Source organism: Phoenix dactylifera, chromosome 1, assembly GCF_009389715.1.
Source record: "Phoenix dactylifera cultivar Barhee BC4 chromosome 1, palm_55x_up_171113_PBpolish2nd_filt_p, whole genome shotgun sequence".
NCBI lineage: Eukaryota > Viridiplantae > Streptophyta > Magnoliopsida > Arecales > Arecaceae > Phoenix > Phoenix dactylifera.
The window spans coordinates 12,351,363-12,478,691 of record NC_052392.1 but is presented as its reverse complement, the minus strand read 5'-3'; the positions used below and the strand labels follow the sequence as shown (position 1 = coordinate 12,478,691).

At 40.1% G+C, this 127,329-nt stretch overlaps 4 protein-coding genes across 5 annotated transcripts; 3 read left to right on the top strand and 1 right to left on the bottom strand.

Annotated features, from left to right (window-relative positions):
* Window positions 1-37,498: 37,498 nt before the first annotated feature.
* LOC103712731 (tryptophan synthase beta chain 2) lies at window positions 37,499-42,923 on the top strand. Its single transcript, XM_008799339.4, has 6 exons — window positions 37,499-37,705; window positions 39,399-39,732; window positions 39,811-40,027; window positions 40,101-40,638; window positions 40,726-40,824; window positions 42,475-42,923. The coding sequence occupies exons 1-6, from the start codon at window positions 37,645-37,647 to the stop codon at window positions 42,729-42,731; spliced, it is 1,506 nt and encodes a 501-aa protein (XP_008797561.2). The 5' UTR covers window positions 37,499-37,644; the 3' UTR covers window positions 42,732-42,923.
* A 3,166-nt stretch (window positions 42,924-46,089) lies between these two features.
* Window positions 46,090-52,121, bottom strand: LOC120110861 (protein FLX-like 2). The gene is made up of 5 exons (XM_039126750.1): window positions 51,966-52,121; window positions 47,960-48,536; window positions 47,694-47,851; window positions 47,479-47,579; window positions 46,090-46,844 (listed from the first exon to the last, which is right to left on the bottom strand). The coding sequence occupies exons 2-5, from the start codon at window positions 48,514-48,516 to the stop codon at window positions 46,431-46,433; spliced, it is 1,230 nt and encodes a 409-aa protein (XP_038982678.1). The 5' UTR covers window positions 48,517-48,536; window positions 51,966-52,121; the 3' UTR covers window positions 46,090-46,430.
* Window positions 52,122-53,742: 1,621 nt separating this feature from the next.
* LOC103712729 (dol-P-Man:Man(5)GlcNAc(2)-PP-Dol alpha-1,3-mannosyltransferase) lies at window positions 53,743-76,296 on the top strand. 2 transcript variants are annotated; one of them, XM_008799337.4, is made up of 13 exons: window positions 53,743-53,995; window positions 54,124-54,158; window positions 54,414-54,551; window positions 57,450-57,518; window positions 65,940-66,097; window positions 66,242-66,308; window positions 66,401-66,454; window positions 69,103-69,191; window positions 71,610-71,726; window positions 72,514-72,632; window positions 72,746-72,824; window positions 75,531-75,587; window positions 75,695-76,296. In XM_008799337.4, the coding sequence occupies exons 1-13, from the start codon at window positions 53,860-53,862 to the stop codon at window positions 75,861-75,863; spliced, it is 1,287 nt and encodes a 428-aa protein (XP_008797559.1). In that variant the 5' UTR covers window positions 53,743-53,859; the 3' UTR covers window positions 75,864-76,296. The 2 variants fall into 2 exon arrangements, with proteins under 2 accessions (XP_008797559.1, XP_026662597.1); XM_026806796.2 differs by having other exon boundaries at window positions 53,755-53,995; window positions 54,410-54,551.
* Window positions 76,297-109,709: 33,413 nt separating this feature from the next.
* LOC120105565 (F-box/kelch-repeat protein At3g06240-like) lies at window positions 109,710-111,050 on the top strand. Its single transcript, XM_039118311.1, has one exon. The coding sequence runs from the start codon at window positions 109,710-109,712 to the stop codon at window positions 111,048-111,050; it is 1,341 nt and encodes a 446-aa protein (XP_038974239.1).
* Window positions 111,051-127,329: the final 16,279 nt, after the last annotated feature.

Sequence of the window (127,329 nt, the reverse complement as noted above, 5' to 3'; positions counted from 1 at the left end):
GGTTATGCGATAAATTAGTTGAACTTAAGACACTGAAAAATATGGACAAGCCAATCACAAGCTACGCCTGACCTGCCTTGTGTTCATCTCTCTCTCTCTCTCTCTTCTATGTGTGTGAGTTTGTCTCTATCTGCGCCTTCCTGAACACATTTTCTTGAGAATGAAGCTAAAATGTTTGTAAGAATATTTAATCTTAAACATCTTACACTAAAAATAATCGGTGCCCTCTGAAAGTAAAAGTCTGCAATGTTGCTGACAAATCAAATGGATATATAATGATTAGTGAATCATAGATACTGAGCAAAACTATATTGTAAATCATAAACTTTGAAAACAAAAAAAAAAAAATCAAAGATTTAACTTCTGAGTCATGGGTGGTGCAGTCTCAAGAATTAAAACTTGGGTAACTAAATTATAAATAGGATTCCCTCTCTTCTCCCGAAATAAATATAATAAATAATAAAGTATTGGCAATCCAAACTATTAATGTGGATTTGTAACATCTTGAAATACATACTTGACTGATGATAAAATTGAGAATTGAGGTAAAAGATCTTCAAACAAGTAATTCGTAATTTATAGGTATTTTAGACTGTAGAATATAATTAAAAAAAATATGATTTTAATTTAGAGGGCTATCAATTTGATTTATGATAAACATTTCAGGACCAAACACCTTTCTTCTCAGAAAGGGAAAAAACGCACTTTGGGATCAAATCTCTTCTCTCTCTCTCTCTCTCTCTCTCTCTCTCTCTCTCGCTCGCTCGCTCGCTCGCTGTGTGTTATTTAGTTCTCTATTACCATTAAATTGAGATCTAAAGTCTCATACTAGGCTCAAATCTCTGAAGCACCCACAATTCCATAAATCCTCCTGGCTGAAGGCTGCGAGGACTGTGAAGGCAGCCACCTCCCAAACTCATCTCAACAGGTAAAAAAGAAGTCTTCACTCGTGGACGCTGAACCCAAGTTTCTCCATTGCTACACGCCCATTGAGCTTTGTTCCCTCCACCATCTTCTTTTAGAATAGGGAAGGCTTGGAGATTTACTTTCTCTGAAGAAGTAGCTAAGGAGGTGGTGAACACATCGATTAAACTGGAGAAAGAGAAGGTTGCATTGCCGCTACTTAAAAGGAGTTGCTGCAAGCTATTGGACTGAAAGGTAACGATGATACTCAAAATCCATTGATTCCTCTTCCTTTTGTTCTTTGTTCTTCCTTTCTGTTGTTGTGGCAATTTGATGTTGGACTGCTGCTTTGTAGTTGTAGTTACTCAGGCTATCTCTTTCTTAGATATTGTAGCTCTGCCCAATGCTATCCCCGCTGATTGCTGGCCTTCTCTTTGGGAGCTTCATGAATCTACTGATCGCTCAAATGACTGCGATTGTCTCTTGCTTCTGAATGATCACACTTGGTTGTTGCTTCGAGTGGATTGCTTTTTACTTGCTGCTAAAATCAGTGGTCTCTATTTCATCTCTCTTATATTGTTCCGTAAATTGTGATGGGGGTAGGAACTCTCACTTCCCTTAGTGAGTTGAGGATTGGCTTATTCACAATGATTGTCGTATCTTGGAATATCAGAGGAGTTGCGGCTGCTGAAAAACATAGTGCGATCAGGGACCTCCATTGTGTTCTCAAATTGTGATATCTTTATGCTTTAGGAGACGAAAATGTCTTTGCTGTCACAAGCATTCCTCAGAGCATTAGGTGGCAACAAGATTGATGAGTGGGCCCATCTTGCTTTTGTTGGTTATTCAGATGACATCTTGATAGGATGGAAAAGCAACAAACAGACGGTTGTTGCTCGCTCTAGCACTGAGGCTAAGTATCGAGCCCTTACTGATACTAACTTCAAACTTCTTTGGCTTTGTTGGCTTCTACAAGATATGGGTGCTCCTCAGCAATCGAGCACTCCTATTTATTGCGACAGTCATAGTGCTATTCAGATTACTCATAATAATGTCTTCATTAGCGCACCAAATATATTGATATCGATTGCCATTTTGTGTGTCAACATTTACAGGAGGGCACTCTTCATCTTTGTCCGATGACTTTGGCTGATCAACTTCGCGAACGTCTTCACCAAAGCGCATGCTCCTGGTATCTTTCGATCTTTGTTTCCAAACTCAAGTTCGGTGTCCATTTTACCACCTTGAGTTTGAGGGAGGATGTCAGAATCATTCTAGATCATTTCATGTATATCCTTGATTAGGATCTAATTGATTTGTGATTGATTGTGTTAAACTTAGTCAGCCTCCTAAAGGCTAATTGTGCCAAACTTAGCCGGCCTCCATAAAGGCTGATTGTTATTACCAAACTTAGTCAGTCTCCTAAAGGTTGATTGTGCCAAACATAGTTGTCGACCTCCTAGTGCTATATAAAGGCTGATTGTATTACCAAATTTAGTCGGACTCCTAAAGGCTGATTGTGCCAAATTTAGTCGGCCTCTATAAAGGCTGATTGTATTACCAAACTTAGTCAGCCTTCTAGTACTATATAAAGATTGTTCCTGTACATTGTAATACATACACATAAATACAATTCTCTTTTCTCATTCTTCTATTTTTAATAGTTCGCATCAAATAAATAAACCATCCAATACCGGCCTAATCTGACATAGCCTGGGCTTCAATGTTCTTAATTGGAACAATATTGAAGTTTGGTTGGCAATAGGTCACATAGGTTAATCTGTGTAGGGTTTTTTCTTGAGAAGTATTTGCTCATAAGTCTTGTAGATCTAATTATGATTCATTACGGCCTTAGATTGTGCTGGTTTGGGAGATATGCTGGCAAAATTCAAGTTAGGTTTGATTGGATTGGGGTGTGGATTAGAACGTAACGTTCTTCCAAAACCAACTCAGCTTAGGAATATAAAGGCTGAAGCTGAACCGGACAACTAGTTTGGTCAAGTTTGGATTCCGTTAAACCAATCCAGGTCGCAATGTTGGATGATGCATCATATCTTCATAAAAATATAAGCTCCAACGAATTTGAAATAAATGTAAATGTGTCTGTTATTAAAAATATTTTATCATTCAACAATGTTGCATCTGGTGTTGCGGTAAAGAGTCGAAAAAATACAACCCGGCCGGCTCTTTAAGAACATCTGAGATACGCTAGCCTCTGGTTTTCAAAATTCCATGGATTAGAAGTGGGGATTTCATCCCCACCACTCCAAGTTTTCAACCAGTTATTCCAGAAATTCTTTTAGTATCATCCAGTACTTCAAATAAATAAAAAAAGTTGCCGTGACATGCGTTCTCGTAATCAGCACAAGCAGTTAAATTTTAAGATCAAAGCCATACTGCAAACGTAAAGTTCAATCTTTTATTTGATTCTTTCGGAGTAGCTTTAAGTCATTGGTTTCTTTCTCAGCCATTAAAGGTTGTCGAGCAATGATGAAAAGCGACAGAAGATGACAGAAGTTGGTAGAAGAATAAAATGCCCAAACCGGTTGAATAGAAGAATTTAAAATGATAATCAGGAAAGCATCTGAAGCTTAGAGACAAATAATCCATTTCTTTTGATATGAAGATCACCCTCACAGCTATACAGCCTGTAATATATCCTATCACAATTAATTTTATGTAAACTTGATTAGAGTCCCGCAATTGGCTGAGCCAGCATAAACACTAGACGAGCTTCACTTGAGCCTTGATAACTTAAGACTAAAGATATTTTTGGAATAAATAAGCATGAAGAAAACCCATAATGAAACTATCATTTGTTTTACGCCAGAAAAGATTCACCAAATCTTTCATCTCGGACATCGAGTTGATGGAACCTTGGGACTCGGTCGCGAACTAAGAGATCTTCTGCTTTGTTTTCATGTTGAGAACACAAATCCAGCGAAGACCGAGTTATCAGAATTTTGTTTGAAGTTGACATGTTGGATTTTTCAACTAAGAATGCAGTCATTTCTATATCCTTGATTAAAACCACTATCATCTTCTTGAACTCAACGATTAACTTTAGTTTTGTCAATACCCGTATTGAAGGAAATTCGAAATGGAAAATATGGCCTCTCCATGTCCTTGTTATGATACCATCATTTTATTGTTTATTTAACAACCGCACCTGATTTATTTAGTGGAAACAACCGTGCATGATAGTAAGCTGAGTTGCCTTTTCTTCCTTCGCCAAAATGGTTCAAACTCAATGGAAAAAAAAACTGCATCTTTTATGATAGCAACATAATGAAAAAAATTATATCAAGCTATCAACAACCAAAAAACTCCAACAGGCGATCACCATCTGGATGCTACTCGACAAAGAGAGCACTGAAAATGGCATCGCTCTGGTAAACTGTAACCATGGCGCTTCGCATCGCAATACAATTCCTATCAATTAACAACTTGTATCTTGAACGGATTAACAGTCTTGAGTAAAGAGCTAACTTTGATTCCAAACGTTCCTTATTGCAGAATCTAAAAGCAAACGCACAATATACCAACAGAACGATATCTCACGATTAAATCTCATGATATCCTTATTATTTCCCTCGATGGTGATACGAGAATACAAGAAGCACATCAACCTACTACAGATCGAAGGAGGAAACATATAAACATAAGTGGTAATAAACTGCGGCTCTCATAAGTGGTAATAAACATATAAACTAGGGATATGAAATCAGAAGCTAAGCCACTACTAGCTTATCAGGGTCCATGAAGCGGCTCTCATGGAATTTAGCTATGAAGGCAGAGGCTCTGTTGTCGACGTCCGGCTCGCCAACATATCCCTCTCGGTCCTCATCACTGGGCCTGACTTTACTTGAGGTGCACCTCGGCTCAGAGTCAGCTTCTTCATACTGAGCTGAAAAGCAGTTGCAAAACGGGGATTTGGAAGAGGACCCTCCCATTGCTCCCTACCGCCTCTCTCCTAAGCTCACTCTTTGGTTTGAGTCAGGGAAGCCTCGCTGCTTCTAAGAAGAGCTTAGCCTCCCCAATTTATAGAAATTAGCTTTTCCTTGAGCTAATGGCGTGGAGGAACCTAACAAGATTCTGTACACCCTGGTGGTCCCGATGACGGGTGGGGGTGAAGAGCAAGCCATTCGAATCGCAGATAACGGGTGGTCCAGATACACCCGAGTGAAATCATTCAAAATGCTTTTCAGTCCACTGCTTTTGAACTTGACCGGGAAGTTGGAATAATTTCTCCGCACGGTACATTTATCTTTTCGACAAGCTTTGCAATCATAAACTCTTTTCTAGAGGACTGGTGAGAGTTAAAACGCTACGATGGCCCACACCTCTCCTTTCAAAGAACACAAGGACCGATACCCTTAGAACTAATTAGCTGCGCACATTATGGATTAGACCAATCATTTCGGTTCAGGATTCCTGTGGTGCAAACTCTTGCGCCATATTGCGTGCTCGGATCACCGCCGTACCACCCATCTCGGCATGCCAATTCATGCTCTTTATTTTTAGATGAGTGAGAGCCCTTCGTTTCCGAGATGAGCAATGTAGCAGCAATTTGAGCATGCACAGCTCTCTCCGGTGTAAAGGATACAAGTTCGATAATTTCAGCTAAATTGCAGGGATGGCATATACAAATGCATCCGATGCTTTGATCGATTATGTTCGACAGCAATGTGAGGAATGTAATAGTGCTATAATATCCTATGTCGGTGCAGAAAAGCAAGAGTGAACCGAAAACTTCAGCTAGGAACTGTGTCTAACAAAGCTTATTATGTTTTCATTGAGCACTGAAAACCTCTGGAAGTCTAGCCTTACAACACCTTTTCATTCAGCACTGATATTCATCATGCAGGCTAGAACAAATACCTTACGCAACATTTGCTGGCCACCAAGTTAATGGATTAGAAGAGTTACAAGATTGCTTCGCTAGCAATCAATTACATTGACTGAGAAGCCTCCATAAAGCTAGGGAATCCTATTAATGTAATGCTGCTCGTAGCATACCTCGTGTTCAGTCAAGATGGTGGGAATTAATAAAATGTTGGACTTCCACCGTAAAATTTATTATCTCGGTGTTAGAACTTTAGCGAATAAGTAGGATTGGTCAAAAGAAGATAATTCTTGTCTACTTTGGATTTGTGCTTTTGATCACTGGTTAGTAGCAAAATGGTTAGCGTTAGAGTAGCTGCAAGGTCCACTTTCCCTTGAATACAATATACGCTATCCCCTTTCACTTATCTTTTTGCCATGGTTTGGCACACCCACTTAGGAACCCATTTGAAATTTTCTATATGATTGGGCTAAAAATTTTATATGATTTGTGAATTAGGCTTGTACAACCAGTAAAATCACATACTAAAACTGTGCTATATATAATATTAAAGAATAGCTTTGGACTGGGCCGGCCTCAATGGGAGAAAAAAACTATCTCAGCAGATTTTTTTGTTCTCCTTTTGAGATTTGAATCGAGCCACTCCAAAGTTATTTTTAAATATTTTATGAACACATACCTAGCCTAGCAAATAGTTTGTGATCTTTTTAGTTAGGCTAGCCCAATCTACGAATATTATAAGAATTTTAACCTAATTTTAACCTAATTCTATAAAATCTCCCACTTTAGCCTTTAGTAACAATTCTAATTGTTGATTGCTGTAATCACGTTGCTTACTAAATTTATACAGGTAGAATATTGATCATCATGGTTAGGTGAGGTTTATCTTTATGGGCTGTGAGATGCCCTGCAGCACAAGTACGGAATCTGGACAAGTTGTCACCTTGCGACTAGTAGAACAGGAAGTGCCAATGATCGAGTCCTATATTACGTGGATGAGTCAATATCCTCTCAAAAGAGAGATTTTCAGTAAAGGTATTTGCATGTGATTTGATTGGTACAAAAGGGGTGTTTAATTACCTTAAACTTGTACTCGCTCAACACCAAATGTTTCTTTATTTTGTTCCAAAAGGACGTGACAGCAATGGCTTAGCACATGGTCTTTTATAACAACCCAATAAGGGTTATAATAAAAGGGTTTAGTTAAAAAAATTAGTTATACTTTTACTATGTGTGATAACCCAGAATTACTTGGGCTGGCCTGAAAAGGCCTGAGCCCTTGGGGGTCAGCGAGCGTGCTTCGCACGTGAGGGACGCGGGGAGGAAGACTCCGACCGCGAGTCTTCTTCCTCCCTGATCGTGCCGGAAACGGGGGGGTTTTAGGGTGTTCCAAAGGCCGCCAAGAGATAGGATTTCCATCAATGAATAAGCATGCATCCCCTCCTATGAACTCCACCATCGGAAATCACGAGAATCACCGCCAATTTTACAGCCTTTTCGCCAGATTTGTCCTTCGATTTCAGTGGGAAAAGGTCGTCGAAACTTCGCCGGAGTGAGGTAAGGGAGTCGGACTTCTTCCACCTTTTGGTCTCTCGGTTCAATGGCTGCTGCTGCCAAGGCTGCTGGTCGGCGAGCAACTAGAAAAGAGTGAAACAGGGCTGTTCCGGTTTCCTCTTCTTTTTCCTTGGTTTGCCGACCACCACCGGTGATGGCTCATGGTCGGGGTTATCGCCGTCGTAGCCACCAGGAGGGGCTACCGTGGCCGCTGTCCGTTGGCTCCTCCATGGTCGAGAGGGAGAGGGGGGGAGGGAGAGGGAGAGAGATGTCTCGCTCTTTTGGACAAGAGGATATATTTTTTTTTTTATTTGCGGTAAAGCCAGGATTTCATATAGCTCTTACATGGGTACAGCCAGCCAAGTTAAAAGAAAAAAAAAGATATAAGAAAAAAAAATATCAGCAGCCCCAGTCCAAAAAAATTCTCCCGAGTGCCGAGCAATGAAAGACACAATCTAATCTGCAGTTCTGTTTGTCTTCTGAAACACATATGCTGCCTGAAAGAACTCTATCCGCCTGACCCCTAACTTTAAAGAGATTGAAGAGGACTTAGATCTGATCTAAAGACTCTTATCAGGGACCCCTAACACTAATGGCGCGATGGACTTAGAGAAGGAAGAAGTCAGCTAGATTGAATGCAGAATTTTTCCATGCATGAACTAGGGTTCCTCTCTTTTCTTTTCCCTTTTTTCTTCTTCTTTTTTCTCTCTTTTTCCTTCAATTCGACCACCAGCTAATGGAGGTCCCTTTAATGTTGCTCTCCTACCTAACTTCATGCCAACCATCCCATATTTGTGGAGGATTTTGTGGGATTTTGAATTTTGAATTCAAAATTCAAGTTCATGTGCCATTACATGATGAAGCTTGATCTAATCTAAACCATTCATCATGTTGCCACTTCCCTCTTTCAATTTCGAAATTCCCATGCCCCCAATCAGATTAGAGGGTCACGTGGTGATTTTGTGGTGATTAAATTCGAAATTCAACCTTAATTAGAAGTGAGATAAAGATAAGGATGACATATGCCATGAAGAGAGAGAATTTGATCTTATCCAATTCTTTTCATGAATTTATCTCTCCATTTCGACCCATCTAATGATGAAAGAGGTTCCTGATGTTGCCAAGTGTCCCATGGCACCATTAAATAAATTAAATTAATTTTTAATCATATTAAAAATCAATTTATGGCGCCATGCATGGATATGTGACAAGTGGATTTCAAGATCCGAACAGTTTCAGATCAAACCCATTTAATTTAATTAAATCCTAACAATTAGAATGATTAAATTACCATGGGTTGAACCTAATACAATTAGGTCAATCCCTAATTAAACACAAATTTAATCTAATTTAATTTGGTCAACCTAAGTCCTCTTGATTCAGACCTAATCCAATCAGGTCAAAAACTCTGATTGAGCCCAGAGTTGAATCTAATTCAATTTGGCTCATCCTTAGTCTAATTACTCAATCCAATTGAGTTCATTAGCAATCTAATTACTAATTAATCCTCCGATAATTACTTTAATTATTTTAAAAGATAATTTGCCAATCGAATTGACCAAATTATCCCTGAATGATTCTTAATCATTCATCAGCCTTCTTGATCAATCAGGAATCTTCTATACGTGTGACCTCGTAGGTTCGAACCTAAGCCGGTAGTATAGGAACGACTTCCTACACTAATCGATGTGACCATCTAGCAATGGTACCCGACGTCCGGATAGGCCGAATATATGCGAAGCAAATATTCTGGAACCCTGAACTATGGTTATTGTATAATTCAATCCCTTTGACTCCTAATGCCAGGATGACTTAGAGCTCACTGTCAACCCTATAATTAGTACATCCATTATGTGATTAACTTTAGATATCCCGTGACTCCTCATTGGGATTACCCTGGCCAAGGTTTTGCTAAATTAATCACAAGACATTATCTCATGTTTCCAGAAGGGGTCAATTCCATCTCGACTCACAACTGACTACGCAAGTACTTGACTGCACCCAGTGACCTTCCGTCACTGAATTAGAAATCCAGATAGTTCGGTACCAAAGTACAATGAGTTGCTTGCTAGTCACAGATTGCGGTCTCAGGTCAGAGGGCCAAACTTATACCCATATCCACTCGGAACATCTCTTGACAGTAGAGCATTCTTGAATTGGTCACGTTCAGTGAAATGTACTCCTACACTTCACGTGTGTGGCATACCAGTGTCTCCACACTCCTTGGTTAAGAGGACAACCAACGTATATGTCACACAACGACCTAATCTCGATAATACTGTCGTCCTTGTAACAACATATCATTTGGTCGCGAACTAGTTTAAGGACTCGAAGATAAATCCTCCTTTATCATTAATAAGTCCTAAGGACTTCATTATATAAGAGTTCATTTGAAGATGTAAAATGATGAATAATGCCAAAAAATACTTTATTGACTTGTCAATTCATGTACAAAATTCAATCATCAATATGCTGACGATTGACATTTAGGATACAATTTCCAACAACTCCCACTTAGCCTAAAGCCAATCGGCACAGTATCTAATACCCATCTTCGGCTTGTGTTCGTTGAACTCTTTGATGCCGAGGACTTTGATAAATGGATCAGCCAGATTTTCTTTTGTGTCAATCTTCTGAAGATCAATATCATCTCGTTCTATAATCTCTCGAACTAGGTGATAGCGTCGCAGAATATGCTTGGTCCGCTGATGTGCTTTAGGTTCCTTTGCCTGAGCTATGGCTCCAGTGTTATCACAAAATATAGGAACTGGACCATCAATGGAAGGTGCCACTCCCAGCTCGGTGATGAACTTGCGCAACCATACGGCTTCCTTGGCTGCATCAAATGCTGCGATGTATTCTGCTTCATATGTAGAATCTGCCACTGTATGCTGCTTGGAACTCTTCCAGCAGATGGCCCCACCCTTAAGAGTAAAGATATATCCCGACACACTCTTGCTATCATCTTGATCTGACTGAAAATTTGAATCGGTATATCCTTCAAGTTTTTAAGTCAGAATCATCGTAGACCAGCCACTGATCTTTAGTATTTCTCAAATACTTAAGGATGGTTTTTACAACCTTCCAGTGGTTGCTACCTGAATCAGACTGGTATCTGCTCACTACTCCTAGTGAGTATGCCACGTCTGGTCTAGTACATGTCATGGCATACATTATAGATCCCACTGCCGAAGCATATGAAATTCTATCCATACTCTCTCTTTCTTGAGGGGTTGTCGAACAATCCCTCTTAGAGAGGTTAATTCCATGGCCCATCGGAAGATAGCCTTTCTTGGAATTAATCATACTGAACCTCTTCAGTATAGTATCAATGTATATGGATTGGGATAATCCAAGCAATCTTCTAGATCTATCTCTATAGATCTTCATCCCTAGGATGTAAGATGCTTCTCCCAAATTCTTCATGGCAAATTGAGATGATAGCCAAACCTTTATTCCTTGTAATGCAGGAATGTCATTCCCGATTAAAAGAATGTCATCCACATACAAAACAAGAAATATGATAACTGAACCATTTGCCTATTTATAAATGCAAGGTTCCTCTTCATTCTTAATGAAGCCATATGATTTGATCACCTTATCAAATCGTATGTTCCAACTCCGTGAAGCTTGCTTCAATCCATAAATGGATTTTTGAAGCTTGCACACCTTAAACTCATCTGCAGATATAAAAACTTCAGATTGCATCATATACACCTTCTCTTCTAAATCTCCATTTAGAAAAGTGATTTTAACATCCATCTGCCAGATCTCATAATCTAAGTGTGCTGTTATTGCAAGCATAATCCGAATGGATTTGAGCATTGCCACAGGAGAAAACGTCTCGTCATAGTCAATACCATAACGTTGACGATATCCCTTGGCAACCAGACGGGCTTTATAGGTCTCTACTTTTCCGTCTGCGCCCCGTTTCCTTTTGAAAATCTACTTACACCCTATGGATTTAATCCCTTCGGGTGGGTCAACTAATGTCCATACATCATTGACCTTCATGGATTCCATTTCGGATTGCATGGCTCCAAGTCATGCATCAGAGTCATGCCTCTGCATAGCATCCATATAGGTGATCGGATCCTCATCATTTTCATCAAGTTCGACAGGATCCCCATTCCGGACCAAGAAACCGTAGTATCTGTCCGGCTGATGTGGTACTCTACCTGATCGCCTTAATGGTGCATCTAAGATGGGTTCTGGATCTGATCTAATCAAATCCGACTCAATTGGTTCAGTGGATGGTGTCGGATCTTCCACATGTTGAACTTCCGTAAGCTCAACATTAGATCTTTTAGTTCCTTCACTAAGGAATTCTTTCTCTAAGAAAACAGCTCTATTGCTTACGAACAACTTTTGTTCTTCAGCAAAGTAGAAGTAATATCCTTTAGTTTCTTTAGAATAACCAACAAAGAAACATCTGTCAGACTTGGGTTCAAGTTTGTCTGTTTTCAAACGTTTGACATATGCCGGACACCCCCAAACCCTAAGGTGAGAGAGCATTAGCTTACGTCCAGTCCACATCTCATGTGGTGTTTTATTTACAGACTTACTTGGAACCTTATTTAGAATGTAGCAGGCTGACTCAAGTGCATATCCCCAAAAGGATATGGGCAGACTCGCAAACCCCATCATGGATCGAACCATGTCTAACAGAGTTCGATTTCTTCTTTCTGATACACCGTTATACTATGGTATACGAGGAGGAGTCCATTGGGAAAGAATCCCATTCTCTCCTAGATATGTCAAAAACTTACTGGAGAGGTATTCATCTCCTCAATCTGATCGAAGAGTTTTAATACTCTTTCCAGTTTGTTTTTCTACTTCATTAGATATAATTTGAACATTTCAAATGATTCAGACTTATGTCTCATTAAATAGACATAACAATACCTAGAAAGGTCGTCTGTAAACGTAACGAAATATGAATACCCACCTCTAGCATCTGTGCTCATTGGCCCACATACATCAGAATGTACAAGGATCAATAAATCATTGGCTCGTTCACCTTTTCCGATAAAAGATGATTTGGTCATTTTACCAAGAAGACATGATTCACAGGTTGTCAATGATTCACAATCATTAACATTGAGGATTCCCTCTTTACTTAACCTGTTCATCCTGTTCTTGTTAATATGACCTAGCCTATGATGCCAAAGGTAGACATCCGTGACATTATCTATTCTAGGACGCTTACTTGACGTGTACATTACATTAACATGTTGTGATAACAAGTAGATGCCATTGCTCAATCGTCCATTCATTACAGTAACACCATTCATAATGATATCACAAGAACATTTCTTTATTGAAATTTCATAACCGTTCATGGCCAAAAGGCCTACGGAAATTACATTCAATAAGAACGTAGGACAATAGTGACAATCACTCAAGACAACTACATGAGAATTGAAAACAAGTTTGAGATTTCCTAAAGCTAGAACTAGAACAGATCTTCCATCTCCAACATTCAGGAATCTCTCGTTGTTTTTAAATCTCTCGTTGACCTGAAGTCCTTGCAACGAATTGCATATATTAAACGGACTTTCAGTATCTAATACCCAGGTCGAATTATCAAATATAGAGAAATTACAAGGTGTTATCATATAAATACCTTGATCAGCAACTGATTGCCCTTTTCTCTTGCTTAGCCTGTTCGGGTCAAGTGAGGTAAGGTACTGAGGACAATTCCTCTTCCAATGCCCCTGTTTCTTACAATAGAAGCATTCTACCTGACTTTGGTCATCCTTAATCCTTTTGGTCTGACTATGCTGAGTTTTCAGCTTTCTATACCAATTATTGAAGTTGGGACCAGTCAACTTGTCATTATCCCATAATGAGCGAAGTGACAAACTTGTGGCCATTTCTACATAAAAGAAAATTTGGCTATTAGTATATGAATTGACTAAACACAGTAGACTTGGACTTTAGTCTAAAGATACTCCCACTATTTTATACAAATTGGTAGCCTCTACCTCCAATTCGAAAAATTACTCCTAATTCTTTAGTAGGCACTATAACCCAATAGACCGCATATAGGCCCGAGTGTGGCTCGGCTAACCCATATGCACCTATTGGTAGGTTCTAAACCAGTTGCTTCACCAAGCAACTTTTTGTGATAATTTTGCCCTAGGTTCTTCGGCAGGCGTGTGGCGCCTCCACCGAATACCCTAGTCAGGTCCAACCATTACATGATAGGGTTAAGTCTAATTAACTAATAGACGACCAAGCCCGAGTGTGGCTCGGCTCACCTGACCGCCTATTGAAGGTACACTTAACTTATCATATATTGAATGACAATTCCAATGCTTGATAAGTATCAGGCGTGTCGCGCCTCCAATAATTATCAAAACATTGGACCCATTATCATCCAACTTAATGGGAGGCTATGACCCAGTTATCCCCATAACCATTTCATTTTAAGGACCTAATAATTTTAGAGAATTTCTTAATTAAGATAGATAAGAAGATCCGGTTAGTCTAATTTCTTCCACTCATTTCATCAAATCAGATTAGACTCAAACCGGTTAAGAAAGCACCTAAATCAGTCAAACCTATTTTTCTTATAGGCATGGGCTAACTCGAATCATTAAGTGATCCAATCAAAATGTGATTGACCATGTCGGCCAGGTAAGTGAGATCGGTGGAAGGAATATGCCATTAACTCGACAAAGACGAATTAGTGCGAGTAGCTCCCAATTAAAAACCACCGGTCAAAACTGCCAAACTTACCTTAGACACCAACTGGTTAATCAATTTCGATTTGATTACTCAAATGACTCGGGGCCTCGGGCTACACCTCTGAGCCTAAATCAAGTTCCATCTTGGTCTAATCAAAGACATGGACTTGATCCATCTACAACTATTGTAAATTAACCTAGAATTTCCTTGACTTAATCTAATTACTACTTAATTAGATTTGATCAATTAATTCTATTTGTCCATGTATGATTCTAACCTTAGGTCTAACCCAATCCTAGAAACTTGATTCAAGCTAACCCATATACCCAAATAATTATGCAATGTCAATTATTTGAGTTACAATTCTATTTCATAACACTTAATTCTCAATTAAGTTTAGACTTATGAAAGTTTTGATCATTGCATATTTCTTTTTAATTACATATTAATTACAATCTTTCAGTTCTTAAAACATATTTTCAGATCTGAGTTTTTGTAATTAATCACATGTAATCAGATTTAATTCATGTTTAAGTCATTATATTTAATGTTCATGCATCACATATACATAACAACATGAATTAATACAAACAACATACATCTTATGTATTTGTTTTTTCACTTTTATTTTCAGATCTGATTTGTTCATTAAAATCAGAGATCATATGAATCATAAATTTTATTTAGATCTAATCTAAACAATATTATGATTTCAGATTTATTTATGTTACAAATCTTAACACAAACATGCATCATATGCATTCAAAATTTCAGATCTAGTTAATCATGTATAATCAGCAATTAAATCAATCATAAAAAATTACTTTAGATCTAATCTAAGCATGCTCATGATTTCAGATTTAATTGCAAAAATTAAAACATAAAAGTTTAAACATAAACCTGGCTCTGATACCACTGATAGGAGGGGGAGTCTCCACTCCTACATGGGTTCGGTCCTATTAAAAATAGGGTGACACCCATGTATACCTATCAGAGCACGCATCTCTATACGCCCTCGGACGGAGAGCCACGCTTCGTCACACGATCACACGTAAGAGTTCCCGGAGATCGGTCACAACTCTTGGACCTTTGCTCTGATACCACTAAAAGTGAATCCTAGGTTCTTCGGTGTTAAGCATGTTGATTTTTTTTTTTTTTGAAATCATGGCTGAACCTGATCGGGTTGCCTACGTACCCCTTCATAAGGGGGATCAAGCCATACGTAGTTCTTTTTAAGTTTCAAAAATGCAGCGGAAAAATGAATCAAACAATTTAATTCATGCATGCTTACAAGATCAAATCTAGAAATCAGCACATTAAGAACACATAGGATTATGCCGGAATCGTTTAAACAATTATGCTAAAACTTTTATGCATGATTAACTATCAGATCTGAAACTTAAGAACTCTATTTCAATTAATCTCCGAATATCCATCGAATGGATTCTGGAGATATCTCCGTGAGGAGTCCCAAAAGAGGGTAAAACCTCGGAAAATCGGATCTAGATCTTGACACCAAATAAAAGATTAATGTAGGATTAATACCTTTTATGATGGATGAAACTTGTGGATCTGATCCTCGACTTCAGTGCCACGCACACGAATGGCCTCTACGAGAAGTCCACGCAAAGTTCCTGAAGAGATCCAATCCTGCGGAAGTGCTAGCTTGCGCAGAATTTCTTGAGGCTGAAATTTGATCTTCCCAACGCTATCAACTTTTGATCCGCCTTCTTGGAAGAACTTGGAGGAAAGGTTTAAAGGGATTGAAGAGGACTTAGATCTGATCTAAAGACTCTTATCAGGGACCCCTAACACTAATGGCGCGATGGACTTAGAGGAGGAAGAAGTCAGCTAGATTGAATGCAGAATTTTTCCATGCATGAACTAGGGTTCCTCTCTTTTCTTTTCCCTTTTTTCTTCTTCTTTTTCTCTCCTTTTTCCTTGAATTCGACCACCATCTGATGGAGGTCCTTTTAATGTTGCTCTCCTACCTAACTTCATGCCAACCATCCCATATTTGTGGAGAATTTTGTGGGGTTTTGAATTTTGAATTCAAAATTCAAGTTCATGTGCCATTACATGATGAAGCTTGATCTAATCTAAACCATTCATCATATTGCCACTTTCCTCTTTCAATTTCGAAATTCCCATGCCCCCAATCAGATTAGAGGGTCACGTGGTGATTTTGTGGTGATTAAATTCGAAATTCAACCTTAATTAGAAGTGAGATAAAGAAAAGAATGACATATGCCATAAAGAGAGAGAATTTGATCTTATCCAATTCTTTTCATGAATTTATCTCTCCATTTCGACCCATCTAATGATGAAAGAGGTCCCTGATGTTGCCAAGTGTCCCAGGGCACCATTAAATAAATTAAATTAATTTTTAATCATATTAAAAATTAATTTATGGCGCCATGCATGGATATGTGACAAGTGGATTTCAAGATCCAAATAGTTTCAGATCAAACCCATTTAATTTAATTAAATTCTAACAATTAGGATGATCCAATTACCATGGGTTGAACTTAATCCAATTAGGTCAATTTCTAATTAAATACAAATTTAATCTAATTTAATTTGGTCAACCTAAGTCCTCTTGATTCAGACCTAATCCAATCAGGTCAAAAATCCTGATTGAGCCCAGAATTGAATCTAATTCAATTTGGCTCATCCTTAGTCTAATTACTCAATCCAATTGAGTTCATTAGCAATCTAATTACTAATTAATCCTCCGATAATTACTTTAATTATTTTATAAGATAATTTGCCAATCGAATTGACCAAATTATCCCTGAATGATTCTTAATCATTCATCAGCCTTCTTGATCAATCAGAAATCTTCTATGCGTGTGACCTCATAGGTTCGAACCTAAGCCGGTAGTATAGGAACGACTTCCTACACTAATCGATGTGACCATCTAGCAATGGTACCCAACGTCCGGATAGGCCGAATATATGCGAAGCAAATATTCTGAAATTCTGAACTATGGTTACTGTATAATTCAATCCCTTTGACTCCTAATGCCAGGATGACTTAGAGCTCACTGTCAACCCTATAATTAATACATCCATTATGTGATTAACTTTAGATATCCCGTGACTCCTCACTGGGTTATCCTGGCCAAGGTTTTGCTAAATTAATCACAAGACATTATCTCCTGTTTTCAGAAGGGGTCAATTCCATCTCGACTCACAACTGACTACGCAAGTACTTGACTGCACCCAGTGACCTTCCGTCACTGAATTAGAAATTCAGGTAGTCCGATACCAAAATACAATGAGTTGCTTGCTAGTCACAGGTTGCGGTCTCAGGTCAGAGGGCCAAACTTATACACTCGGAACATCTCTTGACAGTAGAGCGTTCCTGAATTGGTCACGTTCAGTGAAATGTACTCCTACACTTCACGTGTGTGGCATACCGGTATCTCCACACTTCTTGGTTAAGAGGACAACCAACGTATATGTCACACAACGATCTAATCTCGATAATGCTGTCGTCCTTGTAACAACATATCATTTGGTCGCGAACTAGTTTAAGGACTCGAAGATAAATCCTCCTTTATCATTAATAAGTCCTAAGGACTTCATCATATAAGAGTTCATTTGAAGATGTAAAATGATGAATAATGCCAAAAAATACTTTATTGATTTGTCAATTCATTTACAAAATTCAATCATCAATATGCTGACAATTGACATTTAGGATACAATTCCCAACAATTTGGCCTACCATGTTCTGGAGCATGGCTGTGACTAATCCAATGCTGAAATCAAATCAAGATGTTAAATTATGTTTAACTGAATTTTGTATAATTTTGAGATCGAGAAAAAAGAAGCAATTAGACTAGCCAACACATGTGAAATATGGTGTTTGTGATATCAGTTGTGGCTGAGATGTGATGTCGTGGGTGCTGGACATGGGCGACAACATGGTGTGTGTTTTGGCCTGCCATGGGCTGGAGCATGTGCGAGACGAGTCCAATGCCAGAATGATAATGTTGTCGGGTTCTAATCTATGTTAATCGGTTAATGATAAATAACCTCACTGACTTACTGTTGAATAGAATTATTGATTTAGGTGATAGGTGACGTGTTTACACAGAACTATGATGATCTCTGATATCTACCTTGAGACTCTCATTCATGGTGATATGAATGTAATTGAATTTCTATTTGGTTAAACTTGGCATGTATGGTGGCATGGCTTTTATAGGTGTTCATAAATATATGTACTAGATCTTTTGAGCAATATACAATTATTAGGTTGTTGATCTAACTATTGTGTGTGCGTGCATGGAGAATTTTTACTAGGCTGTAAAACTCACAACCTTCTTTTTTTTTCTTTTTGGAGTTGCAAGTTATGTAGTACTTGGCTATAGTTAAGATTGCAAATGAAAGGGATGAATAGCCCATTGTTACCAATTGGATGAATGAATTTTGTAATTTTACAAGTTTTGTTATTTGTTATAAATTGAGATCATTATTGTTTAATGATATTGTGGTTGTAATAAATTTTTAGGCCATGCTCTAGGGTGCATGTAGCTGTGTCACGTGGCTAACCTGAGTGATAGGTTCGGAGCATGAAAGAAGTGATATCAGAGCTTAAGGTTTAAGATTATTAGGGACTGTGGCATAAGAGACATCAAAATTTAGATTTATGATTGCTAAGGGTTGTACCAAAAGTGACCTATAGGGTTTGACTTAAAATGGAGAATTTGTGCGTGAGGTTATAATTTGTGGGGTTTGACAAATTTTTAGGATCTTATTGATTTAGAAATGATTTAGCAAACTCGGATAATTTTAGTGGGTTTTTATGAGAGTTGCACAATGAAAGTGTGGTGGGTTAAGTTATTTTAAATCTGTTCAAAAATATTAACTCTAAGTTTGAGAGTGCTTTAGAGGAATTTGGTTTGGATTTGCTTATAGTTATGGAGACTACTTGAAAAACTTGAGGATGAGATAAGGATTGAGTATTCTCAACTTTTCGAAGCCTTAAGGATGTTAATTTCAAAGATCCAGTCCATTGACCAACCCACACGTGTTTGGGCCACAAGCCCGGTGTGAGCAAGAGCTCACGCGACTTGTATGTGGAAGAGGAAGGAGAGAACTCCTACCAGAGTTTGTCTTCCTCCTCTGATCCCATCGGACCGAGGAGACTAGGACTTCCAATTTTTCCACGATAAGCTTTGATTCTTGTCTATAAAAGAGACTCTTCCCCTCTCCTCAAGATTTTCAATTAGAGCTTTGATTTTCAATTAGAGCCATAGATCTCTAGATTTTCCATGGGGAATGCTTGGAGTTTTCACCATCAATCTGGCCATGGGAGCTTGCAGGAGGTAAATTTGGTTGCTAACTCCTCTCTTCTCCTTCTTTCAACTTTTGGGCCATTATTTCTTCGTTGAATCGCCAGATTGAACATGGACAGGGTCTCCCCTCTTTTACTTTTCTTTCTTCTTTTGTTTGGCCGACCACTGCCATGTTTGGCTCATCGTCGTTGGCCTGCCGCTAGATGCGACAAAGGGACATTGCCCACCGATGATTGCCGTTGCCTCTAGTGGCCTATCCTTCTTCGATTTGGCAAGGAGAGAGAGAGAGAGAGATCCTCACGGTTTTCTCTTCTTCTTCTCGCATTTTCTCTCTCCCCTCTCTTTTCTCTCTCCTATTCCTCTTTTTTCTCTCTTCTTTCTTCCTCTTTTCTCTCCCTATCTTGTGTTCTCTCTCTAATTGATTCAGGAAAATTTTGGGTAGGGACTCGGTGGGTAGTCCTACATTATTACGTGATCGTGGGCCCTTCAGTGGACTAGTGGGGGGTTCTATACCTCAGATAATTTTTATGTTAATTTGATTCCATAGTAGAAAAATCTTATGGTCAAGAGGACGTTGAGCATGGTTCTGCATATGCCGATTTATAGATCACGATGTAGACAGGTGATTAGCTGTCTAAGTTGTCGGCAAAGATGTAGGAATTTCTCAACACAATCATCTAATGATTATGGCAAATTTGTAAATAGATGCATTATATAGTCATTATTAAAATATATAATTTATGTTATTGTCTGTGTGATTGCAAGTATTCAAAATATGTTGGTGTGCATTATGTGCTGATGCTTTGATGATATGATGTTACATGGATTATGATGTTACTTAGTCTAGCTTCATATGAAACTTATTAATTGGCTACTTATTATAGAAATCATGTAGACTATAAATAAATCAAGAGTTTGATATAATTATAAGATGGGGCATGGGTGGCATCTGGATTAGTTGGCCATGCAATAAACGTGGTGTATATATTGGGCCAGTCTTGGGCTAGGGTGCACAATTGTGTTTGGCCTACCACAGGCTGGAGTACGAATGTAACAAGTCCAATATTGGAATAATCAATTCCAGATACCGAAATACAGTTAAATCATGATTGTGATATAATTAAAGTAAATTTTTGTAAGAGTGGGCAAAAGGGAGTACCGGGCTAGTCGGACATGTGTGAAATGTGGCGTGTCAGTTGTGGGCTTATTTGTGATATTGTGGTTACCGACGATGGGCGGACGCATGGTATGTGTTTGGCCTACCACGGGCTAGAGCATGGTTGTGACTAGTTCAATGCCGAAATTGAATCAAGATGTTAAATTGTGTTTAATTGAATTTTACATAATTATGAGATTGAGACAAAGAGAGGCAATCAGACTAGCCAACACGTGTGAAAAGTGGTGTGTGTTTTGGCCTACCATAGGTGGAGCGTGGGCGGGACAAATCCAGTGCCAGAATGATAATGTTGTTGGGGTCTGATCTATGTTAATCTAACCTCACTAACTTATCTTTGAATAGAATTGTTGATTTGGGTTATAGATGACATGTTTACACAGAACTATGGTGATATATGATATTTATTTTGAGACTATCATTCATGGTTTTATGAACGTAATTGAATTGCTATTTGATTAAACTTGGTGTGTATGCTGGCATGGGTGATATGGGTGTTTATAAATATGTGCACTAGATCTGTTGAGCAATATATAATTATTAGGTTATCAAGGTGAATATTTTCTATCAGCTGTATATTTGCTAAAAGATGCTCTCCATAACCATGCTAGTGTGCGTGCATGGAGAATTTTTACTGGGTTATAAAGCTCACAACCCTCTTTTCCTTTTATTTCAGAGTTGCAGGTTGAATAGTACTTAGCAATGGTTGAGATCACAGATGAAAGAGATGAATAGATCACAATTACCAGTTGGATGAATAAATTTTATAATTTTACAAGTTTTGTTATTGATTATGAAGTGAGATCATTATTATTTAATGATATTGAGGTTGTAATAAATTTTCAAGCCTTGCATATTTTCTGGGGCCTTACCCTAGGTTGTATATGGTTGTGTCACACCTGATCAAGCTAGAGGTTACCAAGGAACCATGCATAGCACTGAATAGGGAGCCGCCGAATACACCAGCTACACCCAACATGTGAAATGGATGCATAAGGATGTTGTGTTCCGCCTGGAATACAATCATGAAGTTGAAAGTACCAGATATTCCTAAAGGCATACCATCAGAGAAACTTCCTTGACCAATAAGGTAGCTTCGAAGTCAGTAAGTCAGTCAATTGGCCGACCCGGGTGATAGATTCGGGGCATGACACAAAGGGTGCGTTAAATCATATAAAAACTTATACTTGATCCAGTATGGTGGTACCTAGTTATTTACCATCCTGCAAAGCTCATTCATCTCTTTATATATTTTTTTTCAGATAAATAATGTTGCTAGGAGCGGAAAAAGAATAAACCAAGTGGATGACAGGATAATAAGCTCCAAGCATAGTAGCAAGCTATTAATAAATTTAGTTTATGACTATAAATTTAGGGGTTATGTAGTTTTAAATATTAAAATGTTGGATTTAAATGCTCTATACCTGCATCTCTTTGTTTAATAAATGGAAAAACTTTGGACCACTGTTATTATTGTATAAATTTGTATATAGATTTTCTTTGGTAAGCTTTGGTAACACGGGCATATCATGCTTGAGATTTAGGGCGTGATAAATTGCATTCGAGGTAATTCTTCTTTTAGTAAGATATAATAAACAAATACAAAATCCCATATCGGCAATTCACTAACTTGTCTCGGTGGTGAAAGGAAGCCAGTTTGCTGGAACTAGGTTCCTTATCTTAAAGTGTGCCGAGATGCAACTATATCTGACTTTTAACAATAATTGAAGATGCTTGCCTTTTCAGTCTTCTTGAATCATATCATAGTTACCATATGTCTTCTTGAGTCATCATCATCTCTTAATTTTCTAGTAAGCATTCTGAATCTAAATGGGCCTTTTCATAATAAATAAAACTGATCGACATTCTCACAAAAGTATGCATAGTTTACAAATTATGGTGTGGTTTTGATGAGAACATGCATGCCTGATGCATCTTTCTAATCATCCACGCGTGCTTGCTTGTATGTGTGCATGCAGGTGGTTTATTGACATACATGTCAAAGTTCTCCATCTGGCGCATAAGATGTAGTTCTTCTGAAGTTTCATTGATGATCAATTTCTGCAACCAGAAAAATATTTCTGAAAAACTTAAACTAAGTCTGGTGGCAATATGATCCATGTGCTTGTGTATTTCTGCCTCATCTCTGGCTTACGTGATTCCCGCGTTCATGCGAAACCAAATGAACTCTATTTTTTTTTTTTCAGGATAAAGATTTATCGATCTCTCATCAACATCCCTAACTTATTGAATTCTTTATAGAATTATATATGAATACAACCTAACTTATGCTTTCGTCTTTTTTGTAGATCCGATTGCAGCACTTGAGCTGAAAATTGCATTATTGCTGAAAAGAGGGGGAGCCGGCGTAATATATCAGTCCTCTCACAGCAAGCCAAGCACCACAAGAAGCATAGCTGCAGTGACTAGACTGGTAGGCAAAGACTTTGGACCCCGAGAAGAAGAAGAAAACCGGCCCTCTCCGTTCGATGGGATGGCACCCCTCCGTCGTCCAGGATGGCATCCAGTCAAAGGAAAAGAGACAGTCCCTTGCTTATTTCTCCGAGTCGAACGGAACATCTCTAAAATGTCATAATCTTTTCACAACTAGCCCCCCTTCAGGATTGGAACAATTAACATCGTTGAATTGGACGCAGATGAGACACAGAAACCTGGAAACAAAAGTTCGCTCTCCTTTTCTAACAATGGGAATACCCAGAACCTGGCTCGTTGCATGTTTGTTTCAAACAGTTAGAAGCGGGCTTATTGTCCACCCTGAATGCATTCATCATGCTTCATCATATTCTCTAGGGCATACAAAGCCTAAAAAGATAAGAAACATTGAACCTTAGTATGTGAAGCATGCCATTAAAATAGACACTACTCTTTCTTCATGGACTTCACTCTTTATTCTGCGAGCGACTTCTGGAGCAATAAAAGAGCCGCTAAACTATCACCATCAGTATTAGTGTACGACCACCAAGAACAAATACCCGATTCCTTGAATCTACAACTTTCTAATGTACAAAACATTACTTGCTTGAATTGTAGAAATGTACGGTTGCAATATCAACTTAGATCACATGGACCCACACGGGCCACATCTAATGAATAGACCATCCAATATCGACCTAATCTGACCCAACCTGGCTTCAAAGTTCTCAACTCGAACAATATTGAAGTTCCGTTGGCATAGGTCGAATAGGTTAATCTCGGTAGGGTTTTTTCTTGAGAAGTATTTGAGCCATTGGTTCTTTCTTAGCCATAAAGGTTACAGGCATGATGGAAATCGACAGAAGAGGACGGACGTTGGTAGAAAGAATATAGTGCCAAAACAGGCTGAACTGAAGAATCTAAAATGACAAAGCAGGGAGCATCTGAAGCTTAGAGACAAATAACCCATTCCTTTTGATGTAAATATCTCCCACACAGCTAGACAACACATAAAATATCCTATCGCAATTAATTTTATGTAAACTTGATTCGAGTCTAACAATTGGCTGAGCGAGCTTAAGCCTTAGATGAGCTTCGCCTGAGTCTTGATAACTTAAGACTAGAGATATTTTTCGATATATAAGGAAAAAGAAAACACATAATGAAACTATCATTTGTTTCACACCAAAAAAGATTCACCAAATCTTTCAGCTCGGACATCGAGTTGATGGACCCTAGGAATAGCCGTGTAGAAGTAAATTCCGAAATGGAAATTATGGCCTAGGACAAGAATTAAGTACTTCGTGTCTTGGCTTCTCCATGCGCTTGTTATGATACCATCATTTTATTATCTATTTAACAACGGCACCTGATTTTTTTAGTGGAAACAACCATGCATGATGGTCAGCTGTGTTGGCTTTTCTTCCTTCGCCGAAATGGATCAAACTTAATGGAAGAAAACAGCATCCTTTTTGATAGCAACATAATTAAAAAAAATATGTCACAAGTTAACAACAACAAAAAAACTCCGACAGGTGACCACCATCTGGATGCTGATCAACAAAGAAAACACTGAAAATGGCATCGCTCTGCTAAACTGCAACCATGGCGCTTCACATCGCACCACAATTTCTATCAATTAACAACTTGTATCTTGAACGGATTAACAGTCTTGACCAAAGAGTCAACTTTATTTCCAAACTTTAATTCCTTTATTCCAAACCACGGCACTGGGCCAGACTTTACTTGAGGTGCAACTCGGCTCAGAGTCAGCTTCTTCGTACTGAGATGAAAAGCAGTTGCAAAACGAGGATTTGGAAGAGGACCCTCCCATCTCTACCACCTCTCTCCTAAGCTCCCACTCTTGGCAATCTTTGGTTGAGTCAGGGAAGCCTCTCAGCTTGTAAGAAGAGCTTAGACCTTGTAAGGTATAGAAAAATTAACTTTTCCTTGAGCTAATGGTGCTGCAGGGAACCTGGGAAAAAGTTCGCCCCACACTTGAAAGCCAATGGTGCTGGAGGGAACCTGGGAAGGTTCGCTACACCTTTGAAAACCTTTGGCATGGCAGATAACGGCTGGAATCACTCAAAACGCCAAATAAGTCCTCAGCTTTTGAGGTTGACCGGACACGGTACATTTATCTTTTCGACCAATAAGCTTGCAAAAGAGTTCAGTTTACAAAATTAGTTATACTCTTACTGCACAAGATACGTAAATAGTATTGGGAAAACAGATGTTAGGCCTCTCCCATTCTTGAGTGAATTAGATTCTAGCTTCTAAGCTTTCACAAAACGCTAAGTCCAACGATCTAGAAACATGCAGAGCCAACTTGTAGCCGAACAGAGAGAATCCCTCAACATAGGATCAAACTATATAGAGGCTTGCTCGTGTGATAAACTATCTGAGCTTAAGCTAAATTTCATACTAAAAATATAGACAAGCCAATCACAAGCTATGCCTGATCTGCCTTGTGTTCACCTCTCTCTCTCTCTCTCTCTCTCTCTCTCTGTGCTTTATTAAGTCCTCTAAACCATTAAATTGAGATCTTAAGGCTCATAGTTCTGCGCCTCACTGGGAGTTAAAGTGCCCAACGGTACCATGTTCTTTGAGATAACAGAACGCGAGAGGTAGTCCAATCATCAGCATGCTGATGCTGCAACAGACATGACCTATTGATATCATGTTTAAAACAGAGTATAATTAACTCTTCCAACCTAAATATAAAATTTCATAAATGTGAGTAGAAGGGTTACACGGCACAGGGCAAATAGCAACAAAGCTGAATGTCGACGGAGTTCTTAGAATGAAGACAGCAAAGGAATTGACATCGAAACTCGAGGTATTATTTCGGGAACCAAAAGGATAGGACCTACTAAAAAACTCAAAACCTTCCTTGGTAAATGCATTTAAGCTTATAAATTCTACAAAATCTTCTGGACTTTGCTGACCTGCAGAAAATACCGACCTCCTAAGAGCTTGGTTCTAGCACCCAAAAGTATATGACAGAGAATTGATTGTGATAAGGATAAAGTTCTCAAAGGAGCCCAATGAGGAGAAGCTAACCAAGCTGATAGGCATGAGAAGTGGAGGCTGAATATTAAGGATTTATAATCTATCCATTGAGAAGATCTGCCAGAGAAAAAGAATTATTCACAAAAGGATGTGACAATGCTTAGACGCTAATTGGTCATGGTAATTGAGAACTGAGGATACTAGGAAGCAAGACTTCAAAGAAAAAAAAAATACTACTACAAAGACTAGTCATTATTGTCACCAAATGTTGCAAATACGTAGCTCCATGGGAAGAATTTGGTGTCTCAGCATCTTGCGCGAACAGATTTGTGTTCCAATAACTAAAAACAAGATCAAATGGTCCCCTGATAAATAAAAATGAGAAGCACGTCTACAGATATTTAAAACCTCATACCAACTATTCGGTACGGTTGAATAAATCCATATAGATATGTCCATCTACATGCAAGAGAACATATCAGATATATCATCAATCTAAAGTAGTTTCATATGTCTTATTTTTCGTTATTTTTCAAATTCTCAATCAGTAATTATCTTTCCAATTTGGACTATCCAAGGTCATGTTTCATCCCGTGACTAACAAACCATACTTTCACAGCCCATGAAACCAAATTATAATCCCATGCCTCAGCCTGTGGTGGCAAACCATAATCCCATATTTCGGCCTATGCAGCAAACCATAGTATCACGATTCAGCCCATGATTGGCATTCCATAATACCGGTGCTTTGGTCCGGCAAATCAAAGTGTCATGGTCCGGCCCATGATTGGCAATCCATAATGCGGCAAGTCCAAATCGTCTTTACACAACCATCAAGTCATTCAATTTTATATATCCTTGCCAAATAATTATAATTTCGTACAATATTTCTTGCCAAGTCTAAAGGAACCAACACCATATTTGAAGCAACCAAAATCATAAATATTGGAAACATGCATATAATAAAGAACATATATTTACATATTCGAATCATAAATCAATCAGCAATCATATTTCAAATAATGCAAAATCAAGATCATCGATATACATCACAAAAATACATATATCCATGTAGGTGTTTGTGCGCAATAATTCTTACCTCTACTAACAACCAAATCAAAAACAATAAGTATCGGCCTACACCTTGATTTATACTCGGGTGTAGAGTACCTTGCTCAACGCCTTCTTGCGTAGATATTTTTGCTCCTACAGAATTAAATCTTAAATATTAGAAATTATAAAGAGATAATCGACAACCCAAAACCCTAGCTTGTTCATACAGTAGAAACCTGGTACCACAAAGTCCCTATGACTGATTAGAGAAAGAAAGAAAGAAAGAAAAAAGGATAGAGAGAAGAGAGAGAAAAGACGAGATCCGTGGAGGCTTCTCTCAAAATAAGAAAAAGGAAGAAGGAGCTTAGGCTGGGGGTGGTGGTGTGTGGAGAGCTATGATCCATAGCAAGTGACACTAGGCTGTAGCAACCCCGGCAATGGTCATCGACCAGCAAAGGAGAAAAGAGAAGAGAAATAAGGAAAGACTGTTAGTGGCAAGCAGATGGTGTCACGACAATGACAGCTAGAAAGCCGTCCTCCGGCATGGGCTGCGGCAGTCCTACTATTGACCATGACGAGCGGTGGAAGATACAACACAAGAAAAGAAAAGAAATAAAATAGGGAAAAGCCTTGTTCGGAGAGATCCAGCGACCGGCCAGCACATTTCAAGCTATCAATGGCAACCTTTGAGACTGAAAGAAACTAGGAGGAGAGGGTTAAGTGCATTACCTCAACTCCAATGAGGCACCTAATATGGTCTAAATTTGACATGCATCTAGATAAAAAAATCAAGAGGTAGTCTTTTACTTAGATTTGGACTCTGAAGAGTCTAACTCTAATATGATATAAAGATACAAATTATTCTGCACCATGATATCTTTTCTCTTTTGTTGTTCCTAATACCCTATTTGGCTTAAGCGGGCCAGGTCGGAGCCAATTCATTAAGCTTTTCTTTCTTTTTTTGGTGTGCAGAACAGCGAACACATCATAAGTCGTGAGAGTACTGACCATCCAGAACCCTTCGACCAATAGATCCTGTTTTGGGCGGCAATAGATTGGCATCGTCTGTTGGAACAAGAACATATCATAACTTTTTTCTTCGCCAGATTTGAGCATCTTCGGCAATGATCTTACCTTTGACGCATCCTCGAGCACCTTAATGGTCGACTCCTCTTTCGCCGCCTCCAATCACCATCTCTTCTCTGCACGTACGGGCATGCATTCTGGGAGACCGTGATGCGAGTCCCAGGAGGCCGCCTTTATGCGTCGCCAGATACACGAGCATGGTACGCACGGGATGCGTGACGGCCGGACCCGCCGCTACCATAGCCACCACGGTCTCTGTCGTAGCCACCACGGCCTCTATCACCGGCACACCATCGTGGGCCGTGCGCCGCCGCTGTAGAGCCATAGTCTGTCGCCCTGGATGTGGCATGGAGCAAGGCCATCTCCGGAATCGGCTTGGCTAAGTTCGTCGTGCCTCTTCAGTGAAATCCGCTCCTTCCGTGTCGGATCCATCGCGTTCCACAACGATCTCCGGTTGTCTACTCTGAACTCCTTGACGGCCTTCGACTCAGACAAAACCAAAGAAGATTGGAAAACTTTTAATGAACAGAGTTACTGTTCATTATCTGGCATAGTACCGTAAACAGTACCTTTAAGCCATTGATATTACATATATTCATTCATAGAACTGAGGGAATATTACAGTCTATATATAGACACATACAACCGACTTTGCTCTACCAGATTACAGCTGTGGCTAACAGAAATATATTCTAGAGTGGTCTAGAGGATGCTGGAAGGATCCTGAGGCTTCTGAATTCTGTTAGAGAGTAACAGAATTCATTTGAGATTTGAATCACTACTCGTACCTGAGCATACATGTCAATAGGCCCTCTCAAGCTGAAGGAGCAGAAAGAACCTTCAGTTTGGCACAAAAATCCTTATGACGTTGAGTAGATAGAGCCTTGGTGAAGAGATCAGCTGGCTGATCTAAGGTGGAAACATGGGCTAAGGCAGTTTCCTTGCTCTGCACTCTTTCCCTAATGAAATGGTAATCGACCTCGATGTGTTTCGTCCTTGCATGAAACACCGGTTCGAAGCCAACTGAAGTGCTGAAATGTTGTCACAATGCAATAGGGTAGGAGATGTAGAGGAGATTGAAAAATCGGAAAGAAGCCGTCGTAACCAAATGAGTTCAGCTGAAGTAATGGCAAGCGCCCGATATTCTGCTTCGGTTGAAGATTTGGCGACAGTCGGTTGCTTCTTGGAAAGCCATGAAATCAAATTATTACCCAGAAACACACAAAAACCAGTGGTAGACCTTCTATCATTGATATCTCCCGCCCAGTCCGAATCACTAAAGGCATGAAGTATGAGAGATCCAGGTGTAAAATGCAGTGAATGATGAATTGTTCCTCTGATATAGCGGAGCACCCGCTTTAATTGCTCAAAATGATGTAGCAGCGGAGAGTGCATGAATTGACTTAAGTAATTCACAGCAAAAGCGATATCCGGGCGAGTAATCGTTAGATACTGGAGTGAACCTGTAACTCGCCGAAAGAATTCAGGATCAGAAAAAGAAATGCTCTGCTTGGGAGCTTTTGAAATAGACAACGGTGAGGTAACAGATTTACTGTCCATCATCCCAGTTTTGTGCAAAATATTCAAGGCATATTGATGTTGACTAAGAATGAGGCCATCAGAGGAATAAGTAGCATGAATTCCTAGAAAATGAGATAGCCTGCCGAGGTCTTTAATCCTGAATTTGTCTTGAAGGCATAACATAAGTTTATTTAGTTCTGCATTGTTGTTGCCCAAGATGAGAATATCATCCACATAGATGAGTAAATAGAGACTAACTCCTTTGCAGTGATTGAGAAATAAGGAGGAATCGGCAAAACTGACAGTAAAACCAAATTGAAGTAAGGCTTCTGAAAAAGTGCAAAACCATTGACGAGGCGCTTGTTTGAGCCCATAGATCGCCTTCTTTAAATGACAAACATGCTCCGAAAAATTCGGATTCTGAAATCCTTTAGGCTGATCCATGTAAACGGATTCCTCCAAAACACCATGAAGGAACGCATTCGAGACATCTAGTTGTTTGATTTCCCAATGAAATGAGAGAGCAATTGAGATAAACACACGGATGGTTTGGAATTTTGCTACGGGACTAAATGTCTCATGATAATTGATACCATACTCTTGTTTAAACCCTTGGGCTACCAAGCGAGCTTTGAATCTAGCAATGGAACCATCAGATTTTCGTTTAATTCGATATGTCCACTTGCAGCCGAGTATATTAGTGGCAGTGCTTCTAGGTACCAGCTCCCATGTCCTTTGATCTAATAGGGCATTAAACTCTGCTGACATAGCAGCCCTCCATCTTGGATCATTGACAGCTTTTGTGAAACAACTCGGTTCTTCTTCCCGACTGGTTGAAATTTCTGTTGAAGAACTAAGTAGAGACAGGATATGTTTAGGCTTTAAGGATCCTGTCTTAGATCTGGTAATCATCGAGTGGGTGGGCAAATGTTGTGAAGACTGATGAGGTAATGAGGGATGTGGACTTGCTGTCACAGGAACTAAAAGTAGAGGCTGAGTGTTCTGTGGAGGTGAGGAAAAAGTGGAAGAAATAGGTGGTATAGGAATGCTGGCAGTGTGTAATGAAGATGACGATCCTGCAGAAGATGTAGGTGAAGGTGGAGTAGCCGGTGGAACATGACATGAAGTGGGAACAAATGCTGTAGGGGGAAACGAAGGAGTGGAAAGGATTGGTGGAGAAGATGAATGAAGTTTCTGTGCTGAGGAGAATGAAAAACAATTCTCATCAAATGTGACATGGCGAGAAATGTAAATCTTGTTATGGACTGGATCATAACAACGATAACCCTTGTGGTTTGAGGAATAGCCAAGGAAAATACATGAAATGGACCTGGGAGAAAATTTGTTAACTGAATAAGGCCTGAGCCACGGAAAGCATCTGCAGCCAAACACTTTAAGAAATTTGTAATCAGGAGCTTTGTTGTATAGACACTCAAAGGAAGAGAAGTGTTGTAGGACTGCCTTAGGAAGACAGTTAATAAGATGATTTGCAGTAAAAAGAGCTTCGACCCAGAAGTCAGAAGGCAAAGAGGAGTGAAACAAAATACTGCGTATGGTTTCAAGAAGGTGTCTATGTCGTCGTTCAGCCACCCCATTCTGCTCAGGGGTATATGGGGTGGATAATTGATGCTGAATGCCAGACAAGGAGAAAAAATGCTGAAACTTTTTATTGACGAACTCTCCTCCCCCATCTGACCGAAAGGCTTTGATGGAAGATGAAAACTGTTTTTCTACATAGGTTTTGAAACTAGAAAAGACAGAAAATACATCAGATTTTTGTTTAAGGGGAAACACCCAACTATATCTACTGAAATCATCAACAAACACCACATAATATCTGAAGCCTTGTTTGGATGAGATTGGAGATGGACCCCAAACGTCAGCATGGACAAGTTGAAGGGGAGAAACAGACTTCGCTTCAGATGGTAGAGGAAGACAGAGTGTTACTTAGATGTGAGAGCGTAGAGGAAGACGGATGTCCCAGCCGTAGATGCCAGAGCTGTGAAGGAGATAGAGACAGAGTGTTACTGAGATGTGAGAGCGTAGAGGAAGACAGATGTCCCAGCCGTAGATGCCAGAGCTGTGAAGGAGAGATTGTCGCAGAGAGAGCTGTAGGTATCGGAAGTGATGAAGACGGAGGAGTGAAAGTGAAGGGGATTGTATACAGCCCATTAGTACAATTGCCCTGAAGTAATGTTTGATTGGTTGCCTTGCTCTTAATTGTGCAGCCATTTGAATCAAACGAAAGAATGCAGTTATTTTCAGAGGCCAATTTGTAAACGGAAAGCAGATTATGTGACATTTTGGGAACGTGGAGAATATTAAAAAGATGTAAGGAATGTGTAGAAGAAGATATGTTACCAGATCCAGTGTGAGCAATTAGGATAGAAGAACTGTCGCCAAGATTCACTTGTTCCATGCCTTGATAAGGTGCTGAAGAATGAAGAACGGATGGATTATTGGTGATGTGGGATGTTGCTCCACTGTCAATAATCCAATTATTCCTAGAAGTTGATGCTGCCGAAGTTGGAGTAAAAAATGCTTGAGGTGATGCAGATTGTCGCTGAACTGTGTTAGGTGGAGCAGAATGACGGTACCAGCATGTAACTGCAGAATGTCCATGTTTATGACAGATTTGGCATTCTATCATATAGGTATAGTGACCAGATCTTCCAGGTGAAACTGAAGACGACCCTCTAAAACGGCCTCTGCCACGATACGGGGAAGAAAATCTGCCTCTTCCTCTACCGCGAGTTGAAAATAGAGCAAGTGTAGAATCTGGAACTGAAATTGGAGCAGAATTTCTGGTGGTCAGTATGAGATCTTCACTACATAATAACGCATACAATTCATCCAAAGGAAGTGAAGAGGATCGAGTTCGAATAGCTGTGGAGAATGAATCAAACTCAAATGGAAGACCATTCAAAATATATAGTATGATATCTTCATTTTCTACCTGAGAACCAGCAGCTTGTAATGCATCGACTTTCAATCTAACACTATTTAGATATTGTGTCATGGATTGTTCAGCCTTTTTAATAGTGTGCAGTTCATTTTTTAACTGCATAACTCTGGATCTGGTTGAGGAATTCAACCTATTCTCAAGAGTCATCCAGATCTGAGAGCAGTTTTCCAGATTTACAACATAAGAGAGAATACCAGCAGAAATAGTAGAGTTAAGCGTTGAAGCAAGGAACTGATCTACAACAAACCAATTTGTAGAATCTGGAGCACCATGAGAGTTTATGAAGGATGATGCATTGATGGACCCATCGAGAAAACCGTAGAACCCGCTGGCGCTGAATATGCAAACAATTTGAGACCTCCAAATGAGGTAATTTTCTGCAGTGAGATGATTCGGAACCAACGAATGTATTCGGCCAATAAGAAATTTGAGAGTTGAGGGTATCCCGGATTCATCTGGGACTTTGGTGACATTGTTGAATCTGAGATCGTTGTTTGACTCAGGGGTTGCCATTGCCGCCGGAGAAGATAGAGATGCAAGTTAAAAAAAAAAATGGATCACAGCTCTGATACCAAGACAAAACCAAAGAAGATTGGAAAACTTTTAATGAACAGAGTTACTGTTCATTATCTGGCATAGTACCGTAAACAGCACCTTTAAGCCATTGATATTATATATATTCATTCATAGAACTGAGGGAATATTACAGTCTATATATAGACACATACAACCGACTTTGCTCTACCAGATTACAGCTGTGGCTAACAGAAATATATTCTAGAGTGGTCTAGAGGATGCTGGAAGGATCCTGAGGCTTCTGAATTCTGTTAGAGAGTAACAGAATTCATTTGAGATTTGAATCACTACTCGCACCTGAGCATACATGTCAATAGACTCTACCACAGATAACCGCCACGTCGTAGATCGCGGCTTACTTCCCGATCGTCGTCGGGAGATCCCAAGCCATCGTCCGCCTCTCCCAGTGAGAGGCTCTGCATGGCCTTCCTCCTCTCTTCGGATTCTCCGAGTGATTCCACACCGTCGTTGCCACCGTCGCTACAATTAGGGATCGAATCTGAGCCCTCCCGTCGAGGAAGGAGGAGCCGGATTGGACTCGCATCAAGCAGGTCCAAAATATCTGACCCGGAATTGGATCCAATTAACTGAAATCAAGCCTAGTCCAGTCAGCTACCACATTAGCAAAAAAAATGCCATGTCATCCAACATGTCAGTTTCAACAATAGGCTCTGGCTGCCACATCATCCGTTACGCATCGGCATAGACATGTTAGCACTTCTGCTATGGAAGGAGACACATCACCAACCACACCAGCCACCATGTAGATGCCAGCTAGTAGGGCCTCAAGCCACATCAGCTTACCACATCAACTGTCGTATCAACAAGCATGCCATTGTAAATATCAGCTACCATGTCAACAAAATAGCAAAATTGGTCTACATCCAGCTCGCTACCACATCAGCTTCACTGCTACCTCGGCAGCTGGAGTTACTAGTTCAACTTAGCAACATTGACTAGATCGGTTCAAACCAGTCTAATAACTTTGAACACCTGGTTCACCCATTGTTGAACCGATTCTGGTTCAATTGAGACCAGTTCTCCATATTTCTAGGTGTGCTCTTTCGTTTTTGTTCTCTGTTTGACCTAATTCTGCCAATGTAGTTGGTTTTTTTGTATTTATTTCTCTGGTTCATCATTATATACTTATAATTATTGGATAAAATTGATGCCTTTTTGTTTACTTTTATTGCTTTGGATGGATCCAACCCATTAACATTATTGACCTAGCTCCATTGGCATACAAAATGGTCAAATTTGCCGAGCTTGGTGACTCAGGATTGAATCCCTACAATTGAAACCCAAGTAGGGACAACAAGATGATGACAACTAGATCAAGCTACAATATATCTCAGAGGTCTCAAATAGGTATATTTATACATGCCATGTGTAAATTGATTATGATCTAACCACTTCTAATGGATTTAATTGCACTCAAGTCTTCTCCAAGTAACGCATAAGTATCCCTGGGGATACAAAGTTTCCAAGTGTGAACTATCAAGCCAAAGAAAAACTAGCCATGACTAAGTCCCTCGGATCATAAGTGGTGCTCTAACGCCAGCCGAGAGAAAATTCTAGCTATGGCTAGATCCTCAGATCACAAGTTGTGCTCTAAAGCTAGCCCAAGTAAAAATTCTTATGGCTAGGCTCGGAATGTAAGTGGCCCTACCTAGCCTGGCCTCTTGGGTAGAAAACCAGTTGAAAAGGAGAAAAACCTAGCTATGACTACGTCCTCGAATCACAAATGATGCCTTAACACCAGTCGAGGAAAATCCTAGCTATGGCTAGGTTGGATGAAAGTGACAGCCCGGCCTCACAAGTCACGAGCTAAAGCTAATCGAAGGAAGAAGTCCTAGCTCAGCCTAAGCATGGATATCAACCAACGACTTCTCCAAACTCAGCATGAGAGCAAAGGTAATAGGAGACCGACCTCGCATAACTACAACTGCCTAACATCAAACTCAAGAGTACTATGACCTCAACAATACAAGCACTTGGACAGATTCTTTACTCCATTGTAAGTGCTAAAGAAAATTTAATTTCTATTAATTGACTTCTCATGTGTAAGTAAGACTTGAACGCATGAAAATGGCTATAGCTAATTAGAGGGGAAGGGCAAATATAAGCCAACCTCACTCAGCAAATGGCTCGAAGAGCTGACCCAATAAGCCCAAATCTGCCTATGGTTGGCTAATTTAACTACTTTTTTTGTCCGACCTAGAAAAATGGCTTGGACTTTGAAGTGGTATGCATGTAATATGACCTACATTTGACATGCCTCTTATAGGCCAAGGCATGGCTTAGTAGGAGGCCAGTTTCGGTGGGACTCTTATTCATAAATATATTGATCTAGATAAGGAAAATCAAGTGACAGTCTTCTACTCAAACTTGAACTTTGAAGAGTCCAACTTCAATGGTATAGGGATTTTTTAAAAATGGCTCAAGACCTCAAGCATACATAAGAGATTAGTTATTCTACATCATGCTCTCTTTTCTCTCACATTGTTCCAAATACTCTATGATTTAAGCATTGGAGGGTCCCACAAGAGCCAATCCAATGAGCCTTTCTTTCTTCTTTGGTGTGTAGAGTAACATATGCGTCGTGAGTCGCTGGAGTGCTGACCATCCAGGAGTCGCTGGAGTCGCTGGGCAACAAGAGTACCCATGCTTGATTGGTGATGAATCTCAACGGAAACCCAAGAATATCTGGTGGCAAATCAGCAACAATAGAAGGGGATTTTGTTGATGAAGGGATTACAAAGGAAAGGGAATCAATTTTATAGAGAGTCCTTAGGGCTTGGACGAAGTCCGACATGCCCTAGAACCAGGAGTGGCCTAATGCATTTGGGGGCCTAAGGCGAACTCACTAAAAGGGGCCTTTTTTCTTTCTGTTTTATCTTTGAGGCCTTCTCTGCAGTGGGCTGATCTAAGGCGAACTCACTAAGGGGAGCCTTTTTTTTTTCTGTTTTGTCTTTAAGGCCTTTTTTGCGGTGGGCCTTCTTTAGACTGGGGCTTTAGGTGACCGCCTCAATCACCTAAGGGTTGGGCCAGCCCTACCTAAAACTCTTCTCCTTCCAGCAGATTTGGGAGAGGAGACAAACTCCCATCAAGTCCTTCTCCCCCACCTCTTCTCCCCCGCCTCATGTGCAAGGCATACACTCGCTGGTCCATGCCTTTTGTTAATCAGCCCAAACCGGTTCAATAACCGGTTTATCATAACCAACTAAACTAACAGGCATCCTAAATTTATTCTAAATAATTTTTAACATATGAGTCGCGCTGATTATGAAATACCTCCTCTCTCAGATAAATCACATGCATTTTCATGCTAACCCTAGTTTTGTAGTTTGCACTGAAAAGTGAAAAGTTCGTATCTTATTCAGTCAATCAAGGCCATCCATTCATAGCACGATGGCAGCGATACTTATTTGCATGAATGATGGTCAGCCGTAACGGGCAAAGAGAGGCTCTCGAGTCCGACAGCGGACCGGAGAGAATCCCAAATCGAAAGTGAAACCTGGGGGCTTATCCCATGTGGTCTGTAGAACACCTGCACTCCAGGCTTTGGCCACTGCCTATGAATCTAAAACTGCCAAGTGCCAGAGTTGAGGGCATCCGACCGCATCGTCTATAAGGTTGCTATCTTTATCAGTTCCGACAGCTTATTAATTTTTAATTTTTTTGCCACAACAGTATTCAAACCATCCTAGCGCGAAAAAAAATCCAAAAAAAAATGTCCCACAAAGCTCTTGGTAGCTGAGCCTCACCAAGCCAGAATATCTCGCTTGTGTAGTCCGCCACAAAGAAGGCCATCCAATTAGCGGGATTCCAAACAAAATGCAGCCTCCTACTAGGCTGGATCCAGACCTCCCTCACATAATCTCCAGGTATTCAAAAGCAAGAGATGGATCCGAACCTTCTTCGCATACCCCTGTATCCAACTAACTACTATAGTCGAGTCGTCTTTCAACTAAAGGGTCAGCTTTCAAAATATAGCATGCATAGCTGAGGCTACATCATGCATCTCTTATCTCTACTTTTGGAATCAAGTTGTCGAAAATTGGACGCCTGTTGTTGCTACTACTTTAAATTCGAATATCTAATTATAAAACCCGTACAACTTTTTATACTATTATTAATATATACATTTATTAAAATTGATCCTGTAGAAGCTTAGAGGGGGGCTCCAGATGAACACTGGTGTCTTTCTGTCACTCCGAAGATACTCTGTAGATTGGAGAGAGGGAGTTGTTGAGGATACTTTGAAATTTACTATTTTTTAATTTTATTGGGTTTATCTATTTTCGAACTGTATGGTGCGTCCATTTCCAGCAAGAAAAAAAAAAAGAAGAAAGTGTCCCTCTCAGCGGCGTCAGTTTTCAAACACAGGTTGCGGAAAAGAAAGAAAAGAAAATCCCAGTCGACGGGCGAATGGGAAAAAAATTATAAGAGGACGGTCGAAGGAAGCCCTAAAATCTGGCACTGCCCCAGAAACAAAGAGAGCACATAGGGAGGTCTCATGGCGACGGCCCTCCGACCTGCTTCTCCTGCTGCCGGCTATCTTCTGAGACCGCTTTCTGGTACCCCATCCCCCCCCCTTCTCTCTCTATGCTTTCTGACGGGATTAGCAGCATTGTAAACAGTGTAAACTCGTCTTCCTTTCTGGCTGGCTATAAGACGCAAAATAAGTTCAAGCCATGGCCATGAACAAAAGAGTCATTGATTTAAGTTTACCGAATCGAGGTTCTGGTTCATTCTAGATATATTTCCTGCTTATTTCACTAGCTTCTAGGTTTCGTCGCAGTCAAAAGGTGGTGTAAGCCGTAACAAAGAACTCCTTGATCCGTAATGCCAACCCAATATAGGTGGGCTTGGAAAATAAAAATAAAAAACTAGAAGGTTGTGATGGTTAGCTTTGTGGTTGTATCATGTCATCATGGACTAGTTTTCTTGGTTCATTGGGCAAGTAAGAAGTCATATGCTGCAAATATAATGTGATCCTATTTGCAGATAGGTGACCAATCCATGGAGCAATCGCATTTGTGGAATGCAGCCCATTTAAATTCATCTTTTGGAACTTTCCACTACTTGACTGTTTAAAACTCACTAATCACGTCAAAAAGATGAAGTTCCACAGAAGTTGCTGTCTAAGAATTAAGGTGAGTATATGAATCCAAGAGAAACGGATGTAAAGAAATGATTAAGGTGGTCCTTGGTGTCTGTGGCGCTGTCTAATGCACATAGTTGAAAATTTCAGCTGAAACTGAAATGTTTCAGTCAAAACGTTCTAGATTTTGAAACGTCAAGCAAAATGGAAAGTTGAACCAGGTTTTCCTTCTCAGACCCGCTCTAGTAGTTTCCATTGACTCTAATAGAGTTACCTAAAACACTCCATTTCAGCTAAAATCGGGACCATATAAAATCTGTTATCTCTGGCCTTGCGACCTGATATTTAGTTTCAGGGTAAAAGGAACATATTCATTCTTGGCAAATGCTTCTGACTAACATCTAGCTGAAACTGGCTCGGCTACGAAAGCTTTAGACACTGATGATCAGATGAGCAATGTGTAGGTGTAAGCAGAATGAAGGGTCGCTATCCGGCTTTAGAGAGAAAACTGTTGACTAAGTAAATATGCAGAATCTCATGGCATGCTTTAGCAAGTTCAATGAGATGAAAGCCTTTGTATAAACAATGTAGCTAAATACTGAAGATAGTGAGATCCAACAACCTTTTTATTTTGCATATTAAGTAGGTAAACAATGGTAATGGTTGCCATTGAAGCATGATCGAATACCAGCTGCCTTATAGCAGTCCCCTTACAAACAAAGAGAAGAGAATGAATGCAGACTCAAACTACATAATTGCAAAACTTGGACTTGGACAGCCCCCGATAAGGTCATACTATCTCAAGAAGTTCATTCCTCTTGGGTTGGATGTTGAGCAAGCATTGTAAAATTACTAGTGTGAGTAACATGAGCCATTATTTACCAGAATCTCTACTGTGACGCAGAAATAAAAATGGGGAAAGCTTTTTCCTATAATTCAGATGAATCTTTTGATTCCTGATTGTTATGCCTCTGTTCCTTGGGAAGACATTGTATCTAGCTTGTTTAAGTATGCTGCTTCTACTATATTTGCTTACATAATTTTTCACTGAACTGTTCTAGTGTTTATCTTTGAGATATTTGGATATATATCTATATATATGTACAAGCTCATCCTACTTCACGGACAGAACATAAATATAGATCATTTTCTGTTTGTGCTCATAGATATTGAGGAGCCATCACATGGTTTCACACAAAAGTTAAAGCTTGCAGCGTATAAGAGGCACTCATCCAGTTGCAAAATAAGAGTCAGAGCAAGTTCCAAGGATCTAAACATAGTAGAAATCCCTAACCGATGGTATAATCTTGTTGCTGACCTCGCACTGAAACCTCCTCCAGCTCTGCATCCAAAGACGCACAAGCCACTAAAATTTGAAGACTTGTCGCCCCTTTTCCCAGATGAGTTGATTAAGCAAGAGGTGAGTAATGACAGGTTCATTGATATCCCAGATGAAGTTATTGACGTCTATAAGCTCTGGCGACCGACACCTCTGATTAGGTTTGTCTTGTGAAATGTCATATATTCTGTGACCATTTAAACAAGAAAATGGAACTTATATTTCTTATTGATCAATAGAGCTAGGAGACTGGAGAAGCTGATCGACACCCCAGCAAGAATCTACTACAAGTATGAGGGCACTAGCCCAGCTGGTTCACACAAACCCAATACTGCACTCCCACAAGTCTGGTATAATGCTCAACAGGGAGTGAAAAATGTTGTAACTGAAACTGGTGCTGGCCAATGGGGCAGTTCTTTGGCCTTTGCATGCAGTCTATTTGGACTCAACTGTGAGGCAAGTATATTAAGTTGTTGCTAAGGAAGTTTTTATTCATGCAACTAACTAGGTTAGTTGATTCATTATCCAGGTCTGGCAGGTCCGTGTATCCTATGATCAAAAACCTTATAGGAAACTGATGATGCAAACTTGGGGAGCCAAAGTGCACCCATCACCATCTGGTGTAACTGATGCAGGAAGGAAAATCCTTGAGACAGATCCTTCAAGCCCTGGTAGTTTGGGTATAGCAATCTCAGAAGCTGTAGAGGTTGCAGCTACACATGCCGACACCAAATATTGTTTGGGAAGTGTTTTGAATCATGTCCTGCTACACCAAACTATCATTGGTGAGGAGTGTCTAAAACAGATGGAAGCAGTAGGTGAGACACCAGACATGATCATTGGCTGCACTGGTGGTGGGTCTAATTTTGCGGGTTTGGCATTTCCATTCATTCGAGAAAAGTTAAAAGGAAAGATAAATCCAATTATAAGAGCTGTGGAGCCTGCAGCATGCCCTTCACTTACCAAAGGCATTTACACCTATGATTATGGTGACACGGCAGGGATGACACCATTGTTGAAGATGCACACCCTTGGGCATGACTTTGTTCCTGACCCAATTCATGCAGGCAAAATATCTCGAGTTTGGAATTTGATTTCACTCTCTCTTTTTTTTTTTGGATTTTGGCTTATTGATTTGGTCACTAATGTTGCAGGTGGCCTGCGTTACCATGGAATGGCTCCACTAATTTCACATGTTTATGAACTGGGTTTTATGGAAGCTGTTGCGATACCTCAGACTGAATGCTTTCAAGGTGACAGATTTCAGCTATTGACTTCTTTTAGTGATAAGGACATGCTTGAAAATTGCAAGAAAAACTATTTAAAAAAAGAAAGAAAGAAAGGAGATCTTGCGTAGTAATGGTAATTGAACTTACAACATTGACAACTGTCAAAAATCACATGAAATAATCACCATTGATTGTTAAATATACTTAGCTGCACTTCATGAAAAAGAAGTGTTATAAATGTTGGATGTAGTGATATAAAATATTATGCTGTATATACAACACAAATATGCATATTCAGTTGCCCTCCACATATTTTTTCTGATATATTCAGTACGTACATATATACATATGTACACCATGCACATGCATTTCAAGTGCTACCTCTAAGTTCATCGGAGTATGAGTTATAGTGGTGTATATATTGGATCATGCCCTCATGAGAAGATTTATATTGACTACAATTTTTCTCCAAAGGGCTCTAGGACTATTAATGGAGATTGAGAGACATCTTTAATAATCCAGCCACCAACAGCATTTGGTAAAACATTGTTGAAAAGCTTCGTTAGCATCTTTAATGCTGCTTTATGGTTTGGGTGCATGACTTTTTTTATTTTTTTGGTTCCATCTCAACTTTCTGGAGGTCTTACATGTTAATGACTTTGCAACATTATCCTTGAGCTTCATGTTTATACATTCCTGAAACATTATTTCAGTTTAGCTTGTGCTCATGGTGCCTTGGTGACTCTATATCCATTCATTCTTTGGTTCTTATGCCAGCTTGGTTTCCTCCTTTCCCTTCGATTCATCTATTAGTTACTGCATGGTTGCTTTTAGTAGATATACAAGTGTCTGATGCTTCAATATGCATTGTCTGCCACTTGAAATTTCATGGGATTGAAATACCATAATTTCAAAATAAGTGTTCTTTGACAGGGCACTTTGGAAAACCATACCATGTATCAACACTTTTGGCTGAAATAAATAGGATACTCTTTGAGAAGTCAAGAACTGTAGCATCTTTTCCAAATTCCCAGGAGTGTCAACAAGCTATAAATCATGAAACTGAAGTGTCCATAATATTGGTTGGGATCTGTGGCACTATATCTCTACGTTACATGACCGGGCTTCAAAACACATTAAATATAATATCTTGTGATTGATGAACTAGACATGCTTCAATAATATGCATGTCTTGGCAAGTAATGTATTATACCTACTCATGGTTAGTTTGTTCGCAAGCATCTGTGGCTTTGGAGCAAATGTGTGTGATTCTATACACATCATACTGGAATTTTACAGAAAAAAAATGAAGATGCCCCATATTGGTTAAATATTGACCTCAAGTAAGCTGTGGTTTCCAGTAAATTTTATCAGTTGTAGATATTATGCTCTTTTTATATAAGAAATTCCAAGAAAGAAAACCAGCAGGTTCTTGGACTTCACCATACTCTGCACTTCATGCTTCTTCCATTCACAAAGAAGGTCAGGGTAAATTAATGTGTCAATACTTGGTAACTGGTCGGTCTAGGCTTCAGTTTTGCGGCTTTGTCTAGCTTCTTTCTTGAAATATTATTCCTTTTTTAACAAATTAGAAGTACATGCATATACTTGTATCATGTGGTTATTATATTTTATAAACAGAGTGGTTCTGAAATATTTTTTTTTTGATTACAGCTGCTTTACAATTTGCCCGTACAGAGGGTCTGATTCCAGCTCCAGAACCAACTCATGCTATAGCAGCCACAATTAGGGAAGCATTACATTGCAAAGAGACGGGAGAAAGAAAAGTTATTCTGATGGCTATGTGTGGTCACGGTCACTTCGATCTAACCGCGTATGAGAAATATTTGCAAGGGGATATGGTTGATTTATCATACTCCAGTGAGAAGGTACAAGCATCTTTAGCTGCTGTGCCCCAAGTCATACCCTAGAATATTAGGATCCGACTGCAAGTTATTGCTAACAGAGTAAGATATTATGAGTGAATGCTGAAAATTATTTATTGCATGGCTGATTGAACAAGCTAAAGTGCTAATACCTGAACTCATTTCTCATGCGTTGGGCTTTCATTGGTTTTCTTCTGATATCAAATCACATTGTTTGCCCCAACTGATTTCGGCTTATATAAGCTCTAATTTCTTCTCACCACCACTTACTGGCTAGCTGTGGATTTGCCAAATGTATTTTAATAGCAATCATGCTCTACATAGTCCAGCAATTTGTAGTTTCCTTGTGTAAATATACAATTACTTGGCACATCTAGGCTAATGAAGATTACTGTACTATTTTTGCTTGGTGGCACACCAAGTTTTGCTCTCTGGGAGGATAAGCCTAATGGTAGATCTTATATGCTTTTCCTCTTATGGGTAAGGCTGCAAATGGGACGGGTCGACCGTGACCCGATCCGACCTGACCCGATCCGAATTTTAGGATCCACGGGCCTGGGTCGGGTTCTAAAATTGGATCTGAATCATTTTTTTGGGTTGGGTCTGGGTTTATCAAACGGATCCAATCCGACCCGAATGGACCACACACATAGAGAGAGAGAGAGAGAGAGAGAGAGAGAGAGAGAGAGAAGCCCTAAGACCTAAGGGGAATAGGGTTCAAGCGTGGAAGGATAACAACAAGCATAGGTTCACAGAATCCAAAGAACCTTAGCCCGTCAGGATTCTCTCTCGATCTATTGCACCGTTGATACCTCTGGCTGGCTTTTTTTTTTTTCCTTCTGTTTTTTGGTTTTTGTTTATTTTAACTTTTGAAGGGAGAAAGTGAGGGAACACTGAACTGAATTTGGGTCATGTGCCTGTTTTCTGCAATGGAATTGGATTTTGGAAGGTCTGGGGTTTTTTTGGTCCTCGTGAGAGGGGAGCTCGGGGACATTAAGTTCCGTCCAACCAGTCATATAGATAAAAAATAGTGCGATATGAAATTTGGCTTGTAGACCGACTTAGTAAGTCATGGGTCATCTGTTCTGACTGAAGGTCAATTGCAAGTCTTTCAAGTCATGGGTCATCCAGCACCTCATAATTATGATATGACCAAATTAGATTTGCCCAAATCATTTCCCTAAAGCACAAAAAAATTGGATCCGAACTCGATCCAACCCGATCTGATTTTCAACCAGGTTGGATCTGGGTCCAAAATTAGGACCTGAACAAAAAACCGGATCGGATCGGGGTAATTCAGAACCCGACCCGATCCGACCCATTAGCACTCCTACTTATGGGGGATAACCTGATGGTATGTCATATATGTGCAACAACGTTAAATTTGACAATATGAGCTAATCGGTTGGGTGTTATGCTAGACCATCGGAGCAAGATTCCAGAAATATAGTCCTGACCAATACCTTTATGCACTAAACATGCATATGTAGCAAATATATCAAACATATTTACAAGATGTAATAAACCAGAGGATGATTCTGTCATTAGTAGAATCACTCAAAGCTGGTTATATGGTTGCAGCTTATGGTTCCTGTAGCGGAGGACTATGTATTATTGAGGAACCAGAAAATAACCTGTGTTACGTGGTGGGATTAAATTGAATGACTAGAAAAAAAGAAAAAGCAGGGAACTACAGATAAGCAAAAATGATAATTTTGTTGATGTACAAAATGGAATTTAACTAGGACTCCTATATAGCTCAGACTTTTCAACATGAACAGGTCCAATCACAGCACCTGTTCAAGTATTCATTTGACTTAGCCATCCTTCAACTTAACTATAGCCTTATGTTATTTTGGTGAGGGAGTGAGAAAGAAGGATGGCATCTGGAACATATAAATGTCCAAGAGGGACATGGTAATTGTCCACCCAAGTGACCCAACCAAATGCCTTACAACTTGCGTTGTTTGCTGATGCGGCACTGGAGTTGCAGAATCACAAGTTAATTGAAGCCCTTGAAAATATGAGATCAGAGATCAATCTCAACCATTCAATTAAAAAGATCATCTAAAATTAACATCTAAAACTAAAAATAAAATTTAAAATTTAAAAATCAAAACTAAATTTCTGTAAGTGAATGCTCCAAAGTTACCACCACATCACCGATAATGCAGCCCATTGTAGATCTAGGGCTGATTTTTCGGATATGAGGGCTGAATTGACTGAGAGAAAGAGAAAGGGGAGGGGTGAGAGAGAGCGGCCGAGGGTTGCCGCATCCTTTCACTCTCCAAGCTATGCTTGGCTGGACAGGCGGCTATGCTGTAGAGTGTCCTTCATGTACAGGGGAATCGAGGGAGGTGAGGGGCATATGGTTGCATGGTGGAGGTGTTGACCTCCGCCCTTCTTTCTAAGATGGAGAGCAGATGGTTTGGAAGTGGCGTACTTCGGCCATATAACTTGGCAAGATGGGTGGCCATGCCGTCGCTGACCCTCCTCTCGGACAAGAACAAGGGAGGTTCTGCAAGGGTGCCGGAGAGGGCATGCATCCTTCATATTACTAACCAAACGGATTGGCTGCTCTAAACAGCCACATATGGCACGTTAAAACTGCAGCGTGCTGAATGTCCATGTCGTGGAATATGCTGAGGGGAGTTGAACTCTCCATTAATATAGTTGCATGGATGAGCAGTGATGACTTTGCAGTATTAGTGTCTACAAAAATAAGATAAAGAAGTAAGCTGATTGCATCCCTCTATACATCTGAAATTATAGTTTGTATTTTTCGCTACTGTATTTGATTAGAGAAGCTCCAAAGCTAAGATGCACAAGCAAGGCTGCTGCCTCTGGCTTTCGTAGTTTCCTAACCAAGATCATCATATATTCACTGACAATATAGCTATCGCCAGAATATGGCTCTGGCCTGCATAATAAATGAGAATAAAACATCGACAGCTGGTGTTATCCAGACATCAGATTTGGTGGGATCGGACTTGGACTCTTAATTCGGCTTCAGATTTGGAAACAGCAAACATTAGATAAAGACTCAGATAATTTAGCACCCTGTCAAAGAAGCTAACCATCAGATACCACATGATGAAACGACACAGCGACCATGACCTATGCTTAGCTTCCGGTCATCTGAAAAATAAGTGCACCTCAATCCATCAAAATCACGCTGTGACCACAAAAAACAGCTTAAAGCTTTTGCATAACGCCATTCATCAGCCCACCCAGTGCTGCTAAGAGGCACGTCCTCTGTTTTACAAAACAGAGGCATTGATCAGGCAGCTAACTAGTTGTACAGCAATGAAACCAACATCAACTCACATGACAAATGAACAATTTTGCAAACGTTCAAACTTGCCGGTACAGAGATCCAGGTGCAAGGTTATGCATGCCGAGCTACAATCAAATAAAGGTATCCATGCCAGCAAACCGTAATAACTTGGAGAAACATAAGAAGAAAAAAAAAGAAAGGAGGAACATTTGAAATTTAATAAGCAAATGGGAATATCATAAGAAACTCCCACATGATGATTGACCTGCTTGCACATTCCTGTCCACAAAATATTCCCCACCCAATGTAATTCAAATACCAGTTGTAATTCAGATACTAGGAACATTGCCGAGAGCTTCTATCAAGTTTATAGGGTAGAATACCATAAGCCAGAGACGTTTGATGGTGAGAGAACTATCACCAGAAAGTCTCCATAAAGACCAGAAAATTGTGTGATGAGTTGCAGCTTATCTACGTGCAATGTTCCCACCACGAGGTGCTTCATAACCACCTCCTGCTCGGGTTGGTGTCTGTGCTGACCCATAGGATGATGGTACCTGAGCTGACCCATAGGGTGATGGTGCCTGCGTTGATCCATAGGGTGCAGCGGTGCTGCCAGCAGAAACTGCTGCCTGAGGCACCACTGTTCCTCGAGGAGCATCATACCCAGATCCTCTCGGAGCCTCAGAGCCAGCGCCTCTGGATGCCTCATAGTTGCTGCCTCTAGAAAGACCATAGCCAGCCATCCTCGATGCATCATAACTTGCATTTCTTGGAGCATCATATGTAGGGCCCCTGGGTGCATCATATCCAGCCTGGGCAGAAGCAGGTCCAGCAGGACCTCCACCATATTGAGCTGCACCACTAGAGGGCCCACATCCCTGTATTTCAATAATAAGAGGGTCTCTTAGTGCATATACTAAAGACATATAAAAATAGTACGAATGAATAATTCTTGCTTTATATTTAGTCCATTGATAACAAATTAAGAGCTGAAATAACAAAGGTGATGCCGGGAAGCCCAAAGCAAAGACTGCAATTAGAAACAAAATATTACCACCAAAGTGAAATCCAGAGGCGAGATTTCTTTTCTTATCCTCTATAAGTAAAAGAAAAATTAGCAATGCCCGTTCATTCAATGTACACTGCCTACTGGAAAGATTCTCAATTTTGAGGTAGCCTTTTATTAATTAAAATTGCCTAAAGCAGTGTCTCAACGGAATCTTCTCAATGGCACAAACCTACTAAATTCCTATTGTTTAATGTCATCAGACTATCTGACTATTGGTTTCCTGAAGCAAGAAAGAGTACATGCGCATGAATGCACAAGCATATAGGTGATGTGTGACTTGTAAAGAGAGAGGACATCTCATAAGTCAGTACGGTTAGAATACTCATTACATTCTGAGGCAAGTGATCTTGACATGTGGGAAACGAGGATGAAAATTATCTCAGTCAAGTATTTAGACAGTAAGTGGATGAACTTTATTCAAACAACGTGAAGATGATGCTCACTTGTGGTACTCCATAGCCGTCATCATAAGCATTTTGTCCAACAGAATGATGCCCAGATGCATCGTTTTCCTTGTGTGCAGACCTGGTACCAAATGGCACCCCTACAACACATTACAAGAGCCATGTGAAGCCCTTGATATCCACTAATCACTATAAGTAAACAAAATGATTGCATTCAGAAAGGCAGTCAGGCGATAAATGTATGTCACACATACCTAAAGCACTGGCACCACTTCTATCAAGGTTACTAGCATTTGTCAATTCAGCACGTAGTTTTTCCACCTCCCTAAACATGGAAACATAGTTCTTTTCCATTACCTGGAGAGACTCATAGTGGTCAATGCGCAGTTTTCTTTCATAATCATATGTAGCTCTGCAATGGAAAAACATAAATATTGAGCTTAAACATCTGCATATTAAACCCCGTCCCCAACCCCCCAAAATATCTCTCAACAATAAACTTTACAGCAGAGATTATGACCTGCAATGTTGATATTCCTGTCTAAGAGCATCCAGCTCAGACATTAGTGCTGGGATTTGCTGAGCATCAGCATGGCTCCTCTGCAGATCCTGGGTAAGTTGTTGCACTTTTGAGATGAGTTCCTGTCTCGCTGCAATCAAGCTTTGAGCTTCCGCACGAGCCTGTTGCAACTCCACTTTAACAGGTTCAGAGGCTTTCAAGTCAGCTTCCATCTTTGCTATCTTGTCTTTGAGGACTCTCAATTGTTGCTCTTGCTCAGAATTGACAGCACCATTACGGGTCTGAAATCTCTGCAAATCCTGTTGAGCAGCAGCCAGTTGTTGCCTCAGAGAGGAATGTGTTGCTGCAAGCCTTTCATTCTCTGTTGCAAGCCTTTGCATCTCCATATGTTGATGAGCAAGCTTCTGCTCCATAATTTCTGGACGAGGCAACATATCAAATGGAAAGGCACCAGGTGGAGGGCGGATGCCTGGACCAAATGCCTCAGGGTGTAGCATGCCAGGACTAGGAAGAGGCCGACGTAAATGAGGAGGTGGTATACGGCCTTTGCTTCCCATCAGAATCAACAGAATCAGGTCTGCAAATGATGGAATAACAGAAAATTGACACCCTAGGAAAGATGAATAACTTAACAAATATGCATAAATAAAAGAAGAATGTCAAAATGTGCCCCAAGACACAGGAAAAAGATGATTATAAGCTTGACATAATGCAGCAGAGAACTGTGTGCTTAGAATATCTTCTGCTATCAGCTCACACGTACCATGGTCCAACATTCAGATGACAGGCAAAACACCAAGAATAAAGAACATAAAGGAGTTCAATTCCAAAGTGGCATTTATTGCACTATCAATTTCAAGCAGCTTATTTTAGACATAATAATAGCTGACCAATATCAAAGGGATAAGTGGATTAGCCTTGCTGCTTGATGGTACTAGACATGTTCTCCTTGAACTCATTATTGCTTACATCCAACGAACAATTAATTTCCTTGCAAAATTCATCAATCTGTATCCAACGAGTTATCAATTGGGGAACAAGTGTCATGAACCATTTTCCACATATTTTAGCATAAGAATAGATAATAAGCAAGGTTCCAATAATTTTTCCTAAGTACCACAAAGCAAGCCAAGTTAATCAAGCTTGCCTATTCTCTTGGCAAGGATGCATTATCCAATTCCCTTATCAAGAGTCTTCTGAAGAATATTATAAGTTTTGAGAGGGCTAATCATTCCAGGCCACTGCCGCAAAAAAGCAAAATATGCTGCCACTTACAAGGGATGACTCTAATTATTATTGCAGATGAACATATCTACATATGTAAAAGGAGTAAGAAATGTAGAATACATGGAAGTCAATGGAAATAGCAAAAAGAGAAACGACAGGCAAGTCTTACTTCATTAGCCATGAAAATTTTACTCCAAGATATGAAAACGAAAGTCAAACAATGACAGCAATCACTTGGAAAGGGAAGGAGGAAATAAAAATCAATTAAAATAATCGATTGGAGGCAGTCCTGTCAAACCCCCCATACTGTTTTTTTCATCTTTAATTTTCATATGCACTTTGGTCTTGTTGATCAAAAACCAGTACAAGTCGGACATTCATCAAACTATGAGCATCTCTTTGTACAAACTATGATAACTGCAGAAACAGCAAATGAGTTAAATGACTTAATCAATAAAAGATAAACATTGATCATCATAATCTTTGGAAACAGCCATACCACCTCGAACATAGCAAAGAATAAATCCCAATTTTGGAAGTAAAACATGCAATAAGGAACGGATGATGAACTACAACATAATTTGGAACATGATTACCCACCATAATTCACAGAAAATAAGTCTTAAGAGCCTAAAAAAGACACAAATCCCAATAAGCAAACGAGGAAGGCACGTTGTAAACCTGAAATTAGACTTATCCTATAAGTATATATCTAGATACCATACTCCCAAGTTTAGCATTCAAGAAAATTCAGAAAACTTGGAAACAAAGTTTGGAAAGCATCTAGATAGCAGAAGGTTCAAAAGAAATCGATAGAAATATGACATATACGCTTATTGAATTATTTCAATGGTTATTCACATAAAACAAGCATGGAAGAGGCAAGAACAGTAAATAAGGCAAAATTAACATCACCAGCATCCACGTAGCAATGTTTATGCACGATTCATATATGTTTCTTGAATTATTTATGATTCGGGAATAAATTCAAATTTTTTCAATAATCTGGAAAGTATTGTTGCAATACCACGGACAATTATTAACCCCCTCTACCTATTGTATCATCCATCTTTGGTTTTTTGAATTAAAAAAAGAGAAAAAACTCACCAAGGACTCTATCATCCACATCGTCTTTGCTTACACATTTGCCACATGTGCAAGAAGCATAGTATGCTGGACCAACACAAAATGCTCTACCTATCAAATTAATTTAGCAATCCCATCTTGTTTCCCATGAACAAAAAAAAAATTAAAGAAATGGGGCAGAAGTCTTGCATGAAAGAAAACTTGAAAACACATCACTCCAAAATACTGGATGCAACTTCCAGTTTCACTTTATATTTAGTGCTCTGTAACAAGCCAGACACCAGAACTCACACTCTGTGGTATCCAATGCCCACCAGAAATGTGATCTATCTGGATTAAAAAAAACCTTAGCCAGACTTAACAAATGGATTGTCTTCCCTCAGTTTATACTATTTGCATGCAAAAAGTCTCTTATGATTGACTCGATTTTTCTCGCTCATCAACTAGGATTCTAGAAACACATACGTATGTCAGATCAAGGCTCCTTGAGGAAGGACGAGAAGGTGCTGAGGTTCTCCCATCCAGCAAGCTAATTTTGTTATCCAAGCACTCTAATATAACCTAAAAAATGGTTAGTGAGCTAAGAATTTAGTTTTTTCCCTCCTCTTGAATTGTACCCATGGTTCTTGGTTTGTACTCTAATTTGGTTCTTTGTTTTTCAAAACATTGACTGTACACCACCTCTGCTTTCTCTCGCATAATCCTCTCCTTCAACCTTCTCCTTTTTTGCTTCCTTTCTCTTCTTATTTAGCCAAGCAAGCTCTCACAGCATCTCCTCCTCTTCTAATCATCCTTCCTTGCGATGATACAGAAACAAGGACCAGGTGTACCACAACCAAGAAAATCTTTTCACATTTTTAGTGACTTCTTTCATCCTTTCCTTTAGACTTCTTTCTCATTCCCCTAATCTAACATGCCCTGCTTACCATAGTTACAAATTACAATTCCTAGGGGGATCCTTATGATATTATTTGCCCATATGAAGCAATTAACATTGTCAGCCAATAATTTAGCGGGCACGCATCCCTCCTCGGAGTCATCTCAGTTCACAATGAGTGCCATAGGTAGTGCCTAAAATTCATTCGAAGTGTCAATGCTTGAAAAATGGAAATCTTATGCTGTTTACTATAACCAATGAGTCTCATTCCATCTATCTGCACTTGGGATTAAATTTGAATCCTTACCCCACAATCATTCGAGTAAAACTTATGCTATTAGGAATTTTTTCTAATAATTGGGCTTTCGTTAGATGTCTTATCGAATCAGCTCAGCACAAGACTGGAGAACATAGGTTTACTCCACCATCGTCCTTACAGACTCAAATCATTGCTTCTCTCCCCATTTTTTCTCAAACAAACTGAAAAACCGCCTCAATGAGGCGATATATGAAGACCAGCAGCGACGTGGAACGATTACTTAATCTTCGAAACCGTCAAAAAAAACAACCCACCATCTTCGAAATCTACTCTCTGCTTCTTATATTTCTTATAAAGGAGGCCAAAAATCGAATAAAAATCAAAAGAAAAACGAAACTTTGATATCAGAGAAATCCCATAACAAATTAAAACCATTGAAAGATCGAAGAAAAGAGAGAATGCATCAAAGTAGCCTTAACCCTAGGGGCTTGTAGGTTAGGAGGCGTGAAGAACGAGCAAGGGGAGAACGAAACGGAGGCAAGCGAGGAAAGACTTACGGGTTGCTTGTTTGTCTCTCTCGAGAGGGTCTGAATTGGGATTCCGCCGGCGTTGAGCGGTTGATGGGGAGATAAAAAAAGGAAGCGAGGAAGAGGAAGGAGGAATAGGGTTTGTGGGGGAATTTTCGCGACTCTATTTCTCTGGCGGAGGATGCGGTCACCGGTAGTACGCACCGGGCAGTCATCACACCCCAGAATCCGATAAACTGTGCCGATATCCGGCATATAGATTTCTATGCGAGAGCAAGATCTGCCCTTCAAGGGCCTAGAAGGTACGGTAGGATGGGAGTCTGCGTGGAAACTTCTATGCGTATATGCGTTGTCCTCTTGCTCGCCATCAGTGGAGCAGCTTGTCATCCCTCGCATTATTATTTGTATTATACATTAACATTAATTTTAAAATATAAATTATACAGATATGTTTAATTATTATAGAATCATACTATTATTATAGAATCATACTATTTTAGAACCAATAATTGACTGATCTACCAAAGATTTTTACTATTAATTTTCATCCGCACCGATCTGAAAATGTCTATGGCAAAAGTTCATATTTTTTAGAATCTCTTTATCCAATTAGTATACAAATAAGTGGTACTTATCTTGCTAGCATAGAGAGCCTGATAGGAGATCTAAATTCAGAATCTACTTCATCGCCTTTGATATATTTTAAATCTACAAATTCTAAAAATAATAAATTTTGATACTTAAATTATAGCAAAATAGTATATAATATTATTGTAATTATCCATCTGCCCCGCGATATGGAGCAAGAATTACCAGCACCTAGGGCTACCATCAAATCTTTATTTTTGAAAGTTCAGCTATCAAATATTTTATATCTAGTGCATGGCGTAACTTGCACTTTATTACATGCATATGATTATATATATATATATATATATATATATATATATATATATATATATATATATATATATATATATATATCTGTAGGACAACACGTACGGTATATTTTGTAATAAATTCTATCCGGAGAATGAGTGAGAAATCAAGTTCGACAACTTTAAATCATGTATTGGCCCACTTGAAGAAAATATATTATTAAAACTGATTCGAAAGGACAATGTGAGATGAAAATTGTAGCACTATGTTAAATATTTATTTCTAAAATCCAAGTAGGCTGTCTAATTTATGCAAGCGAAGAACCAATCACATTTAACAATCCTTGATTTATGGCACATTTAATGGAACATATAATCTCAGCAACGATAGTCCACTTTATCATGCATATGACCTTCTTCTGGACCATTAAAATATTTAAATGATGCACTAGTTATACTAGTGCAAATTATCAAATAATTTCACTAATCATAGTTTAAAAATTCCAAGATTGAACTTGAAAATATCTAAATATACACACATACATACATACATTATATAGTTACATGCATGCACATCCGTATGCCTACAAATATATGTATACTAGAAAAAAAAAGCACCAATTATTTGGAAAAAAAAATCTGAAAAGAGATTATATTGAAATTGACTGTAGTTAGTGCTCAAGACAATCCAATCAGACAACTCGAATCGAGTTTGAAGAAACTGAGTCAAGGTCGATTGGAAACCTGCCTTTTACACGCTTCTGTCAAAAAAAAAGAAAAAAGAAAAGAAAAAAAAATAGGAAAGAGAGAGACTTTAGGCATTTACCCAAAAAAGGGCATTTATAAAAAAAATTCTTCACTAAGTCGGCGACGACCGCCGACTTCATATTTGGCATCCTAACTCGGTGGAGCTCCACCCCAAGCAAGGGTCATAAATCAAGAACGACAAGAGAGAGAGGCGGGCGGCAGGAGGAGTCGAAGATTTGCAGCGAGTAGCGGCAGAGCGGAACAGAGGAGGGGTCCTTCAAAACCCTCTCCCCGACGCCATGGCAGGAGTCAAATCGGTCGGTAAGAAACCCTGCGCAGCCCTCAGCGGACCCACAATTTCAAAGCCACTCTTCGTTTCGGCCTTGCTGATTCTTGATTCAATCTTGGTCTCCCTCATCATATGCTACGTCCCATGTAAGAGAAAACAGCTATCTTTGATCTTGTCTTTTCAATTCTTTCTCTCTTATTTAGCTAATTTTGATCTGTTTCTGACTTTTTTTTTTCTCTTTTCTTTTCGTTTTCAACGCTTTCCTTCGATTCAGATACCAAGATAGATTGGGATGCCTACATGTCTCAGGTAAAGATCTCGTGAAACGAACCTCAGTTTCATTAAATCTTTACAAGAAATTACGAATCTTGTTTTGTGCATCCATTGTTTCCAAGAAAGCTTGAATCTTGTTTAGAGATGATCTTTCCTTTGGGATCCTTCTGATTGTCGAGAAATTTGGAATTTTGTTCGGTGCGTCCACTCGTACCAAGAAAGTTAGAATCTTGGTTAGTGGAGATCTTTCTTTTGAATTTTTTTGATGGTTCCGTATCGTGTGGAAGGCAGGTAGATGGGTTTCTTGGTGGAGGGAGGGACTACACGAAGCTGGAAGGGGACACAGGGCCTTTGGTTTATCCAGCGGGGTTTCTCTACGTCTACTCTGCCATCAAGTTTATAACTGGCGGGCAGGTCTTTCCTGCTCAGGTGAAACATCACGGCATCTTGATTTTTTTAAATAAAATTCAATTTTAATGTTTCTTGAATGTTTTCAATGCAAAATACATTAAGATAGTATGTGCTGAAAGTTCCTATTCTCTAATAGCTCTAATAATGTGCTACTATTTACGTGCATTTTCTTCAGTTTCTTGGTTTGCAATGCTTACACCTTTTCTTTGTAGAACCTTCATAAGTGTTTTCTTCTTACACAAATTTCTAAAGAGTTGCTTGATGTTGAGCAACAGTACTCAATATTGAAGGTTTTTGAAACCCTAAAATTGCGTGAAAATGGTGTATTCTAGTTTTTAAAAATTTTTGGAGAACAGTTTTGTCATGAGTTTGGGACTTTGATTCTAGGAATTCATGATTTTCTCTGAAATAAAACTGAAATTAAGCTAATTGACCAAGAACTTTGAAACAGAAATTCATTGTTAGAAAAACCCTAGCCCTCTATTTCTGAATTTAAGAACATTTGCAGAACAATCATTATACACAATGATAGGAAAATAGGTGCTGGAAAAAAAAGGCACAGACCACAAGGTGGGAATGTAAAAAAGTACTTTCCCAAGTCACCAATATATTCTATTACCACTTAACGTTCAAATATCATAATTATTATAATTCAAGCTTCTTAGACAAGTTGAAAGACAACACAAATCTTCACTTTCCACTCCTCTATACATTCTCCCTTTTTTGATGGATGATGAGCCCCTCTTGCCTTTGTATTTCTCTTTCCAAGGCAGAGAAACAAGAGGAATTCACTAGCCAGAAGTGGGAGTCTATCTGTCAGGGCCTGTTTGGAATATCTAGCAGGATGGGCTAGTTTTACTGCTGGATCCATGGATTCAGCGGCCTATTTGGGTATTGCCCGTATCAACCTAACACCCCCACAAATCGAATTCTGCAGAAGAAAGAAAAAAGCCCTCCATGGGTCTTTGTTTCTTCCTGCAGACCAATAGGCCCACAAGCTGGGATTTAGGCTAGGATTTGAGGCTAGGATTTGGATAGGCCCTTTGAAGATCGGATACTAAGTGGGCCAACAAGCTCGATTCTTGCAAAATATTCCTGCAGGAATGCCCAAGCAGGCCCCCTTAGGTTATATTAATAACATACAAAATCTTATATTGGATGGGACTCACAATGTACATGCTTTCTTTCAAATGTTTTTTATGTTCCTATCACTGATATCTTGAAATGAAATATAATCTCATGAAGAAAAATGTACAATATTACATTATATGACATAAAATTAAAATAAATATGATACTTGCGTACAAATTAAAATAACTCAACAACCTAGTCTATCCTGCCTTCTATACTCCCCTTCATCCCGCCCTATATTCCCCCGTTTTTTTGCTATCATTGGCACCTCCCTTAAGTTCTGCCAGTTGGATTGCTTTACTCACATTCTCTAATTGGGACTTTGGCTATCTGTACTCATCAATCATTGTGCATTGGGGGTTGCCTGGCTGCCATCCTCAATAACCTTGGTGACTGTTGCTGTCTCTTGACGTGCCCTTGGTCCATGCCCATATTCTTCCTAACCTAGCGTTGACATCATAAGTCATTGTCACCTCCTTCCTAGCCAGGCTCCATTATGGCCCCAGAAATCCATGTAGCCTTAGGGCTAGCCCCATTCCATTTGCATCGTCAAAGGTATACAGGTTGTTTCAGTGCACTCTGGAAGATCATATCTATTTTAAATTTAGATTTGAGTGAGACTTTTAACACAGGATATATAGAGATGTTTTCACTTTAATGTGTTCAAAATGGTTAGAGTTCAGATCCAATGTCTTGGATTTGGATAAAGTAACTCAGATGGAATTCACATTTGCTTATTAGATTTATTGTATTGCAAGACAAGCCTATTTAGGTGTATTCTGGAATGGTAATATATAATGCAACAATGGGTGATACATGCCATGTGGAGGAACTCGGTATCATGCATTATATTTTCACCATTAAAGTTGCAAGTATGATTGGAAATCAATGCAGCAACTTCAAAGTCAGTTATTTTCTAGAAGGACTGGAAGCTTTTATTGTCAGGAAATAAAATTATGAAATACCCTGATCAGTGAGTTTGCATTAGCAAGAGTTTATTCATCTTAGTTTATTATTGGTGACTATAAAACACAGATGCTTACATAGTTTCATGCTCATGTATAAAGTTGAACAGTGTCTAGGTAGGGTAATGATGCATAAACAGTATATGAAGACCAAAGTTATCTTGTTATCATGATCTTAAAAACACTTCTGAAGCAGTAATTTTTAAATATATACTAATTGAATGATATCACTAAAAGATCAATGACATCATCATCATAATCATCATTTGTTCAAATAGAAATAGGGAAACCTGTTAAATTTAGCAACTAAGAACCCAAAATAATACTGAGGATAACTGCACGCATTCTTATGCATCGTGGCAATATTAGATGCATATTTATGTATACATACACATACCAAGGATAACTATTCACATTCTATTTTATCATGTAAATTTTAGATGCATAATTTTATGTATATATACAAATTCTATATGCATATACACCTTGCAGCAATCATTTTTCCCTGACCATTTGCTTCATGCCATTTATTTTCAAAGCTTAACTCTATGTTTTCCAAGAGAATGAATAGTATCCTTGTATGATAGGACTGCTAGCAGCAATACATGGTCAAAACAGTTTTCTTTCTTTTCCTCCTATTTATCATAAACTAGGCATAATCATTTGTTTAAGCCTTTAAGGTACCTTGATATTTAACATGTTAGATTGGATGTAAGATTTGCGGTACCCTCATTTGTAGATCTGTTGTTAGTTTAATTATTAAATATTTATTTTGTTGTTTTTCAAAACTCTTCTTATATGATATTTTTTGTCATTGCAGATTTTATTTGGCATTTTATACATTGTTAATCTGGGCATTATTCTGTTGATATATATAAAGAATGACACGGTAAGAGAATTTTTATTTTTCAAAACTCTGCTTATATGATGCCTTGTGGCTTTGCAAATTTTATTTGGAATTTTGTACATTGTTAATCTCGGCATTATTCTGTTGATATGTATGAATATTTTTTATTAAACAGAATGGGAAGGTTTTGCTCTTTGTTATCCTGCCTATGCTTGTAGCATGATCAATTTACATCAGCACATTAAAGGTGTGATTACCAGTAGACCATCTGAAGTATTGTACACTTGTGCTTATTTTTTATGCATCTTTTTGCTGCTTGGTTGATTTCATGTTTCTTGGATATGTAGAATGTTTATACTGTCTCTTAGCAGGCTGCTTCAACCTTTTTGATTGTTCAGAAGAGCTTATCTATTGAGAAATGTCCAACACGTTCCTACTAATTCAATTAATTATTGTTGCATGTTTTTTATTGTTCACAAAATTAATTCGTTGGGTTGATGAAGCAGTTGTTGGATGAAATTGTGACATGCTAAAGTATCAACTGTCTTTCTTTGCACATGTTGTGCGACACCACAGAGTGGTGGTGTGTATAGTAATTTGTTAGATGTACACTCTCTCTATCTAGATGTACGTAGAAAGAGAGAAATTACACTTCTTAGGATATTGTTCATTCTATTTGGTCAACATACGAAAAATACTTCCAGTTGTATTCTGGTTATCCTTGATCAGACACACTCACACAACTAGCACTGCTGATCCTGAAATACTTCCATTCTAAGAGACTATGCTGTAACAGTGTACCAATAGCCCTCTTTTCACATTCAGTCACAAACATATTGTTGCTGGAAAATAGACCCGGGGATGACCGCGAGCCGAGTGGGAGGCGCTTCTGCTACCGGTGCAGTGGCGGATGGCTATCTCCGGCAGACCTGCAAGAAACCTTTGGCCGGGGGTTTCGGCGAAGGTCCTCCAATGCTTAAGTCAGAGAGGGGCTTTGGAGATAATGAAGATTATGGAGAGGTATTTTTTGGCCAGGGGAGATGATCCCCCCTAGAGCTTTTTTCTCCTTATAGGAGGGGGTGTAGCGGTTACACGCAATCAGGCGTGATTGCGCGAATCTTGGTTTAAATGAGCTACCTTAAACGGTCCGAGATTTCGGGCTAGCCGGCGATCAATTGAGATTGCGTGAATTCAAATATTGACAGCCGTTGAAGTGGAGATTGCGGGATTTAATCTCGTGTATGGAGGATTTGATGGTCCTTTCCTTAGGCGGACTGGCTTGACTGTTGGTGGAGTCGGGGTCAGCTCGAGGTCAATCGAGCTTTTCTCAGCCGAGACCATGCGTGCCGAGGTCGTGCCTGCCGAGGTCGTGTTTGTTGATGCCGTGCTTGGCGAGGCCATCCTTATTGGGATTGCGTCTATCGTCGGATTCAGGTGCTTTAATTGCATCCTGTGGGGTGTTCCACTTCCCCCCCATCACTACCTTCCGACTTTCGAGTTCGAGCCGTTTTTGAGTTCGGACAAAGGAAGTAGCTAATTCTGTCATGCTGATGAGATTTAGGCGGCTTCCAATCATTTTGTCCTTTTGAAAGGAGGGAAAAAGACGCTTTTAGATGTTTTTAATGAAGGCGCGAGGCGGCTTTCTGTCTTTCGAGGCGATTTGTACTGTGGCTTCACAATGGGACTCCAGTGATCGAAGAGACGACTGCTCCCATTTTGCCTTTAAAGCAGCGATCCAGGTTGATACGCTGGGCCGATCTTCGAGGCTGACACGTGGTATGATCTGGACGGGAGACACGGCTTGCTTTTGTCGATCCAATCCGTTGGGAGGGTCTATATAAACCCCAGCCCAGCCCTAAGGACCTTCATTTGGCCGCCGCAGTCTTTGCCTTCGCCTTCTTCTTTCTCCATTTTACTTTACTTCGACTGTTGTCTAGTCTTCCCCGAAGGTGCCTCTGGGTATTTTCTAGAAGTTCTTGATTTTCCATTTCTAGCCGTCGGTGCTTTCGGCGAGGACCACGGTAAGTCTCCCACTCACGCCTGCTCGAAGGCTTGCTTTCTTTTCCTCATCCTTCTTCCTCTCTCTTTTTTTTGTTAATTTCGTGAGCGGGACAAATGTCGGGCGGTGCTTCATCTTTTGCTGGGACTCCTTCCGGTAGGAGGGAGGTCGAGCTGTAGGTGGGCCACGGCCCGGACAGAGTCGGGTCGAACCTGACCGAGGAGGAACTGGGCATGATTCAGACCCAATTCTCCTTTCCGCACGGGTTCGCTTTCGAGCTCACGAGGCCGGAGCACCGGGCCACGAGACCCCCCTAGGTCGGATTGGAGTGTACTGGGAGACACTTCAGGCCGGTCTGAGATGCCCCCTGCACGAGTTTGTGAATGAGCTGCTGACGATGTATCGTCTCGTTCCAGCACAGCTCGCTCCAAACTCGTGGAGGACGATTATCGGCTTCCCGTCCCTCTGCCTGGCTTATGGAATACCTACCTCGGTAAATGTCTTCTACGGATGTTTCATGCTGAAGTCAAACCCTGCGGATGGAGGATGGCTGTACTTTGCCCTCCGAGAAGGTCGGCCATTCTTTCGAGGTGCTCCTTTCATTCGTGGGTGGAAGGAGAAAATTTTCTTTCTTTCCTCCGAGCGTCTATGGGGGTTCAATCCATCGTGGGACCTGCCACGACTCAAGGCCAATAACAAGACCCCCGAACTCATCGCGAACAAGCAGAAAATCCTTGATGCTCTTCGCAGTTTGAAGGGGGACATCCTTCTGAACGACCTCCTGAGCAAGGAGACCTTGGTGAACGTCGGCCTGAGCTCGACGCGCCTTGAGGGTAAGGGCGGTCATACTGCTCCTCCCTTCATTTCGTCGTCCTTCGTTTTCTTCCGCTTTTCTATACTTTTCTCTTTTTGGAGCTAGTCTGAGACTTGAATTTTTTTTTCTTTTTCAGAAATCGCAAGGATGGTGTCCAGCAATGAGGTCCTTCTTGCCAGGTATAATAAGAGGGCGACCGAGGCAGGCGGAGCTCGCCCCATGCCTAAGAAGAAGCTTAGGCTGGCGTCGACCTCTGCTCCAGTGGAGGTTGAAGATCTTGAGGCCGAAGGCCCCCCAGCTGGTTCGGAAGAACAACCAGAAGAAGGTAGAGGAGCCTAGATTGGAAGAGGCTCCTCCTGCCGAGCGCGTGACCCCCTCCGAGGTCGTACAGGAACCATCGGCCTGTGCTTGCCCGTCCGCGGGCTTTTTCGAAGTCCGCAGGGTCATTCGTCTGTGGCGCTCAGGACCCGAGCCGGGTAGCGGCCTCGGGGTTCCGAGCTCTTCCCACGCTCCTTTCCCGAGCTCTTCGAGACCCGACCTCCCGAGCTCTTCAAGGGTTGAAGATCGCCCTGAGAGGAGGCCCTACTGCCCTGAGTGGTCGATCTGTAAGGACGACTTGGCCCTCCATAACGCCGAAGTCGCCCGTGAGGTCATCCGCTGCGCACTGCTTCCAGCTGACTGAGCCGAGCTCAAAGCTGGTGGGGTCAGCAAGTTTGTTGATCAGGCCTACTGTTCCACCGTCTGAGTAAGTTTTTCTCATACTTTCACTTTCATATCCTTCCAAGTTTTTAATGTCGGCTAACTTTTACTCCTCATTTCAACACCTCCATGAAATTGACGTGTTAGTCTCTGCGGTGGCTGACTACCAGAGCCAGTTCTGGAGGAGCCAGAGAGGACGGGAGGTCGCGGAGAAGAAGCTTGTCGGGGGCGAGGCCAGGTGGAAGGAGTCCACCACGAGGGCGGAGGCCCTCGAGTCCGAGCTCAAACTCAAGGCCGAGTGCCTCAAGGAGGAGGAAGCTTCACACACCCTCACCAGGTCGACTCTCTGTGCTGCCGAGGCGCGCCTAGCCGACGCCCAGTCTGAGCTCGCTGGGCAAAAATACGAGGTGGGGATCCTTCGCCTGAAGATCGAGCAGCTCGAGGATCGAGAGAAGGCGGTGGAGGACGCTCGGAACGCGATGCAAATCTTCCGCGAGTCGGCCGAGTACCGAGAGGAGCTCGAGGAGGAGGCGGTCGACAGGCTCATTCGCGGCTTCGAGGACTTTCGGGCCCAAGTGCTGAGGCTCTGCCCCAAGCTCGACTTCAGCAACCTTCGGCCTCGTCTGTTCGGGGCCGCTGAGGACGATGCAGATGAGGCTGAGGAGGATGACAGCGCTCCTGAGAGTCCTACCCCTGTAACTGTTGAGGCCGAGACCGAGGCGGCTCCTGAGGTCGAAGCCAAGATGGCTCTGGAGGTCACCCGCAAGATTCCATCTGAGGTGGTGCCAGAGTGTGCCCCCGAAGTAGCTCCCGAGGCTCCTCCAGCAGGCGACGGGGTTGGCGCCGAGGCCTCCACTTCAGGGGCGACCTGAAGTTTTACTGCTTTCTCTTTTCTTTTTCCTTTGTTGTTGTTTGTAAAGGAGGTCGGCCGCTAGATCCATTGTTCGGCTAAGCGGGCCGACTTCAGAGTTAGTATCTTTGTATTTGGCCTTAGGGCTCTTCATCAATAAAGAACTCATTTTCTTCAATTCTCTTGTATATCTTTGAACTTATCTCTTGTGTTTTTGGCGAATCCTCTGTCTTCGATTGTTTGGGCGGGATTTCGCGCGTCGTCCGCTTTCGAATGTGATTCCGACGTTTTTTGAAGAATTTCACTAAGGCCCTGTTTGGGGGAGCTTTTGGAGGGCCAGAAAGCACTTTCTGGCTCTCCAAAAGTGCTTTTAGATGAAAAACTGTGTTTGGTAAATTTTTCGAAAAGCTGTTTCAGCTTTTGCAGGAAGCTGAAAACAGCTTTCGGGAGGAAGCTCCAATTTGGAGCTTTTGGGAGGAAGCTGTTTCAGCTTTTTCGGAAAGCTGTATTTTTGACAAAAATGCCCATATTAAAATAACATAATTACATAATTTGTCCCTTTATAAACCTAAAAATCTGCTGGAGCCAAGAACCCTAGCCGTCAGACTTCCTTCCGTAAGAAAAGGTATTTTTCTTTTCAATTTTTGTATGCATCTCTTGAACCACATTTTAGAAGAAAAAAATTTTAATCCTTTTCCATACCTTCCAAAATCAATCTATTGTTTTTTTTTTATCATCAACCTCGCGGCCCACGCTGAGATCCTCCTCGAGCATGGACCACAAAGAAGAGCCCCTGGACCGCGAAAAATTATTTTATGGGAAATTATTATGGAAAATTATTTTATACTAATAATTATAATATTTTATACCTTTTTTTTGTATTATACTATAAATATAATATCATATTATATTATATCATAATACATTAATATGTTATGTTAAATAATTTAATATTATGTTATATTATGGAAAATTAATTTATACTAATAATTGTAATATTTTATACCTTTATTTCTGTATTGTACTATAAATATAATATCATATTATATTATATCATAATACATTAATATGTTATGTTAAATAATTTAATATTATGTTATATTATGAAAAATTAATTTATAATATTTTATACCTTTATTATTGTATTATACTATAAATATTATATTATATTACATTACATTATAATACATTAATATGTTATTTTAAATAATTTAATATTATGTTATATTATGAAAAATTATTTATAATAATAAATATAATATTTTATACCTTTATTATTGTATAATACTATAAATATTGTATTATATTACATTACATTATAATACATTAATAATTTATTTTAAATAATTTAATATTATGTTATATTATGAGAAATTAATTTATACTAATAATTATAATATTTTATACTTTTATTATTGTATTATACTATAAATATAATATATATTACATTATATCATAATACATTAATATGTTATGTTAAATAATTTAATATTATGTTATATTACCAAATATTATTTTACTCTAATAATTATATTACTATTATGCGATATTAACATAATATAATTTTATATTACCATAATATTATACTATATCATATATTTATGTATTAATTTATGTTATGTTTTATTATGTTCTGTTGTATAATACTATGCAATGTTCTTTATGGTAATTTTGTCATACAAAAGTACTTTCTCAGTTTGTTTACCAAACACAAAACAAAGTACTACAGCACTTTACGAATGTAGTTACCAAACAGCAAACAGCTTTTTATAACAGCTCTACTTCACACAGCTCTACTTCAGACAGCTCTACTTCCAACAGCTCTACTGCCAACAGCTCCCCCAAACAGGGCCTAAGTCTTCAGGCTCGAATCTAGTCGTAGTGTGGGTCGAGGCCGGGCTGCTATTCGGCCATTAGAACTTAAGTGCCCTTTGACCCGTAGTATCTGCCTTAGGCATCCCGAATTGTAGTCGGATCTTCGTTCAGTAGTGCCCGAGGTCGAGGGAGACTTGGCTCGCGGTCGACGCAGCGGGTCGTCCCGAGCTTGGTCGGGATGTCATTAGGTTGTGCCCGAGGTCGGGGAAGACTTGGCTCGCGGTCGACGCATCGGTGCATCCCGAGCTTGGTCAGGACGTCATTAGGTCGTACCCGAGGTCGAGGGAGACTTGGCTCGCGGTCGACGCAGCGGAGCGTCCCAAGCTTGGTCGAAACGTCATTAGGTCGTACCCGATATCGAGGGAGACTTGGCTCGCGGTCGACACAGCGGGGCATCCCGAGCTTGGTCTGGACGTCATTATATCGTACCCGAGGTCGAGGGAGACTTGGCTCGTGCTCGATCATGCAGGAGAAAGGCGATTTGGTGGTAAAATCAGGGTCTCACGCCTTACTTTTCGATCCCGGAGCGCCTCGATTTGCCATTCGAGCTCTTCGACCTTCTTGTCGAGCTCTCCGCCTTGAAAAGTCACCGTGGTGGTTGGTCCCGGTACTGAATGACCCGAGGTCGATCCAGCTTCAGAAGGCTGTGGCCTCCTATCCTGACGACTCTTCGGTGGCTCCCCCTGGGGGGACGCTCGGGAAGAACCGTGGTGACGACGCCTTTCCCCATTATTGATCCTCAAGGAACAATGGGGATCACAGCCTAGGGACACAGGCCCGTTTGGAGGGAGTGCCGATCGGATGTGGACTTGTGGAGGCGGCACAAGAGGGCCTCCCACTTGTTGCAAACTTTGGACTGCGGTGGCTAGCGCTTGGACTTGCTGTACCAGCACATTGAATTGTTCAAGTTGGATTTGCGGAACTTGATTTGTCGGAGGCCTTGGTGGTGGATTCTGGACTGAGCGTCCAGGGCTTGGTGCACGATGCCTGGAGGCATTAGAAGCTCCTCTGCTGCTTAGTCTCATGATCATGACTCGGTCCCCTTACTCTAGCGTCAACTGTTGCTGGAAAATAGACTCGGGGGCGACCGCAAGCCGAGGAGGAGGCGCTTCTGCTGACGGCTGTCTCTGGCGGATCTGCAAAAAGCCTTTGGCCGGAGGTTCCGATGCTTAAGTCAGAGAGGGGCTTTGGAGATAATGGAGATAAGGGAGATAATGGAGAGGTATTTTCTAGCCCGGGGAGAGGATTCCCTCCTTGAGTTTTCCCCTCTTTCTTATTGAAGGGGGTGTAGCAGTTACACGCAATCGGGCATGATTGCACGAATCTTGGTTTACATGAGTTACCTTAAACGGCCCGAGATTTCGGGCTAGCTGGCGATCAGTTGAGATTGCATGAATTTAAATATCGACAGCCGTTGAAGCGGAGATTGCAGGATTTAATCCCGGGTATGGAGGATTTGACAGTCCTTTCCTTAGGCGGACTGGCTTGACTGTTGGTGGAGTCGGGGTCGGCTCGAGGTCAATCGGGCTTTACTCAACCGAGACCATGCATGCCGAGGTCATTCTTGCCGAAGTTATGCCTGCTGAGGTCATGCCTATCGAGGTCGTGCCTGCCCAGGTCGTGTTTGTTGATGCCGTGCTTGGCGAGGCCATCCTTATTGGGATTGCGCCTGTCGTCGGATTCAGGTGCTTTAATTGCATCTTGTGGGGTGGTCCACTTTCCCCCCCATCACATATAACCAGCATTCCTGATCCTCAAATACCTCTGATCTAGGGGACTGTTTGCTATAATAACAAAAGACGATCCTCTTTTCATCCATTTGGGTCCCATTTCAAGTTCATAAATGGTCCATTTGAAGGTTTTCTGAAGTCCAGTTCTATTAGCTGGATTATCTTTCACTACTTACATGCTTACAGATGACTAGGTTATGGATGCCTTGGATTATAGGCACACACATTGGCTATTAAATATTTTGGTTGAGATAACCTTCTGTTTTATGTTGAAGAAAGTGTTTGCGGGCTGTAAAACGTTGAAGATGTCTCAGCCATTCTTTACTTTTTCTCTCAACATATCTAACTATTTTTAGGTGCAATATGCAATAATGCTTTAATTTACTTTTTTCTCTTAGGCGTTACATTCATTTGTCTTTGCGGCTATTGCAATTTTTGCCCTTTTTTTCCAAGCCGCTATAGCTTAGTTCTCCTCATGATTGAATGATTGTGGCAGCTTCCATGGTGGGGTCTTGGGTTGCTATGTTTGTCGAAGAGAATCCATTCCATATTTATTCTTCGTCTCTTTAATGACTGTTTTGCAATGACCCTTCTCCACTGTTCCCTAGCTTTGCTTCTTTATCAAAAGTGGCATCTGGCTTTGATCATTTTCAGGTAATCTTTATTTTATTTATTATATTTTCTTGTTGATGATTCAAGCAGCATTGGGAATAACTCAACTAACTTATGCATTTCTCTTCGCATGTAAAAATATTGATGCTATGATTTTATGTTTCTGTTGCTTTCCCCTGATCACAGTGGTGCTGTATCAATTAAGATGAATGTGCTTCTTTATGCTCCCTCCTTGTTTCTACTCATGTTGAAGGTATACTGACTAACTAAAAGATATTGATGGGATGTCTTTGTCTACTGTTTTGTATTTAACACATGATGTGCTTAGAAACATTTTTGATGCAGGGTATGACTATTCAGGGGGTTTTTTCTGCCTTGCTGGGTGCTGCATCATTGCAGGTATATTTGTGCACATCTTAGTCCTGTTTATTCAGGTTAAGAAATTATATTATACAACTTTTGCTTGTATGTCTTCAGAATTTGTTGGGGCACTGATTATCCTTCTTCACTGGGATTTTTTAGAGAATCTTAACACTACTTGATACTGCGTTTGTTTGCATGCATTATAAGTTTGTATATCTCATGTATACCTTATACTACAGAAGCATATTTAATTGTTTATTACTATTTTCTGGTGGTAGTAGGCAATCTAGATATCTATGACTATGATGAATTCTTTTTCTTTTCTCTCTCTCTCTTTTTGTTTGCTTGGGGTTGCCCTTATAAATCCTCCTTTACATTTTATTTTAGAAATTTGCTTGCATTGCTAGCTATACCATTTTGTTTCTTTCAACTTCCATCCATGCCAAATTCTTTTCTTTTTTTCAACTGCTTTATATAGGATATTCTGATAAGTATAGGGATTAGATTTGTGCAAAGAATCAAACATCTATCTATCTATATATATATAGATGTTTGATTCTTTGCACAATCTAATCCCTATACTTATCAGAATCTCCTCATTTTACTTATATCATATCTCCTTATAGCCTTCTGTAACATTGTTCTCAATTGGTATAACTCATATGCTTCTTCTGATCTTATTCCTCATCTGATCTATCTTGGTTTTACCCAATATACATCTTCATGTTTTCATCTCATGTGCTGGCCTTTCTTTAATTCTTTGATCTTTTCCACTATATTTCAAGTGATTATTTGTTTCAGTTTGACTCTTTGGTTTATATTTTGTGCTTTAGAGATAAATATAACTTTCTATATCACTTGTCCTCCTCCTTTTTATCTAGTTGCTTTCCGGTTATGGGGGAATTTCATTACACTGCTTCCTAGCTTTGTAAGCTTGAATTTTGATTATAAGATAGGTGTGGTTACCTACTAAATGGATTTTTAAGTTGAAGGGGAAACTCCTGTTATCTTGTCTAAAGTTGCTATATCTAGAACTTGACTGCTGATGTCAGATGGATAGCCAAATCTTAAAAATCTGTGCAATTCTTTAGCGAATCTTTCTTATCTTGCTATTGTGCTCCATAGCTGATTTGTTTTGATGCAAGGTTCAAAGACTCGGTTTTGGTTTTGGCTGGATAAACAAGTTTCATTCTTGATAGTTTTGGCTGAAAATCAATTAAAATCAGAGGAAATATAAATTACTAAATAGTTCAAGTTAAACATTAGTGTAAGATATATTGTATGGTTTGGGGATCTTTAGATGTATCATTTTGGTTGTTTTGCACTGAAACACCATTTTTCCTTGAAATAGATTATTAAAATCTAATATCGACAATTTAGATGTTAATGAGATTTGAGTTTCAGGATTGTCAAAGTTATGCGAAAAAATATTTAACTTCATCTAATCTCTTTGGAGACTAACACTAAAATGCTTCCAAATCTACTTACAACTCTTGTAATTTGAGCCTCATCTGGAAAACATGCTTCCCAACACATAAAGAAATAAAGAGGTGACAAAGAATTAGCAAAAATAGCTCATATATGCACTTAATTTGTCCCATAAGTTATTTCTGCCCAAAACTTTGACTGAACCTGTTTCCAATTGGTTTTGGCTAAAATCAACATGTTTTGATTTTGATATTGGAGTTTGGGATGAAACCTTAAAACATTTTTTTGATGGGAGAAGATTTGTATGGTGGTAATGAATGATGACAGCATGCTGGGGCTTTCTATATTGCCCGATATATTGATCATGCAATGTTCTGGGCCTTACTATATGTCTTACAAAGTATTGATTTAATTCTGGAAAGGCATGTACCATTCACAACTCTCTAAAAGAACTCTCTGCTTCATACTGTTGTTTCTAATTTCATTAGATATGTACTTTGTCCACCTTTCTGTTGGTGTGTCCTTGTGTACAATATCAATATAATTATATTACTTATCACATGGTTTCTCATTGACCATCAACTTTGACTTGGGACTCATTTTTGTTACTGTTTCTGCTGAAATAAGCAATCCAATCTTCAGTAAAAATATTTATGATCTGGTTATTGCTAAAATTGTCAAACTTAAAATATCTATGAAATAAGCAATCCAGTTCTTGCTGATACATTTTAATACCTGTTATGAGACACAGTAAAAGTCTAATAATGCAAAAGATGTATGTCAAAACAGTGCAGGATTCTTAAATATTCTATAAGATTTCTTATCAATGCGGCAATATGGTTGGTACTTGGTAGTTTTGTAAATATATATTCTATATTCTGAAATGATGGGTCAATCTCATTGAGATAAGAAACAATTTAGAGCCTGAGATTTCTGAATTGGTTTTGACGGGCTTTATGGCTTAAACTTTAAAGATTTTTTCTATATGTTTAAGCATGGTGTAAGATTCAGTTTTGTCCATGATTACTACATTGTGGTTGATAATTAGTATTATTTTTCTCATGCATTGTTTTCATTCTTCTAATAGAGAATTAGTTACTTTATTTCTTTTATATTTTCCTGTTTCTGAAAAGGTTAAGTGGATGTAACTATCTACTTGACAAGTTGCCAAAGTGATCAAGTATCAAGTTTAGAGCCATTTGTTTCCATATTTAAAAAAAAATTAAATAAAGCTTAGTTTGTTGAATAATTTGCAGATTCTTTTGGGTTTGCCTTTCTTGTTAACACATCCGATTGGGTACATTTCAAGAGCCTTCAATCTTGGACGCATCTTCATCCATTTCTGGTACATATCCAGGCTTGAAACTTAACAGTTCTTTGTACAGCATATATGATGTTTCATTGAAATCTAGAACTTACCCAATAATAGTGATGTGAAGGAACCAAAACTCGTAGATAGCTTAGGCTTGGTTCAACAACAGGCCTATTCAAGCTTGTTCCTTCAGTTAAATAAGCCAAGGTCAAGATCCATTTTTAGGCTTGGCTTATAAGCCAACTGAGTTTGAACATAGCCTGCATGCAGAAATGATGAGATTTTGAGGATAGTGTTGAGGCTCTGCTCATTTATATGTCTCATCACTTAGCTTGAATAGCTATGTCTGAGCAGCTTGAGCTGAAGCTGACCATATTGCTTACATGATTTAAATGAGCCTTAACAGCTCAAAGTTCTGGATGTTCGATCTATTTGTAGCCTTACCCAAAAGTAGTCTAGATTTCAAATAGTTCTAATCATAACTTGTGTACAGTATCTATCAACAAGGCTACATTTCCTTCAATGTCCATGTCCCTTCAATATTGGCATGCCAAGTACTCGTGTGTTGGAATGGTATCACAAGAGCCACATATCAGGTAACCAATAAGGGCACAATACGTGACAATGAAACGCATGCTTGCAATTTTCAAACTATATGGCATTGTGGCTACTTTCTTTTATTCTCATTGTTTGCTCCAAAACATGAGAAGTGACTTTGTTTTTCTTGAATTGCCTGCTTTAAGGGCTTGATGTTTGCTTTTTTTTTTTTGGCATCTTTTCCAGAAGTTCTTATTTATTTCTTATTGTGGCCATCTGTTGTTTCAATAACTACAAAGACTATTATCTTTTGTAAAATGTTCCTATCTAAGCTCAAATTTCTTGTGTGCCACATGTTATGTCCATCAATACTAATATTTTATCTTCTTGATAGAGGGACCATATGATTCCTTTTTGCATCTAAATGTTTTTGATGCATGAAATATGTGCATGGTGGTTCAACATTTGGTTATTTCTTGAGCTTGAGAAGCAAGTGTTAAAGTCAAGCCAACTATGCATTATTCTGCCAGCAGGGGTACCAGCCCATATGCATACACAGGTTATAAATTATATTACATAAGACTAACATTATATGAGAAATGCATGCTTGATTAAATCGGATGCTTCACTCCACTGGGACATCAAGTAGCATTGAGGAGGTAATTTTTATGCCCAGAACGTGAAAACCTTGCTCAGCTTCTTTCTTATGACATTGAAATACAAGATGTTATTAATGATGGAAATGGTATCGGTGTTAATTGTATTGTTGTCTACATAGTGTTCTGATATTTTATTGCAAATTGGGTTATAGATATAATGGCAGCTCTTGCTGAATCAAGATTGATTGCTTAATTGAAATGATCTCCAGGCATAAGCAAAGGTAGCAAACATTGTAAGTAATGGAAAGTGAAAAAGCTGGATAAAGACCTCAATGGAAGTGACCTTTTAAAGCACCTTGTGGCTTATGGGATCTTTCTAATGGAATGGGAATGAGATTCCATGTTTAGGTTTGTTCTAGGGCCTGAGCCTTTTGCCATGCATATTCTTCCATAGTCTGTAGAGGAGTTAAAGGACTGCTCATAGTGAAAGTAAGTTTGAAGGAAGCCAGGATGCTTAGGTTTGTTTCACTCACCAAAACATTAAGGTTTTGAAACATGCTTATGACTTTATCGATCAAGGTTTGATATAACAAGTATCCAGCCATGTAAATAGGACCATGGCAGGTGGCATACCTTAGAGGCAGCTATTATTATTAGAGGGAGGATTCATGGAAAGGGCATCCAGAGCTTCATTGTCCTACTGATTGACCTATGGTGCCACATCTACTAAAGACACCTGGCTCCTACTCATCTGCATCCTTCCTAATCTTTGCCACCTACTTTGTCATAGGTCAATCTTAGTTTAAGTGATTTCATAATGATTCATTATTTTATCATTTTTCCTATTCCTTGTGTCATAAATTCTTAATTTAGATTTCTTGCATCTTCCATTCATTTTTTGACACCCCCTCCCCCCCCAAAAAAAAAATCATTAAACTTCTCTTGGCTGGAAACTGTATGAGTTGCCAATTGAGTTTCATATCTTGTATTGCATATTATATTTCATATTACCACTTAGTTGTTAATGAATGCTGCCGTAAATTATGTAGGCATGCTTGCATCTATTTATTTATTTATGTATGTATGTATTTATTTCTTTCTCAATTTGCATTATGTTGATCTAGATTTTTCAGCTACTCAAAATGATGATTACTGTCAAAATCTCCTGTAACTGTTTTTCTTTTGTTTCTTATCTGCGGTTTTTCTTTCTCCAAGAGTAATTTGAGCCCTAAATGGGAGATACATGCTTCTGATGTGCATACTTATCATGTGGAGTTTAATCCTTTGCAAGATGATTATTTTCATTTTTTTTCAGGTCTGTAAATTTTAAATTTGTTCCAGAAGAAATTTTTGTATCAAAAGAATTTGCAAGTGCTTTGCTGCTGCTTCATCTTACCTTGCTTGGAGTATTTGCACATTATAGATGGTCACAGTGAGTACTCGAGCCTTGATGGTTGCTTATTTTCATCATAAGTTTCTTCTTTTTCTCATGTCTTCTCTAATTTTTGAGTATTGATGCTGTCACATACCGATATTGTTTTGTCTACACAAGCAGTCTGGGTTTGTGACTTAAAAATCAAAGAACATTTTTTGTCTGGTGCAAGGTGTCATGATCTCTTCATAGTGCATATGTATAACAATTAACAAAATATTTTTTTTTCATTGGTAATTCTTCTCTTTTCCCCAATTTATATAATATTTCTAGCATGCGGTACTAACTTTTCTTGTTGTTGTCATCTTTCCTTTTTCTCAAATGTGCAAAATTAATTATTTAGTCTGTTGTTAGGTACTCCTTATGCAGAATTATCTTTACTTGATCCTCACACCCTGAGAACTATATATGTATGCATGAATGAATGAAAGTGATATGTATATGGTGCCTATTTTATGTTAAGTAGTTGAATTTATTTAACAACCCTTGTGCGCAACATACCTGTAATGCAGATATGTCAGGAGGAGATTGGGGAACATGTTGGTCCACAAGATACTCGATGCAGTCTGTATGGCAAAAGACTAATTTCTGGAGTCTGGCATATTCTCCATCTTCCTCTGACATCCTGCAAATGCAGACTGCAAACTTACCTATGAGAACAGCTCGACCCAGTGACAATTAGTTCTATCTACCATCTTTGAATATATTGAAGCATGGTTCATTTTTGCTCCATGTTATTGGACTTTTGGACAGCTTAGAGTATACTGACAGTGTCAGGCAATGGCAGGCATGAAGGAGGACTTTTCCATCTGTTGCATTCAAGACTGAGTAATGCTGTATCAAAACTTTTCTCTATTCGACAGTTTCTTTCTTGTGAATCAAGATTCAAAACTCTTAGTAGAGAACGTAAGCTTGGAGTTCTTTAAGATAAAGATTACAAGTGTGACAACATTTATTTTTGGTTAGTGTCTATGTAATCTAGTGAAACTGAAACTAAATTGTTTCTGATATTTACGCAGATATCACAACAGTAATGTTTGTTGGGAACTTCATCGGCATTGTGTGTGCTCGATCTCTGCATTACCAATTCTATTCATGGTAAGCATTACCAAATCAAAATTCATTAATCTATCATGAATTTGAAGACAACACTTTAAAGCACAGTGCATCTGTGAAAACTGATTGTAATGGGTGAAGATCCCTGTGTATAGCCATGATACTTATAATTTGTCAGAGGTAAAACTAACATTTATTCTTGCTTTGATATTTCTGCACAATTCAAAATTATCTCTGCACTAATATTTTGTTTTATTCCTATCAATTTTTTAAAGTTGGACCATTCATCAAACCGAAAATTGGAGGGGTCGTGTTTCACTAGTTCAATCATTAGGTCAACTAGAATCAAACCAAGACCTCATGATGATGTAATAAAATATATTAATTATTAATATATAAATTAGATTAAATAAGTGTATAATAAAATGTAGAACTAGATTTTGCTACACTTGAGTAGATCTCCACTCAGATCCAGTCAAGTCAGATCGGATGATGTGGGTCTAATATGTATATTCAATGTTCGCTGTCCGGTACCTGATTTGTATTGTTACCATCCTATTGCTATATCGTTATGCCCAGCATGGGGGCCAGTTCGGTACTGGTATAGTCAGTATGCACGGGTATTTACTGGTATGGTGAACATTGGGTATATTACGTGGTTTCCTCTGGACACTTCTAGTACAACAATTTTTCACCGGTCAAAGTCCTAATTGAAGATACACAAAATGTCTCGGAGTCTCTCCGAAGTAGTAGCCTCACTATGTACCCACAATTACTTCAAATCTTTTGGTAGTGTAAGTTTAGGAAGTCTCTCACTGTAAAACATAATAAATATATAGGTGAGCTGCACAGCTCAATATGTAGCTAAACATAGCTAATAATATAGAATAAGAAAAGATAAAATGATGAAAACCATAGGAATTAATACTTGTTGAAACTTGAACAATTACGATAAGATGTCTTATGAAAGTTTATCAAAATATGTGCATTTACTAATATTCTTCATAAAATATTAGAGTACACTGAACGGTCAATGCTTTTCAATGTTGAGGTATCATAGTCACGTAGATTTCCTCTGTAGAGGAATATGAAGAGGAGTGTTGAGAAACTCAATCGCGTCCTCTTCCAATCGCCCAACTCAACTCTATAAGTGATCCAAAAACTGTCCGGTTCATTTGAACTCAGAATAAGTTCTGATGAATCACCAGTTTGACTGGCAGTTCACATGGTTTTAGCAAAGTATCCCAGTTTTCTATTAGAAGCAGTTCAAACAAAATATTCCAGTTTTTTATTAGAAACAGTTTAAAAGGTTTGTGTGCAGATTGGAGACCTTACTGATCGATGATTTAACTGGTTCAACCAGCCAGTCCTGTCTGTTTTTTAAAACATTGATTCCTACTAGTCAATGTTGTTTACAGACAACTGGTCAGGCTTTAACGTTGAGAGGCATCAATGTGAAATTCTTGTGGATAATAGTGCACTCTTTAAACTACAAGAACATTCCATGGCTTTATATCATGATTTTGTATCTGGCAGAACCACACTTTGTAAATTCTGACCAAAATTGCAGCAGAGAAGTCTGAAACTAGATTTTGTTTTTTCTTTTTTTTCCACACTGCGTTTACGCACAGGGCATTTTATTTATGAAGCAAAATTTGAACCCATTTTGTGGCTAATAAAAAGTTAATGCTAATCACTTACTAAGATTTGAACGTGAGGTTAAGTGGGTCATGTATTTTGGTCATGCAATGTTACATCCCATTTTTCCAGTTTGATACTTGGTATAGTTGGGCATTTGGGTGCAGTTTTGGTACTTGGTAGTATAAATATCTATCTGGATTTTACATGCTCAAATGATAAACTAAAAATAAAACTTCTAAAAACAATAAATTAATAGATATGGATTTGAAGGATGTTGTGCCCAAACTTGCTGCTATTTCTGGTCATGGATAGGAAAGTGTCATATATTATAACCATGCCAGTTTGGGGTTGGCAAAAATATGTACACTGTACCATATTGTGCTAAAGTTGGCTTGTATTGGTAGAAATGTATGCTAGATTGTTCACCTCCTTTATTCTTGATTCCTCTCCAACAGTCCAGAATTCCTTTCAGAAACTCCCATCAGAACCACCAAGACCTTGGAACTAATTTAATGATGGTTCATGTAAGTCCCTCCATCATGGCTCTCCAATCATGTAGCAATCATGTAAGACCCCACTTGCAGACCCTGTTCTGCTACACCTCTAATGCCCGCTGCTACAGGTGCTCCAGTTCCCCAGCCACCCACTTCTATACTCATTACTTAAGTCACAACCCAAACCTAATACCCAAATCTGATACATAACTGAAGTTTGGTTATTTATTACTGGCTTCTGGACAAATCAATTCAGATTGAAGTTTGAAGAGCAGGGAATCTGATCCACATTCCTGCTACAATCCCTAGTTAAATAATTAATTATTACTAGATTGTGATTGACGATTTCTTGCATAAATGAATACATTCATGTGGCTCTTCTCGTTAGTTAATATGTGAGCATCATATACCTAGGGAAGTGATATAAGATATTAATATTGTAATAATTGTGGGTCTGACATCTCGCTGTGTATTGCTTACCAACTATCTCTGACATAGTGTGGGTGACTTGCCCTAAATTGCAAAAGTATATGGCTTTTTGCGTCAGTTCCGGGCAAATTGTTTTCCAAAATTTGTTGTATTCATGGAATTTGATCTTTCTAAATTGTTACAGGTATTTCTACTCTTTGCCTTTTCTTCTATGGAAGACGCCTTTCCCTACTTCTCTTCGGTACGATGCTGGGCACACTTGCTATTAGCTTTTATTCATGATGAAGCATCACATCTCAGTGATTGCAGAGTATCATCTGTTCTAATGTTTTTAGCTTTGGTATCCAGGCTTGTTCTGTTTGCTGCTGTGGAGCTCTGCTGGAATATTTTTCCCTCTAACTTTTATTCTTCTTTATTATTACTCTGTATACATCTCTCCATTTTATGGGGCCTCTGGATTGCCCCAAGTGAATATCCCTATGTCGATGGAAAACCATCCCAGACAAAGGAGGAATGACCTCTGTCATGATAGCAACCAAGTTGTTGGTCATCTTTGAGCCATGCCAACTGCATCACAATTCTTACCAAACAACAAAAAGCTGTATCAGGATGCAATTTTAGGCCTTGATTGAATAGTATTGATGACCTGCATTGGTGGGGCTGTTCCCATGCTTGTAAAGGAATTTTATGCTTTTCCTTCTTCTGTTAACTGCATTTCCATGTTTAAAACAGCAAGAAAGGTGCTTAGCTGCAGCTCTTGGCCTGGAAAGCGTGAGAAATTGATTCAAGGGCAAACTTTATCTCACCAAGGATAAGTTAATTTCCAAAGACAATCGGTGACTGCGAAGGAAATGTTGTTGTTGTTGTTGTTGTTTTACTTTCTTCTTTTTGCAGCACTTGTCATGTGCTCTCATGACATTTCAATCTTCCTGGATAACCCCTTCACTTTCTGATATTAGTTCTGATTGCGTGAACCCTCTTCGGTGACTGGTGTCAATTTCTTTTTTCTTTTTTAGCTGCTTCAAATTAATAGTAGACCTAAGATGAAATTAACACAGTCCTACGTCTGCAAAGAGGAGTTTCATTGATGAGCGTCCGCAAAGGCCTGCTGCTGGAGAGAGGTGTCCACAGATATTTAGTGCTTTCGATGGAATATTGACAACCTTCATCATTTTCCTGAACAAGTGGAATTTATTGGAGGCGTCTCCCTTTAATCTTTAAAATCAGAGTAGGTGATATGGTTTCATCATGCTTTGCGGAGACTGGCTGTCTTGTGTATTTCCCCAGCCAGCCAGTCAGCTTCTTAGCTAAGTTTCCACTTGCATTTCATGTGCGTGATTCGCCATGTAAGTGATTGATCAAAGCACAAAGGTTTATCTGAGTAATATCCATGATCCATGATGAGTGCACCATGAATATGGATCGGAATCTGACTTTTTTTGGCATTTCATACATCACGGGTATGAATACATCTAGTAGAATCGGAATACAAAAGATTCCGAAGTGTTTTAGGCATCTCTCTCTTTCTCCAACTCATACGGTGCCTTCTGAGTGGTCCGCTACATATGCCGCTATCCAATCGGCCATTCCATTGGCCTCACGATGTACATGCATAGTTTGGAATGTAACACCCTTCTTCACCATCATCTAAATATCGTGGAGTAGGAGATGAACATCTCTATGACTACTCGGCCCCTTGCGGATTCAGCTAATCACCGTGGCCGAATCATTCTCCAGAAAAATAGAGCTCGCCCGAATCATCCGCCACGCGTAGAACAGGCCTAATCAGGCCGCCTGTAACTTTGCCTCTGGAACTGAAGTATCAAAAATTTGACAGCCTCCTCCTACCACCGCATCGGAACTCGAGCTCCTAATGACGAATCCAGCCCCTCCCCTCCTACCACCATCCAAGATAGAGCCATCAAAATTGACCTTGAGGAAACTCGGGGGTGGGAGCTCTCAGGTAAAGAATACCTTATGTGGAGCTACCGAAGCAATGTGGGGGTCCCAAATGTTCCGAGCTGTCAAAGGTCTATGAGCTGACTCTACATGGATAATCTCTGCAGCCTGAGCACGAGCCCGCTCCATCACGAGCCGCAAGGACGGTCGATGCTCACCAAACACTCGGGTGTTCCTAGGCAACCATATTTGATACGCTGTACAAGACGTTCTAATAGCCAAACTCCGCATCTGAGGAACACCAGCCTAATGCCGAACCTCCTTCAGAAAAATATCTCTCCCACTCCAAGCGTCTACCGGGATCCTAGTCATACTCCAAATACCTCTCGCCCACACACATTGGAATAGTACATGATCCACCAACTCGTCCATCCCACAATTCGGACATAGGGGGGAAAGGCTCATACCTCGTCTACTCAACACTGAGCACGTCGGCAGACGCTCCCAAGCCACCTTCTAGAGGAAGAGAGCAACCCTCTGGTGTAGCCCAAATCTCCATAACCAACCACACTCTAGGCCCGGCTCTGAACCCGGCTGAAGAACCCGAAAAACCTCGCCAATCCCAACGCTGGCTCTACAGGTGGTACTCCAAACCCTGACATATGGACCTGTGGATCCCGAAATGGGAAGCGCCCGAACCCGCTCTGCTAGATGCTCTCCAAACAGCTGGCCCAGCCTATCGCCATCCCACTCTGCCTCCCCCGGCCTGAGCAGGTCAGAAATCCGAAGTCCCGCCACTGCCTCAGCACTAAACATCGTGGACCATAGTCTCAAAGGAAGTGCATCCACCCACGGGTCCTCCATCACATCAATGCTCCGTTCGTCGCCGATCAACCACGTGGAATGCGCCGGGGCCATAGAAAAATACCTCCAAATCTCTCACCACATAAAGGATCTCCTCCAGCGAGCTGTCGCCTGCTCCTCGAATCCCGCTCGGCCATATCTGGCCGTCATGACCTGACTCCAGTGACCATGTGGCTCCAGGACAAACCCACTCAATTGGCCAAAACCCAAGCACGTTGTCATTTTGCTTATTCCTTTTCTTCTTGGTGAAAAATAGGAGGGGAGGGGGAGGGGTAAAACCCCACCCACATAGCAGCCTTCACTGGGCCCCCCTTCCACCAGAGAATTTTCGATGCAGGTCGCAAGTTTCCGCGTGCCTTTCCCAATCCGTGGAAAATCTCACTGGGCCATCCACGTGTGAGTATGTCACCCCAGCGCTACCTCAGTACTGATGGAAGAAAAGCATATCCAACAGAACCATCCGGACGTGGGGCATGTGGTCCCTTGATTTAATCGACGTCCGTACGTTTCAAATCCGAACAACTCGGATGGAGTCCAAGCCCCTTTACCACGGCTACCACCTTGGTGGCTGCTTATTCCTTTTTGTTACCTTTACTCAGCACCACGGGATAACCCAACCGCAGGCTATCTGAACTATGAAATGCTAACCGCAAGGTTAAACTTCTCAAGCATCTAAAAGATAACTTGCAGTTTAAATCAGACCACCTTTATTTTAAAGAGTCAAATTTCAGCCGAGGATCACTTGGGCAAGGACCTTATGCACTTCCCAGTCACTTTTGATTCGAAGTTCGCTTCTACCAAGCCTCCTCTCTTTTTGAGCGCGTCCGCGAAGTGCTGCCATGTATCTGCAAGGTGCCAGGATGGTCACAATACTTTTATGGTTAATATTAGGTAAACAATATTTTAATGATTAATGGTTGCTCGGATAAATCCTGACTTCTCTTTTTCTCGTGGAGTTATATACTGGGTTGCTAGCTGAGCGGATCGCGCGAGCCTTGCGTCTCGAGAGAGAAATAATGGTAGGTATTCAAAAATAACTGAATATAAATTTAATTCCCATCATACATTGAATTGATACGGCACTGTTCTCTGGCTGATGTAGCGTTTAAGGAGTTTCTGACAATGACTGGATTTGGAATTCATATTGCGAAAATTCTTTTAAGCTCGCATCACAACCATCCATTTAATCTCAAACGCATCATCATAGCATCCATCCCTCTTCATGTCACAACAATCCATGCAACCTAAGATGCATGATCATACAGCCACCCATCTCCCCTCCAATGAATATTCCAGGTTTTTCTTTCTTTTTCTTTCTTTTCTTAACTAGCCGTTGTTCCGTCCATGGACCGGTCGGTTTTTATCTTTCTTAACCCTTTAGTTTCCCTCCTTTCATTCGCATCAGATGCCGAACAAGAGACGTAGGAACCAAAGAAACACCCAGAAAGCTACAGAGTTTGATACCGACAACCGTTCACAGGACCAACATTACTGCAGCCTTGAGTTAGTATGGCATGATTCCACAAGGCGCTAATAAAAGTGGGGAAAAAGATCCATCGCAACAACATGGAATTGCCCCGCCAAAACTCAAGCTTCCATGGTTACATATCTGCAAAAAATATCAATTACGTCATCAAAAAAATTATTGCATCAAAGGAATGAATCCGCCATGCCCACACCGATGAGCAAATTAACGTAAAAGCTGACCATTGATCCATTGTAAACATAATTTCACCATCCCATGTTATTCATATTGTTGATAGCCTGTATAATTTAAAATCTAGAATGCAGATGGTAGCAAACAATTTCTCTCATCACAACCAAAAAATTGCGCATGTACCCAGAAAATGGACTTCAAAACTCGTCCAGCCGTCGTCTCAAGCAGATGTTAAAACCAATATTCCAAATCAGTGAAAGTAGGACAACAAGAGACACTTTGGCTACTGCTACACATAATATCGGATGATGTTGCTTTTACATGTGCAGCCCTGTTTATATATCCATGGAAGAAATTAGCAGCATGAACTCTCAAGACCGGTGGTGAGAAACATACAGGCAGCCCTGCATACACTATGAAAAGCAAAATCCGGATTTCTTGGAATATAAATTACACATTGTACCACAATCAAAAGCGAGGAAACGAGGAGAAAATATGCTGCATCTTCCCCAAGAACTATAAAACCATAAATCAGTAATACAGGTCGAAATAAGCTTGATATGAAAAAGGATAAAAGGGAGAAAATTCCAAACATGTCCATGATCCTGGGAGAGCTAAAAGTTCTCGTCTTCAAACAAACTAGGGTACCCTCCCAATTTGCCCTGGTGATTGAATGTGGTCAATGCCTTGGTAGTGCTGAACTTGGGATCGGCTCAATCAAAACTCGGATCAATTAGTGCTAAACAGAAATAGTAGTCCTATTTTCAGAAGGCTTAATCTAGCAGTCCATCTTACATTGGTTTTCGAAAAGTAAGAGTTGCTTATAGAAAGCAAGCCTTTTAATACGCTTTTCTCTGCCAACTTCTTGCGTTTTGCCAAACGTGGACTTGGTAAAACATTCACTTTTCCATCCATGATCTCTAGTAATCTTGAAACATCAGCAGAAATTCTCTGTGCAAGATTGATGATATGTGATAGTATAGTAAAATCGCTTCAGACCTCCAATGCATATCACAGGACCACCTCTGCAACACCATGCTTCTCTGGCTAACACATGCCAGTATGGGTTATGATTGTACCGCAGGCCACCCTCATAGCAAAACAGTTCAAGCATGACTTTGTCAACTCAAATTCCAGCAGTGTTGTCCCTAGGTAGTGGGTTCCAAGCATGCCTTAAAACACGACAGTATAAAAGCCAAGAAAGCGATTATGTTCAGCTAGCCAGGGAAAACAAACTGGTTCCCTAGAACTCCAAAGAGCTGGAGAAAGAACAGATTTTTCTCAGAAATGATGATTTCAGCATGTCTCTGACAGTGATGCTTGCTATCTAAGAGAGATTGTTGTCTCTCAAGTTAAATGGAAGGGGAATGGAGCTCCTTGAGTTGGAACTCCAGCAATGATGGAAAAGACAAATGTTGATGTGGATTGCTTACCTGCCAGGTTCATGCTTCTCCATATCTATAAGACAGGATCTGCAGCGGTTGTTTAGGCCTCAAAGAATGGTTACAATAGGTACAACGCTTGGGTAGGCCTGATTCCATTTGTAGATTTGACCTGTGATTTTGGGCATGTATGCAACTGAATTTCTTGATGACAGGTTTGAGAGAGATGTCTTGGGACCCAAGTGTTGACATGGAAGCATTGCTGATCATGGGCCAAGCTTGGGTGTAGAAAATATCAAATTTTACATAGGTCCAGCCCGAAACCCGATTAAAAATGAATAGAGTTTAGGCCCGAGACCCGGCCCATGATCAGCTCTTGATGGAAGATATCAACAAAAGACATTTCCTCAAAAACGTGGGAGACAGAAATTGGTTATCAATCTACCCAAATGTAATACAGGTCAACCTGAAGTGCATAGATGCCATGATACCAAGGCTACATCGATCACACCAATGACAAACCGTAGTTGGCTTGGTTTGCACCAGAGATGCACTTAGGTCATACTGTAAACATGCTACAGTGCCGCAACGGATTGACATCAACATGACTGCTTAGTGATGAGGTCACGAGGAAGCATGCATCTGTGACTCACAACTTACCCAAGTTGCAGTGCGAACTTTATTGAGCTCAACCAAAATCTAACAAAAGAGAGAAGTTTTGAACTAGTTGCTTCTTATGAACATTGTAACATTTTAACTAACAAGTCACCTGAGCAGTTACAAAAGCAACAAAAATTTACCTTGACTAATACTTATTTTGAAACACCAAAAATATTGTTTTGATCCTCAAAATCTAGAAAACTAACTAATAATGGTACCATCCACCAAGGTTTGCCATCTCGGTACCAAACCCCGTACTGATACCATCCTATTACAGTGTTAGTATGCCTATTACAGTACCCGGTTCGGCATACCAAATGTCGGTACGCCCTCTGTACCACATATCTATTTGGTACCAGTATAGAACGGTACGGTTAGTATACACTGGTACCGACCGGTATAGCAAACGTTGCCATCCACAATTAGTTGGGTTTCAACTCAACCATATATATAATGCGAAAAAGACACCTATCTATAGGGTGCAAGGTTATATAACAAGGGTTGGGCATTCAATCCTCAAGCTACCATTCCAATCATTCCCAACATTTTTGTCCCCCAACAAGCAAGAAGCAACCACATTGCTAATAAGATCACCTTTTGGCTAATTCATCTGTATGGCTTATTGTCTCATAGCTTGATTACTTGGTATTTCTTTTTGTTCAAAAGTTACAAAAGAAGACCCTTAGGTAAGATAATTTGAATGTGAAAGTGTATTTCCAGCTCATGCTACTAATATCTTATATGCTGGATGCTATTGAGGCTACAATAGGTCCATAACCTGAAGCAATAAAGCACGTACAAGTAAGACTATGAAACTTCTGCAAGTAGGGATAAAGTTGGAGTGCCCTATCAAAATAGAGAAATATAACTAAAAAAACCCATGGTGGTTGTATTCCAGGTATAAGAAATATCAGATATATAAAATAATAGGGCAGCATTTAGCATAGCATACATTGACCACAAGTTCATTCGCACAAACTAATAAGGATGGCAGATAGTGTGCAACGAGAGGTGAGTAATGTCAGGTGACAGGTGCTTTACATAGTGCAACAAGGCAGGCATAAACTTGAGCTATTGAGATTCCAAACAAGTTAAAGGAAAGTTTACTACATATCTGATGGTCTCCATTAAAGGCTGCTTAAGAGTCCTGCAATGTATATCACATGCTGCAAATGTTGATCTATAGATTAAACACTACATTCTTTCTCCAAAAGAAAAGTACATTCTATATGTGTATAAGATTGTCCCTACTGAGATAAGGGTATATCATAGCATTATGATAGTAAAACAGCTTCGCCGGATTGCAAAATCTCAGATTAGCTCGGCTGATACTAAACTTTAAAAAGAGAAGTATAATTATGATGATGGCCAATACAATACCAAAAGATTGATCATCAAAATGACTGGAGCTACTATTTTTATGATGAAATCAACTGTATGCAAGAAAATTACATTATCATTTCGAGCTTCTTTGCAACTAGGCTTAAGTTCAAATCAGTGAGATATGACTGCACTTATCTCTGGAAATTGCAAGCTGACAATTTTTTTAGAGATTCAAGCAATAAGTATAAGAACAAAGAATTTGCAAACATTTATTCATGCGGGCAAAGCTTGACCCAGGTAGGAAGTAAATTGTAAAAGAGACCAGGGAGATCAAAATATATAATGATTTACATGCATTTAACTTAAAAATGCAAGTGAAATTTTCAGCACAGAAGCAAAAACAAAGCAGGAATGGCAAGGGAAAGCACTGATAAAAGAAGTTTAGAACTACATACCTATTTAACATAGAAAAGTTAAAATACTACTCTAATCTCTAGTCTTTGCAACAGTCAATAAAAATTTCCATTTACATATGTTCCCTTCACAGGGTCTGGAAATGATATATACAAGATTTTGACTACATCATTTAGACAAAAACCTCCATCTGATAAAAACTCTTTCTACATGAACAGATTTACTTTTCATGGTTCTCTAACAATTTTCCCCCTGTTATTCTTTAAATAAGAATTTGAATTAGTTGACAATCAATCAAATTATTAATAACACTGACTAAATTATCCTCATTATACACTATAGACATCTAAAACTCCATTTGCTCATTTATATGGGTTTCTTAGCATTGCATGTAAATATGCATGATAAAACCTGAGTAAAAGCAAAAAGGAAGGATTTACCTGATGATTCAAACAAATTCAAGAGCAACTACTGATGTATAACATAAGGTATACATCAAGCTCATTGGAGCTAAATGTTTTGTTAGAATCATGACAGATAAGAAATTCTCTTAGAGCCAGATAAGAGATTCTCTTAGAGCCAGGCAAGTATAGAAGATTCATAAAGCTCTCAACCTACAACTAGAAGGTTTTAGATCACAATTTTGGATGTTTCAAGAAACCATCCTTCAAATACATCATTTTGAACTAGATATACAACCTTCCTCAAAGCAAACCTGAAATATTTTCTATTATGGATATAAACAAAACACATCTCAGCATTAAAGTTCAGCTAAAAATAACAAACATGAAAGGTGGTAGATAGATAACTAAGCCACCAAAATTCGACATTTAAACTATTAGCCACACCCAGTTAATGTAAACGTCAGAGCAAATCTTCTGAATATGGATTTCTTCACCAACGCCGTCTGCTAGATTGTTATCTTAGAAATAACTGTAAATGCTTAGTTTGCAGAGGACAAAATGAAAAAAACTACAACACATTAAACTGCTGGTCAAGTATGAAAATTAATGCAAGTAAACAGGGAAGCATATAGCAATCTCTTATGTAAAGCATCTGAATAAGACTACAACATTTAGAAAATGAAGAATTAATTGACAAGGTTTCCAAAATGCATCTTGGCCATCTCGCTGGGTGGCTGGAACCAAGATGTACCAAGATCTCGGTTTATCTCAGTCGATGAAAAACTGGAAAAATTTGGTAAGCAGCAAGAGATTCCTAGTTCTTGGCCAATATACAGAAACTAGGATTAACTACTACTTCAAGGCATCAGCTTTGACATTCAATAATTCAAATACCCATTAAGATTGTTTATTGAAAAATAAGAAAAAAAATCAAGTCCAATATGCTGAGTATCAGCCAATGTCTGAGGACGCGCTGCTTTACATCCTACTCTTACAAACAAACAAAACAAAAAGTAACAAACAAGGCAACATACCATGATATTTGATGATGTACCAATAATGGCTGATAGACAAACAAACAAAACAAAAAGTAATAGGAAAAAGAAGGAAAAAAAAATCAACATCTCGAAATTTGTATTTTTTTTCCCCGATAAAGACTCCTACTCTTACAAACGGCTTAACAGAACATGAATTCTCAAACAAGGCAACACACCATGATATTAGATAGAAATTTACCATCGCATTCTTGACCTTCTTGAATCTGTAATCACACACCGCAAACATCTTACCCATAACATTATGTTGCGCACAAGCATTCGTACCATCCACCTTCTTATAAATTATAACTATCTTTCGCCACTTGATATGTCCGATCCGATATTGTCGGAGTTGTATCTATAACCAAATCCGCAAAATCCAGATCAAAAATTGCATCTTATCAGCCTAATAGTTTTCGCTTATGTGCTTAGATGATCTGATGTCGAACCCGCCGCAATTGTAACCAGTCAACCAGCCGATAGATCCAGCTTGACAAACCCAAACTTGTTTTATTTCGACATGGAAAGACGAGATCACCAAACTAGAGCTTAAAGGAAGGCGACGAGAAAAGAAGCCCTAACAACAAAAGAAAGAGAAGGGAGATTGGGCGTTGGGAGTGCGGGGTATGTGAGAGCCGGATGCAGAGGTTTATCGACCGCTTCCCGCTTTGCACCCTCGACTCGTTCCTTTTCTTTCTTTCTTGACGTGACAATCCACCCACCAGACCACCGACACACACAAGGCCAGGAAGAGATCGATAAACCGCTGCGTCCAGAAATCACTGGGACAAAAAATAATAGATCGAAAGAGAGGAGAAGAGCGAGCGAGCGAGCGAGAGAGAGAGAGAGAGAGAGAGAGAGAGAGATTTGATTCAGGGAGATCAGATCGCTTACTCCAAAGAACATGACGATTGATTCACCCAAGAGAGAGAGAGGAACGGAGGAGGAAGGCCAGATCGGGGAAGAATGAGAAGAGGGTGACAACATGGGATGGAAGGCTGGAGCTATGATCTCAGCATGACCAATGTCAATGCGGCTGAACTAATTTTATAGCGGAGGTTGGTTGGATTCCATTTTACTATGATATCCCCTTGGCCAGGACATGAGGTATGGTTAAAAATAGAACGTAATGCCATTTCTATAAGTAGATTGTTGTTGATTCCGTGATGTCCAAGGTTGGTTGTGGCCCATGCATGATAGAGATGCCTCGTATGTGATCGACTTTGGCAGCACCTGTAAATGCAAAATATCCAAGTCTTGTCATCAAAGATGGGTTGCGTGAAGGGTAATATTTTTTTTTTCCGTAGTTCATGTACACATGGATTTGTCCCTTTTGAGTGCAATATATAATATCAGCATTTGCACGTAATATCTAGTGATGCTTGCAATATTTTGAGCAACATATATATATATATATATATATATATATATATATATATATATATATATATAGTGAGATTAAGATGAGATTTCCACTCAAATTTGATTAGACCCATATCAGAAAACGAAAGTGCCATATCGATTAACATATATATTAAGTGGTTCAAAAATGAATAATCTAAATGCCAATAAATTATATATTTTTTTGATCATTTGATATATAAGTTAGGTGTCTCTAAGTCATTTAATTTTAAAATATAAGTAATTTAAAAATAGTAAATCACATCCAATAATATATATATATATATATGCTTTTAGACAATGGACTTTATTGTCTTTTTTTCTTCTTGTTCTCTGATTCCTTTGCTTGGACAAATTTAAGACTTGCTTATCACCACTTCTTGCTTGTTTCACCTAAATAGTTGGACAAGAGATCGAGTTTTCAATTCTAGTTGATATCTCCCTTGCAAATTACCTTAACAGGATGTATTTGAGGAAGATCATGACCACTCACGGTAAACAAATTCCTAAAATAAAGCAAGAGTAAGATGCATTCTAGCATTTCTAATTGATAACAAAGGATTAGATCGTTTCTTAACATCAATTCACCACAAGGATTATTTCTAGGTACATATATAATATGCAGACGAGTATTTGTTGACACCATATTCAGATCGAGGTAGTAGTGCAGCTCAGATGACCCTAAGGTCGGCTGGAGATGAACTGAGCAGGCTGGTTGAAGCGTTAGGCGTTGGACTCCTCCACTAGGTATCCTGCTAGAAGTCCACTTGCCGGAGGATTTCTGATGGGGACATCAGAGCCCTTCATCCAGATGATCCTGAGCCTCCGAATTGAGTCAGACTCGTTTATTTGCATATTTATATTATTATTTTATTTCTGGGCTTGTTTGCATTTTAGGGCTTATTTATGTTATTTGTGGGCTTATTAGGAGTTATTTTTGTGGAAGGGGGTTTTATGTTAATTGTTCTTATTGGGCCCTATTTATAGGAAACTTTTATGTTGATTAGGGTTAATGAATGATTAAGAATTTCTTTTCCCCCACATCTTATTCTTCTTCTTCCTCTTCCTCCCCTGGCTTATTTGTGTTATTTGTGGGCTTATTAGGAGTTATTTTTGTGTAAGGGGGTTTTATGTTAATTGTTCTTATTGGGCCCTATTTATAGGAAACTTTTATGTTGATTAGGGTTAATGAATGATTAAGAATTTCTTTTCCCCCAGATCTTATTCTTCTTCTTCCTCTTCCTCCCCTTCTCTTCTTCCTGCGTTCCTAGAACCTCTTCTTCCTTCTCTCTCTCTTGTTCTTCCTTCTTCTCCTCTTTTTCCGCACTTGTGCGGCATCAATTTGGTATCAGAGCTAATCGGTTTTGCTTCTATTGCCAAAGCCCGATCCACTATCTTCATTTTTTTTCCTTTCCTCTCCCTCGGTGTCCACCATCAACTAGACTTCATCTCTGTCTCTTCCCCTCGGTGCTCGCCAGAAGAACACACACACTTCAAAAAAAAAAAAGAAAAAAAAAACCTTATGTTGCCCATTTCTTCTCTCTCGGCTCCCACATAAAAGTAAAAAAAAAAGAAACCCCTGCGGCTGCTCCTCCCCTTCCACCCGTCACCGTGCCCGAGGCCACCATCACCCCGCATCGTGCCGCCTCCCCGCCATTGAACTTTGCCGACGAGCACCTCACCCGAGCCGCCCGCGTCTGCCACCTGCCGCCTGCGCCGGGTCTGCAAGAGAGACTGCCGCAGTGGAACAATCCATGGTCGGCCGCCATCTGTCGCCAAAAGTCCGCAGCCGCCACCAGCCGGAGCTCGTGACCGGCCGCCGCCCGTGATTGCCGCCCCGCCCCCGCGATCGCCGCCGCCGAGATCGGCGTATCCTCCCGAACCCATCGGGAGGTTGAAGAAAGGATTAACGAGTAAGGCCTAAACCCGTTAACCCGAATACGGTAGCCCGGACCCACAAAAAAAAAGAAAAAAAAAAGAAAAAGGAGAGAGAGAGCCGCACGTGATCTGCGCGTGCTTCCCTTGCACGTGAGTCTCACATGCTTGCCAAAAAAAAAAGAAGAAAGAAAGAAAGAAAACCCTACCTCTGTTCATCTTCTTCCGCAGCTGTTTCGCCGCATCACTGCCTCCGTCGTTGCTTCCCCGCCACCGCCTACGCCGCCGCTCCGCCCGTGCCGCCGCCGTCTTCGCCACTTCGCCGTCACCATTCCCGCTTCCGCCGCCTCCGCCGCCTCACGCTCTTGCCCGCGCCCGCCACCTGAACCCCATCGCCATCTCTCCCCTCCCCATCGCCTTCGCCTTCGCTTCCGCCTCCATCCGACACCACCGACCGGACCCAAGGGAATCTCCCCTGCAGCGCCGCTTCCGCCGTCGCCATCCGCCGCTTCGCCACCCGAGAGCGCCACCACCCTTTTCACCTTCGCCGTTCTCCACCTCCTCCTTTCCGCCACTACGACCACCACCTCTTGGAGGCCTCATCTCCGGTCCTCACCTTTTCCCCTTTGTTTGCTCCCCACCCCACACACACCCTGACTCCCGATAGCCCATCGGATCCACCAACAAGCCGACACCACCATAACACCATACCCCTCCCCTTTTCTTTATTCAACGGGCCCAACTCATAGGTCCAACCGGCCACTTCAAGGCCCACACGGCCGACTCTCTGTTTGTTCGATTCTGAGCCCGATAGGCCCCTTTTCACAGCAGGCCTGACGAGTTGCGGCGCATAGATCTAATTGGAGCCCTTTGACAAGTCTACTGGCTACGCCGCGCTTTTGGTCGTCGCCCCAGCCCACAAGCACACATTCTGGTCGACTACTTCACGACAGGTGATAGGTTTCCACTTTTTTTGGGTTTATTCATTTAATTATGTTCTGGTTCTCTTGCATGATAGCCACATTTTGAAAACTTATATTGCTGTCAAAATTCAGAACATTAAACCTTTCACTTCCGAACCCGTCCTATTACCCATTAAATCTTGATATTAAATTAGCACACCCTAGCAACAGGACATTTTTCGATATTATTCGATCAGATTACTTTAGGATCAGAACAATTGTACTACTTGATTGCAATCTAACTTCTTAAATTGAATAATCTTAATCCTTAATTCTGAATAACCGAAGTAAAAATCAGCAACATTTAAATTTTAAGATTATTCAATAGATTGCATTAGTAGGTTGTCCTGCATCAAATTTGGTCCTACATTATAGTTATTAGGGTTTCATTAGTGACACTGCATTTCACATCATCACCCAGTGTCATCATTGCATGCCAACCTGTAGTGATATGGAGTACTATCTCAGTCAACCTAAAACCCCTGTAGCTACCATGAATTCCGACATTTTGAGGTCTATCAAGGAACAGATCGTTGCCATGCGGGCTGGATATAAGGGATTCACACAAGAGATCCGTGAGCTCATGCAAAATTCTAGGACCCCTACACTGCCAACCCCTATTGCAGCCCAACCTAAAATTGGTTTGGTTGCACCACCTGTAATCCTTCCCCATTTTCTTGGGCACCAAACCCAATGCTCAAGGTGTCAACAATTCGACCACATAGCATCCCAATGTTCCATTAGAACCTACCTGATTACTGAACCAGAAGTTAGGAGCCAAGAGGTCGAATATGTCGAAGAAGTCTATGAAACCAAATATAGAAGACTATGAAGAAGACTTTGAAGACGAACCTACAGAATTAGACTTTGTCCAAAATGATTTTCAAAGGGAGACTATTGATCTAAGTACAACCAAGCCACTTCACATCACTACTATCGAAGAGGTAGTGACAGATATTGAGAGCCAGTCACCTGAATTGACACTTATAGCTAAAGATATCCATGTGGCGTCCAATCTTGAACATTCCCCTATAGTAGTTTCTCTTTTAGAGGAGCACAATGAAGGCGCCCATGGGGGTGAGGGCAAAGAATGAAGTCTCCCACCTCATTATTTTTACTTGCTTTTCTTTTTGCTTGAGTGAACCGAGCTTGATGTGCCTTCTTTCTGTTTGGCCCTATTTGGTGAGTGCAGAAGGATACAACTTTAATGAAAGCAAGGAGTTTCTAAAGTACCTAACTTCAATCTTGATTTGTATCGTGTCATTATTTACTTTTTGTTTGAGTCTTGGTCATCATCCCCAGCTTTTACCTTTTGCTATATCTCCTTTTGCTCGATTTTTGCTGAGGTTACTGTACGCACCAGAAGATAATAAAAATAGAGGAATTTTTTGAAACACCTGGCTTCGGTTTTTGCTTGTTATCGAGATTTTGGCGCGGCGGCCAATTCTCCTGCTCAAGATTGCCAATTTGAAAAGCCGATAGATTTGCCGAGCCTTCAGTGCGACAATCGATTCTCCTACTTGGATCATTATGGACCTGAAGAGGTCGCTTGACTTGTCGAGCCTTCGATGCGGTAGCCAATTTTTTTGCTCGGGCCATTATGAATCTGAAGAGGTTGCTTGACTTACCGAGCCTTCAACGCGGCAGCCGATTCTTCTGCTTGGGTCATTATGGACCTGAAGAGGTGGCTTGACTCATCGAGCCTTCGACGCGTCAGTCGGTTCTCCTGCTCAGGCCATTATAGGCTTGAAGAAATCACTTGACTTGCTAAGCCTTCGGCGCGGTGGCCGATTTTCTGCTCGGGTCATTATAGACCTAAAGAGGTCACTTGACTCATCAAGCCTTCGGCGAGGCGGCGAGTTCTCCTGCTCAAATCATTATGGACCTAAAGAAGTTGCTTGACTCGTCGAGCCGTCGGTGCAGCGGCCAGTCTTTCTATCTTGAGAGTGTGCTTCTCGAGGCATATTTAGGGTTGGCCACTAAAGAAAATTCGAGTGGGCTCAATCTTTGGAAGGTTGACACCTTCATTTGTCTCCGCAGTATGCTTTTGGAGGCATCTTTGAGTTTGGCTACCAAAAAAAAATCGAGTGGGCTCGGTCTTCGAGAGGTTGATGCTCTATTCATCTCTAGGTATGCTTCCGGAGGTATCTCTGAGTTTGGCTACCGGAGGAAAATTGAGTGGGCTCGGTCTTTGAGAGGTCAGCGCTATCGTTTGTCTCTGAAGTATGCTCCTGAAGGCATCTTTGGGTTTAGCTATTAGAGAAATTCTGAGTGGGCTTGATCTTCTCATCTTCGAAGAATACTCCTCGAGGCATCTTTAGGGTTGGTTACTAGAGAAAATCTAAGTGGGCTTGATCTTCGGAAGGTCGGCGCCTCCTTTTCTCTCCGGATTGGGGTCTCAGAGGGATCCTGAGGGAGCTCGATTTAGAGAGTCCCCAGGCGTCCCTAGGGTGTCTCCTTTATTAGGCCCTGAGTGTCTCCGGGTGTCCCAAGTCGAGGCACAGTTGTCTGATCTAAAAGATAAACACAATGAGAGAATTTTTATTGAAAATAAGTTTGGACTTCAATGAGCCTTACTAAGAACAAGCGCGGAGGTTGTCATAGTTCTAAGGCCGCGGGATTGGGGAGTTGTCGAGGTCTCCCAACCCATATGCTGAAGATACTCAGTGCTGGATTCCAAGATTCTTTAAAGGTTTGAGTTTGGTGATGAGTGCCTTGCACTTAGCTTTGCTACTCAGAGTGTGTGGAGTGATTGATCATAACCCTATTTGATTTTGATGAGCTCAAAGCATTTGAGTATATCTTTTAATTACTAATGAATTCAATTGAGTGTTTCAGTGAAAATCTTGTCTAAGTGTCCCAAGACTTGGTTCATAATTTTTGGATAAGTTAAGAGGTCAGTTTGAACCAAAGTCTGAGACTCGAGTCGACTCCAGAGTTTCACGAGTCGACTCCAAGCGTATCAAGTTCACTGGCACGAGCTCGAGTCGACTCCAGGATAGTAAGAGTCGACTCCAAGAGGAACACACAGAAAAAGTCAAAGAGCAGTTTTCGGGTCTGAGATTCGAGTCGACTCCAGTGGCACGCGAGTCGACTCCAATGGTTGGCAAGTCGACTCCAAAGAAAGCATGAGTCGACTCTCAGCGGAACACAAAGAAAAAGTCAGAGAGCATTTTTGGGACTCTGAGATTCGAGTCGACTCCCGCATTGCACGAGTCGACTCCGAGACTCCGCGACCATCAACAGACAGAAGACCAAGTTACTGCCTCTGAGATTCGAGTCGACTCCCAGACAGCTCGAGTCGACTCCAAGACAGCTTCACATCAAAAGGCAGAAGACCAAGTTTCGGAAACTGAGAGCCGAGTCGACTCCGAGGAAGTTCGAGTCGACTCTAAGACTGGACGAGCCAAAAGACAGAAGATCGAGAGTTCGGGCTCTGAGATTCGAGTCGACTCCCAGGACAGTCGAGTCGACTCGAGTGGACCAAATTCAAAATTGGATCCACGGACTTCATGGGATGAGCCGACTCCGAAAAATGCCAAGTCAGCTCCAGAAGTTGGCGAGTCGACTCCGGGTCAAGACGAGTCGACTCCCAGTCGCGAAGGTACTTTAATTCAAATTCGAAATAGTCGCAGAGTCGACTCCGGAAAAGTATGAGTCGACTCCCTCTACAGTCGAGTCGACTCCTGATCGCGCGAGTCGACTCCAACCCACCAACGGACACATTGTCAGGCTGCGCAGAGTGTGCAGAACGGGCAGAAAAAGCACTCTAACGGCTAGTTTCCGTGGGGGTTGGTTTAAATAGCCACAGAGGACTGTAGCAAGGCAGAGAACAATAATTCCACTCCAACTAATCAAGCATTCAAGCTCTGCAACGTGCTCATCAACGAAAAAGAGGAAGATCTACATTTACTGCTACCAACAACATCTTCCCAGCAATTAAAAGCTTCCTCCTCCTGCATTCAAGTCGACCACTCTTTCAAGAGGAGACCAGAAGTTTAAGAAGCCATTCCTCATCTCCGATCTAAAAGCGTTTGAGGCTTCTTAACTTCATTTATTGTTCATATTGTTTACATCTGCTTTTTGAGAAGCTCATTTTCTGTTTTCTTTCTACGACTTGTATTTACTTGGTTCAATCGGGGGATTGAATCAAGGGGATTGAGGTTGGTTGGTGAGCCGAGTTAAAACCAACGTGTGTAAGGGTTCGATTGTGATCCCGGAAAAACAATCGGGGGTGGTTCTAGTTAGTGAGCCTGGGAAAACCGACCGAGTTCGTTGTGAGCTCGTAAAACAATAAGTTTGGTTGTGAGCTTGGAAAACAACCGGCTGTAATCCAAGGGGATTATAGTGAATTCCCAAGTGAGACTTGGGGAGTGGACGTAGGAGCAAGGGTTAGCTCCGAACCACTATAAAACTTGTGTTTGTGATTGATTGTCTCTCCTTCTTCTCATTTCATATTACTCACAGCACATAGTAATTAATTAAATAACTTGCAATAGTTTTTAATTAATCATCCATAACGTTTTAAATTATCTAAATTATTTTAAAACCCAATTCATCCCCCCTCTTGGGTTGTCTATCTGGGCAACAAGTGGTATCAGAGCCTAAACTCTTCCACCCAAGAGTAAAAGATCGAAATGACAACCCCATTTGGATCTTCCCACATTGAGGGTCAGTCTACCCAAAGACCCCCATTCTTTAATGGGTCTAACTACTCATATTGGAAGGCTAGGATGAGAATATTCATCCAAGCCCAAGACTATGAGATGTGGACTATTGTAGTAAATGGGCCATACATCCCATCCATATATGTAGATGGTGTCAAGGTACCCAAACTAGAAACGGATTGGGATGAACATGACATGAGGAAGGCACAACTAAACTCTAAAGCTATGAATGTGTTTTATTGTGCCTTAGATAGAAATGAATTCAATAGGGTCTCTACTTGCAACTCTGCAAAAGAGATTTGGGATAGACTTGAAGTGACCCATGAGGGCACAAATCAAGTTAAAGAATCCAAAATAAATATACTGGTTCATAAGTATGAACTATTTAGAATGAATTCTAATGAGACAATCACTAGCATGTTCACTAGGTTTACTGACATTGTCAATGGCCTAAAAAGCCTTGGCAAGAGCTATACTAACAGTGATCTTGTCAGGAAAATCCTTCGGTGTCTACCAAGGTCGTGGGAAGCTAAAGTGACAGCAATCCAAGAAGCCAAGGACTTGAACAAGTTACCACTAGAGGAGCTTCTTGGATCCCTAATGACGCACGGGCTAACCATTAAGCAACACAACGAGGAAGAGTCCTCCCATAAGAAAAAGGTAATAGCTCTAAAATCTACTTCATCTAACAAGGACTTATCTTGCAGTAGCAGCAGTGACGAAGAAGAGAATGAGGAAGATGATGGTGAGGCTCTTCTTGTGCGCAAGTTCAAGAGATTCATCAACCACAAGAAGTCCTATCATCAAAGGAGAGGCCCCTCAAATTTCTACCGCAAGGACAAAGGTAAGGAAAGGAAAAACGAGGGGATTGGGTGTTACGAGTGCAAGAAGCCGGGCCACATAAGAGCTGAATGCTCTTTACTGAAAAAGGAGAGCAAGTACAAAAAGAAGAAGGCTCTTGTCACGACTCTATCCGACTCCGACTCATCGTCCTCTTCATCGGATGAGGAACAAGAGGAAAAGGCCAATCTCTGCTTCATGGCCAATGAAAGTGAGGTAACATCCAAATCACCTTTAGATTTTACTTTTGATGAGCTTTATGATGCTTTTAATGAATTAATGATAGAATATAAGGCAATAAATCTGAAGAATAAAGAACTAAAAATAGCTAATCAATCATACATACTTAAGTACGATAAATTAGTTAAGGATAAGGACTTAATCACCAAAGAAAATATGGAACTTAAGACAAGCAATAAACTTTTAACTCAAAAGACTAATACCTTAACTAAAGAAAATGAAAGGCTAAATAAAGAAACATTAGAAACCAAAAACCATAAACAAATCCTAAACAAGGATCTCACAAAAGAACTTAATGATCTAAAAGCAGAAAATCAAACACTAACTAAAGAACTTAACAAATACAAACCCTTAGTTGAAAAATTTACCTATAGTTCTGAAAAGTTAAACATGATACTTAATAGTCAACGAGCCGTATTTAATAAAGCGGGGTTAGGATATAAATCAAGAAATAAACAAAAACTTCTTAGTAACTTCTTTGTTAAAGCTGGGGAAACCAAAACTAAGAAATAACTTGCTTTTGCTGTGGTACAGTAGGTCATAAAGCAAATGTGTGCAATTTTAGGAAAAGTAAAACTAAAAGGAAAATTAAAAGGGTATGGGTTCCAAAAGGAACCAACTTGACTAACCATGAAGGACCCAAGAAAACTTGGGTACCTAAGATTATATGATCTACTTGTGTAGGAGTGTCTTGCAGCCAAGGTCAATAAAAACTGCTGGTATTTGGATAGTGGCTGCTCAAGGCACATGACGGGTGATAAAGATCAATTTTTCACCCTTGAAGCTAAGAAGGAAGGTGCTGTGACGTTTGGAGACAACAACCAAGGTCACATCATTGGTATTGGTAAAGTTCAAATCACTCCTTCTACTTTTATAGATAATGTTAGATATGTTGATGGTCTTAAGCATAACTTGTTAAGCATTAGTCAATTATGTGATAAAGGATATGATGTTATGTTTAAACCATCACTATGTATTATAACAAATCCTAATGATAATAGTTTAGTTTTTAAAGGAATTAGACGTGGAAATGTATATGTTGTAGACCTAGAAGATCTTGCAAAACATAACCAATGTCTAGTTGTAAATGAAACTAAAGATAATGATGCTAGTTGGTTATGGCACCGTAAGTTAGGTCATGCAAGCATGGACACAATAACTAAACTAGTTAAAAGAGACTCCGTGATAGGTTTGCCAAAATTAAAATTTGAAAAGAACAAAATATGTGAAGCATGTCAATTTGGCAAACAATCTAGGAACTCTTTTAAATCCATAAAATGTGTCTCTACCTCTAGGCCTCTAGAATTATTACACATGGACCTATTTGGTCCAACTAGAACAACAAGCCTAGGTAGAAATAAATATGGTCTAGTTATAGTAGATGATTACTCTAGGTACACATGGGTCATGTTCCTAGCGCATAAGGATCAAGCATTTTCTATGTTTAAGAAGTTCCATAAGGAAGTAACAAATGCTAGAGAGTCTTCAGTCATAGCCATTAGAAGTGACCATGGTACCGAATTCGAAAATCAGTCATTCAATGAATTTTGTAGTAAGAAGGGGATAACCCATAATTTCTCAGCACCTAGGACACCACAATAAAATGGAGTTGTGGAAAGGAAGAATAGAACACTAGAGGAAATGGCTAGAACTATGTTATGTGAAAGTAACCTCCCTAAGTACTTTTGGGGAGAAGCCATTAATACTTCTTGCCATATATTAAATAGAGTTTTATTAAGACCCATTATAAAGAAAACACCTTATGAACTTTGGAAAAACAGAAAACCAAAAGTTAGTTACTTTCATGTCTTTGGATGTAGGTGTTTTGTACATAATAATGGGAAAGATAATCTAGGGAAATTTGACCCTAAATCTGATGAAGGAATATTCCTAGGTTATTCTACAACTAGTAAAGCCTATAGAGTCTTTAATAAAAGAACCTTAGTTATAGAAGAATCTATACATGTTGTTTTTGATGACTCTAGTGACATCTCGTCTAGTAAGAAGATTAATTTTGATGATGATGTTGAAATACTTGAAGAAAAGATAGATGAGATGGGATTACAAGATAATAATCAAAAGTTGATTGAAGAAGAATCATCAAGCCAAGAGGGTATTGTGGATCATGGGCTAACTAAAGCTTGGAGATATGCTCATGGGCATCCTAAGGAACTAATTCTAGATGATCCATCTCAACCCGTTAGGACTAGAGCATCCCTTAGGAATTTGAATAACCATCTAGCTTTTGTTTCACACTTTGAGCCCAAACATATAGAAGAAGCCGAAAATGATGTAAATTGGATAAATGCAATGCAAGAAGAACTAAACCAATTTACTAGAAACAAAGTGTGGAATCTAGTAGAGAGACCTTCTGAATATCCAATTATAGGTACTAAATGGATATATAAAAATAAGCTAGATGAAAATGGAATTGTTATAAGGAATAAGGCTAGACTAGTAGCAAAGGGTTATAATCAAGAAGAAGGCATAGATTTTGATGAAACCTTTGCTCCCGTAGCTAGACTTGAGGCTATTAGATTATTATTAGCATATGCATGCTCTAAGGACTTCAAACTATATCAAATGGATGTAAAAAGTGCTTTTTTAAATGGGTATATTAATGAGGAGGTATATGTAGAACAACCTCCTGGTTTTGAAAATCATCAATATCCCAATCATGTATATAAACTAAACAAAGCACTTTATGGTTTAAAACAAGCACCTAGAGCATGGTATGAGAGGCTTAGCAAATTTCTATTAGAACATGAATTCTCTAGGGGAAATGTAGATACAACATTATTTCTGAAAAAGCAAAATAAGGATATGTTATTAGTACAGATTTATGTTGATGATATCATTTTCGGTGCTACTAACAATCGCCTCTGCGAAGAGTTTGCTGATTTGATGCAGAGTGAGTTTGAGATGAGCATGATGGGAGAGCTGAACTACTTCCTCGGGCTTCAAATCAAACAGTCTGAAGGAGGCATCTTCATCAATCAAGCTAAATATATCAAGGAGATGCTCAAGAAGTTTGATATGGAGGGAAACAAATCAATCAGCACCCCCATGAGCTCATCATGCAAGTTAGACCAAGATGAATCAGGTAAATCTGTAGATCAAAAACTTTATAGAGGTATGATAGGATCTTTACTGTATCTTACTGCAAGTAGACCTGATATTATGTTTAGTGTGTGCATGTGTGCTAGATATCAAGCTAATCCTAAAGAAACACACCTAGCTGCAGTTAAGAGAATTTTTAAATACTTAATAGGAACTAAGAACATAGGGCTATGGTACTCTAAAGAATCTAGCCTAAACTTAATAGGATACACAGATTCAGACTTCGCTGGATGTAAGCTTGATAGAAAAAGTACCAGCGGATTGTGTCAATTTCTAGGAGAAAATCTAATCTCATGGTTTAGCAAGAAACAAAACTCGGTTGCATTATCCACTGCTGAAGCTGAATATGTTGCAGCCGGGAGTTGTTGTGCTCAAATCTTGTGGATTAAACAACAACTAGAAGATTATGGCATTAAACAAGATAAAATTCCCATTAATTGTGATAATACAAGTGCCATTAATCTAACTAAAAATCCAATTCAGCATTCAAGAACTAAACACATTGAGATAAGACATCACTTCATAAGAGATCATGTATTGAATGGTGATGTGACACTCCAATTTGTTTGTACTGATGATCAATTAGCAGATATTTTTATAAAACCCCTAAGTGAAGAGAGGTTTAGTGTGCTTAGGAGGGGATTAGGAGTGATTGACCCATCCTAGTGGTAGTTTCCACTAGATTTATTGATTTTGATGATTAGTTAGTAGTTAAAATGGAGTTTCTCTTCAATGATCATCAAATCAGATCTTAATTTAGTGATTTTCCCTCGTTTGGCACAAACAAAGCATGATTTTTAGGTGTGTGCCAAAGTTAGAGACGACTCGAGTAAGTTTCAGAGTCGGCTCCTAAGGGGGAGTCGACTCACGCATTTGCGGGAGTCGACTCACAAAGATGGCAGCAGAGGGGGAGCGCATAAGGGGAGTCGACTCGCGCATATTCTGGAGTCGACTCGAGGTTGAGTCGACTCGCGACTCAGTGGAGTCGACTCGCAGTCGGGATCCGACTTTTTAACCCTAGATTTGTCGTTTCGAAAATACTTTTCTCTCAAGCCGCCACTGTTCAAAAAGCCCTAGAGCCGACTCCTAGGTCGTCCCCGATCGTCTCCAACCCCTTTTCCGTCGATTTTTCACCGGTTCTTAAGGTTTTCGTCCGTTCCTAGGTCGTCTTCGGTCCGTCCCAAGCTTCCTCCGTCGACCTCTCACCGTCCTTTAGGTTTTCATCCCGTCTAGGTCATAATGCCGCGTAAGACCGTTGTCCGCAAGAGGTCCCGACCCGAGGCCGGTCCCGAGCGGCGCTCCAAGGCGCGGCACGATCCCGCGAGGCAACCACCTCCGGCTTGTTCCCCGCCTAGGGCGGTTCCTGCGAGGCCATTGGCCGGGAAGGTCGTCTCCACCGGGAGGTATGTCGATTTCGACTTTCTCTCCCGGGAAGGGTTCACCATAGGTGAAAGACTTAGGGTCCAGGGCTTAGAGTTCTTCCTTACATTGGACCTCCCCACATATCCAGGGCTCGTTAGAGAGTTTTACGGTATCGTCCATCAGGAAGATGGGGGTATCGAGGGCACAGTAGCCGGTGTCCCTGTGTTTGTCACGGAGGATCTTATTGGCCACATCCTCCACCTTCCACTAGTAGGGGTGGCTCCCACACATCCCGAGGACAGAGTTGAGGCCCTTACGGCCGTTCTCGGGCATCCACCCCAGTCACCCGTAGACGAGGTATCCGCCAGCTCACTACCGATTGAGATGCGGATCCTCTTGAGTATACTGTCTAGGTCCATCTTCCCTAAGACAGGGAGATTTGATTTTGTAAATGAGAGGGACCTAGCTCTTATGTTCTATATGCTTCATGACACCCCAATCAACTTCCCTAAACTCATATATCGATACATGTGTGAGCCCCTAGATAGACCTAGGCTCACCCTCCCATATGGCATGATATTCACCCTTCTGTTTAGGGAGTACGAGGTTCCCATTCCTGAGGGGGAGCCCTTTCGCGCTTTGCGATGGACTGATCGCACGCGTGCGGGGACCCTACACAGGATGGGGTTTCGGAAGAGAGAAGGGGTATGGGTTAGGAAGTCTACCCTCACCGCTCAGACCACCAGACCTTCACCCAGTCCTGAGCCCGATTCAGACTATCCCGACCTTCCAGACCTTCCATCCACTTCTGCTCCTACCACCTCCGCCGGACCCTCCTCCTCGGCTCCACCATCCATGGAGGTCCGCATCGATCCTGAGCAGCTCCGGGAGCTGCGGCAGGAGATAGTCTGTGATCTGAGAGATGAGGTACTTCGGGAGCTCCGAGGTTCCGTCCCAGCTCCCACTCCTGCACCCGCACCATCCTCCGCCTTGGTCCCGTCCTTGACAGCCGTGACAGACATGACGGCTGAGGTGCGGCAAGAAATCTACAATATGAGGACCTTGATCCAGGCACAGTTTCATAGCATGAGTGAGGTCACAGGCACCACTCGACAGATGCGAGAGGAGATAGGTCGTGACATGCACACCACCACCGAGGGGGCCGAGCGCTTGTCGAATGTACTCATCGACAAGTTGGACGCACTTCAGACGTCAGTGACTGGGCTTCAGACGTCGGTGACTGAGCTCTCCACTACACATAGCAGAGCCACTACGTCTATTATCACGCAGCTCGGACATGTTACAGATGCAGTCACCCTCCTCATGGAGCAGAGCCGATTAAGAGGAGGAGCACCATCCTCGAGAGGAGGAGCCACATCCTCGAGAGGAGGAGCCACCTCATCGAGAGGGGGAGATACATCCTCGAGGGGGGGATCTTCATCCTCGAGGAGACCATAGATGTTCTTTTTGTTTTGTTTTGTATTGCTTTACTTTGCTTATTGTATTCTCACATGTACTGACATACAAATTAATACAATGAGTAGCCGCATTTTTCTTCAATTCTGTGCCATTTGATGTTTGATTGGTTGTGCCATTGATTGTGTGTGATTACCTCCTTTTTGATATGATGACAAAAAGGAGGAGAAATATGTATAAAATATGTAAAAGGGGAGAAATATGTATACAATTTGTAAAAGGACTCAATGGAAATCAATAAAAAGATAAACTCTTAAAACACACAAATTTGTTCTAAGTGGATTCGGTACCTCGAGGCTCATTATCTCTCTTTTGGAGCTCCTAATGGAGTAATCTCCAGAATCTATTCAAGGGATATTCGGAGATTAGCTGAATCCTACTCAAGAACAAATTGACAGATTTTTCCTCTAAAAACAAAAAATTCAGTTCAAAAACTTCAAAGTATTAAAAGGAAATTCAGAGAATCAAAACATAGTAGAATGCATATGTTGAGGGGGAGAATCTGAATTTTAATCAAGCTAAATCATTAATGAAATATAAGCCAAATAATTGATTGCATAATATGAAGGCTTATATAATTCCAAATGAAAGGGGGAGCTTTAACTCCGAAATTTATTGTTTCACTCCTTTCAAAATTGGATAAATTAAATTATCAGACATTTGAATTCGTTTATGGAAATTCATTTTACATATACTCAATGTTTTGTCATCATCAAAAAGGGGGAGATTGTGGAGTGATTGATCATAACCCTATTTGATTTTGATGAGCTCAAAGCATTTGAGTATATCTTTTAATTACTAATGAATTCAATTGAGTGTTTCAGTGAAAATCTTGTCTAAGTGTCCCAAGACTTGGTTCATAATTTTTGGATAAGTTAAGAGGTCAGTTTGAACCAAAGTCTGAGACTCGAGTCGACTCCAGAGTTTCACGAGTCGACTCCAAGCGTATCAAGTTCACTGGCACGAGCTCGAGTCGACTCCAGGGTAGTAAGAGTCGACTCCAAGAGGAACACACAGAAAAAGTCAGAGAGCAGTTTTCGGGTCTGAGATTCGAGTCGACTCCAGTGGCACGCGAGTCGACTCCAATGGTTGGCAAGTCGACTCCAAAGAAAGCATGAGTCGACTCTCAGCGGAACACAAAGAAAAAGTCAGAGAGCATTTTTGGGACTCTGAGATTCGAGTCGACTCCCGCATTGCACGAGTCGACTCCGAGACTCCGCGACCATCAACAGACAGAAGACCAAGTTACTGCCTCTGAGATTCGAGTCGACTCCCAGACAGCTCGAGTCGACTCCAAGACAGCTTCACATCAAAAGGCAGAAGACCAAGTTTCGGAAACTGAGAGCCGAGTCGACTCCGAGGAAGTTCGAGTCGACTCTAAGACTGGACGAGCCAAAAGACAGAAGATCGAGAGTTCGGGCTCTGAGATTCGAGTCGACTCCCAGGACAGTCGAGTCGACTCGAGTGGACCAAATTCAAAATTGGATCCACGGACTTCATGGGATGAGCCGACTCCGAAAAATGCCAAGTCAGCTCCAGAAGTTGGCGAGTCGACTCCGGGTCAAGACGAGTCGACTCCCAGTCGCGAAGGTACTTTAATTCAAATTCGAAATAGTCGCAGAGTCGACTCCGGAAAAGTATGAGTCGACTCCCTCTACAGTCGAGTCGACTCCTGATCGCACGAGTCGACTCCAACCCACCAACGGACACATTGTCAGGCTGCGCAGAGTGTGCAGAACGGGCAGAAAAAGCACTCTAACGGCTAGTTTCCGTGGGGGTTGGTTTAAATAGCCACAGAGGACTGTAGCAAGGCAGAGAACAACAATTCCACTCCAACTAATCAAGCATTCAAGCTCTGCAACGTGCTCATCAACGAAAAAGAGGAAGATCTACATTTACTGCTACCAACAACATCTTCCCAGCAATTAAAAGCTTCCTCCTCCTGCATTCAAGTCGACCACTCTTTCAAGAGGAGACCAGAAGTTTAAGAAGCCATTCCTCATCTCCGATCTAAAAGCGTTTGAGGCTTCTTAACTTCATTTATTGTTCATATTGTTTACATCTGCTTTTTGAGAAGCTTATTTTCTGTTTTCTTTCTACGACTTGTATTTACTTGGTTCAATCGGGAGATTGAATCAAGGGGATTGAGGTTGGTTGGTGAGCCGAGTTAAAACCAACGTGTGTAAGGGTTCGATTGTGATCCCGGAAAAACAATCGGGGGTGGTTCTAGTCGGTGAGCCTGGGAAAACCGACCGAGTTCGTTGTGAGCTCGTAAAACAACAAGTTTGGTTGTGAGCTTGGAAAACAACCGGCTGTAATCCAAGGGGATTATAGTGAATTCCCAAGTGAGACTTGGGGAGTGGACGTAGGAGCAAGGGTTAGCTCCGAACCACTATAAAACTTGTGTTTGTGATTGATTGTCTCTCCTTCTTCTCATTTCATATTACTCACAGCACATAGTAATTAATTAAATAACTTGCAATAGTTTTTAATTAATCATCCATAACGTTTTAAATTATCTAAATTATTTTAAAACCCAATTCACCCCCCCTCTTGGGTTGTCTATCTGGGCAACAAGTGGTATCAGAGCCTAAACTCTTCCACCCAAGAGTAAAAGATCGAAATGACAACCCCATTTGGATCTTCCCACATTGAGGGTCAGTCCACCCAAAGACCCCCATTCATTAATGGGTCTGACTACTCATATTGAAAGGCTAGGATGAGAATATTCATCCAAGCCCAAGACTATGAGATGTGGACTATTGTAGTAAATGGGCCATACATCCCATCCATATATGTAGATGGTGTCAAGGTACCCAAACTAGAAACGGATTGGGATGAACATGACATGAGGAAGGCACAACTAAACTCTAAAGCTATGAATGTGTTTTATTGTGCCTTAGATAGAAATGAATTCAATAGGGTCTCTACTTGCAACTCTGCAAAAGAGATTTGGGATAGACTTGAAGTGACCCATGAGGGCACAAATCAAGTTAAAGAATCCAAAATAAATATACTGGTTCATAAGTATGAACTATTTAGAATGGTTCATGAGGGCCCAGAGGAGGAAATAGGCGCTTCTCGATCATGCTGAGCATGAACGTACCGACCCAACTACCCACGTTGGATGAGCGCCTCAATCTCGTCTCTAATCTGAAGACACTCCTCGGTGTTGTGGCTGTGGTCCCAGTGAAAATGACAGTACTTCTTCTTGTCCTTGTTAAACATTGTGGCCTTTATTCGACAAGAGGGGTGTAGCTAGCCTTAACCTTCAATTTTCATGAGGACCTAAGTCCTCGGGGTGGTGAGAGGGGTGTACCTCTCAAACTTCTGAGAGGGGCTCTTGAGCCATCGCAGGCCTCTTTCATTGATGGGGACATTAGAGCCCTTGATTCAGATGATGGAGCCATCAAAGCCACTAGCTCACGTCGCACCAGATACCGACATCAGTTTGAGTTGGACCCCCAGATTGGGCCCAATCGAGTCCACGTCATTTCTACTTTATTTCATTATTAGTTGCTTTTATTATTGGTCGAGTCAATTTGGTTAGTTGCTTTTGTTATTGGTCAAGTCATTTTTTTTAGTTGTTTTTGTTATTGGTCGAGTCAATTTGGTTAATTATTGGGTCAAGTAATTAGATCAATTGATTAGATCAATGTTGGTAAGTGATTAATTAATGTAAGGGTCCAAGTTTGGTATGTAATCAATTAATTGACTTAGTCAATTGATTGAATTGATGTAAAGGCCCAAGTTTGGTATGTCATCAATTGATGGACTTGATGTAAGGCCTATATAAAGGCCACACTCGTTATGAATTAGGGCATTAATCAAAGAAATAAAAAAATTCACTTAGCTTGGCCGACTTTCTTCTCTTCCTCACACTGGGTGTGAACCCTTCTTCCCTTCTTTCTTCCTACGTCTCCAAAGCATCTTCTTCCTGCGTCTCTACAACCTCTTCTTCCTCCTCATTTTCTCTTCTCCCTGAAGTTGTCCTCCATCACTCATGCTGAGGCAAGACACTCCCCGACTCTCTTCACTTCTCGCGTCCCCTCTTGGTTCCTTGGGGGAGGCCATGGCTGCCTCGGTGTTGACATACTTGTCGGCTCGTGCCAACATTTCAGCAAAGTTGATGGGGAAGCAGTTCTCTAGAAAGAAGAGGAAGCTCGATGGTTGTAGGCTGCTCTTCATTGTAGACATTGCGATCGACTAATCTAGATCGTGGACCTCCAGTATTGTATTAATATGGCTAATATATTCTCTAAAGGATTTCCTCTCTCTCTGCTTGATGCCAAGCAGTGTGTCTGAGCCACGACGTCGTCTTTGGTTGGAGATAATGTGCGCCGCGAAGAGACGGGTGATCTATCTAAAAGAGTGGATAGACTTAGGCCAAATCCTGAAGAACCAAAACCAAGCTGCCTTGAAAAGGGTCACAGGGAACACCTTGCAGAGCATGGCATCGGTGGCTCTGTGCAGCATCATAGGAGCTTTGAAGCTCTCAAAGTGATCCAAGGGTTCTGAGGTGATGTCGTACAGCTCCACGTGAGGCATCTTGAATTGATGTGGGATCAGCTCCTCCATGATCTACCAAGAGAAGGGGGGCTTCGAGAAGTTGAGGTCGTTGCTTGCCTTTGGAGCTTGTCCTTTAAGAGCCTGAATTTGCCGGTTCATTTTCTTGATTCTTTTATTTAGATCGACTCTTCGCTGGGGCGGGAGCTTTAAGAGGCGAACAGACAAGAGGCTCTGGACGGAATCCCCGCCAGAATGAGGACTTGGAGTGTGTTATCTCCCATTCCGGCCGAGGGCACCCCACCGAGAGTGTCGACTCTAACACGACCGCTCAGGATCTCGGTCTTGGGGGCGAAGGTTGATCGGATGCATGTGGTGCACCAGTGTCTAAGGGTGCAGGTTGGGCTGGCCGAATTTCAGTTGAGCCAACCCTGGTTGCACTACTGCCTACTGTAGGCCCTGGACCACTGCGGTCAATGTTCGTACCTATTGAGTGAGCATGTCAAACTTCTCCTTGTCTACAGGCGCAGTGAGATGTTTCGGTGGAGCAGGTCCAAGGCTTTATAACAACCCTCGGAAAGTCGGAGCGCAGCACTGCAAAGCACGCGACGTGCTACGGGTTCCTTGCGACTTCATGCTAAAATCTCTCCCTTTGATTGAGGTTGATGTAGCTGGGGGCTAGGCCCTTTAGCGCCAATTTGTTGTCGCCGTATCCGGACCGAGGTAGGAGCACAGCTCGGATGACGATGAGGTCAGCTAAAAACAGACTAAGCAGGCTAGTTGAGGCTTTGGGCACTAGACTCCTCCGCTGGATAGCCTGCAAGAAGTCGACTTGCTGAAGGATTTTTAGGCGAAAACCCTTCAATGCTTAAGTCAGAACAACGAGAAAACAATATGGAAGGAAGAGATTTCAGCAAAGTGAGGGCTTTGTGAGAAGGGTAGCATATCGCATGTATATTGCGTACATGAGGCCCCTGGTTTGCTCCCCTTATATGGGGAAGCCAGTTTGTCATTCTCTGGACCGACATGGTGTGCAGTAATGACTAGACAGTGGTCGGTGGTATGGCCGCGGTGTGGGTGTCAGTCCATATGAGTAGCAGAGTACACTAGTGGGGCATAGGATGTAATGTCGCCACGACTGCGGACTGTCGGGGATGTCAGGTGTTGGGGCCAAGGTTCGCCGTCTCGATACCGAACTCCATACCGGTGCCACACTAGCATAGTGTCGAAACAGTATGTGTTGAATTTTTTTGACGTACTGAGTGTCGATACGCCACCCATATCGAATACTGGTACCGAACCAGTACGGAATGCTATGCCCCGTACTGCCCTGTTCGGGCCGTTACGTTGTACCATGGTTGGGGTTGTTAGCTCTTGTCGATGCGTGCCAATTGTTCTCCGCGTCTGGTGACTCCTAGGTTGGAGTCGAAGTCGTTTACCTCGGTTTACGTCCGAGGGTAGAAAGGTCGGTCAGGCCCGAGGTTGGGGTGTCCAGGATTTCATACATTGAAAAAGTGGTTTTCTTGTTTAAATGACTTCACAAGCATAGCTGTTCGTGACATTCCATTCTTAAATCTCAATCGTGCTTTGTTGAAACGGGCTTCGTCAACCAACATGGTTTCAACAGTTCATGGCACAACTTTGAAATGCAGCATTCCTTGTAAGCGGAAGATTCGCATGCAGAAGTTTTGTATTTTATCACAATATTGTATAATTAAATAAACTCTTTCATATCACCATTAGATATTATCCAAGATGCTCTTAACTCGGTGAATTCATGTATTTTATTATTATTATTATTATTATTTTAAAATAGATCCCTTTTTTCGCCATTGCACATTTGTACTTCACAATGGACAAATGTATGACACATTCCAAATACTAGGTATGAGTTTTCTTTTCTCTTCATTTTATCACAAATCAATTTGTAAGGCAAATTACTCTCTTGATAGAACCTAGTCAGCTAATTAACTAGCTGAATTTCTTTTTCTGGAACTGAGAGGATGCCTCGCAGCTCTGGTTTGTTCCGTGGGAATTTAGGGTTACATGGGAGAATGCAGTGAGGACGTTCCCTTTGGATGGTGCAGCAAAATCAGGTCTGGGTGCGATCGGCAATGGCAAAACCCATAGGGCTGGGCTGGCTCGTGAGCCTCTTGATTTAGCCTCCATTTTACACAGATCAAACTTAATTGGTTGGTACAAGGCTGGGTTAGCCGAAGCATAGGTGTAAACATTGCCTTGGAGCCACCGGCCCACAGTGAGCTAGATAAATAGATAGCCCCATCACTTGGATATAACTACATGCACAGCAAACGTTACAACACATGAAAATAAAAATAAAAATAAGAAAACAAGTTACTCCTTCAATAAATCTTCCCTCCTCTCACCTGTAATTTCTTTTTCTAATATTCAATAAAAGCTGGGTGGCTATCTCTGCCTCCCCTTTCATTCAAAAAAATAAAATAAAATAAAATAAATATAAGGTAGCAATTTTGGTCAGGCATTTAGAACTGTAGGAAAACATGTTACTTTTCTCAAGGGAAATATAAAGCAAAGGAAAAAAGAGTCGTCAATAATCAAATAAGAAGGATTTGCTTTGAAGTAAAATCGGGCCTAAGTCTCCCTAAGGCCCAAGGAATCTCAATATATGAAACTATCCTGGGTTCCAATTGAGATAATTGTCAATCTTGTCCCCTAGCTCTGGGCCAATCTATTTGGGTTGGTTGGTACCGAGCTGGGCCCCTTGTCTCTCCAATGTAACCATTTTTTTCTTTTGTTTTTTCCTTATTTTTTCTTTGCTTCCAGCTTAGTACTCGCTGCCACTACTTCATAATTGGAAATGGATTGGAGTAAGAATTGCAATGACTATTTTCTTCGATGCATTGGTTTGTTTCTGAAATCGGAATCAAAATGGCCAATTTTGGGATACTTTTGGAAAATCAATTAAAAAAAAGATATTTTTAATGGAATGTGATTTGAATACCTAGGAAAGAGCTAGGATTGAGTTTTGTGGATTGGGGCATTCCTATTTTTCCTTGAATAGGAAAGAGAAAGAAATTCCCTCTAATCAAACTATTGGAGTAGAAGTCACTCATTGTCATTTCTATTCTAAAGCCCAACTTCTCCATATCAAATATATCCCTAGCAACAGTACTACTACTACTACTACTACTACTACTACTACTACTACTACTACTACTTTGGTTATTTTTGATTGGATGCCATGATGTTTCTTTTCATTCTCTACCTTCTGTCAACAAAGTCTATGCTATGACTTTTGATATTATTATGTTTTCGCTAACTCTTCACATTTTAATTTGTAATCCATTAATCAACAATACTTGTAAATAATTTCCTTTCAGCAAACTTAAGTAGATGCATAGCCATTTAGAATCCATATGCAATCTTCGGTACATACCACAAACATTTTCGTAGTTTGTCGTTAGAAAGTGGGGAAAAAAAAAGATAGAAAGCTACATATTGTAGATTACCACTAGATCTAATTAATCTAAGAACTTGTCCCCCGGATTTAAATTTAAATCTTTAGTGGCTACTAAATTTATTTTGTAAATTCCTCCCATATTTATAATATAGTATATATGCAGAAATATGTATTGCCATTAGATATAATCTAAGATCTAAACGTATATGCATGATTTTGGATCTTGTGCAGTGCGACTTCATACCATGGAATTCTGTGCCTCTATGGACAGCCGCCACATCATCTATCTCGATGACGGATGGCTCGCATTTGTCCTAAAAGATATTCATGCACTTTCTAGTGTAATACACAACACATCAAGAGTTAAACAAGAGCCTCATATCTTCCACATGGATGATATAGCAACTATGCATGATGGCACTCTACGGTGCAAAAATAGCACTGCAATGAATCCTGTTTCTATATATGGAGGGTATAAATCTCTTCCATTAGTAAAGTTATTAATGCATCCATAAGGATTTTCTGGATTTGAGTCGTTTAGTTACTAAGAAACCATCCGCTGTGCTCCAATTTTGGATCCAGTGAAATGTAATATGAGAAATACAACCCCTAGTCGCTAAGGAACCTACTACGTACTTCTCTCTCTCGAATTTTTATTTAATGGTCCAAAGACAAACAGGGTCTGCATAGTCCAGCATTCACCATTTTTCCCAGTTAAGGTTGTGGCCCTAGTGCTCTTCCCTCTTTCTCCCATAGAGGATCTTATCCTCTCCTCCTATCTTAATTCTCCTAGCTAACAAATTTGATCATGGAGACTACAGAGGTGATGAAAATGGCGTCGTCCTCCAAGCCAATGATAGGTGAAGGAGGAGATGGCCATCTTGCTGAAAAGAAGGAAGAGGAGAAGAGACGCATACTTCCAGCCGACATGCAGAGAGAAATCCTGTCGAGAACCCCCGCAAGGTCTCTCCTGAGATTCCGACCGGCGTGCAAGATCTGGTACGAACTCACGTACGATCCTGCCTTCATAGATTTGCACGTCGAGCGTGCCCATCTTCGAAAAATTTCTGGTGGTACCCCGCATCTCCTCGCCATATCTCAACGGATAGGAGGTGGTCATTTTGGTTTCTCCATCATCATACTAGACGAAACGATGACACCTATAACTAAGATATCATGTCCGGGATTAATAGATGAAAGATGTTTGAGACTGTACTTTGGAAGGAACAGATTTGCACGATCTACTCCACCATACCGCATGACACGTCCTTGCAATGGCTTGGTCTGTGTCTACAATTATTTTGGCGATGCACTCTTAGTCAATCCAATGACTGGTGAAGGGCTTCCTCTTCGACAGCATAGCGAGCCTGTGGAAAGCTATTATTGCTTCCAGAAGTGCTATCTTGGATTTCATCCGGTGACCAAGGAATACAAGCTAGTCCGATTTCTAGATTCAGGGAGGGACTCTATGGCGGAGGTTTTTTATGAGGTTCTCACACTCGGCACCGGCATCTGGAGGCGGAGGCGGATTTACCATGGTGACAAAAACTTGTCTGCTTGTAGTGAGGACTTCCTTTCTGGTTATGAGTGGCATCAAACAAAAAAGATACTTGGTGATGGTATCAGTGCAAATGGAGTCGTGTATATTCTGAATCAGATTCACCGAAAAATTGGATTGTTCGATCTGAAAGAAGAGAAGTTTTCAACCGTGATCCCCTACCATGATTCAATCAGCGTGGATGAACATCGACCCAAACTAGTAGAGCTCGAAGGCGGCATTTGTTTGGTGGTTCGCTCATCCATCCCTCAGGAAATACTGGATATATGGATGTTAGAGGATGCTGCCGACCATGTCCGCTGGATACATAGATGTCGTGTAGCTCTGCATCATCAATTAATTGGGTCAAAGATCATACCCATCTTGATCCATCAGGGCGAGCTTTTGGTAGGGCACATGAATCGTGATTTTTACCATCTTAGTCGCATGAATTGTAATTTTCACTATCTTAGTCTTAGGAGCAACACGGAAAGCCCAAGAAAAGTCAACAATGAGCAGCTCCAGGATCTGCGTGTTGTGCATGCTTACGAGGGAAGTCTGGTCTCTTTTGGAGGTAAATCACTCCGTTCAGATGATGATCAATTTAAGCATGCCGCGCTTTATCGGAGCCCATAAGTTTGTAGCCAAAGAACTCAGTGAATTTTCTAAAAGAGACGGTAATAGTTTTTACCTAATTTTTTTTTTTTTAGTTCAATAGTCCTAGACTCCTAGTGTAGTTCCTTTTATTTTGATTGAGTTTCCTATTTCTGATGAAATTTTGCAAGGATTATCCATATAAAGCAACCCAGGATATTATTTGTAACAGATTTAATTTTTCGTGGAGTTTTCTTCCATTTTTCCTCTTAGTGTTCTTTGTAGTTCTCTCTCCACATCATGTGGACACAGTTACCATATTATACGGTTGAGAACAAGTTTGATAGAATTCGATTGTTTGTGCTTTCATATCCAAATTGGATCAAATTCGGATAGAAAATATGGTAACTGTATCTGGATTCAGATTTAGATCCAGTAAAAGATTATCTAAATTAAATTGCAAAACCTTGAATTTGAACTAGTGAGCTCCTGCTTGCCATTAACCTAGGATTCGAAGCAATGAACTCTCACCTAAATGGCAGGCACCTATCTACCAAGCTACTACATGTATTTCTAGAATCCTCACATTGGTGGTGTTCTTGTTCATCTAAAATATCATGTCTGGATGAAACTTCAAAGTTTACCTTAATTGATGTGGCATGAGGAAATTGTTGAACAATTAGTTTCAACTTTTTAGATGTAGAGGAATTTACGAATTTCAAATGTTTCACAGCATGAAGATTACTATGAACATCAGCGAGTTGTTTCGCGTGAAGAATTATGAAAAGTTCCTAACTTTGTTTGGGTTACCTTTGGTGATTCTAAATCCATAGTTTTGTGGTGATTGATCAATGAACCAAGAGTCCATTTGATTCTATATTGAAGCCTAACCATGAGGCCGATATATCAAAGGAATAAATGCTCCAAAGGAGATTGCAAAAGAGACGATCATGGTGGGAGAGAGATACTTTATATTGGTGATTTGTTCTACTTATTAAAATATATTCAAATCACTAAATAGCCATTTCATATATTGTGATATTTCATATTTTAATTATGATTTTTTATAAAAGGTGGATCCTTTTCTCTTTGATAAAAATGAAAAAAATATTATTTATGATATTTTCAAAACTTCGTTGCTAACAATATTTTAAAATATTAATAATTTCTATGTGCTCCAATAATTTTATAAATTTTCATACAAGCTCTCCAATAATTTTTATAAATTTTTATATCCCTAGCAACAGTACTACTGCTACTACTTCATGAAATGAAAGATGGTAATGAAACCATTTTTTTTGGAAATTGGTAGCCCTGGAAAACGGTTATGTCTTTGGTTAATTTTGATTGGATGCCATGATGTTTCTTTTCATTCTCTTCCTTCTGTCAACAAAGTCTATGCAATGACTTTTGATATTATTATGTTTCCCCTAACTATACACATTTTAATTTGAAATCCACTAATCAACAATACTTGTAAATTATTTCCTTTCAACAAACATTAGTAGATGAAGAGTCATTTAGGATCCATATGCAATCTTCGGCACATACCACAAACATTTTAGTAGTGTGCCGTAAGAAAGTAGGGAAAAAAAAGATAGAAAGCTTCATATTGTAGATTACCACTAGATCTAATTAATCTAAGAACTTGTCCCCTAGATCTAAATTTAAATCTTTGGTGACTGCTAAATTTGTTTTGTAAATTCCTCTCATATTTATAATATGGTATATATACATAAATATGTATTACCATTAGATATAATCTAAGATATAAACTTATATGCAAGATTTCGGATCTTGTGTGGTGCGACTTTTGCACCATGAAATTCTGTACCTCTATGGATAGCCGCCACATCATCCATCTCGAAGACGGATGGCTCGCATTTGTCCTAAAAGATATCCATGCACTTTCTAGTGCAATGCACTACACATCAAGAGTTAAAGAAGAGCCTCATATTTTTGAGATGGATGATATAGCAACTATATATGATGGCACTCTGCGGTGCAAAAATACACTGCAGTGAATCCTGTTGCTATATGTGGAGGGTATAAATCTCTTCCATTGGTAAAGTTATTAATGCATCCGTAAGGATTTTCTGGATTTGGGTCGCTTAGTTACTAAGAAACCATCCGCTGTGCTCCAATTTTCGATCCAGTGAAATGTAATATGAGAAATACAACCTTCAGTCGCTAAGGAACCTACCACTTCTCTCTCGAGATTTTTATTTAATGGTCCAAAGACAAATAGGGTCTGCACAGTCCAACATTCCCCATTTTTCCCAGTTAAGGTTGTGGCCCTAGTGCTCTTCCCTCTTTCTCCCATAGAGGATCTTATCATCTCCTCCTATCTTAATTCTCCTAGCTAACAAATTTGATTATGGAGACTACAGAGGTGATGAAAATGGCGTCGTCCTCCAAGCCAATGATAGGTGAAGGAGGAGATGGTCATCTTGCTGAAAAGAAGGAAGAGGAGAAGAGATGCATACTTCCAGCTGACATGCAGAGAGAAATCTTGTCGAGAACCCCCGCAAGGTCTCTCCTGAGATTCCGACCGGCGTGCAAGATCTGGTACGAACTCACGTACGATCCCGCCTTCGTAGATTTGCACGTCGATCGTGCCCATCTTCGAAAAATTTCTGGCGGTACCCCGCATCTCCTCGCCATATCTCAATGGGTGCGACATGATCAGGTTGGTTTCTCCATCATCATCCTAGACGAAACGATGACAACTATAGCTAAGATATCATGTCTGGGATTAATAGATGGAAGATGTTATAGACTGCTCGTTAGCAGGGGCAGACATAGAACGCCTTTGTCCGCCGTACTTCATGACCCCTCCTTGCAATGGCTTGGTCTGTATCTACAATTATTTTGGCGATGCAGTCTTTAGTCAATCCAATGACTGGTGAAGGGCTTCCTGTTCACCAGGATAGCGAGCCTGTGGAAAGATTTTATCACTTCCAGAAGTGCTATCTTGGATTTCATCCGCTGACCAAGGAATACAAGCTAGTCCGATTTCTAGATTCAGGGAGGCACTCTGTGGCAGATGTTTTTTATGAGGTTCTCACACTCGGCACCGGCATCCGGAGGCGGAGCCGGATTTACCATGGCGACAAAAACTGGTCTACTTGTAGTGAGGACTTCCTTTCTGGTTATGAGTGGTATCAAGCAAAAAAGATACTTAGCGATGGTATCAGTGCAAATGGAGTCGTGTATATTCCGAATTAGATTAACCAAAAAATTGGATTGTTCGATCTGAAAGATGAGAAGTTCTCAACCGTGATCCTCTACCATGATTCAATCAGTGTGGATGAACAGCGACCCAAATTAGTTGAGCTTGAAGGCGGCATTTGTTTGGTGGTTCGCTCATCCATCCCTCAGGAAATACTGGATATATGGATGTTAGAGGATGCTGCCGACCATGTCAGCTGGATACATAGACATCGTGTAGATATGCATCATCAATTCATTGGGTTAAAGATCACACCCATTTTGATCCATCAGGGCGAGCTTTTGGTAGGGCACATGAATTGTAATTTTTACTATCTTAGTCTTGGGAGCAACAAGGAAAGCCCAAGAAAAGTCACCAATGAGCAGGTCCATGATCTGCGTGTTGTACGTTCATGCTTATGAGGGAAGTCTGGTCCCTTTGGGAGGTAAATCAATCCGTATACTTTGGAGGTTAATTTGAAGAGTGCAGATACAACTGGAAGTACTATGATCAATTGGACCATGCCGAGCTTTATAGGAGCCGGTAAGTTTGTGGCCTTAGAACTCAGTGAATTTTCTAAAAGAGATGGTAATAGTTTTCACCTAATTTTCTTATTTTTTTAGTTCAATAGTCCTAGTGTATTTCCTTTTATTTTGATTGGGTTTCCTATTTCTGATGAAATTTTGCAAGGATTATCCATATGAAGCAACCCAGGATATCATTTGTAATAGATTTAATTTTTCATGGAGTTTTCTTCCACTTTCTCTCTTAGTGTTCTTTGTAGTTCTCTCTCTTCATATCCAAATTGGATCAAATTAGGATAGAAAATCTGGTAACTGTATCTGGATTTGGATTTAGATCCAGTAAAAGATTATCTAAATTAAATTACAAAACCTTGAATTTGAACTAGTGAGCTCCTGCTTGCCATTAACCAAGGATTCGAAGCAATGAGCTCTCACCTAAATGGCGGGCACCTATCTACCAGGCTACTACATGTATTTCTAGAATCTTCACATTGGTGGTGTTCTTGTTCATCTAAAATATCATGTCTGGATGAAACTTCAAATTTTACCTAAACTCATGATGTGGTATGAGGAAATTGTTGAACAATTAGTTTCAACTTTTTAGATGTAGAGAAATTTACAAATTCCAAATGTTCACATCATGAAGATTACTATAAACATCAGCCAGTTGTTTTGCGTGAAGAATTATGAAAAGTTCCTAACTTTGTTTGGGTTACCTTTGGTGATTCTAAATTCATAGTTTTGTGGTGATTGATCAATGAACCAAGAGTCCATTTAATTCTATATTGAAATCTAACCATGAGTCCGATATATAAAAGGAATAAATGCTCCAAAGGAGATTGCAAAAGAGACGATCCAGGTGGGAAAGAGATACTTTATATTGGTGATTTGTCGTACTTATTCAAATATATTCAAATCACTAAATAACCATTTCATATATTGTGATATTTCATATTTTAATTATAATTTTTATGAAATGTAGATCCTTTTCTCTTTGATAAAAATGAAAAAAAATATTATTTATGATATTTTCAAAACACTGTTGCTAACAATATTTTAAAAAAATTAATAATTTCTATGTATTCCAATAATTTTTATAATTTTTCATACCACCTCTCTAAAAATAGATAACTGATATATTTTTTTTATTTATGATATAATTAAAGATCTTTTTTCTAAGGGAAAGGGAGGCTATAAGCTGTGACCGTAATTTATTGAAATTTAAAAAAAGATGATATAGTCTACAAGGGGAATCAAGAGCACTGAACTGAGTAATGATAGTATTTGATGAAAAAAACCTATTAGCAAATATATGTTATATTTCTATGTAAAATAATTTTAGTTTTAAATATTTTAACAAAAGCCCAGTTGGACTTGTGATCACCTGGACCTTTAAACAAGTCATTCTCCTTTTTAAAAAAATGAACCAGTTCAGAAAAGTAAAAGAGTCATCAATAATCAAATGAGGAGGATTGCTTTGAAGGAATATCGGGCCTAGGTCGCCCAAAGCCCCAGGAAATCTCAATATATAAAATTATAATTAAGCTGGGTTCAAATTAGGATATTTCTCAATCTTTTCCCTTAGCTCTGGGCCAATCTATTTGGGTTTGTTGGTACCGTGTTGGCCGAACTGCCATGCCTAGGCATGTGACACGGGGGCACACTCCCTAGGGCAGAGCCCTAGAGAATATAAAACCTAAAAATATAATACCACCTCAATATCCGTAATCAATAATGATTTCAATTAATACCAAACAACAAAATTGTTCCAATTACAAAATTTGATTATCAACTCAGTATCAGTGATGCTCTATCTAATCATCCCCTCCACCTGTGATCTTAATCATCGCCATGCATAATACAATATGTAATTCTGAAAAAGAGAAAGAGAAAGAGATTGTGAGCTTTACAACCTAATAAGTATCTCCACACCTCCACACCAACACAATAATAATATAAATTTAAAAACGGCAAGAAAAACATTGCACACATCATAAAATCACAAACCGACTATCAATAATGCTCGAATAATTAGTATAACTATGTTCATCAAATATCAATAGAAATCCATCCACTCAAGAGGGATATAGCATATGATAACTCATAAATTTTCATTAATATTTTCAATTCTTTTATTTTTATTTTTTTTAATCTAATCTGGATCAATTATCTTTTCGACTTTGGGCCAAATCTCAGACATATTTTCTAGCCTGCGATGGGGCCTGCCAAAGTATCACATTTCTAGCATGTGACAGAGCCTGCCAACTATGGTTTCACATTTCCAGCCTATGACGGGGCATGCCAAAGTATCATATTTCTAGCCTGTGACGAGGCCTGCCGTAATAACGACATAATCACAAAGTCTTTGTATATTCAATCCAATTTACATCCACACATCAATTTCGTTTTATTAATTTTTGGCTTAGGACTAACCACAGTCATATTTTCAGCCTGTGATAGGGTAACCAATATAACATGGTTACTTTGGAGCACCACATTTATAAGTCCGATAATTCAAATATAGGTTAAGCTCATATACGCATCTATCATACCATCAATCACAAGCATACTTGATCAAAATATAATTTAATAGATAAACTACTATAAAACTATTTTTGCTTCTTACTTATCTTGATCATTAGCACATCATATACGTACAACAATATTTATATCATACAGGTTGGTGTACAAAAGTTCTTATCTCTTTGCAAACAATCTAGACACACTAATCACTTGCCTACTCTGTGATCTACGAACCGGAGTGCACAGAACCCTGCTCAACGTCCTCTTGTCCAAAAGATTATTCTTCTACAGAACCAAATCAACATCTAAAATTATCTAAAGTATCCAATAATCCAGCCTCCTCTACTGATCCACTAAAGGGGTCCACCATCATGTAGCAACCCAAGACTATCCAACAGCCCTCACAAGCAATGATCTTCCTAGATCGAGCTAGAGAGAGAAAGTACCAATAAGAAGAGAGAGAAACTAGAGTATAAGATCTTGTTGGGCCTATTTCTATCCAGATGATTGTAGCCGCATACAAAACTAGGGTTGACTATGAAAATAAATTTACATAGAAAGATATACAAGGCCACCTAGGTGACAATGCCCAGTTATTTGAATTAGTCGATACAGTGTAACTCAATCCATCTGATCAAAAAATGCAAATCCAATCAAGATAATAGATCAGGGGTTATCAATTATGGGTCTATTGATGGCTGACAATAGTTGGGTGCAGGATAGCTAGGGTCAACTAGGTAGCAGTATCCGACGATTTGGAATGGCTCGCTCTGGCTAATCAAGCCAATCAATACGAAACATGAATCAAACTATGGTATAGGTAACATAATAGATATTAATGCTGATAGAGTCCAATGGTGCTTGGTGATGGTTGAGGTAAAGCTAGCGCCATGGATGGTTGCAGCGATACTAGTCCAAAGCTCTTTACTGGGGTTAATCTGGGTCTGCATAAAAAACATCTAGGACCCTTTTGCTGGGTCCATAGAACCACGCAAAGAGAAAAAAAATAAGAGATATACACAATCCAGGTAGAGAGAGAAAGTTTAGATAGAGAGAGAAAGTTCAGTAGGAAGAGAAAATCCTGTAGAGAGAGAAACTAAGAACCAAGAGAGATATAGAAAGAAGAGAGGAGAGAGAAAGAAGAGAGAGAGGGCTCTTTTCTTCTTTTTCCAAATAGGGGAGAGCTCGATCTCACTCTCTTCTTCTCGGATCAACGGGGGTGGCGGCCCAAGGTGGTCAAGCTCTAGCGACGGCAGCCTTCAGCAGCGGCACCACCGGCGACAGTGGTCGACTGGCGCAAAGAAGAGAAGAAGAGGTGGAAGACCATCAAAGAACTGATCACACTCGACATGAACTATGGCTAACTCCCCAACCGCCAGCCCCATGCTCTCAGAGGTCCTAGATGGTGGCAAAGCTCGACCTCTTTCCGATAGCCGGAAGGGGCAGAACGAGAAAGAAAAAGGGACCGGAACAGAGTACTTTATTTTTGGATGAAGGCCCGATGATTTGCCAACTTAATTTACCAAGCTACAACTTGTATTATAACAATTTAAGATTTAGCGACAATCTTTCAAAATCGCATAAATTATAAAATTATTTACTGGCGTATTAATTAAATACCATAATAGTAGTTCAACACTTCAAATTGTATATCCTGGATTACAAATTTATAGCAGCATTTATAATAAAGTACCAACAATAAAAAAATACTTAATGGAAGATGGTGGCATCTATACTTGCTAAAGAGCAATTGCTCTAGACAGCCACTGATTTAATCATAAGTGATTGCAAGTTATAAATTTATTACTCAATGAATAGAGACTTATTTCGCCTTTTCTCTAGAATACTCTAATATAGATGAGTGGGGAAATGTCGTAAAACTCCTACCTTGAGGATAGTAGCTAATGAGTTGTAGGCCAGATACTAGCTCATGCCTTTTAGTAGCTAGCTTTGCTGATAGTAGCTCTCCTTCTCTTCTCTTACAATAGATAGGCGCTCTCTACAACCAATTTTGCTTAACAATAAGAGCATTCCTTGATCTACAACCATCCTTTATTGTCCAAGTAAAGTCATTAATTAATTTGATGCTCGAGGAATTGTCTGAAAATGAAGGGCATCATTTGTAGGTGGCCAAGCAAACATTTCTATGTGACGTTATTGGAGAAAGTCATAACAGCAAAAGCCATTGAAATTTATATTTTATTTATCAGAACAATAATGCAGCAGAAAAAAGATTAGAGCATCAATGTAGGCTGCCCATTTATTCTGATTCTTTAATAAAACACGGGAAGTATCTTACTTCCTTCATTGCTTCTTTAGAAAAGCAGAAAAACAAAAAATAAACAGCAGATACCAAAGGGCTTTTGTTGGAGAGAAATATTTAGTGCTTTTGATGGAATATTGACAATTTTCCTGAACACTACAAATTATTAGTGCCGTGTCTCGGAAATTTTGTTGAAAAAAAAAATTAGATAAGAGAATTATATTTCTACCTATTTATTACAATGTATAGAAGCAGCCTTTATATAGTACTAAGAGGCTGACGAAATTTAGTAAGGCCGACTAATTAGTTTAGCACAATAAATCACAAATCAATCAAGGTCCTAATCAATCATATGATTTTAACGTCCTCCCTCAAACTCAAGGTGGTAAAGTGGATATCAATTTGAATTTGAAAACAAGAGATCAAAAGATGCCAGGAGGATGAGTTTTGGTGAAGACGTCCGTAGTGAGGACAAATTTCAGAGAGAAGGCAACCGAAGCTCAATGACGTTCGTAGACGAAAGTACTATAGAAGAAGAGCAAGAGACCTCAAATTGGATTATGAAGGAGCCGGAGGCAGCAAATAAAGCCAAAGATTGAGAACTGGAGCGGTGCCATGCAGATGTACGCCTCCATGATCGAGAGCAGGACTGCACCTGACAAGTTTACCTGCTAAATTTTGACGGTACGGTGTGGTGCGCTACTGCTGGGGTTTGGAGCGGGACTGCGCCTGCCAAATCTATCCACCAAGCTTCTAACGGTACGGTTTGACACGCTGCTATTGAAGAATGGAACGGGACCGCGCCCGCCAAATTTATCCGTGAAGTTTCTGACAGTACAGTTGGGTGTTGTTCATCACTGGAGTGCTCAGGTCTTGTCTTCTCTCCTATTCTTCTTCCCATCGTCATTGAATCCCATTAGATTTCAGATTTCCTTCACGTGGGTGCGTTTCCTTCGTTTCCTTCTTCCCATGGGTGCTGTTCTTCACGTGAGTTCACGTGACTAGCTATATGACCCCCCTGTGCCTGGTTCACGTGGGTGTTATTTCCTCCTCTCCCGTGGGTTCACTGTTCTTCCGGTAGTTCCCGAGCAAAGTGAAGAGGGGGCGGGCGAGCGAGCAAGAAAAGGAAAGGAGAAGATGCCCCGTCACGCTCGGCTCCGCCTGCGCTCCGCCACTGAGACTTGACCTGCCGACCGTGGCCGTGCCCCGAGCGAGCGAGGAGAGAAGACCCCCCGCGTGCTCTGCCACCGCCGCCGCGCGCCCTCCCGTCCCGTCGCTCATCTCCACTTTGTTGGGTTTTGACCCATATGACCACATCGTGGTCAGTTACGATTCCGTGAGAAGTGGAAGCATTATCCTTGATGGTAGGATAACATAACGGGTCTCACCCTCTGCCTAGCAAGCGAACAGAAAATAGGACTCCATCTCCTGAGTGTTCGAACAGGGGCCAAGAGGGAGATACGAACTAAGGACCTGATCATCCAGAAAACAAAGGAAGCTTTGATCGTTCAGTCTATCATGGATCCAGGTATGCTTCCTTTCAAGATTGGTTCTATTATGATCCTATTTAAGATGGTGTTTAACATGTGGTATCAGAGCCTGGTTCATCCTAGAACCAGATCACAGTAAAGGGGAGAACCAGATCATGGTAAAAGACCCATTTTTGACAGTCCATGGATAGTCCTCCACGGCCGCAGGGACTTGGCAATGGGATGGTCCGACCCTGTGATGGCCGGCAAAACAACCCCAATGCCGGATCGGCCATGGCTTCCATCCCATCCAAATGCCGGATCGGGCCGGATTCATGGATTTGAGAAACAACCCCAAAAGGGGAAGAATGACCCTGCTGACGCCGGATCTGGCCGGCATATGCTGCCGTGAGCGATCAGAGGATCCGGCGTAGCCGCCGGCCATGGTCTGCCTCCCACCCTTTTTTTAAAAAAAAAAAGATAAAACTCACCGGAGTCAGTGCGGGTGGTTCGACCGCCCAGGTGACGCCGTCGGGCGGCGTTTCGTCCGGCGTCAGGCACATCCCCGTGGCGCCGTCGGGCGGCACTTCGTCCGGCGGCATGATCGTCGCCCGCTGCTCCTAAGAGCCGACGGGTTGGGTTCGGCGGAACCCCAACCCGCCGGCGTTGCCCTGCTGGCGTGCGACCGCCGGTGGGCTCGCCATCGGGCGGCGAGTCCACCGGAAGGAGGCGGCGCGCTCGTCGCCCGGCGACCGGAGGCTGGCGGGCTGGGTTCGGCGGAACCCTAGCCCGCCGCTAAAAGAGGAGGATCCCGACCCGTCTTCAGTTCTTTTAAAAAAAAAAATTAATTTATTCATAACGGGTCCGGGTTTTGGGTTGCGACCCGAACCCGTAATTGGTAATCCGTCTGCATTAAAAAAAAAGGGCATAACGGGCATAACAGGCATAACGGGTTCGGGTTTTTGGGTTTCGATCCGAAACCCGAGTTCGTTTGGCCAATAAAGGGAAATTTTTGGTTAAGCCCCTCTGCATAGTTTATTTATGCAAACAGTCCTTCCAGGGCTGTTAGAACTTAGAAGACGAATAATTTTCATTTCAGTCCCTGTTAAATGTTAAACTTATGCATACAGTCCTTCCAGGGCTGTTAAAGAAAGAAATGTTTCTGTTAAATCCCTGTGAAATATTTTATTTATAGTGAAGTCCTTAGAGGGCTGTTAAAAGATGAAATTGTTTCTGTTAAGCCCCTGTGAAACATTTTATTTATGCTGACATCCTTCCAGGGCTATAAGAAACAAAATATTTTGATTTAGTCCCTGTAAAGCATATCACTTATTTAGAGGTCCTCAAAATATGTTAATTTAGTCCCTATAAAACATATTATTTATGCAGAGGTCCTTGTAGGGTAATGTGATAAAAAAAAAAATTTGTCATTTATTTTACATTTTAGTATACTTGATAGCATGATATGACATATGTACTGATTGTGTAGATTAGTAAAATATTAAATACATGTTTTATTTTAATTTGTCATATTATAAATTGTCAATTATGTGCAATGTCATTATTTTAATTTGATGTCTATATTATGAAATAGTTTGGTAGTTGCCAAAGTAACCCAACTAGAATGTTTAATAGACATCAAGTCATCAAATACTCTAATCCCAGGTATTAAGATAATGACTTTGCAAATTATGACTTACAGTTTTTCAATCATGAGATATTATGGATTGGCCCAAAGGTGCACCACTTTCAAATGATTGATTTGCTGAGTTAGGATAATTAATGAGTATCCTTGATTTAATAGGTATTGGATGCTCAAAGGCAACAGACCTATTTGAATTTTGGACCTATATCATTAATTATTCCTAGGTGAATTGGGAATCACCATAATAGTAATTTAGTATTTCATAATTACAACCCAAAGGTGTATTATGGTAATACTGTTTATGTTATTCATCATTATTGCTAACTCAAAGTGTTAATATTGTAAGCATTTTCTTATTGTTAATTTTCTTATTGCAGTATCTATTCCTGTTTCGCTTCATTCGCAAGCTTCATCTGTTACGATCTTTAATGGAACTAATTTCTCAGAGTGGAATGAACAAGTCCAGTTTCACCTAGGTGTTCTGGATCTTGATTTAGCACTCCGATCTGAGAAACCGGCTGACATTACTGATTTGAGCAGCTCGGAAGAAAGGTCTTTTTATAAGACTTGGGAAAGATCGAACAGATTGAGCATTATGTTTATGCGGATGAGTATAGCGAACAATATCAAGTCAACGCTTCCTGAATGTGACAGTGCTCAAGCATTATTGAAAACTGTGGAAGAACGTTTCCGATCTGCTGATAAGTCTCTGGCTGGGACATTAATGGCTAAACTTACCACCATGAAATTTGATGGTACTTGTGGGATGCATGAGCATATCCTTGAAATGACAAATATAGCTGCTAAGCTGAAGGCTCTTGGGATGGATGTGAATGAATCCTTTTTAGTTCAATTTATTTTGAACTCCTTGCCTCCTCAATTTGGATCATTTCAAATTCACTATAACACTATTAAGGATAAGTGGAATGTGAATGAATTGACCAGTATGCTTGTTCAAGAGGAGACAAGACTTAAGCAACAAGGATATCATTCTGTCAATCTTGTAAGTCATGGAGCCAAGAAGAAATGGAAGAAGCCAAGAAAGGGCATGAAGAGTAGACCATCCAAGGGTAAAGAGCCTCATCATGATACCGAGGTTCATAAGAAGAAACAAAACAAAGATAGATGCCATTTTTGCAAGAAATTGGGACACTATCAGAAGGACTGCCATAAACGCAAGGCATGGTTTGAAAAGAAAGGTAAGCCTTTGGCTTATGTATGTTTTGAATCAAACCTTACTGAAGTTCCTTCTAATACTTGGTGGTTTGACTCAGGTTCTAATGTTCATGTTTCAAATACGATGCAGGGATTGCTTACAACCCAGATGCAAGATCCAAATGAGAGTTTTATCGTTTTGGGGAATGGGGTTAGAGTTCCTGTAACAGCTGTTGGAACCTATCGTTTGTTTTTAAATACTGGTTGTCATTTAGATTTGCTTCAGACTCTTTATGTTCCTTCTATTTCTAGAAATTTAATTTCTGTTTCTAAACTTGATGTTGAAGGATATTTCTTTAAAATTGGGAATGGTAGTTTGCGTCTTTTCAAAGACAATCTCTTCATTGGTTCTGGTGTCTTGTGTGATGGTTTATATAAAGTAAATCTTGATAATCATTTTGCTGAAACTCTTATGACCTTGCATCGTAATGTTGGAATTAAACGAAACATGATAAATAAAAAATTTTCTAACTTGTGGCATAAAAGATTGGGTCATATATCCAAAGAAAGATTAGAGAGATTAGTAAAGGATGGGATTTTGTCAAACTTAGACTTTACTGATCTCGGTATGTGTGTAGACTGCATTAAGGGAAAGCAAACCAAACACACAAAGAAAGTTGCCACAAGAAGTGAAGAACTTCTTGAAATTATCCATACAGACATTTGTGGGCCTTTTGACTCCCCATCATTTGGTGGAGAGAAGTATTTTATCACCTTTATTGATGATTTTTCACGTTATGGTTATGTCTATTTGTTGCATGAAAAATCTCAGGCAGTGGATGTCCTAGAGGTATACATTACTGAGGTTGAAGACAATTAGATAGAAAGGTGAAAATTGTCTGGTCTGATAGAGGTGGTGAATATTATGGTAGGTATGATGAAACAGGACAACACCTGGCCCATTTGCTAAACTCTTAGAAAAGCATGGCATACGTGCTCAATACACTATGCCGGGAACGCCACAGCAGAATGGAGTAGCTGAAAGGCGTAATCGTACACTTATGGATATGGTTAGGAGTATGTTAAGTAATTTTCCGTTACCCATATCGTTGTGGATGGAAGCCCTTAAGACCGCTGTATACATATTAAACCGGGTTCCTAGTAAGGCAGTTCCAAAAACTCCTTTTGAGTTATGGACAGGAAGGAAACCGAGTTTAAGACACCTGCATGTTTGGGATTGTCCGGCGGAGGCCAGAATTTATAATCCACATGAAAAGAAATTGGATTTTAGAACGATTAGTGGATACTTTATAGGTTATCCCGAAAAATCCAAAGGGTACAGGATTTACTGTCCTAACCATAGTACAAGAATTATAGAGACTGGTAATGTCAAATTCATTGAGAATGGTGAAACCAGTGGGAGTGATAAACTACAAAATGTGAAAATTCAAGAAGTTAGGGTGCAAGTCCCTTTACCCATGACTTCTAAGAAAATTGTTGTTCCTACAGTTGTCACACAGTTTAATAACAATGAACAACAAATTAATGATCAAACACTCCATAATGAAGTTATCACCACTGAACAAGTTGTAGAAGAACCACAAGGGATGACATTAAGGAGATCTCAAAGAGAAAGAAGATCTGCCATTCCAAATGATTATATGGTTTATCTACAAGAATTTGATTTTGATATAGGGACAAGAAAAGATCCGGTTTCTTTTAAACAAGCCATAGAAAGTGTTGATTCTACTAAATGGATTGATGCCATGAAAGATGAGTTGAAATCAATGGATCAGAATGAAGTCTGGGATGTTGTTGATTTGCCCGAAGGTTGTAAAACAGTTGGGTGTAAGTGGGTCTTTAAGACCAAGCTCGACTCAAAGGGTAATGTTGAACGACATAAAGCCAGACTGGTGGCCAAAGGTTTCACTCAAAAAGGAGGCATTGATTATAAAGAGACCTTTTCTCCTGTATCTAAAAAAGACTCATTTAGAATCATTATGGCTTTGGTTGCACATTATGATTTAGAGTTGCACCAAATGGATGTAAAAACTGCTTTTCTAAATGGGAGTTTAGATGAAGAAGTCTATATGGACCAGCCCGAAGGTTTCCCATTAAAGGAAAAAGAACACATGGTTTGCAAATTAAAGAAGTCAATATATGGTCTTAAACAAGCTTCCCGACAATGGTATCGCAAGTTCAATGATACCATCACTTCCTTCGGTTTTAAGGAAAACACTGTTGATCGGTGTATATACCTGAAGGTCAGTGGGAGCAAGTTTATCTTTTTGGTCCTATATGTTGATGATATATTGCTTGCCAGTAGTGATCTTGGCTTATTGTATGAAACTAAGGTTTTTCTCTCAAAGAACTTTGAAATGAAAGATATGAATGAGGCAACCTACGTGATAGGCATTGAAATATTTCGTGATCGATCACGTGGATTGTTAGGGTTGTCTCAAAAGGCATATATAGACAGAGTTCTAGAGAGATTTGGTATGGAGAATTGTTCAGCCAGTGTTGTTCCAATTCAGAAAGGAGATAAATTTAGTCTCATGCAATGCCCACAGAATGAATTGGAACGTAAGCAGATGGAAAATATACCTTATGCTTCTGCAGTTGGTAGCTTGATGTACGCTCAGACCTGTACCAGACCGGACATCAGTTTTGCAGTTGGAATGCTAGGCAGATACCAAAGTAATCCAGGGATGGATCACTGGAAAGCTGCAAAGAAGGTGATGAGATACTTGCAAGGAACAAAGAATTACATGCTTACATATAGAAAGTCAGATAGCCTTGAGGTGATTGGCTATTCGGATTCAGACTTTGCTGGATGTGTGGATAGTAGAAAGTCAACGTTTGGCTATTTGTTCCTATTAGCTGGAGGAGCAATCTCATGGAAAAGTGCCAAACAAACAAGCACTGCTTCGTCCACCATGTAAGCAGAATTTGTGGCATGCTTTGAGGCCACGGTTCATAGTTTGTGGCTGCGTAACTTTATCTCGGGACTTGGGATTGTCGACTCTATTGCCAGGCCGCTGAGAATCTTTTGTGACAATACTGCAGCCGTCCATTTCTCCAGAAACGACAAATATTCTAATGGTGCCAAGCACATTGAGCTTAAATATTTTGTTGTCAAGGAGGAAGTTCAGAAACAAAATATGTCTATAGAAAATATGAGGACAGAGCTCATGATTGCAGATCCTTTGACGAAAGGTTTACAACCGAAGACTTTTAAAGAGCATGTTGAAAGAATGGGTCTTAGTTGTAATCCATGATATTAGTTGAGGATTGTATTATGTTTATTTCTTTAACACTTAGATATAATTGATTATGTTTCTGTTTTTCCTGTTCTTCAAATATATGTACATGTATGGGTTTGAATGTATGATTACAGGAATTGTCTCTGACAAAGACATAATGTTTGACCATTAAAGATACTTCTCATTTATGGATTATGGTTAAATAATTTGCTAGTGTTGTAGTACTTGGAAGGAACTATGTTATTATATTGATGTGGAACCGCCTTGA

Excerpts from the sequence above, each read along its gene's own strand:
- LOC103712731 (XM_008799339.4), top strand. The coding sequence starts at position 37,645 with ATGGCGACGGCCCTCCGACCTGCTTCTCCTGCTGCCGGCTATCTTCTG. Across the intron at positions 39,733-39,810 it reads CGACCGACACCTCTGATTAG|AGCTAGGAGACTGGAGAAGC; the intron begins GTTTGTCTTGTG and ends ATTGATCAATAG. Across the intron at positions 40,639-40,725 it reads TCCTGACCCAATTCATGCAG|GTGGCCTGCGTTACCATGGA; the intron begins GCAAAATATCTC and ends CTAATGTTGCAG.
- LOC120110861 (XM_039126750.1), bottom strand. The coding sequence starts at position 48,516 with ATGGGAAGCAAAGGCCGTATACCACCTCCTCATTTACGTCGGCCTCTT. Across the intron at positions 47,852-47,959 it reads CAGGAATATCAACATTGCAG|AGCTACATATGATTATGAAA; the intron begins GTCATAATCTCT and ends TTTCCATTGCAG. Across the intron at positions 46,845-47,478 it reads ACGGCTATGGAGTACCACAA|GGATGTGGGCCCTCTAGTGG; the intron begins GTGAGCATCATC and ends ATTGAAATACAG.
- LOC103712729 (XM_008799337.4), top strand. The coding sequence starts at position 53,860 with ATGGCAGGAGTCAAATCGGTCGGTAAGAAACCCTGCGCAGCCCTCAGC. Across the intron at positions 54,159-54,413 it reads GGGATGCCTACATGTCTCAG|GTAGATGGGTTTCTTGGTGG; the intron begins GTAAAGATCTCG and ends TGTGGAAGGCAG. Across the intron at positions 69,192-71,609 it reads CGCATCTTCATCCATTTCTG|GTCTGTAAATTTTAAATTTG; the intron begins GTACATATCCAG and ends ATTTTTTTTCAG.
- LOC120105565 (XM_039118311.1), top strand. The coding sequence starts at position 109,710 with ATGGCGTCGTCCTCCAAGCCAATGATAGGTGAAGGAGGAGATGGCCAT.